Raw genomic sequence first — 144,179 nt, 5'->3', positions numbered from 1 at the left:
CCTGCCTAGATGCTGTAAAAGGCAGTCACTCCCTCGCGGCCGGCCTAGCATGACCGGCTAGACCGCGGGGAAGGGAGCCATCAGACCGTCTGGATGGAGGAACAGCTAAGTCTCTACCTCTTTCGGAGGTAGAGACCACAGGTACCCTGACACTGAATTACTTCTGCGTATACGCAATCTGATTTTCTCAATTTGGACAGGAACAGATAGACATTTAAACATCTTTGTTTATTTCTAAATTACACTATAACAATTTGGCGCCCAACGTGGGGCATCGGGCTATGGCCTCTGGCCGGTAAGCCGTCCTAAGGAAGACGCTGTTGGACGGAGGAATCCGGGGGGAAGGAAAGGGAGACTGATCACCTCCGAGTACACGGTAGAGACTTCTGCAGAGCCACCGGTATGTTCCGGCCCCTTTGATTGACCCGTCCACGTGTCTGTGACTGCTTCCCGGGAGGACATCAAAGACAGGTAATATCTTGCCCGGTGTCTTGTTACTCACTTGTTTACCTGCATTTAGTATATCTGTTGCCTGGGTGTGTTTGTATTGGCCTATTTTAGCTTAAGTGCCCGGGTAGAGTGTTTGTCTGTTTACCCCTTTTTGGGATAAAGGGGGGGGGGGGTGGACCTGCGGGGTTTTTTGCCTGGGGTCCTCTGTTTGCCTGTTTGTCTGTTTACCCCTTTTGGGATAAAGGGGGGTGGACCCGGGGGATTTGCCTGGAGTCCTGTTGCCTGTTTACTCCTTTTAGGAGCCACGTGGCTGTGGCTGTAAGGAAAAAGGGGGGTGGACCTGTGGAAGTTTTCCTGGGGGTCTTCTTTGCCTGTTTACCTCTTTTAGGAGCCTTGTGGCTGTGGCTGTAAGGAAAAAGAGGAGGGGGGAATCTGTGGAGGGGTGTAGACTCATTGCTTCCTGGGGATTCCCCATGGTGTCACTTTGATAGCCTAGCTAGCCTCATTGTGCACATAACTCTGCTTGCAGAGAGGTGGTAACCCCCAGCTTCGAGCGCTGAGGCTGGTGGAATTCCAATTTTTTTATTTGTGGCGGGCGGATTCAAGCAGGCATTGCTTGTCTCCAGCACCACGTGGTAGTGAGACTTATGAGTGGGTTCATAGGGGCGCTACGGGAGTGAGGATAGAGGTGGCCACACTTAGTGGACTGCTGTAACGAGGGAGGCTATACAGGATTCGGGTCGGAGAGGATTGCTGTTTCCTGTGGCCACTGGTAGTGAGACTTGAGGAAGTCATTCTCCGAGCGGGGACACTACGAGGTTGAGGGAGGTGACTTTGGTCACACGAGTAAAGGAAAGGGATTACTGTTGATTTTATTTGAACTGTGATGCATGCACTGTATTTCAATTGTATTGTTGTGTTTTTGTCTAATTAGGAGTTATTCAAACTCCTGTGTCTGTCTCTAAAATTTCACCTACTTTGTACTTTTTTTCTACATTTCCTGTATTATTACCCTATCCACTCCAATTTCTCTTGATAGAGAAGTGATTGGTCAAACACTTCTCACCCCGCTCCAATCCGTGTCTACCACCTCGGGTAGGCGGATTCAGTGACTGGTCTACGTTTTGGGAAGACGCACTTGAGGGGGACCCACCCTTCTTGAGTGGCAGTCGAGCATTGTAGACGTTCTGTTTCATTTTTCTTTCCCTATATCTGGGACGCCTGTATAGGGGGAAGGGAATATGGGACAGGAATTGAGTAAGCCCAGTAGGGGCTGGCTCGCATGTGATTTAGTTGAAGACAGAGAGGGTGAGGAGATGGTTAAAGGTGTTGAAAAGATTGCTAAAGTGTGTAAAATTGCTGTGCCTTCATGTGGTAGATTGCAGCCAGAAAGCTGGCGTAGATTACTGACAGAGAAGAAAGGCAAGCTTACAGATAACGATTTATTGAAGACTGCTGAAGCGTGGTACAGAGTAGCGAAGGCTATTCAACAGGAAGGTTGGGTTGAGGAAGAAATAAATCACAAAGGTGTGAAATTGTTTGTGTATCATAATAATTGTGTTGCTGGGGTATTCCCTCAGCCAGCGCCCCAAAATGGCGCCCAGGGGATGTCTATCCCCAAGGTTCAGTCAGCAATAGGTGATAGCCAGCTGACTATGTTCCCCACTCCCAATCCTCCCAACACCCATCCCGTCACCTCCCCTGTTTGCCCGGTCCTGAATTCTGATGGATCTTTCTTTTCCCCATCTCCATCCCTAACATTCCCATCATCCTCATCCATCCCTGCACTACCTTCTGTGTCTAATCCGAACATTTCATCTGCCATTCCTTCCCTACACTCTCTCTCCGTTGATAATCCTACCCTCCCATCTGCATCCGCCCAATTAACTAACCCATCCTCCCTTGCTACTGCCAATCCTACTGCACCCACTCCGGCTCCTCCTTCTCCACCCACCTCTACTAATCCCTCTCCGTCCTCTCCCTTACTCACCCCTCCCACGGCCTAGGTTCCCACCTCCTTCCCTAATCCCTACCCAACTTTCCTGCCCTCCCCAGGTTCCGCCCCAGCCCCCACCCAGATGGCTTGGCCATACCCCTTCCCATACCCCATGTCCCTGCCCTATCCAAATTATCCATACCCCCTTCCCCAAGCCACTCCCCAGACCCCGGTCATGCCCAGTCCGGCACAGTCTGCCCCGGATGTGCCCACATCCAACATGGCCGCCACTTCTTCCCTTAACCCTAATGCAGTTTCCTTTCACGCCTCCAATATGGCGGCCCCCAGTCATCCAGCACCCCTGATGCCGGTATTTCCCGATGACTATTCACCTCAAGCTTATGACCCACTAGCCACCCCAGCATCTGGGAATCCCTCACATCCCCCGGTTCTGTCACCTCAGGTGGTCCCCTTACGTAGAAGGGCCCAGACCATAGATGAGGATGAGCATGACGGGGTATCCCAGGACTCATTGGAGGCTGCGGGGGCCTCGGCCCACCGTTCCATCGATGATCCTTTTGGACATAAAGGTCGGGGAGAACGGGCCCCTCCTAAATATGTTGCTTTTAATCCCACTCAAGCTAGTGCTTTAATGAAATCACTCCCTGACCCAGAAAAGCAGCCTATGCCTTTTTACCGAGGGATAGTTCAGATTCAAAAGACTTATTCCGCAGCATGGCGTGATTTACTGAGCATTTGTGCTATTAAAGCCGGGGATGCATATTGGCCCAGCATGGCCCGCCACCTCAGTACAGATCTACTTGTAAGTGATGTTGATTACTCCTCCGGAGTAACTTTTTGCAACCAATTGAAAGAATGGGCTAAGGACAAACTTGCAGATCAGGCTGCTGGCCTTACTGATATTATACAAGATAAAGGAGAATCAGTGGAAAGGTTCCATGCAAGACTGTTTCAAATGTTCACAGATTTGGGGTTTGATCTTACTGACAAGATTCATTCACAAATGCTGTCAGGTGCATTTGTCCAAGGTGTTAAAGACTCCATAAGGAAGGGAATCATTGCTGCACGCCCAGAATATAAGGTAGTCCCACTGGATACCTTACTCTTAGTTGCTAGAGGTCTGGAATCTGCCCAGACCCCCAGGAGGCCCACCTCAGCTCCTCTCATGGTGTCCCGCTCCACTCCTGTCCCTAAAGGCACCAAACCTGAGGATGGACATTGCTTTAATTGCGGGGCTAAGGGACATTTCAGAAGTGACTGCCCTGAACCCAAGAAAGAACCCAAGAGGCTGCCTAAGCCTGCCCCTGCCCCCAAGGCCACAAAAACAGTTCCAATAGTTGAGGAACCAGATGATTAGGAAATTGGCAAGCCTGTGTCATTAACCCCTGTCATGGCAGTGTCTACAGGGGATAAGGGGGGGCCACTTGCTACAGTGACTTTACCCATTGAGGGTCAACCTACCACATTTCTTGTTGACACAGGTGCAGCCCGAAGTGTTCTACGAGAACAAGACCTGCCAGACCCATCTTTTCTGTCAAATATTGATGTCTCTTGTGTTGGAGTGGATGGCCAGCCAAGACACAGTCCTTTAACAACTCCATTACGAGTTGGCAACTACCCTAGCCTGCTTGCTCGTTTTGTGGTATCCTCCACGTGCCCAATTAACCTGTTAGGCGCTGATGTCCTCTCACGCCTGCAGGCATCTATCACCTTCACTCCAGATGGACAGGTAGAAATGTCTACACCTCTATCTGAATCAGACACCTCAGCCTTGTGCTCCCTGCCTCTGATGCTGCATTTAGAAGAACCCCGTGGGGAAGCAGCGGAACAGAGGTCCAACTTTCCAGATGTGTTAAAAACAAAGGTGCCTGCTAAATTATGGTCCTCAGGCCCAGAGGACATAGGTCACCTAAATGTCCCACCTGTGGTGGTAAAGCTCATTCCAGGAGCAAAGTTACCAAGAAAACCACAATATCCTTTAAAACCAGCTCAGGCTGCAGCTATTTCAATTCAAATCAAAGCACTCTTGGAGAAGGGTGCTCTAGTGAAATGTAAATCAGAATGTAACACTCCATTATTTCCTGTGAAGAAGAAAACTCCAAAAGGTGAGCCAGAGAAGTACAGAATGGTTCAGGATCTCCGTGCTGTCAATGAAGCAACTGTCCTGGACACCCCTCTTGTACCAAACCCTCACACTCTGCTCTCTGGAGTCCCACCATCTGCTAAATACTTCACAGTCATTGATCTGGCTAATGCCTTCTTCAGTGTTCCACTGGACCCAACCTGTCAATACCTGTTCGCTTTCACTCATGAGATGCAACAGTATACCTGGACTGTCATGCCCCAAGGGGCACAAAACTCTCCAAGTCAATTTGCAAGAGCCATGTGCTCCATCCTTGACCCATGGCAAGCAGACCACCCGGAAGTTGTCTTGCTCCAGTATGTGGATGATTTACTGCTCTGTGGAGATGATATACCCACAACTGAAAACTGTTCAATTAATCTCCTTTGCTATTTAGCAGAACAAGGATGCAAAGCTTCACTTCTCAAGCTGCAATTCTGTCAACCTTCAGTAATTTTCCTTGGTCATTGCCTATCACAAGGTACCAGACATCTCACTCGGGACCGAGTCAGAGCAGTACTGGATATTCCACCTCCAAGGACTTCAAAATCTCGTCATGCCTTCTTAGGCCTCATTTCCTACTGCAGAGCAAGGATATGCCGTAACCACAACAGATGAAGTTATCAAGTCATCATCTTTACCACCAGCAATGTCTGCACAAGAAGCTGAATTGCAAGCCCTGACCTCAGCATGCAGAATTTCCGAAGGAAAACGTGCCAACATCTACACAGATTCAAGATATGCTCTGGGTGTGGCACATGACTTCGGCCTCATTTGGAAGACAAGAGGGTTTCTTACCACTGCCGGTACACCAGTCAAACACAGCTCTGCAATCAAGGAACTAATGGATGCCCTCCTACTTCCTGAAGAAGTGGCCGTCTTGAAAGTCAGGGCACATGGGAAGTTGGATACAGATGAAGCAAAGGGCAACCATTTGGCTGATCAGGCTGCTAAGCAAGCAGCAAGAAGTTTGCAGGAAGTGGATGAAGAAGTGTCCGGAGAAGAAGAAGAAGTTCCTGTTTTCACCTTACAAACCCTTCCTACTGACCTAAGAATTTTGCGGGAACAGCAAGCTGCAATTACCCCCGAAGAAATCCAGAAACGGAAAAAGAAAGGAGCTATCCTAAAGGATGGAATATACTACAACAACTTTAAATTCTGCCTTCCAAAAAATTTATATCCAACAGTTGTCCAATGGGCACATGGACCTGCACATCTGTCAAAAGACCTAATGGCCGCCCTCATACAAAAGTATTATGAAGCACCCGGAATCACAACATTGATCAACAGCTTCTGTAGGGCCTGTGTCATTTGTGCAAAATGCAATCCAGGAAAGCCAACCAAGGTGCCCTCGAAACACCTGGCTAAACCCATGTACCCATTTCAGAGAATTCAAATTGACCACATACAAATGCCCAAGAGTGGGTCTCATGAATACGCACTAGTAATAGTGGACATGTTCTCAGGCTGGCCAGAAGCCTACCCAGTGGCCAATATCACTGCAAAAACAACTGCAAGACGCCTACTTACAGACATTGTATGTAGATTTGGACTTCCAGAAGTCATTGAAAGTGATCAGGGCCCAGCTTTTACAGCAACAGTGACTAAAGAAATTTGGACTGCTCTGGGAGTGACCCTAGCCTTTCACATCCCTTACCACCCACAAAGTAGTGGTAAAGTGGAACGCATGAACGGTACTCTAAAAGCCAGAATGTTAAAAATGTCACAAGAAACAAAGATGCCCTGGCCAGAAAGCCTGTCAATAGCTTTATTCAGCGTTAGGCACACACCTAGAGGGAAGCACTCACTATCCCCATATGAGATTCTATTTGGGACTGCACCCAGACTAGGTTGTTACTACCCGCAACAGTTGCAGCTTCAATCTGATGTTTTAGTAGACTATGTAACTGAACTTGCAAGTGCCTTAAACAAAATACATGCCCAAGTTTTCTCTTCAATTCCAGATCCCGATTTGGATACAGGTACCCACAACCTGCTTCCCAGAGATTGGGTTCTGGTCAAGAAATTTGTGAGGAAAAATACCCTGGAACCAAGATTTGACGGACCATTCCAAGTTCTCCTGATCACCGCAACCTCCGTCAAATTGGCCGGCAGGCCACACTGGATCCACGCTTCCCACTGCAAGAAGTCTCCTGCCCCAGAGGAAGCAGATACCGCACAACCATGTACCTCTGGTACATTATCTCCTTAATTAGTCTAATTAAGGCCCAGCAGGTAGCCATCACCAAAGATGTTAGTGGGTACACCTTCTGGTATAATTCATCATGTACCCATGTGGCTACTTATACCTTTGATTATTGTGATATCGTAGAATGCCCATTCCCTACATCACAAATTCAGAATATCTATAGAGATATCCCTCATGCAAAAGACCCCTATGTTTGTGTAGTTGACAAACAATGGGGGCACAATTGTGACCATTGGGGGGCGGCGGGATGGAATGCCGGGCCTGCCTGGGGTTACAAACCAAAAAGTGCCTTATCTAAAGTAGATGATCATGGTAGATCCCTTCTTCAAAGAATGACTCTGAGAAAGCCTGGAGGAGGTACACCAATGAAATTAATTCTAAATATTGAGCATCCAGGTCCAACAGATGCAGACCAGTATGTAATGGGAATGTATTGGAAAAAAGGTTCCTATAACAAGTTAGGGCATTTCTACCTTAAAGATATGTGTAACTCTTCTGAGTGGCAAGGAGCCACCCATATGGTCTCAAATCCATTAAAACCACACATCCAGTCCTTTAAGGACATGATGGCCATCGCTAACCCCACCTTTGAAGATACCATGGCCGCTGAAACAGGTTTTAATGATGTTAATCTATGGTTAGAATGGATGAAATATAATGCCAACAAGCATAACAAAACCGCATGCTATGTGTGTGGCGGTGCCCGGCCTCACCTGGGCACCGTGCCTTTAACCCTGCCAGTAGATATAGAAGAATGTGTTTTGAGTCTTTTTGCCTATCACTACGATTTCAACAGGTCCATATGTAAAGCATGGACAGTAGAGTATCCTCTTCTAGCCAAGGATGTCAAACCCCCAGATGGTATTACAGTATATAAAGGTAATTACACTTGTTATGCTAATTATGATGGAATTGGTAAATTCTTGGGTAACTTCTCTAAGGGGTATTGCGCTACCTACAGAAATGTCTCCATGAACTTGTTACAGTTCCATACTAGGTCATTAGGGGATATTTACTGGTTGTGTGGGGATTTACAGCTAAGATCCAGAATGGACAAGGAATGGTGGGGGGATTGTACTTTGGCTAAAGCCATCATGCCTATACACATTATCTCTGACACACACCCCAACACCCATGAGTCCAAACACACCCCAGCCAAGGTTAAGCGCGAAGCCCCAGTAAAAGGCAGTTTTGATCCTCACATTTATATTGATGCCATTGGGGTGCCTAGGGGGGTGCCCAATGAATTTAAAGCAAGAGATGAAGTTGCTGCAGGATTTGAATCACTTTTTACCATAGTTACCGCAAACAAGAATTTGAATTGGATAAATTACATTTATTATAACCAACAGCGCTTTGTTAATTACACCAGGGATGCCCTCCAGGGATTAGCCGAACAGTTGCAGGCAACATCCCAAATGGCCTTCCAGAATAGAATGGCCTTAGATATGATTCTAGCCGAAAAAGGAGGAGTATGTAAAATTTTGCCCGACACCATGACATGTTGTACTTACATCCCAGAAAACACAGGCCCTAATGGTAAAGTTACCTTAGCCATAGAGGAATTCTGGGATAAAAGATCCCTGGGACAGATGGTTTGGTTGGATGACAGGATGGCAGAAAGCTTTAATGCATATTGGTATAGCAATACTAATTTTTCTTTTTATCTTTGCTCTTCTCGTTTGTTGTGTCCTCCCTTGTCTGAGAAAATCCCTCATGAAGACTGTAGACCAAGCGGCACCTACTTTCACACATCTCGAAGTTGATGACCAAGATTTCCAAGATCTCAACTCACCCTGTATACCGCTGCAAACTATCCCTTTTGTTGATAAAGTGCGAGAGTTCTAGGAAGGGACCAGCTTAGGGACAGCATCTGTCAGTGAATGGTAAAGACCCCGTGTGGAGAAGTGGTGGACAAGCCACCATGGGCCACCCATGGGAGTGAAGTGTTCGAGAGCCATGCTGACGATGAGTTAGCCTATTAGGGTCAGAGTAAGGGACAGAGTTGCACTTTGCATTAACACCTAGCTAGCGGCCACGGGGTTTCTGTGCCTTTGGGCTAACACGTCTTCTGGTATTAACAAATAAAGTTTATCTCTTAGAATCTAACATTTCATAGGGGGGACTGATGCAGAATTATTAAAAATCTTTATTGAACTTGTATTGAATTATTGTACTAACTCCATTTTAACCTCACACTGTGACAGACCCTCCATTTTGTCCTCATTACCTGACAGATCCTCCATTTTAAACTACATTACATGACAGAATTTCCCAGCAACATTTAATACAATGAACAGAGACTGTATTTTCTATAAAGACATGACTAACCCCGGAATTGCTGAATCTCCTATAATTTGCAACATAGTATAATCTGAAGGCCATGAGAACACTGTACTAATGAAATGTTCTATTCATAAGAGAACCTTGCACCTGACCACAAGACTGACATCACTAACTACGTAAAATGACGCCCAAGCCCCCCTTTCCACCGAGTAAACCTCATGCTGGGAAAGATGGCGCTTGAGCCATCCGTCCACACCCGTGTCCAGAACAATACCACCTCTCGGTGGGTGGACACTTAGCTAACCACTTAGTTTTGAGCCAATTAATCATATTGATGGGAGGACGCTGACACAGACACTTAACAATTAATCCAATTAATGATGTTTATTTACTGATATCTCGATAATCAATGATGACGCAAAATTCCCCTTAAAAGGGCCTGCGAGCCCGCTCTTGCTTCACTTGCCAATAAATTTCCTCGAAGTTATTTTAACCTGAACTCCGTGTGTCAGTCTGAATTACTTCTGCGTATACGCAATCTGATTTTCTCAATTTGGACAGGAACAGATAGACATTTAAACATCTTTGTTTATTTCTAAATTACACTATAACAACGGCGTTATAATACGCTGAAACGCATGTCAGGCTCGATTTATTTATTTTAATATGCACTTTTGCACTTGTTAGGTAGCACCTTTTTTATTTTGTGTTGGAGTATATATATATATAGGGTCTTTGGTTCAGGTAGGCACTAACTTTGTGCGGTGCTGAGGTATTAGGGACAGATGCTAGTTTACTGGCTGTGGGGTATGGTGGTTATGGTGGGAATGGAATAGTGGTCGCTACAATAGCCTGTAGATAACTCCCTTCTATTTTGATCCTGATTAATCTTCAATTAGTAGACATTTAGGTGTTTTTTTCTTCTTCTCTCAATGTAGGAATTTAGACCACTTTCCCCTTTTCCTTATCACCACTTATTGATTCTGCTTAATAGCGAGATATCCCTCTATAGTGGAATGCCTGTCTGCACCCTATGGTGTTTCCCTATACCTAACATATATACTCTTGTCCTATTTGGGACCCTTTCACTGTGAATAGTAGCTCTATGCCTTATGGACTAATAAAGGTTTTTACTATATTTCTTGGCATGTAAGCTACTTATTTAACCTAAGTTGTACCTATTCCTAGACATTCACTTCCATTTGGAGTGAACGCCTTGGATATTGTCTTCATTCCTTTTCTAATCTGTATGTACGGTATGTGTTTGTATGTATGTCTGTCTTTGTGTGTCTGTCATTATGTCTGTGTGTGTGTGTGTGTGTATGTATGTATGTATGTTAGTATGTGTCTATCTGCCTGTCTGTGTGCCTGTATGTGTTTGTATGTTTGTCAGTATGTATGTGTTTGTATGTATGTATGTCAGTATGTGTATGCATTTCAGTATCTATGTGTATGTGTATGTATGTCAGTGTGTATGTATGTATGTCAGTATTTATATGTCTGTCAGTATGTATGCCCGTCAGTATGCATGTGTATGTGTGTGTGTGTGTGTATGTATGTCCTTATGCGTATGTGTGTCTGTCTGTGTGTTAGTATGTGTCTGTATATGTCTATGTGTCTGTTTCAGTATGTTTAGGAATTTGTTCACATTTTTTCAAACTATAGTGCGGCCCCCAACACTGTCTGAGGGACAGTGAACTGGCCCCCTGTTTAAAAAGTTTAAGAACATCTGCCTTAAGGGGTTAACTCCACCTCTAGTCTACCAGAGGGACTTCCGGGTGGTTAGGCAACAAAAAGTCGCTAACTGATGCTGGACGTCCTCACGCTGTGCATGAGGACATCCTGTGTCTGCTAAATATCCATAGGAAAGAATTGATACAATGCTTTCCTATGAGGAAGCCTAATGAAAGCGCATAGGAGGAGCCCGATCCAGCACCGAGGGACATCAGTGCTGGATTCAGGTAAGAGACTAAGGGGGGCACTATAGGGATCTATAGTGCCAGGAAAACAACTTTGTTTTTCTGGCACTTGAGTATCCCTTTAAAAGTAGTAGGAAGAAGGTGGAGTCTAAAGATGAAGGAGGGGGTTCTTATTCAGGAGGAGGTTGACAGGAAGGGGTGGGGCAAATTTAGATTAGGGGAGTGCCCAGGTTTAGTCATGCCTAGGACTGCACGAAACCAAAACACACCTTTGCATAAGTTTTAACAGATTTTTCAAATCAGTGTTAAAGGGAAACTCCAGTGCCAGGAAAATAATCAGTTTTCCTGGCACTGGAGGTTCCCTCTCCCTCCCACCCCCCAATCCCCGGTTGCTGAAGGGGTGAAAACTCCTTCAGTAACTTACCTGAGGCAGCGACGATGTCCCACGTCGCTGCATCTCCCTCCGCGCCGCTCCTCCTTCTGACTGCGTAGGCCAGCAGACGAGACTGATCCCGCCACCGGCCGGGGAGACATGATGCGCATGAGCATTAGCGCTCCCCATAGGAAAGCATTGAAAATGCATTTCAATGCTTTCCTATGGGGAAATAAGCGACGCTGGAGGTCCAGCGACGCTCTAGCACAGGTTTCCTGTGCTAGGAACCAGGAAGTGCCCTCTAGTGGCTGTCTAGTAGACAGCCACTAGAGGTGGAGTTAACCCTGCAAGGTAATTATTGCAGTTTATAAAAAACTGCAATAATTACACTTGCAGGGTTAAGAGTAGTTGGAGTTGGCACCCAGACCACTCCAATGGGCAGAAGGGGTCTGGGTGCCTGGAGTGTCCCTTTAAGTGAATAGACTTTAAAGTGTCTACTTGCCTGTTCTTGTTTAAGAGAGACAGTGAAAAACATTTAGTTAAAAATGTCTGGAAAACTCAGAAGACATTTAGGGAACAGAAAAAGATGGACCAGTGAGAGTGAGAATACATTTAGGGAAAAAAGACAGAATAGACATTTAGACAAAGGAGACAGCCCAGACATTTAGGTAAAGAAGATGGACAGGGTGGACATTTAGGGAAATAGACTGGGGAAACATTTAGGGCAGGGGTTTCCAACTGATTTTTCCTGTGGAACCCTTTGGCATAGTGCAGAAAATCTGTACTGTAGAACAAAGCTTTTAATTGTAATGTTTTCTTTTTGGTAAATTGAGTTGTTTTTATATATATATATATATATATATATATATATATATATACTCAGGGCCGGTGCAAGGATTTTTGGGTACATAGGCGAAGATGTATTTTTCCGCCCCCCCCCCATTCAAAAATAACATCTTCACCTATGTGCCTCTTAACCAGCCCTTCTCCCCGTCCATTATTGGTCCCCTCCCTTCCCTGTCCCTTAGTGTTCTTCTGACAGTCACACACACTCAATGACAAACACAGAGACTCACTGATCTGACACACACACACACACTGATTGACACTCATTGACAGACACACTGATAGTCACACACAGACTCAATGACAAAGATACTCTCACTGATTTGACAGACACTCACAAACACACACTGACAGACACACACATACACTGACAAACTCACATGCAACACTCATACAATCACTCACAGACACACATACACTCACTCACGCACACACTCACAGTCACTCACAGACACACATACACTCACTCACGCACACACTCACAGTCAATCACAGACACACATACACTCACTCACACAGTCACTCACAGACACACAGTCACTCACAGACACACATACACTCACTCACGCACACACTCACTCACACAGAGACACATACTCACAGACACATACACACTCACAGACACTCACACACTCACTCATACACACACACTCTCACAGACACTCACACACAGACACTCACACACAGACACACAGACACTCACTCACACAGAGACACATACACACTCACAGACACACAGACACTCACTCACACACTCACTCACACACAGACACTCACACACACAGACACTCACACACACAGACACTCACACACACAGACACACACACACACACTCACACAGACACACTCACTCACAGACACACAGACACTCTCACACAGAGACACATACTCACTCACAGACACATACACACAGACACTCACTCACACACACTCACACAGACACTCACACACTCACTCACAGACACACAGACACTCACACACACACACACACACAAACACTCTAACACAGACACTCACTCACACACACACACACACACACACACTCTAACACAGACACTCACACACACAGACAGACACTCTCACACACAGACACATCACATACATTCACAAATTATTTTAATAAATAAATAATATCCACCCAGCCTCCCTACCTGGAGAGCTGGTGTGGATCATTCCCTGGGGTCCAGTGGGGCTGCTGGGCGGCGTGCGGCAGTGCTGCGATCAGGCGCGGCGAGGGAGCTCTAACCTCTCTGCTCTGCTCCCTCGCGGGCTGCCTGTCTGCTGATACCGCGGGAGCCGGAATATGACGTCATATTCCGGCTCCCGTGGCATCACTAGACAGCGCGCGAGGGAGCAGAGCAGAGAGGTTAGAGCTCCCTCGCCGTGCCTGATAGCAGGACTTCCGCGCCGGGGGCGGAGATGGTGGCCGGCAGGAGGGAGAGCTTCCCTCCTGCCGGTCACTGAAATCTTGCGCCCCCGGAGCCGGTGCGCCCTAAGGCGGCCGCCTGTGCCGCCTTATGGACGCGCCGGCCCTGTATATACTGTAGCAGGCTGGCTGGGTCTTGGGTCATAAACAGAAACAGTTCTTTCTTCCAATATGAGGAAAGCTTTATTTAGTAAGCCGGCCCCAAATTTAGCAACAGCAAAGCATTAAACCAAAATAAACTCCTACTCCAAACTGGAAACTAACTAACATAGAGTACCCTTTCTATGCTACTGGGCAGCTAAGCTGACCCCAGTAGTTTAACAAATAAAAATAAAGGCTTGCAAAATACCTTTACTTTCCACACAGTTTCAGCAGTCTCTTTGACTCACAGTCTCTCTGGCTCCGCCCCAGTTCTTCAGAGGAGAGACTGATTTCCCTCTGCTTAGGGTTTATGTAGCTCCCTAATTGATGTACTAGACGCAAGCATAGGCAACCTTCGGCACTCCAGATGTTTTGAATTACACCTCCCATGATGCTTTGCCAGCATTACGAGTGTAAGAGCATTATGGGGATGTAGTCCAAAACATCTGGAGTGCCGAAGGTTGCCTATCCCTGTACTAGAGCAACCTGATTTTTAATCCCCTCTAGTCAGGGAACACTGAAAGTGCCATTCTGGGGCTAATATAGCAGTGTTCCCTCACACTGCCATATATCCTTCCCCCCAGCGGAACACAACAGGGTGGAGTGGCCGTGACATAGAGACTATGCAGTTTAGACAATGCATCTGCGTTAGCATGCTGGAGGCCGACTCATTCTTTACTACAAATTGATAGGGCTTAAGGGAAAGGAACCATTGGGTGACCCTTGCATTTTTTTCCTTGTTCCTCTGCATCCATTGTAAAGGAGCATGGTCCGTCACTAGAGTAAATGAACGACACAACAAATAATACTTTAAGGACTCCCCAGCCCACTTGATGGCCAGGCATTCTTTCTCTACCACAGCATAATTCCGTTCCTTAGGCAGCAGTTTACGACTAAGGTAGAACACAGGATGCTCCTCACCCCCTACACACTGTGACAATGCTGCCCCAAGACCCACCTCTGAAGCATCAGTCTGTAGAAAGAATTGCTCATTAAAGTTTGGGGCTATCAAGACTGGATGACAGCATAGGGCCGTCCTCAAATTCGGCTTCCTGACGCCATTTTGGCTTCCTGACTCCACTGAACGATTTCCGGTCCCCTTGCTCTTGTCAACTCAGTTAAGGGGGAAGCTACGGTGGCAAAATGGGGTATAAATCTCCTGTAGTATTCGACAATACCAAGAAAAGCCCTAACCTGTTTTTTTCTCAAGGGACAGGGCCATTTTTCAATGGCAGCTATTTTATGGATTTGAGGTTTGACCATGCCTCATCCTATAGTATACCCCAAGTACTTAATTTCCAGACATGCTAGTTGGCTGCTGCTGTGCACCTATGATGGAGCTCCAATCCATATGAGCACTCCTTGTGCAGCTCCTTTGCTCGCCCTGGGCCAAATTTTGCGGCTTCCGGGCCCTCAACAGGGCACGCGAGGGAGCTGTACAGGGAATGCTCATATGGAGCTCCACCGCTGGCCATACACCTCCCATCAGCGATTGGTGCATATCAGGATATTTACAGCATCTGCTCAGCGCCAAGAGAGAGCACACACATTGCTGAACTAGGGAGAGGCTAAGGAGCCCCTCAGCTAGTGCATTAGCTCAGGACCCTGGACAGCATTTCATTTGGAGGGGGGAATGGCCACCTCTGCCCCCACACAACTCCACTGTCCCAGGGGGCGCTACCGACTTCTGGTGCCTGGGCGCGGAGCACCTCGTGCCCCTGCCCCTGGGTAATTTACTATTTTTATTTATTTAGCCCTCGACCCAAGACATTTGTTGCCCACTAGACATTGTCCAAGTTTGCCCCAGTGACTAGTCCGAACTTATATATAACAATTTAATGTTACATCTGTTTTAACAAACTACAAACAAGTAAAGCACTACTCTGCTATTTACTAAATTAAGCTTTATATATGTTTTAGTATGCGACCTTTCTGCCCTGATGAATTTCATATATGTGTTTAAAGAGTCCATTCCGTGTTAACAGAACTTCATAAAAACAGCAAAATACAGAGATTAGATGAGCAATGTCACAGGGTAAATTATATAAAGCTATACATAATCCTAGGTGTTCCCCGAGACTGTAAATATTGGTTTTGTGTAAATACAAGTAAGGCACACATGTGGTTTCCTCTTGCTGCTTCCCAAGGAATGAATTACCACACTAGCAGTTTTCTTGGGTCTAAATTTGATATCTCCTGTGACCTCTATATTATCTTTAACCAAATATGGCAGACCGTGTGTTCACTTAAAAGAATTTCATAACATTTACCTTGCTAACCTATGTTTTGATAACTTAAATTGTTGGACTCGCACCATTATTTTCACATATGGAACTTATTAGAGACTTTCCTGCTGACCAGGATGAGTCCAAAAACACCAAGCCATGAATTTCATGAATTGTACCAGAGAAAGGATTGGGGGAAGGGGAGGTCGAAGGTGACATACATTATGATAGAATAAAGAGGGTTTATTTGTAAGGAAGCATATGTGCAAAAAAAGCTAATATGTTTTTAAACATGACGGCAGAGGACTCGGTCATTAGTATAAATATACAGGAAGATCAGTGAAGACCAGTCATGAGTTTCTATGTATCTACAGTTTCCTCAGAGGGATCCATTACTAGCACAAAAACAGATGTCAAAACAGGACCTTAAATGTAACCCTTTTCCCTAATAACATTTCCATCTCATTTTTTTTCACATGTACTTTTTATGTACCCTAAACAATTGTGTAAATGTACAGATTGCTTTATCTTATGTGCTTCTCTTTCTGACTGCATCATATGAATGTTCATTTTCATTTACAGTTGTATATCCTGGTTTATGGCTACATGTAGTGTGATATTTGAAAGAAGAACGTGGGTGAAGCACTGGAAACTACATGATTATCTGATATTGCTTTAGATTGCCACTCAGAAGAAACACTCATAATATGACGTAATCCCACCTTGACATTGGAAAACATTTGAAAAATGACAACACAAATAACAATGACACAAACAACAAAATTTATACTTTTGTGCATATATCTTATTTGGACAATTCTGTACCAAGGTTGTGGATTTTCTTTACTGCTGGTATATATACAACTTTTGCTTCAAAGCACAGGGTTGGATTTTGGTTCATACAAACAGAAGAGGACTAAAATAGATGTATATACATACATCTCTTTCAGAGTCTCCTTTAGAGGTGGCCACAGGTGTGTATATTAAGGAGGAGTTTGTCATTAGTCTAGTCACTTTTATTATTTTTTCCAGTGAACACAGTCATCTGCATTAGTGAGTATACTCATTTTCAGCACTAACACATTAATTATTTAGTTTTAACACTGCTTTTAATTGCTTTTATCACTTTTGTTTGTATACTCACTATGCTCTTACTAGTATTTAACACTATTTTATTTATGACACTATTACTATTTATTTGTCTCCCACATTGTAGTGTAGGACCCACCGATAATGGGGTACTTTGAAAGTAGTGGTGGGCTTAACAACATATGGCCATATGGTGGAACCAAATCCCCATATTTATACTTAGTTAGGCATTTTAGTAGCCTTCTTTGTTTTTTGTATTTTTGTAGTCTGAGTGCGCTGCACTACTTTCTCATTCATGAAATTTTGGTCACAGCGGCAGCACCTTTCATGCAAAATTCAGGTCTCGGGAGTGCCCCCTATCCTTTCTCTGTTAACACAAATAACAATGACACAAACAACAAAATTTATACTTTTGTGCATATATCTTATTTGGACAATTCTGTACCAAGGTTGTGGATTTTCTTTACTGCTGGTATATATACAACTTTTGGTTCAAAGCACAGGGTTGGATTTTGGTTCATACAAACAGAAGAGGACTAAAATAGATGTATATACATACATCTCTTTTAATCTACTATTACCAAAATAAAGAATATTGTGGTGAAATGCCTACTCATGTTCCGCCCGCAAATAATATTTCATCGAAATGTTAAACTGCTTTAAGGGGGCGTTTACCTGAATCCCCACGCTCATTCCAGTAGCTGATCACCTCCAAGACTTCGAGAACCTAATGTCTATGGGTATCTTAGATTACCCCAAAATTAACAAACTACGCAGAACCCAACCTAATTTCATCAGGGTGTCAGACAAAACACTATAGGTAAGATCCCCCATCCACATCCCTTTACAATGCTGTGGGGTGTCAATAACTTTACAATCAACCAGCCAGAAAGAGTAGTTAAATTTAAAAACAAAGAAAACAGAAAACAAAGATATGGTTGCAGATATAAATATAAAAGAAGACAGCCACTAGAGTGGATTTAACCTCGCAATGTGAATATTACAATATTACAGATACCATAAAATAGGGTTAAAATTACAGGACCACTGCACTCTGGCCGCTTCATTGAGATTAAGTGGTCTGGGTGACTTTAGTGATTTTTAACCATAAATATATATTTGCTTTTCTCTCATCCCAACCCACTTGCTAACAGTGCACCTTCATGATTGAACTTTCAAACAAAGTAATTGAGAGTACTCTAGGCAGCCCTGAGGGTATCATAGTAGCACCCTTGTCCTCTCTAGAGCACTTGACACTATATTTTAGCCTTCTCACATTCACCCTCTCGTCTTCTTATAAGAAGATTTTGGCTCCATGCCATAAAACAATTTTCTTTTATTTTGAAACACATGCATTTTTGTTCTTATGTGAGTTGCAACATACATCCACAACCACAAACGCAATAAAAATTTCAGAAACATCAAGTTCAGTTTTACCCATATCCAAGTATTTTGATTTCATATGTTTTTTTTTTCTTTTTCTGCTCCATCATTAATTTGTTGTTTCAATTTTAACGGTATAGTACATTTTTATAAAAAATAAAATAAAAAGAGGCGACATTCACTTGACATCCCTTTTTTGATATTTGAATTCTCATGTTTATTTACAGAAATTGCTCAACGAGTGTCTTTTCAAAATGAAAGCAAACATGTCTGTTCCTTAACACAAGAGGAGTATAAAAGTTACAAACTGCAGATACATAGCCAGTGCTTAGAACTCCCTGCCAAAATAAAGTCATTAAAACAGGAAGAGATAAAAGATAATGGTGCTTCACATTATAAGTGTTCTTCTTCATATTAAGACCATTTGTAACCCTTTCTTGTGTTATTTCAAAATACAGATTAAGGAACAGCGCGCGCACACAGACACAATATAACCAACCAATATATTTGTTTGCTAAGATAGGTGATTTGTAAAATGTCAGAAAAAAAATTGTTTGGGAACTGTTTCTTCATCTTTATTTTGTTTTTATTTTGGTCTTAACAGAAGCATCACTGCTGAGTTCATCTTTTGGGTGTGACCCCCAATTCCATTTTTTGTGTGTATATATTCCAAACTAGATTCTTTTTGGGTTGAACACCCCACCTCTACACTCTAGGAGGCAATTTGGAGGAGACCACAGTAAATAACACATTTGAGAAAAGTCTCTGGAATCTATTGAAACAATATGTACTGCAGTTAGCATGTTTATATCATTTTAAAATGAGTGTGGATTCAACCGATATTGGCGTGCCGTGATGTAGTGGTGTGATTAACTTGATATGGCCATATCGTGTATCCAAATACCAATATTTTTGCTAAGGTGGTTTAAAGAATCCTTGTAACATTTCTAATTGTTGTGTGTGTGTGTGTGGGGGGGGGGGTATGTGTGTGTGTGTGTGTGGATGAGTGAGCACGCAGTTCTTTACTCAGCATTTTGTATATGCTTTGGTCTTAACACTGGTGAGAAATGCAATCTTTTGTGTTGTTTTATAGACCGGGATTTCAAAGAAAGACGTATAAATGTATATATATATATATATATATATATATATATATATATATATATATATATAAATATCTAACCAGGACAGCATACACTGAGAGGCACAGCTAAGTTGCTGGGACTGTGCACCAAAACATCTGCACAAAATATGTATTGGACCTGCCTAAGTCCATATGGGAGATACTACAAAGGGTAGTTGAGAATGACAGGGCTACAGTCCTATGGGACTTTCAGATCCAGTCAGACAAGCAAGTAGTGGCCAACCAATGTTTCAGTCTTAAATTAAGTCCAGAGTGGGACTGAAACATTGACACATTGGAGTATATCACTGCAAAATAAAACAAACAACTTTTGAGTGTGCTTTTTCTTGGATTATACATTTTGGAAAGGAATTTTGCACCGAGGCAAGTACAAGATGGGGACCTCTTGAGTGCACGTTTTTTTTCACGTTTTGCACCCCTCCCTGTCACAGGTGCTTCATCTCAGGTCCCTATTTAGCCTTGTACTGCAGAGAGCCTCAGATGGATTTTTTTCCCAAGTAAGTGGGTTAATCTCATAAGAGCAGACATTAGACTGTGAGAGTAGGACCTGCCAAAGATGGGGTACATTGACGTTGTGGCAGGCTTATGCAATGTATGATCATATAATGTAACTAAATCCCCATTATTTTTTGCCTAGATAAGGTGTTTTTAAATAAAACCTTTTAAAAGCTAATAGAAGTTGCTGTTTAGTAGATAGGAGAGTGCGCTGGATCTTGTGTATTGTTTATTATATATATATATATATATATATATATGTGTGTGTGTGTGTGTGTGTGTGTGTATATATACAAAAAAATCCAATATCCCCCGCACTCACGCTTAGTAGATTTCCAATGTGCTGGGTGCCATAGCCTGGACTCCAATAGTACAGTGTGCCAAAGAATAGCTGCTCACCGGTATTTAAAAGCTCCAATACTTTATTAAGTTCAAGTTAAAATAAGAGACCAATAGTGATGTCCTGAACGGTTCACTGGCGAATAGTTCCTGGCGAACATAGCTTGTTCACGTTCGCCAGGGATGGCGAACATATGCAATGTTCGGTCCGCGCCCTATTCGTCATCATTGAGTAAACTTTGACCCTGTACCTCACAGTCAGCAGACACATTCCAGCCAATGAGCAGCAGACCCTCCCTCCCAGACCCTCCCGACTCCTGGACAGCATCCATTTTAGATTAATTCTGAAGCTGCATTCTTAGTGAGAGGAGGGACTGTGTGCTGCTGCTGATTTAATAGGGAAATCGATAGCTAGGCTAGTGTATTCAGTGTCCACTACAGTCCTGAAGGACTCATCTGATCTCTGCTATAAGGACAGCACCCCAAAAAGCCCTTTTTAGGGCTAGAAAAGTCTTTTTTTTTCTGTGTAATCTAATTGCAGTTGCCTGCCTGCCAGCGTGTGTGTCAGGCTCACAGCGTATACTGTGCCCACTTGCCCAGTGCCACCACTCATATCTGGTGTCACAATAGCTTGCATTTAAAAAAAAAAAAAACTTTTTTGACTGTGAAATAATAGCAGTCAGTTTCCTTCATGCGTGTGCGTTTCAGGGCCTGCCAGGGCACAGTGTCACACCAGTGCAACTCATATCTGGTGTAACAGTAGTGTACATTTAAAAAAAAAAAACTAGAAATTTGACTGTGAAATAATAGCAGTCAGTTTCCTTCACACGTGTGCGTTTCAGGGCCTGCCAGGGCACAGCGTCACACCAGTGCAACTCATATCTGGTGTAACAGTAGTGTACATTTGAAATAAAAAATAAAATTTTGACTGTAATAGATTGAATAGCAGTTAGTTGTCTGCAAGCGTGTGTGTCAGGCCTACAGCGTCTACTCTGCCAACTTCTGCCAGTGCACAGTGCCACTCATATCTGTTGTCACAGTAGCTTGAATGCATAGTAACACTAATCGAAAAAAAAATGACAGGCAGAGGCAGGCCACACCGCAGGGGCCGTCATGGTCGTGGTGCTGTGATTCCCTTTGGCCCTAGAATAATGCCCAGTGTTCAGAGGCCACGTACCCTGAACTCGAAAAGTGCTGAGGACATAGTTGACTGACTAACACAGGACACCCAATCTTCTACAGCTTCTGCTCGGAACCTTGACACAGCATCCTCTTCCAGCTTAGCTTCGGGCACCTCTCAAGTTACCACTCGCCCGATTGCCGCCACCACCAACACTAGCACCACAGCCGCTTCACTTGATATGTCAGAGGAGTTATTTACACATCAGTTGGTAGAAATGAGAGCTGCGGAAGCATTATTGCCAGAGGATGTAGATAGCAGGGATATGTCTCAGTCAGGCAGCATTACACACATGGACGTACGGTGTGATGATGATGATGTTGTACCCGCTGCTGCTTCCTTTGCTGAGTTGTCAGATACAAGTGAAGAGGTTGATGATGACGATGCGTCCGTGGATGTCACGTGGATGCCCGCTAGAAGAGAAGAAGAACAGGGGGAAAGCTCAGATAGGGAGACAGAGAGGAGGAGGAGACGAGTTGGAAGCAGGGGGAGGTCGTCGCAAGGAGCTAGTGGCACAGTCAGACAGCATGCATCGGCACCTGGGGTCAGCCAGACAGCACGCCAATCAACGCATGCTGTTGCCACCACCAGAATGCCGTCATTGCAGAGCTCAGCAGTGTGGCACTTTTTTTGTGTGTCTGCCTCTGACAACAGCGATGCCATTTGCAACCTGTGCCAAAAGAAACTGAGTCGTGGGAAGTCCAACACCCTCCTAGGTACAACTGCTTTGCGAAGACACATGATCGCACACCCACGCCTATTGGGATCAACACATGAGTACAAGCAGCACACAAACTCAAAGCCGCCATCCTCCTCCTGGTCCAGCATCTTCAGCCACGTCAACCACTGCTGTCCCCCTTGCCCCCTCTCAACCATCCGCCACTCCGTCTCTCGCCTTGAGCAGTTCCTGCTCATCTGCCCACAGTCAGGTGTCTGTCAAGGACATGTTTGAGCATAAGAAGCCACAGATGTCACAAAGTCACCCCCTTGCCCAGCGTCTGACAGCTGGCTTGTCTGAACTCTTAGCCCGCCAGCTTTTACCATATAAGCTGGTGGAGTCTGAGGCATTCCAAAAAAATTTAGCTATTGGGACACCGCAGTGGAAGGTACCTGGACGAAATTTCTTTGCACAAAAGGCAATCCCCAACCTGTACTCGATTGTGCAAAAGGAAGTAATGGCATGTCTGACACACAGTGTTGGGGCAAGGGTCCATCTGACCACTAATACCTGGTATGCAAAGCATGGTCAGGGCAGGTATATCACCTACACTGCACATTGGGTAAACCTGCTGACGCCTGCCAAGCATGGAATGCGTGGCTCTGCAGAGGAGTTGGTGACACCGCCACGACTTGCAGGCAGGCCTGCTGCCACCTCCTCTACTCCTCCTACTCCATCCTCTTCCATAACCTCCTCGGCTGAGTCCTCTTCTGCTGCTGCGTCTTGCTCCACATCAACGGCACCCCCCCAGCTCCCCAGGTACTATTCCACATCCCGGATACGGCAGTGTCACGCCGTCTTGGGGTTGACTTGCCTGAAAGCAGAGAGTCACACCGGACCGGCACTCCTGTCCACCCTGAACGCACAGGTGAATCAGTGGCTGACTCCGCACCAACTGGAGATCGGCAAAGTGGTTTGTGACAATGGAAGAAATTTGTTGGCGGCATTGAATTTGTATTTGAATACATTTGAATATGTAATTGTTATGAAGATTGGATGTATGGTTTTAAAGTTATAGCACATGTATAACTGTATTTTCCCTGGCTGTAATAATTATGTTAACTGGTTATCTGAGGGGAGGGAACCTGGGGGTTGTAACCATTATGCTATTGGTGGTTTTGTCCCTCCCTGTGGGCGGTCCTGTATTCTCAACAACTGTAATAAAAACCAGGCTGGATGTCCCAGTCGTGAGTTCCTGCTTAACCCTCAAAGTGAAGTGTCGTCTCATTATTGGGGGAGGATTTATTGCATGCTGTTCCAGTTTGACTGCTAGGAGTGCAAACCTATTCGTATGGTTCCTATTCAACTGTCTACAGCATTTAGAGGCTTGAGAGGATTCATATGCTTCTCCGATACGATGATTGTGGTATGTATATTTTAAATCCAAGAAAAAGAGCACTCAAGAGGTCCCCATCTTGCGTACTCCTTTATTTATTGTTTACGCAGACTAGTCATTTGCCTGTTTTAATAATTTGTTATAATAAAATAACACTACTTTTGATCCACTGAGAACTGATTTCTTCTTTGCAGTCAAGATACTTTTTCTCTTGATTGTTTCTCTGGATTGAAACTGAAGGTTTTCATATTTATCTATTTATTTATTTATTTATTTATGATTAACAGCAGCAGCAATAAGGGGGTGTCAATGGTTGAACTTGGTGGACTTCAGTCTTTATTTTCACCTTATTGTTATATTACTTTCACTGGAGTGTAAAAAACAGATATCACCCCGTTTAACCAAGCACTAATTATTTTGAAATCATGTATTATAAACATGGGGTGCATAACTAGCACATGACATCTCAATGTTGTTTTTAGGTTGCTTTTCAGAGATATATAAAATTATGTATTTTTATTTGTGATTCTTCATTTATCCTTTACAGAAATATTGTCAGGATCAATTTTTAGAGATTTATGGAAGCCCAGTTAGGCCATGTATTTTTAACATTTTTCTGACTTGTTTTGCCAAGAAAACAACTTGTTATCTTCAGAATGCAACTTGTTTTCTCAACATAAGTCATAAAAATAATAAAAAATACATGGCTCCTCTGACCTTCAGTAGAGACTATATAGTATGAATGTTCTTGTTTTTTTTTTTTATGAATAAAAATATTATAATAAAACATATTCAATTACAAAGAATGGATTATGAAAGATATACCCCCCCAAAGTCTGTGATTGTACTAGCTCTGATCTGGATGGATTCTTATTCAAATTATACAAAGCAAAGCTTTTCTAAAAAACAAAACAAAACAAAAAACAGCTAAAATTTGTATTTAGATTTACAGGGAACAAGGGTTTAAATTAAAAGCACATTCTAAGCACCAAAATCAGCTTAATATACTGATTTGAAGCATAAATCCTGCTCTGCCGCCCCAATCATTAAAAACAGTGGAGTTTCTGGGAAATAGTGTATTTTTTCAGCAAGCCAAACACTCATATTTGCTGTTAAATGGTAAGCCCCTAGGGGCTACTTAATATCCAACATCAGCATGCAAAGTATGCTGACATTGGGCTCTGAGTATGTGTGCAATGTTTGTCAAGAGAGGCATTATACAGATGGATCATGGCAATTGCCTCTCCTGTATGTCTGCAATACATATGTTTGATTTAACAAAAGCCATCATTAATCTAAACTGATAAAGAAATACAACCAATATAGATAGATAGACAGACAGACAGACAAACAAACAAATGCGGGCAGGAAGACAGGAAGCCTCCCTATAAAAGTTTAAAACTCACCTTATTAACCCATGCGGCGCTGGCTCCGCCCACTTTTATGACATCATCAAAATGGCCATTTTTTTTAGCCAATCCAAAGCCTTAGATTGGATAAAATCGGCATGGGGTTGGGCCAGATGAGGACCTCCTCATAGAGATGCATTGAATCAATGCATCTCTATGAAGAAAATTCAGCGTCTCCATGCAGAGCATGGGGACGCTGAACATCAGGGCTGCTTTTTCGGCAGCACTGACCCAGGAAGCACCTCCAGAGGCCATCTAAGGAGTGGCCACTTGGAGGTATCCCTAGCGGCAATGTAAACACTGCCTTTTCTCTGAAAAGGCAATGTTTTCATGAAAAAAGCCTGAAAGGAACTATTATACTCACCAGAACAACTACATTAAGCTGTAGTTGTTCTGATGACTAGGGCCGGTGCAAGGATTTTTGACTACACAGGCGAAGATGCGTTTTGCCGCCCCTCCTCCCCCCCAAAAAAATGCGTCTTCACCTGTGTGTCAAGTAACCCCCCCCCCCTTTTGAATTTCTTACCCCCTTCAGAGTTTTATATCCTATCATTCGAATATCTTACTCCCTTTTTCTCCTTTATGTGTCTTACACCCGCTTTGCTGTGTTTTATCTCCTCGTGTTTCTCTTACAACCCATTTGTGTATTTTTTACTTACTCCAGCCTCTTTGTCTGTCTCTTTCTCCCCCAGAGTCCCTTTGTACATCTTTCTCCCCACAACCCTTCTGTCTGTCTATGTGTCCTCCCTCAGCCCCTCTGTGTTTCTCTTTGCCCCCCGTGTGCATTCAGCCTCTGTGACTTTCTTTGTGCCCCCCAGCATTCCTGTGTCTTTCAATGTCCCCCTCCCCTATACCTTTCATTGTCCCACCTCCCCTCCTGTGCCTTTAAATGTCCCCCACCTTTTATTGCCTCCCCTGAACCTTTTATTATCCCCATCCCCTCCTGAACCTTTTATTGCCCCTCCATTTCCTCCTGTAATTCTTATTGCCCACCTCCCCTCCTGTAACTCTTCTTGTCCCCCCCACCTGTAACTCTTTGTCGCCCCCTGTAACTTTTATTGTCCCCCCTCCTGTAACTCTTCGTCGCCCCCTGTAACTCTTCTCTCCCCCCGTAACTTGTATTGTCCCCCTCCTGTAACTCTTCTCCACGCCCCCTGTAACTTTTATTGTGTCCCCCCTCCTGTAACTCTTCTCTCCCCCCTGTAACTTTTATTGTGCCCCCCCTCCTGTAACTCTTCTCTCCCCCTGCAACTTTTATTGTGTCTCTCCCCCCTGTAACTTTTATTGTGTCCCCCCTCCTGTAACTCTTCTCTCCCCCCTGTAACTTTTATTGTGTCCCCCCTCCTGTAACTCTTCTCTCCCCCCCTGTAACTTTTATTGCCCCCCCTCCTGTAACTCTTCTCCCCCCTGTAACTTTTATTGTGCCCCCCTCCTGTAACTCTTCTCTCCCCCCTGTAACTTTTATTGTGTCCCCCCTCTTGTAACTCTTCTCTCCCCCCCTGTAACTTTTATTGTGTACCCCCTCCTGTAACTCTTCTCCCCACCCCTATAACTTTTATTGTGTACCCCCTCCAGTAACTTTTCTCCCCACCCGTTACTTTTATTGTGTCCCCCCCTTCAACTTTTCTCCCCACAACTGTAACTTTTCTCCCCACCCCTGTTACTTTTATTGTGCTCCCCCTCCTGTAACTTTTCTCCCCACCCTGTAACTTGTATTGTCCTCCACTCCCATCCTACCTTTCATTGGGCCCCCTTCTCTCTCCATGTAGCGTGGTTGAGCGGGTATGTGGTAGAGGATCCCATTTCCTGTCCCGGTCTGACAGGAAGCAGTTTGTTGCATCTCCTGTCAGACCGGGTAAACCGCCGCCGGCCCGCCCCCTGTAACTTTTATTGTCCCCCCTCCTGTAACTCTTCGTAGCCCCCTGTAACTCTTCTCTCCCCCCGTAACTTGTATTGTCCCCCTCCTGTAACTCTTCTCCACACCCCTGTAACTTTTATTGTGTCCCCCATCCTGTAACTCTTCTCTCCCCCTGTAACTTTTATTGTGCCCCCCCTCCTGTAACTCTTCTCTCCCCCCTGCAACTTTTATTGTGTCCCCCTCCTGTAACTCTTCTCTCCCCCCTGTAACTTTTATTGTGTCCCCCTCCTGTAACTCTTCTCTCCCCCCTGTAACTTTTATTGTGTCCCCCCTCATGTAACTCTTCTCTCCCCCTGTAACTTTTATTGTGTCCCCCCTCCTGTAACTTCTCTCCCCCCTGTAACTTTTATTGTGTCCCCCCTCCTGTAACTCTTCTCTCCCCCCCTGTAACTTTTATTGTCCCCCCCCCTCCTGTAACTCTTCTCCCCCCTGTAACTTTTATTGTGTCCCCCCTCCTGTAACTCTTCTCTCCCCCCTGTAACTTTTATTGTGCCCCCCTCCTGTAACTCTTCACTCCCCCCCTGTAACTTTTATTGTGTCCCCCCTCCTGTAACTCTTCTCTCCCCCCTGTAACTTTTATTGTGCCCCCCCTCCTGTAACTCTTCTCTCCCCCCCTGTAACTTTTATTGTGTCCCCCCTCCTGTAACTCTTCTCTCCCCCCTGTAACTTTTATTGTGTCCCCCTCCTGTAACTCTTCTCTCCCCCCTGTAACTTTTATTGTGCCCCCCCTCCTGTAACTCTTCTCTCCCCCCTGCAACTTTTATTGTGTCCCCCCCTGTAACTCTTCTCTCCCCCCTGTAACTTTTATTGTGTCCCCCTCCTGTAACTCTTCTCTCCCCCTGTAACTTTTATTGTGTCCCCCCTCCTGTAACTCTTCTCCATACCCCTGTAACTTTTATTGTGTCCCCCCTCCTGTAACTCTTCTCTCCCCCCTGTAACTTTTATTGTGCCCCCCCTCCTGTAACTCTTCTCTCCCCCCCTGTAACTTTTATTGTGTACCCCCTCCTGTAACTCTTCTCCCCACCCCTATAACTTTTATTGTGTACCCCCTCCAGTAACTTTTCTCCCCACCCGTTACTTTTATTGTGTCCCCCCTTCAACTTTTCTCCCCACCCCTGTTACTTTTATTGTGCCCCCCCTCCTGTAACTTTTCTCCCCACCCTGTAACTTGTATTGTCCTCCACTCCCCTCCTACCTTTCATTGGGCCCCCTTCTCTCTCCATGTAGCGTGGTTGAGCGGGTATATGGTAGAGGATCCCATTTCCTGTCCCGGTCTGACAGGAAGCAGTTTGTTGCATCTCCTGTCAGACCGGGTAAACCGCCGCCGGCCCGCCCGCTCGGCCACTCTACACGCAATGACCGTCAGGAGAGGAGCACTATGCAGGGTGCTCTCCTCCTGCCGGTCACCCCAGGATTGCGCCCCCCGGGCCGGTGCGCCCTAAGGCGGCCGCTTGTGCCGCCTTATGGTAGCGCCGGCCCTGCTGATGACTATAGAGTCCCTTTAAACGCTCATTCAATTTCATGGTTTTCTAGCTACCAACCCTGCAAACCCTGCTCAGAATGTCAATTCCAACAGATTTTCAGTTACTTGGCTCTCCACTGTGGCTTTTGACAATATAAGTTAAAGGGTCACTATAGTGTCAGGAAAACAAACTCGTTTTCCTGACACTATATAATCCTTGGGGGACCCTCACCTTCAGGTGCCCCCTCCAGCTGGGCTGAAGGGCTTAAAACCCCTTCAGCCACTTACCTTAATCCAGTGCCGGGCTCCCTCGGCGCTGGTGACCTCTCCTCCCCCGCCGATGTCTGCTTCCAAGTGGAGCGGAATGCGCATGTGCGACAAGAGCCGCGCGCGCATTCTAAAAGTCCATAGGAAAGCATTTCTCAATGCTTTCCTTTGGACTTTCTGCACGCTGGATGCGAATTTCAGGAAGACAGCCACTAGAGGTTGGATTAACCTTGCTATGTAAACATAGCAGTTTCCCTGAAACTGCTATGTTTACATGTGAAGGGTTAAAAACTGAGGGAAATTGCACCCAGACCACTTCATTGAGCTGAAGTGGTCTGGGTGACTATAGTGTCCCTTTAAATGTATTTGTCAAACAGTTTATGTTATATTCATAAATGTGTTCTAAATCAAAATATTAAAAAGTTATTTTGTATATTCCACATATTGCAGACCACACAGCCAAGTGATATGGTGTGCATCATCATTTGAATGACTACAAAAATATACAAATACAAAGGCACTCAGAGTCTGTGGTGCTGGATCACTCTGTTAGTCACAAAAAGTGTTGCAAAACATAATCTCCACTAAAAACAACTTTATATTAAAAAACTTCTATAAAAATACAAAATCAAACACACTATGTGACATATCATCCACATACAATTCCACAAGCAGCCCCAATACACAGCCCACATTCATAGGTATCATTCACAATACCACAAACTATTCATGAACATATGCAATAAAACAGCCCATATAGGCACATATACAATGTTACAAAGCAACTTCAGCACCTACAAATACCCAATATAATTTAAATAGTATAAGGTGCTGCTATGCGCCAAATCTCCCTTCAGTGATAAGTGCAAGTAGTATAGATATGTGTATGAGTTAGCGCACAGTAATTAGAAAATATAAATAAACACAGATCCAATTACCAAATCAATAAGGAGTACTGTCAATAAATGTTATTCACAGTCCAAGTCTAATAGATCATTTTCACCTTCAAGTATTTATATGTTCTGGGAGTCAAGTCTCTCTTCAAAAAGATTATAATACTCCTGTGAAGGAATACCCCATCACTCATACTATTCCCTTTTCGAACGCTACCATTCCCGTCATACTCACTGTTTTGGAAATCGAACGAGAACCACCCCCACAGCATATTAGAACGTTGGAACCCTGCGTTAACGAGTGCGAAACCACAAGGGAAACAACTAATGAATGCTCTCCCTGGTGGCCGCCATTTCGTACAAGCGAACCCACGTGGTCGACAGAATGGATGGCGGCCATTTTGTCTCCTGAACGCAGGCAGAGGTACCTGGTCGTCGAGTGCCTGGTACTGATATCGGATAGGCACTACCGCAAACACTTGTGAAGATGAAACTGCTGCCCGTTCAAGTTCCCGACCACCGATACAAACTACCCAATGGGGGAAGCATTCTACACTTGGAATATTTAGTCTATTGTGTGGGGTTTACGTATGGAAGTCAGTGAACGGAGACCGGCTGTTGCCACGATTTCTCTGGAACTATTTTGGGCTTATATCTCGTGGCCGGCCGGGCAAAAGTTTACCCGGTGGCAATCCGAAACCACCAAACCGAGAGCTTTTTGGATATGATAGGCACTCAGATCAAGACTATCCGGGGATGTGACTCTTGAGGGGGTTAAATGTATTTTAGGGGTATGTTTGGGGGTTTAAAAATTGTTATACTTTTCTGTACCTAGGCGATAATTGAGTTTTTACAGTTCCTGACTCAATTATCTCTCAGGCACAGGCGAGGAGTTTACTGTGTGTATAAATTGAGAATGCTTGCTTGCATTAAACACAACACAACACTGCCCCTGGTGTATTTCGTCTTCCTTAATTGTTAGTGCAGGACACTCTGATTGAGAGAGTCTGGTTGGCAGATGAAATGCGCCTCGGATGGAGGATCCCAGTGTTTATTATTGATTTTATTTATTCCATATAGTTGTTACTATTTAAATAGTTACTTGTTAATTATTTGTTAATAAATCTTTGCTAAAATCAACAACACCTACTAGTGATTCCTTCCTGGAAACAGCACCCTGGTTTCATAAGAGGCATTGTCACCCTATATCTACAAACTTAGAGGCAGCTATTTATGGGCTCCTAACTTAGTTGAATCAGCTATAATGGATTTTTAGTTGCCTGTGTGCTGAAGAAAAGAAGATTGAAGAAGAAAAAATACATCTGATGTGGATATGCAATACACCAGGGGCAGTGTCGTGTTTCCCCTGAATAAAGTGCATATCTTGATGGTTTAACCTCTGGAGTACCATAATCTTTTTCGAAGAGAGAAATACATTAATACATTACAAATGCAATACACCAGGTGCCGTGTTGTGTGTCCCCTGAAAAAGTGAGAGCACGACCTGGGGTGAATCCTGGTGATGATCACTCTTGAAGCTATATTACTCTATATTACGCTAGTGGAAGTTCTTTTTATAGAGTGCATATCTTGATGATGCAACCTCTGGAGTATCATGTAGCGGAGCTCCCTGTACCCCGCAGTGGCGGATCCAGAGCCTGAACTCGGGAGGGGCACTTGTAGATTATTTAAAGAAATAATTCAGGCACAATAACCACTACAGCTCAGTGTGGTAGTTATGGTGCCAGTAGTGTCAGGATCCCATCCCATCCCAGAGTAAGTAGGCAAACTGTTTAAGAACAGTTTGACAACTTAACACAAAAATACAATATAACACGTGCTCCCCAGTGGGTAAATGTATGTAAAATAGAATTACCCTATTTAGATTGTAAGAAGATCCCTCTAATCTTATTTATCAACAACAAGCAAATACAATCTAAAAATATAAAGACACAAGGAAACCAAAAAATAGTGTAATAAATTAAGACACCAATACCTGCGCTGATATCAGATTACACTCACAAGATGGTAGCGAATGGAAGGCATGTAGAAATCGTAAAAATTCGGAGGAACTTGACAATCTTCCTTTTCCACCTTAATTAGGAAGGAGAGACACAAAATATAGTGCACCAATATAATCAAATTCACGAAATTTATTAAGGTTGCACTCACAAGATGATGTTAAAACGCAAGCATGTGAAAACACTTTGAATCTTCTTCCAATGCTGTTTGGATAGGGGCAAGTTGTAGAAAAGCCAGATAAAATATATATAAAATACAAAAAAACAAAACGAAAAAATAAATAAACAAAGTAAATACAAAATATAAAAGTCAATAAACAAGTACGTTCCACGCGAGACCGGATAGAGTTGTTTGGAACGCAATTTCCGGAACTCATATGGATAATACAGGTGAACAAAATAATCATGCGCAAACCAGATTGGCCACCCAGAAGGCAGTAAAATATTGTTCATATTTATAAGCAGACGGAGGAGGACAGACCACACCTTGATTTGCCCCTGAGGAGGTCCTGTTCAGGACAAAACGCATTGGGAGGAGGGACCAAGCAAGCACCTTTTATTGACTTTAATATTTTGTATTTACTTTGTTTATTTGTTTTTTCATTTTGTTTTTTTGTATTTTATATATATTTTATCCGGCTTTTCTACAACTTGCCCCTATCCAAACGGCATTGGAAGAAGATTCAAAGTGTTTTGACATGCTGGATTTTTAACATCATCTTGTGAGTGCAACCTTAATAAAGTTTGTGAATTTGATTATATTGGTGCACTATGTTTTGTGTCTCTCCTTCCTAATTAAGGTGTGTCATATCCTGTTCCTGGCTGTGGATCATATCTGGCAATGGCTTCTGGTATCCAGTATTCTTTTTACAATTTTGTTTAGTTTTTCTTGTTTTTTTCTGGTTCTCTATTCCATGTCTGGTTTTCTTTATGCTGGGTTTTCTGGGTTCATTCCTGTATGTGTTCGTTCCTGGAATTCCCAGTCTTTTGGATTCCTTTAAATGTTTGTTTTATGTTGCCACTCCTGTTCCTTTTCCATTAATCATTTTGTTTCAGTTGGTTCCTGCAGGCAGTTGCTGCAAGTCCTCTGCCCTTTTCTTGCAGGTAAGTGCTGTGTGTGTGTTATTATTGTTTATTTAGTCATGCATATCTAGGTAGATAGGACCCACCGTAATTGGAGGACTTTGACGCAGTGGTGGGCTGCATACATATTGACAATTTATGTATGTCTAAATCTCCAATGTTTTACATATATACTAATTAGTTATGTCTCCTCTTGTTTCGCCTTGTATCTCTTGTCATGTACAGTCCTGTCCTGCCCTGTTCTTGTTTTCATCATGTCTTGTGAACATGTTCTGGGTTCTGCTTTTTGGCCTGCTCCGATTCTGGGTTCTCCTAGTTTTGTCTTGTTTTCTTGTTTGGTGTCTATTCTAGTCTTGCCTTGTTTCTGTACTAGATACATATCTGCTCCTGAGCCTCCCTATTCAGATCCTGGGAGGTCTGCTTATTGTCATCTGACACTTGGGATCCGTAGAAGCTGCATCAGGGTCCTGGTATGTGGCCACACATATGCTGGTGCTCAACACCAGGGAGAGTGTGGTTACCCTGCACCAGGCCCTGATAATCCATTTCCACACTGTGACTCCTACTATCAAGATCAGGCATACTGGGTCCCGGTCACCGGACCGCCACTCCTGACAAGGTGGAAGATTGTCAAGCTCCTCTGAATTTTTAAGATTTCTACATGCCTTCCATTCACTACCATCTTGTGAGTGTAATCTGATATCAGCGCAGCTATTGGTGTCTTAATTTATTACACCATTGTTTGGTTTCTGTGTGTCCTTATATTTTTAGATTGTATTTGCTTGCAATTTGACAACTTACCTGGGGTCTGCTGGGAAATAGGGCATAGGAGCAGTGGTATGTGTTAGGGGCGAAGTTTGTGAAAGGTGCAGTGTGTGTGTGTGTGTGTGTGGTGAAGTGTGTGTGCGAGTGCGTGAAGGCGGCAGTGTATGTCAGGGTTGCAGTGTGTGTGTTAGGGGGCAGTGTATGTGTGGGGCAGTGTGTGTTTGAGCAGTGCAGTGTATGTGAGAGTTGCAGTGTGTGTGAGGCTTGCAGTATATGTGTGTTTGGGGCAGTGCGTGTATGGGGGCACTGTATGTGTGTGTGGGGCAGTGTGTGTATGGGGGGCACTGTATGTGTGTTTGGGACAGTGTGTGTATGGGGGGCACTGTATGTGTGTGTGTGGGACAGTGTGTTTATGGGGGCAATGTAAATGTGTGTATGGGGCACTGTATGTGTGTGTCTGGGGGGCAATGTGTGTATGGGTGGCAGTGTGTGTATGGGGAGCACTGTATGTGTGGGATAGTGTGTGTAAAGGATTTCCATATACTTACCTGTGTGCCTTTGGTTATATCCTCTCCCTGCTGTTTAAATACTTTTAACCGGTTTGTTTCTTTTATGTATTTGAGGAATGTATTTGTTCTACCGAACGGAGACCACCCTGGGTAGCAATCAGAATGTGGAACGTTGAGAAAACCGCAACTTAATTGAGTGTTTCTAGGTGGCCACCATTCGGCATACGAACACGTGGCGAGAACAAAGGATGGCGGCGATCTTAAAACTCCCGAACGCGGTCAGCGGGACTTACGCATGAATTGCCTGGAACTGTTTTCGGCATGGCAGCCACGCAAACGTCCGGTTATTATTGAAGTCCCGGCTGACTACTTTCCATTCCACTAATCAAACCGGCATTCGGGAGTTTGAATCTACCGAACAAGGTGAGTGTTTTCGTGTAATTAGGTGCAAATGGAGACCAGCTCTTGCTGCTGATTTCATGGAACTCTAAATCGGATACCACCACATGGTGAGCCGGTCAAACTTCCACAAGATGCGACATGAAAACTACCAAACGGATTTTCTTGAGATTTGGATATGTGACTCCTAGTATCCTCAGCTACCCAGGGATGTAATTGTTTTAATTGTATGTTAGGCAGAAAGTACTTTTCTAAAAATGTTAAAACTTGTAATATTTCTGGCCAGCAGATAATTGAGTTTAGTATGTTGCTGAAACTCAATTAACTAGCCTGGCCCAGAGGAGGAGTCTGTTATTGTATAAATTGAATGCCTGTTGCTTCCAGTAAATCTCTCTTGTTCCAGCATTAAGCTTTGGCTCATGTGTGGATTATTTGGCGATACCAGCGATGTTTATTCCTGTAGATTATTGGTGAATATTCTACTATTGGGAAAAGGGGAATATAGGATGCAGATTACCTCTGTCACAGTGTGGGGGGGCACTGTATGTATATGTGGGGCAGTGTGTATATGGGAGGGTCGTGTGTGGCAATGTGTGTATGGGTGGCAGTGGGTGTATGGGGAGCACTGTATGTGTGGGGAAGTGTGTGTATGGGGGGGTCGTGTGTGGGTGGCAGTGTGTGTAGGGGGGGCAGTGTGTGTATGGGGAGCACTGTATGTATGTGTGGGGCAATGTGTGTGGGGGGAAATGTGTGGAGGGGGGCAGTGTGTGTGTGGGGCAATGTGTGGAAGGGGGCAGTGTGTGTGTGGGGCAATGTGTGTATGGGGCAGTGTGTGTGTAGGGAAATGTGTCTATGGGTGGGCAGTGTGTGTATGGGGGGAAGTGTTTGTGGGGCAGTGTGTGTATGGGAGGGAGAAGGAGGGTAAGGAGGCTTTTTAATTAAAAAAAAAATATTTTTATTTAATAAAATAAATATATTTATGTCCCCCCTCCCTTCTTACCTTTACTGGGAGGAGGGGGGACATTTCTCCATCCCTGGTGGTCCGGTGGGGAATTCCTGGTGGTTCCAGTGGTTAGAGTGAACTCTAGCCCGTAGCTCCAGGGCTAGAGTTCACTCTTGCGAGATTTGGAGTGTTGCCATGGTAACCGCGACAACGCTCCGTGCTCGCAAGAGAAGGACCCGGAGAAGCTGCAGGCTGAGCTCCCGGGTCCTCTCTCCCTCCCCTGCTGGCTGCCAGCATGGTGCCTGTGACACATTGCAGGGCTGGCACTTGGACAATGCATTAGCCGGCAGGGTAGAATATCGGGGGGGAACAATCGCCCCGTTGCCCCCCCTGGATCTGCCACTGTTACCCCGGCTGGGTACCTTGACTGGGGTCCTACTGAAGGGGACTAGCTCTATTCCCTCCCAGGAACTGGACCATACACATTCCTGGGAGCTCTAACACTTACGACTTTCCCGAATCCTTTATGAGCTGGAGGTGCTGAGCAGTGATTATAGCCCTTCCCCTCCCAGTAACTAGACGACACATAGTTCTGGGAGTACAACTGATTGTAATTAGCCAAACTCTGCCTTTTATACACAGACCGCAGCAGGGGGTCTCCATTGTATTCAGCACAAGCCCCTCCCAGGAATCTCTGGGCCTGTGAGATAATTGCGTTAAAGACCTGTAAGCTAATTATCTCCCAGGAACAAAGAACCAAACACAAAAATTTAAAAACATAAAAGTACCCCAAAACATAATAGAAACATAAAATAACCCCACAAATAATGCATCTTTAAATAGCCCTGATCTGAGCAGCCAAGTTCTCCAAATAGCGCTCAGACCCATGGGGGGGGAAACGCCACCATGTTAAAATTCTGTTCAAAACAGTTCCAGGGCTTTTGGTGCTTTTGCCGGTCAAAGTTCGGTTGCTCCTGCGGCCGCAATCCGGGGGGATCTGTCTGGCTCTTAGGTAGCGTTTATTCCCCTTAGTCTCATGCACCTTCTCTCCAAAAAGCGCTCTTCTGGCGGATTTCAAAGTGGTTCAAAACCACAAAGCCAAGTTGTCCGGAGACGCACAGTCACCTCATGCCGAAAACAGTTCCATATCGTTCATGGCTAAGTCCCGCTGAGGTGACCAGGAACCCACGAAGTCCTCATGCCGAAATTAGTTCCATAGCGGTCACGGGGACTATTCGTGTGTTTGGTTCATTTGAACAGCTGCCAAAGAGCTAGCGTTCAGTTCTATTCGTATGAAGGGAAAGTGCCGAACCAGGGGCACCCAGGGAAAGCTACCAATGGCGGCTGGGCAGGGTAACTCCCAAACGGTGTCCCAGACCTGGACCATAGTCGGTGGGTAGGGGGCCGGCTTCCACACTCCTCCAGGACTTTGTGGCAAACGTACGTGGGAAGAAGCATTTGTCACATATCATAATCTTTTTGAAGAAAGACTTGACTCCCACAATAGATAAATACTTGAAGGTAAAATTATCTATTGGACTTGGACTGTGAACATAATTTATTGTCTGTTACAGGACTCCTATTGATTTGTTAATTTAATCTGTGTTTATTCATATTTTATATTTACTGTGCGCTAACTCAGATACATATATATATATATATATATATATATATATGTATATATATACCACTGACAATCCACATACATGCACAAAACTCCAAGAGCAGCCTCACACAGGCACACACCACCAAACATACTATGCGACATCAGCCTCCCAGAGCTCCATGTATCAAAGTTTACCCTACTAATTGAGTGGAGAAGAAGTATTGATAGAGCAAAGTGACCAAGTCCTTCTGTGTATGTTCCTCTGGGCATGATTTCCCTAAAAACGTAAGGGTGTCATTGCTGCCTGTTTCACAGTGGGATGTTGAGCAAAGTCTCTCATTTGTAAGTATCAAAAATAATCCGCTGGAGACAATTGAGCTGATACATGTAGTTCTAGAAAGACAACAAGCAATTTATTGGGATATAGGTGCAAGTATCACTGCAGCCCAGCCCCCTCCATGCCACTTAAATCTCCAGCTCCTGTTCCTGGTATAAAAGCTCTGTTGCATAGAACAGGGTTCTTCAGAGAAGTAATGGAGAGGTGGAAAATTTTAGAAACTAAACTTACCTAATAACTAATAGACTGAACTAATCAAGAAATTACAACAAAATACACTTACACATTATAATTAGATTTCATAGTCATACCAACTATATTATTGTACACTTATCTGGACATCAAGATGTCCTATTTATACATACGTGTATTGGGATTATTAGTTCGTGCCATTTTAGTATGCTGTTCGGGAACCGAACAGGTGCACGAACCATGGACCACCCAAGAGCTTGTTAAGCCCTATCATCACCTCTTAACGACTCTAACCGCAGTGTTCTAATTGTTCATCTGGGTGGCCGCAGTTCATATGAACGACCACAAGGTGGCGGTGTTTCGCCGTCAAGTTCAAGGAACTAAAATCGGAAACTCCCCAACAACGCTGTACTTTCATAGGACCATGTGCATGGTCGGTCAAATTATGTGAGGCGTTTTTCTTTGAAATTTTGCGCACTAGCACTTTTGTTATTTATGACTTCAATAGAAATCCTGAACCCCTAAACGGATCTGGGTAATTTTTGGACATGTTGGTCACCTAGATCGGGGCTATCCGGGGTTGTAACTTTTGTGGGGTTTTCATGTGTTTTGAGGGTACTTTTGGGGTGTCTGAAAAATGTGTGTTTTCTGTACCTGGAGATAATTGAGTTAGTACAGTTCCTGACTCAATTATCTCTCAGGCACAGAGGAGGAGTTTGTAACGTGTATAAATTCTGCGACTGTGCTTCCATTAAACAAACTACTTCCCAGCAGTAAGCCTTGGCTCGTGTGGGGGGAATTGCTATACTGCTCTTTGGATTATTATACTCTCTTGGAGTAGAGGTCTTCTCACTGGGATCCAGGTGTTGGTCCAGGGTGGAAAGGGATAACGAGACCCTAGCCAGGCTGTGGCGGCTAAGAGGGCTAGGGTGGTTATGGTGTCTGGTGCGGTGCTTATAGTAGTACTCAATGATACTAGGAAGCATGATTGGCGGAGGTTCTCAGTCGGGGTGCCAGACAGTCCGCCACAATGGTAATTTAGTTGTTGAATCTACTTGTTATTCTTTATTGCAGAATATAGATATTGAACAAAAATTGAATACTGAAATATATATATTTTTTTTATTAATAGCAACATCATCAGTACGTTTGTTTGCCCTTCTCTGGATACATGTATATTTGTATTTATTTATTTGTTTGTTTGTTTGTTTGAATGTATCTCGTTTACAATAAAAAAATTATCTCTCTTTTTTTCTCTCTCTCTCTTTTTTTCATTTTTTTTGTTATGAACCTGATGTTAAATCATCAGCTGTGCTGGGATAACCTTTTAATAAATTAAATAGACTCCCCTACAGGCTTTGGAACATTACACAGCATAATAAAAACAGATAAAATGTTGGATCCTTTTCCAGTTTAATTTGTTCAAAGGGACAGTGCAAGAGCCCATAAAAAAAGAGAAAAACTCTTTTTCTGGAGCAAGATCAAGCAATCTTAGAATACTTCATTCATCTACTAAATTTGTGGAACTGTCCTAAGACATCCCATAACTCTGTTTTTTAAAATTTTAATTTAGTTCTATTGCTCTGTTTTCTGCTTTATACTGAATTAAGTAGCTAAATTATTACTTAATGTTATAAATTAATCATTTTTCTAGTTATGTTAAATATTTTAGATATCAACTGCTTTGAATAGTTGACAAAATAAGCACAAAAAATACATTAATTTAAATCAAACAAATAGATTTTTTTTCAAATGTATATGTTTATTATTTTTTTAAACAACATAATTATAATCATTAATTTTGTATAGAGAACAAATAAGTGAGGGGCTATAATTTAAGGTTTTTTTTTATATTAAAATGTAAAAGTAATAATGGCCTCATGTTTTGACAGGTTGTTAGTATTTTACCCAGCTTTGGGACCATTTGAATGTTTGCCTTCAACATTTCAGGCCTCCAGGCATGAAACATGTTAAGTAGTGATGGCTGCATGACTGGTAACTGTGTCTATGTATTAATTTTAAGTTTTTTTTTATTCTCAGGATACTCCTTTGCTTGTGACGTTGTGAAGCCTAATTAATTGGTTTCTTTTGAGTTGAAGTAGAGAGACGCATTGATGATGTGGCAGTGGCACAGGAAAGCCGCCAGGGGTATAGAATAAGGTAATGAAGGCTATGTTTGAAATATTCTGATTCCTTGCAGCCAACATATGCTAATAGTTGCATGTTTTATAAAGGGCAAATCATTCAGGGGCCACAAATTAGTTGGAGAGTATGCTTTATAATATGTAGCAGAGAAGACATCTGGCCCTGGGGATTTGATAGTGGGCAGATCTTATCTACATTTACTTAAACATTGCTAAAGTGGGATTTTAAAATGCTCTCAATTGATTCCTAATAATGACATGAGAAAATAAACCAGGAAAGCCTCCGATACCTTATTCCCTTCACTACTCCGTTATTCTTGTCAACAGTTAATTAAAGCACAGGCTACTTAGTTAGCACGTAAAAGTAATACATCACATTTTTGCTGTTCAGGAAAATAAACAGCTAAAATAAAGGTATATTAAAGGCACACACCATGTCATCTAATTGAAATGGTCTGGGTGCAGTCTCCCTGTTCTCTTAACCCTGTTTTCTAACCCTTAGAAAAACTACAATGTTTACATTGCAGTATTAAGTCTGCCTCTGGCGGCTATCCACCAGACAGCCACTAGAGGTGCTTCCTGCACTTTCACAGAGTTTGTCTTCATAAAACGATGCTGGACGTCCTCACACTTTCCATGATGACATCCAGCATGTTGAAAAACCCCATAGGAAATCAGAAAGTCAGTGTTTTACTATGGGTAGGGATAATGTGCTCTTGCTGCGCATGAGAATTAGGTTTCCCCGTCAGTTGAATGGTGGATGTGGAGGCCAAGCCAGAGCCAAGAAACATTGGTGCTGGAATCAGGTAACTGTTTAAATGATTTTTAACCATTTATATAACCGGTGAGGGCCGTTAGGAGACAGGTGTCAGTAGGACACTATAGTGTTAGGAATACAGCTTTATATTATAAACACTATAACGGTCCTTTAAGTGAATGCACATTTATTGAATTTTTGTATTATGTTTCTTCATTTTGTATTATGTTTTGTCCTTTGAAGAAATATTGGGAGAGTGTTTTAGATTCTATTTGGTATACCTTTTCTTGCTGTTCTTCATACAAAAGTGATCTGAAATGATTTCAGATGTTATTTAGCCTTTACAAGTTACCTAAATGTCATATTAGGAGTAACTGAAAGTCAAATATACTTCACATACTTCACATACATTACATCAGTAAATTCCAATATTTATAATTTAAAAGACATCTAGTATACTACTGAGATCACAAAGATATTAACCTACTGTTTTGGTTAAACTATTCTAATCCCCGAAAGATAAATATGCTTGAGAAATAATATACTGTGATGTTACAAAATACAAAAAAAATAACCTGTGTTTTTCTTCTAAACATTCACATTTCCCACATATGTAATCAGTTACACAAAAACATTGGCTCAAAGCCTACAGGGAGATTGTGTTTGTCTTTGATCTAAATTCACAAACAATGCAAAACATATGCTTACTTTAAACAAAGTGAAATTCTCTTAACTTAAAGAAGCAATGCCACCCACAAAACATTGGGGCTTTTTTTTGTATTTTATTGATTTTTATTTTATTTTTTGCAAAGTCCCTCAAAGTGCATCTGAAACTACAACATGGTTTAAACAACAGTAATTATGTATAGTAAATCAGTAGTTTACTATATAAATACAAATGACTCCCACCTCTTATTGTGCCTCCTTATTTTGTTTCATGAACTCAAGCTTCACCTCTCAAGAACCTACAAGTTACATCCTAAGCTTTAAGAAACTGGCAGAGGTTTCATCACTTAAAGCAGCAAGCTGAGCAAAAACAAAACAACAACAAAAACAGTTCATACAGTAGGATAGTGGTTCTCATTATTATTATTATTATTTTATTATTTATATAGCGCCAACAAATTCTGTAGCGCTGTACAATGTTTTCTGCCCAGTCCTCGGGCAGAAAAAAGTTCCAGGTTTGTTGTATCCCCAATGGAACAGATCCGGGAAATATCTATATTTTTGCCTTGAGCATTTGGTTGGGAAATACTGCATTAGGTCATACACACTGGGTCTCAAGAAGGTATCAAAAACTGCATAACCAACTAATGTGTTGAATCCTTTGCACACAAAATGACTTAGCACAATGCTGTTTTGGAAATAAAGTAGACTTTTTTTAAGTTAAAGTAACACCCTGGGCAACAATATAACATAAGTGCACTTGATAGGTTGGCGTTGGTTGCCTAATTTATGCTATATTTTTCTCCCTACTCAAATATCTTGAAAAAATAAAACTGTTTTGGTGCTTTCTGCAGCATAATTGCATTCCATTAGCCATAACTAACCTTTCAACAAAATGTCCTCATGATTGGAAAGTAAACATTGTCTCTCAGCCAATGTCTGCATATTATTTCAAAGCTAAGAAGAAAAAGAACAAATAAGAGGATAGTGATTGGCTATGGGCCAAAGTGATGTCAGCAGTTTAGGTCACATTGATCTCTCATTGGCTGAGTTGAGTATGTACTCAGAAGTAGTGATGTCCCGAACTGTTCGACGGGAACCGTTCGCCGGCGAACATAGCTTGTTCGTGGCGAACGTGGCGGGCGAACATATGCGATGGTCGGTCCGCCCCTATTCGTCATCATTGAGTAAACTTTGACCATGTACCTCACAGTCAGGAGACACATTCCAGCCAATCAGCAGCAGAACTTCCCTCCCAGACCCTCCCACCTCCATGACGAATAGGGGGCGGACCGACCATCGCATATGTTCGCCCACCGCGTTCGCCACGAACAAGCTATGTTCGCCGGCAAACGGTTCCTGGCGAACAGTTCGGCACATCACTACTCAGAAGGTATCCTACAAGGAAGAAGCTCTGTGAAAATAAGTATTGCTAATGGGTAGGGGTTTATACTTGAAAAGCTTTTATTTTCTAGCAAACCTAATGACATTTTACTGAAAAATAGCACTGCATTAATATCAAAAAAAATCAAATGAACTGAAGTCATGACTTGAGTCCATGGGATGATTCTTAGCGTTACCGGTTAACCACCCTCTCAATATTATTGCTAGTAAGGCATAATAGCTTCAACAGGCAGTGTTCTATTTTAGACATCAAGTCTACTTGTATAAGTAAAACAATAATAAAGAAAAAAACATCATCCCTTTCAAATACAGGTTATTAAATTTAAATGTATAGTGTTAAATACCTAAGCATAATTCCAGAATACATTATATGCTGTTGTAACTTGTAATTAAAACCTAATACACGTTGAACTAATTTTTCTCTTTATTCCCTATATCAGGCACTTCAGTATGCAAATACAGATAAGTGAAAAATATATATACATAAGAAGAGACTACAGCTGTAGAAGAGAGCTGCTCACAGACCAAAAAGTGATTTAATCAATCAGGAACCGCTCATTCTTGTCTGTGGATTGTGATCTTTTCCCATAAACCCTGTCCAGGAATATGGGCAGGGCATAACTATTTTGGACTCAACTAGCAGTTGCATTCATTAGATCTAATGAATAGAACTGGTGAATAAGCTTATGGCAGTTATATATTTCTTCTGACACATATAAGCAAGAAAGCATTACATAGAGTGCGATAAATGTGGAAAGTATAGTTGGGGGGGGGGGGCGCAAATACAGGGAACCAAGAGGGACTAAACAAGGTAATGACATAGCTGAGGGTTGACAGATAATTCAAGGCATTGTATGGGCACAAAGCTTGCTGATGTTGGTGCCCAAACTAAGCAAAGTGGTAACTGAAATGGGCAAACATAAATATATACATACATACAATAAGTAAAACTGTTTCTGGATCTTGAGTAGAGGCTTGGATTATTTATAACCAGTGTAAACAATTCCTCTGGTGGCCTAGTTCTCTGGGACAAGATAGGAAATCACTTAAAATTGCAAGTGTGTGCGCAACCATGTAACTGAGCTCAGAAACCAGAAACTGGGCTGGAAACCAACAGAAACATCTTAAAATTCCATTCTGTGCCTATCCCAGTTGCTCCTGTATGTATGTTCCCTGGGTCAACCAGTCCCTTTTACATTCACATACCCTCTTCCTGCATTCAAATTTTCAGTTCTCAAGTGTTGGACGTAGTTATTCCTGTCCATCAATTACTTTTACAAAATGGTGCCTTTCCATTTCCAGTTGCATCACAGGGAGCAATGAAAAATAATGAAAGCTTTTCCTCAGTGTTACAGAGACTAAGGCAACTGGATCTTCCCAGCAGGATTTCAACTGACAAGGATAATGTCAATCAATGACATTCTTATTGAGTCCCTCTTAAATCCTATTTATCTACCTCAAGCTGAGCCTGAAAACAGATATTGTAAAGAGGAATGCTTTTCATAACTTGCATGTATAATATATTACAAATAAAACATTATTAGAAATATGACCGATATAAATCCCGACTCTATCAAGAGCGCAATGACAACAAAATATCCTAATGAGAACATCTAATCTAGAACATCACCTATTTGTTTGGTACATGCGTGTGAATACAAAACAGCAGGTTTTGGGTTTTATTGGGGTTGAATAAAACACAAAGATCAATGTCTATTCATTTTTAACTCCAAGATTAGAGGAGAGCACAATATTTGCTTCAATAGGTCGCTCATTGCTTACTAATCCTTTGCCACATAGCCTCCATGGTAGATTTATACTCACTTCAAATGAAGAATAATCTTCTCTAGGGAACAACTAAGATGGCCCAAAGCCTGAAAGAAACTCCATGGCAACTTTAGGAAGGCTTTTCATTGACTTGGAAGGATTTGCCATGTGCATGACCTACAAAGGGCATTCTTTTTTTTTTCTCAAGGATTACTTCCACAGTAATGAAAAGAGCAGCGAAAATATGCACTGAAGGTTTGTTGCTCAATATATTCTAGTTTTTACACAAGCCATAGTTAATTTGCCCTGTTATAAAAACACATACAATCTATGAGGCAGCAAGAAACCTCTTTAACGCAGAGTGGTAATTGCTATTGAATTGCAGTCAATAAAACCTAGAAAGGATATCACGTCGAGGGCTAGAGCATATAACAGTCTGTAGATAAGATTCTCCATCCTGGTTCTGTTGGTGAGTCTATGTCTGTGAAATTTTCTGCAACAAGGACATATCAGTGAATTAATTATAGTGTATGTGCACAGTTTGGTTGAGAGTCCTTTAATAGTTATCAATATTCTGTATCGTATGGGGAGAGAAGTTCCATCAACAGAAAGGAATAAAACAGTGGTATCCACCGTCTCACTTTTCCAAAGCTTGTAATTTATTTGCTAATACAAGGAACTTCCCACCCATTTACCTCATAAACACAACTTTTTTTTTTTTTTGGAAGAGTGGCCATTTTGGATTCAAACTAGAGAACGTTTTATTTTAAATATAATAGTCTGAGATATTGATAAAAGTGAGCATATTTTTAAAGTGTACCTGTCATGGAACACAAAACATAAAAAATTAAATGAAAGAAGAACATAATATTTAATCTCTATATTGTGCTACTAGTTTTTTTGTTTACATCTGTATACATTTTTCTGCCCTGTCCTGTCAATAATTTTTTTGCGTTAACAGGGTTATTCACTAAGGTGGAAATTCTAGGTGATTTCAAAGTGAATTCAGAGTATCTGAATGGGAAGCAGTATCTGAATGTTTTGACCTTAAAGTTTTAAAGCATCAAAACAACTGCAGTTTATTGAAGCAGTTTTGGTGTATTGATCATGCCCCTGCAGTCTCACTGTTCAATTCTCTGTCATTTAGAAGTTAAATCACTTTTGTTTCTGTTTATGCAGCCCTAGCCACACCTCTCCTGTATGTGACTGACACAGCCTGCATGAAAACAAAAGTGTTTCATTTTCAATCAGACTTTCGTTTGATTAAGAAGTTATTTTCTCCTGCTCTGTAAAATAATCTTTAATCACACACAAGCGACTCCTTCAGGCACTCGAAGGCTATTGACAGAGAAGTAGATATGAAATTCTAGATTAAACAGACTGTGCCATACAGGAACCTAGAATATCTTTTTTATGAAGTGTATAGGAGTGCACATGCAGAGAATTGTGACTAGAGCTGAATAAATGGCAGAGAATTGAGCAGCAAGACTTTAGGGGCATGATCTATACACCAATACTGCATCATTAAGCTAAAGCTGTTTTGGGGACGATAGTATTTCTTTGAATATGAAATTCACTTTGAATTCTCACTTTAGTGAACAACTAGAATTATACTCTAAATTATATAAATACAAAACAGAGGAACCATAGTGTAACCTGTATACATAAAAATAAGTGATACAATAAAAGTGGAACTCTCACACTTTACAGAGCCCTTAGAGAGTGGCTCTGAACTGTAAAGGCATGTCATCCACAATAGGGATAGTTGTAGTGGTGTATCACTGGAACCTTGAATTTTCCAAGTAAAACCTGGTACCAGGTGTGGTAACTTGTCTTCCTTGCATGATCATTTATCTTCCTTTCAGGACTTCCTTAAACAAAAACTAGGTGGAGGGCTAAGAATCTTTCCTTCCCTCCCACAATTGCTAAAGGAAGTGAGGCATGAACAGGATGTGATGTAAAACACATCATCTCAACTAAGGGCATATAACATAAGGCCAGGCAGGAAATCAGTCTATTGCTTCCTTTTCTTCCTTGGAGGATGTGATGTTGGACTTGCAGCAGTGAGCCATTACTAGATGTGAAGGCCTAACCATGGGTGAGATCAAACGTGTGGGGAAAGGGATTACTATATAGATAGATAGATTTAAAAGGGTTGTTGCTCCGTGGGTCTGGGCTGTGTGTTTGTGATATATTTATAGTATTGTGTCGTTGCCTTCTAAATAAATACCTTTTAATGTAGACGAACCTTGTGTAATATTTATATTAATTTGGTGATACACCACACCAGGAACCAAATAGATGAAACAAAAGATGTTTATTCCAAATAGTTAAAACATAACAATAGAATAGCACAACGCGTTTCGACCTTAAAAGAGGTCTTCTTCAGGTGCACTCTACCTAGCAACTGTCATAACAGGCTATATATACCCCAAAACTACCTAAACATAACATAAAACAGATGTAATAATTAGAACATGTGATAAAACTTCCTTATATGGTCCCGGCCGGATGTAGTCCGCCTCCCCAATATGGCGGCTCATCCGGTTTCAGCCACACAAAGAAAAAATTGCAGTTAAATAATGTTAAATATACTGTATATACAAGATAAATACATAAACATGTATATAAAAATATAAATAAAGAAGTTCACATATAGAAGCATAATTGTGTATCAGAACAAATTCAAATAGCACACTGACAGCAGTCTGCTCTTTTAAATATCTAGGTATGTTGCTAGACCCCAATTTATCTTTTGGCCTTCACATTGAAAAAATCTCTTCAAAACTTTACCCAAAATGAGGTGCCCTACACAGAAACAAATCCTGCCTAAGCCCTACAGTAAGGAAACAGATAGTGTAACAAATGTTAATGCCGTTCATTGATTATGGGGATGTAGTGTATGCACATGCACCACAAACCCACCTTTATAAACTTAATACGTTATATAATTTGTTCTGCCGCTTTGTACTAGAATGTAATTACTTTACCCACCACTGTGACATGTTAAAAGAGCTAAACTGGCTTTGCTGGAATCCTGACCCACTCTTCATCTTTCCAGCCTTGTGCATAAGAGCATTTCTAGGAAGCTCCCATCCTACCTGAGTAGAATGCTCTCCCTGGCTGTTCCCACCTCCTATAACCTCCGATTCAGTACTAGCACGATATTTAGCATACTGCAATACAAAAATAAAGTGGCTCAATCCTCATTTTGCTACAGAGCACCGCAATTATGGAATAACCTCAGGGACACAGTCAAATCTTCATCCAATCTAAACTCTTTTAAGAGATATATGGCTCATATAGCTCAGCACAGAATGCACCTGTCATGGTTGAATATATTTATTACCTGTTATGTATTCAATTTATATATGTGTGTATATATAGTTTGTATATTGTATTTTTGTAATATTGTATCCTATTGTAACAATGCAATGTTTTGTGGACAAAGACCCAGGACATATTTGAAAACGAGAGAAAACTCAATGTATCCATCCTGGTAAAATATTTTATAAATAAATAAATAAATATAGACATATATCCATATATTCATATGTGCATATACATAAATAAACACAGATGCATACATATACACATACACATATACATGAGAGGATAAAATGACACATAAAAAAGTCCACCAGACAAAAAACTGTAAAGAACATCTAAAAATCCCAATCAAAGTTATGCAATGGTACTAATTTCAAAATCAATATTAAGACCCTTTGGGATTAAAGTTTGAAGTTCAAAATCCACTTTATTTCTTGACTGCTAAGCTTCTGTGCAATGTCACCACCTTTCCAGTGTATGTTAACTTTTTCTATAGCTTTAAACTCCAGAAACCTTGGGTCATATCCATGTTTCTCAATAAAATGTTTAGACACACTATGATTGACAAAGCCATTTTTGATATTTCAAATATGCTCGCCTATCCTAGTGCTTAAGCTCCTAGATGTTTTCCCCACATATTGATAGCCACAACTACAATTTAGTAAATATATCACATTTTTAGAGTGGCAAGTAATAGTGGACTGGAATTTACTCTTTTGAGTAATTCTAGAGGTAAATGTTTTTATGGTTTTGTTGGATATATTCATGTTCAAGAGTGGGGGCAGGGGAGGAGGACAATAGGTCCCACCCCCCTTATTCTAATTTAGGGCCCCCACCCACTGCTCAGGGGTGGGGACCGGGGGAGAAGGACAATAGGTTTCCCCCTTATTTTACTTTAGGGCCCCCACCCACCACTCCGGGGTTGGGGGCAGGGGGGAGGACAATAGGTCCCCCACCTTATTCTAATTTAGGGCCCCCACCCGCCGCTTAGGGATGGGAGCTGGGGGGAGGACAATAGGTCCCTCCTTATTCTAATTTAGGGCCCCACCCACCGCTCAGGAGTGGGGGCCGGGGGAGAGGACAATAGGTCCCCTTCCCTTATTTTACTTTAGGGCCCCCACCCGCCGTTTAGGGGTGGGGGCCGGGGGGAGAACAATAGGTCCCCCCTTATTCTAATTTAGGGCCCCAACCCGCCACTCAGGGGTGGGGGCTGGGGGGGGCAATAGGTCCCCCCTTCAGGTTAGAAGCCCCCACTCACGCAGCACGGGTGGGGGCTCGGGAGGGGGGACACATGTTTGTTTGTTTTTTACAGTAAGCAGCCACAGGCCCGCGGTGTAGCGAGTAGGGGCATAATTTACTAATCCTAAGTATACTTTACTTAGTATCAGTAAATTTGGCTGAAAGACCGTGGGAATTAGGGAGTTATCTACTTATTCATTCCTGTCATTTTCATTGACTGGCTAAGTAACTTACATTTTATTTTAATGTGTGTTACTTGATTGTTGTAAGTGTTGCAAGTGCTTAGAGGTAAATCCTGGCTATGTTTGTATGCTTTTTATTTAAACTTGTATACAGTGTAACATTCTTCATTCCTCCACTGGGTAGGTATATTAGTACTTTGGCAATACTGTGCTTCGGAAGTTCGGCACTTCGAAACTTCAGCAACTTCGGAACTTCGGCACTTCGGAACTTCAGAACTTCGAGACTTCAGAAATTCGGCAATTTCGGCAATTCAGAACTTCAGCAATTCAGCTATTCGGACATTCGGAAGTAACGAATTGCACATGTCTACTACCTATCATCCCACGACTAATAGTGCCACGAGAGGTCTAACCCGTCTCTAGAGCAGTAACGCTGTTGTTTCTTCTCTTAAGACCAGGGCAACTTTTCTGGCTTGCTCCCCTGGGCTGAGTTTGCCAGGAATAATGCTAAGCATGATGACTGTAGGCACAGTCCTTTCTTGATAAATCACGGGTTTCACACTACAGTACTTTCTGCGGGAGGATCTGTGTCTGAAATTATCCTCAGCTTTTCTTTTCTTTCCAGCTCCCTTTATTACCAGTTTCTTTTAATCGCTGGATTTACAGACAGACATCGATACCACTACATTTGGGACACATGCTAACATGAGGAGCAGCTTCTTCCACGGTATTTTGCTTGGTGGTTAATTGGTCTTGTGAGTCTACATTTTGTGAGTATTAACCAATTCTACAAGTTTTTGCTTTAGTTGTCACTCAGCTTTAAACTAGCAATATGAGCCTCCATGTCTTGTAATAAGATTTTATGAAAGTTATGATTTTTCAAAAGACACGGAGGCAAGTATTGTCCCTCCCAGTGAAGCATTTACACTATGCATTTTTCTTCCCGCCCTTTGGTTTCCTGTTTTTGTTCTTCTTCCACTGGATCCTTTCTGACAGTTTGAAGTGACAGTGGTTTCTGGATGTCGACTCTGCTGGCCTTTGTTAATAGTTTTTGCAGTCAAAGCAAAAGTAAGTACTGGTGGTGCTGCTTGGTCTTATACAAGACTTTCTATGTGTATTATATCTTTGATGCTATTGTTGTTCATTAAAGAAAGGGTTAAGCAATACAGGTTATCATTAAAGGTTACACATATCACATTTACACAGACACACCACATGTAAGCACAAAAACTATTACATTATAGTGTTTCATCTTCAATGTAAATATTTTAATTGGCTAAGCCCCACCGACTAAACTCAATATTTTTAAAGTAACATCTCTAAGGGGAGCATTTACATCAGTGTTTCTCAACCCTTTATGGAGAATTACCCTTGCAGATATAAAAAAAATCCTTAGTACCCCTAAATTCCAAATGGAACGTGTAGACACTGATATTTAAGTTAATCCCATATTAGAGAATAAGCCTGATAAAAGGTAGTAAAGAATATTTTTTAACTAAATATGACATAATATGAATATTGCGTATGGAATGAGGGGTGTATGAAGGAGTGTATGAACTATTAATCTTAAGTATAAAAGTCACAAATTGTTACTATAATACACACATGATAGTTACACACAGAAACACACACATGTTTAAACACGGGACACTGACACACTGTTACACACATTTACACACAGAGGACACTGACACACAGTTACACACAGAGGACACTGACACACAAAGATTCACAAAACCAGCTACATACAGTGAACACTGACACGAATAGACACAAACACAGAGGAGACTGACACACACCTACACACAGAGGACAATGACACACACACATTTACATACAGAGGACACTGACACACAGATATTTACAAAATACAGTTAAAGGAACAGCACACACACAAACAAAAATACAGCTTTACATTTACCAAGGCTACTTAAAATCACCTATCTAAGCAAATAAATATGGGGATTCAGTTCCATATGGCCATTTACACTCAGATGACACTGACACACACATTAACACACAGGAAAATACAAAACAACAGGAATATTTGGGATACAGCTGAGAAGTCTAAAATTAAAAGACAAAAGTGTACATAGTGTAAATCTGCATTAGATATTTAGTAAGTGATCATGAAATGCACTCACGAGATATAGATGAAAGATAGCGTTCTAGGGTGCCTCCCCCGATAATAATGGGGGGCTGATGCCTTTCTCCACTTGCTCCAAAACGATAAGTGAAAAAAACAGGACTTCCAGGGTGGTGGAAAAAATAAAAAAATTTATTAAGGATAAAACATCACCCAATAACGAAAGTTGAAATACAGGCTTAAAATGAGGTCCTACGCGTTTCGTTCACAATCTGGAACTTCCTCAGGGACCAAAAATTTTAAATTACATACAGAAGTGACAGAGTAAAAAAATACAGCCGTATTTTTGGCCCCTGAGGAAGTTCCAGATTGTGAACGAAACGCGTAGGACCTCATTTTAAGCCTGTATTTCAACTTTCATTATTGGGTGATGTTTCATCCTTAATAAATTGTTTTATTTTTTCCACCACCCTGGAAGTCCTGTTTTTTTCACTTATCGTTTTGGAGCAAGTGGAGAAAGGCATCAGCCCCCCATTATTATCGGGGGAGGCACCCTAGAACGCTATCTTTCATCTATATCTCGTGAGTGCATTTCATGATCACTTACTAAATATCTAATGCAGATTTACACTATGTACACTTTTGTCTTTTAATTTTAGACTTCTCAGCCATATCCCAAATATTCCTGTTGTTTTGTATTTTGCTGTGTAAAGGTCATCTAATCTGGGTGATGACCTGGGAGGCTGTCTTACTTGAATGCTAAGATAAGTATATAGTTTGTCACTTATACACATTATTTATTGTGGTGATATTTCAACGTATATATACTTTTCTGTAGTTTGTATTAACACACAGGACACTGACACACCCACATTTACATACAGATGAAGCTGACACAGACATACACTCACTGTTAGACACACTCTCACTGACACACTCTCATTGACTTGACACACACTGACAGGCACATACACATTCTCTCACATACTCACAAATTATTATTATGCTGCATTTTGCCTCATTCCCCACAACCCCTCCATTCCATGTGTCTCATTTCGTCCCCCCCACTCCTCCATGTTTCTCATTTCGTCCCCCCCTCCATGTGTCTAATTTCCTCCCCCAGCCCCTCCACATTTGTTTAATTCCCACTGGCCCCCTATGTGTCTCATATCTCCAGCCCCCTGTGTCCCTAGTATGTTTTAGGTAATTTCTGGCCCCTTTATTCCTGACTGCATTTTCTCGTCATGTTGTTAACATGTCTGCATTGGTCACACTTCAGTTTAATATTTGTTGTCTCTGGTTTTCATGGTTACTCCGTGACATTCCCGGTAATTGTCTACTGATTCACTAATTAATTATGTCATGATTGTGATTGGGACATCTGTTTTTTGGGTGGTGTGTTTTCCTTTTCTCCAAGGTACATATATGTGCTATTTGACTGTGTGCTGTATACACGATTAAGGCCTCACGGCCAAAAAGTTGCATTTTATTTTCGTCCTTTAGATCCAGAATAAATACAGTTTTTGCTTTCACCCTACATTGTGACACTTGTGGACTTACACTTCTAAATTAGCCATTTTTTTTCTATCAAACTGGACAGCAATAATAGGCTGAAAATATTGGATTAACCTGCCGAATAGGAGCAGTCGGGGTTGGTCTTTAGGTTTCCCATTACTTGCAAGCCTCATACCCACTACACAGAGCTGCAATGGTTATGTTTCACTAAGTGTCTGTATAAAACCTACCTTAATATAAAACTATGCATTATGTGAACTGTTTAGACCTTATTTTTATATTACCTTTTCTTTTAACATTATTGCTACCTTGATGTATCTTTCCATTTTTAGTATATATTTTGGGTCATTAAGCAACCTGTATTGCAACATAGTTGTCACAATATCATATATGAGTTTTGATTTATGCGAATGTAGTCGGTAAAAAAAAAAGTTTCCATTAGAAACCTTGGATATATTAGTTTTTTTTTTTTTTTTGTTGAAACTTGCTCACCTAAGAATGTTTGTTAGTGCCAAATGTACAGTATATTTATGATTTATGATTTTCTATAAATGCTATTTTGAGCTTGTTAGCTTACCTTTAGATTACATATCTACTGTAAATATAGATAGTGTAAGCATAGAGCGGAGTTATTAATAGATTATGTTTAAATATACATACTATATTTGAAACATGGAATAGATTCAAATAGACAGTCAGAGTCCCAACATGTCTGATTCCGTCTTGCATTTGTCAGTGGGTGTGTAAACTTGATCCTCAATCACTACCCACACTTTATTACTTTACCCAACCCCCATGCCAGTCCACGTTCGTCCTTCAAAATTCTACCCTGCCATCCAAGACATAAACTTACTTTCTACCATACTGATTTGGCTTATCCCAATGCAGCCTCATTCCACTCCATTTCAATTTCTCTCACCAATATTTTTCCATCCAGCCTCATCTCATCTACCCCCCTTCATCCTCATCTCCTTCACTAACATGCTATGTCCTCTCGTCTCCAAACCCACTCATTTCTGCTTCTCTCAACTAATTGATCTATTCAGTCTAGTTTTCCACATAAATTCCTGTTCAGATGAATAATTCCCCTCAATTTCCTCAATGAATACCTTCCTCGAGATGTTCCCTTCTGTCTCAATATAGTGTCACTAATTCATTTTTCATCACTCAACCAATAGATCTCTCAATCATTCCCCCTCTCATTTCATCCCTCATTATTCCATACTCTCCCCACTCATTGTTCAACCTTTTCATTTCATAACCTCTGTAGTTGTTACATTTTCTCCATATTCCAAAATCTTTTATATTGTGATTTACTAAACCAGCAATAATTGTTTTACAGTTGGAATGACAAGAACACCACAACAGGTACATTTTAAGTCAAAATGTTTTCGTAACAGGGTTTTATTCCTCTTTTGTTGTGTGGGTTCAGAAGATATATTTCCATTAAGAGATGTGTTCAACAAGGGATTTGACTCCAAAATATCACAAACTGATTTAAAAATACAGGAGTGTGGAATTTTTTTAAAATCCAAGGGACTAAAATGGTGGCCCAATCTACTTGTCTGTCATGACACTCTACTTGACACAATATGTAAAATTGGAAAGTTTTGGGACCCTGCTTAGACTTGAAACTGAAATTTCCCAGATGAAACCGGGCAGAAAAAAACATAAAATTTAAGCCAAAAATTCTGATCTGGAAAAATAGTCTAACTGAGCTATAGTCACAATAGGCTCTGTTTTCCATTCGGATTTAATGTGCAAACATTTTGAGTTTAGTGTCTCGCATCCCCCATAGAGTGTTTGTGTGTTTTGGATGGGTGTAATATATGTGATGTTTGCTTGCTGCACAAAATGTGTGTGTGTTGGCTGCACGTAATTTGTGTGTGTGTTGGCTGCACGTAATGTGTGTGTTGTGTGCTTGCTGTATGTAACATGTGCTGGCTATATGTAGTGTGTGTAGTGTGTATTGACTGCTTGTAATGTGTGTGTGCTGGCAGTGATGGCTTTATGCTGTATGTGAACAATAAAACAAATAAAGGATTTTTAGCGCTGAACTGTATGCTGTGTGTACAAGCTGTATGCTATTTGTTTGGTGCATGTGTTTGGTGTGTGCTGACTATGTTGTGTGTGTGTCTGTATGTTGTGTGTACAGGTGCTGTGTGTGTGTGTGTGTGTGTGTCTGTATGTTGTGTGTACAGGTGCTGTGTGTGTGTGTGTGTGTGTGTGTGCAGGCTGTATGCTGTTTGTTTGGTGTGTGCAGGCTGTATGTTGTGTGTGTGTTGGCTGTATGCTATTTGTTTGGTGTGTAGGCTGTATGTTTTGTGTGTGTTGGCTGTATCTTATGTGTGTGTGGTGTTTGCTGCATCCCTTACTCTAACCCAAGGCAAATCTTTTCTAAGTTTATTGGGCTCTAATACATGGAACACATGACACAGACCGTGACCTCAGTAATTGCTTTTTGCGGTTCTGGCACTCACTGGGTCAGAGTGTATGCTGGGAGTCTGCAATGCGCTCTGACTCAGTAAATGACACTGCAAATTGATCATTTAATGAGGTCTGCAAGCGCTGAAAGTATAGTGCTCACACACCATGGCCCAAATGCCGTCCTCTCAATAGCAGCCCTACATCTTGCCAATGGCAAGTCTAAACTCCTGAAAAATATTGCTTGGCCTGCACCTGGAACAGCATGTCCCGGGAATCGGGCAATACAAATTTCACATCGCCTGAAAATAGGTTATGCATGGAGAGATGATTTTGTAAAAATATAATATTCATTCATATTATGAAATTCATCTGAAAACAAAGTGGTGAAATTGGGGAATGCATAAATAAAATTGACCATTTGGTTATACACTATTAGACAATGGCTGACTTACTACATTTTCCAATTCTTCTCTTGTTATTTCAACTATTTTTACTTAGATTTTACAATTCTCTTGTCAATTCTTCAATTTTAGCGAATAAATCATTATCGGATCATAGAACAGGTTAGTAAAAAAGTCCCTCTATGCACAAAAACATCTAAGCATACTTATTTTTTTGTTAACAAACTGTCATTTAATAAAGACAAAGGCAACAAAATACAAATCTTATTCCTAGAAATGTGATACATCACTAGTATTCTCCGCTCCTCACTTTTCAGTAACATTCTGAATAATGTTGAGACATTCTTTTTTTCTTAGTTGTCTTAGAGCCGGAAATAAAATTTAATTGACAATTAGTCTGATACAATCTTTAGCTGTGATGGAGAGTTGATTGAATAAATCAGATATGTTAATGGAACATTCTTTGCACCTGATGTATCCTGAAACAGCCGGCAGAGCAATAGTGCTTGATGATATATACTCATTCTAGCACAAGATGGGAGAGGGATAGATATGTCTTTGTCTGAAAAAAGTTTTTTTCATTAGAGTTACGTTTTCATGGTTCACCTACATTACTATGCTCTGCTGCTGTTTCTGCTGAGCCATGTTCCTCTATTATAGATAATATAAACTTCTGAACAATCAGACCATTGAAGGTTGGTAAAAGTTCAAAGAGTGAAAACACATTACAAAGGAATATAAGTCTGCTTTGAAGAGGTAAAAGACTAGGTTTTTAACATTCTAGATGAACAGAATAAATATGTTCCGTGTGAATCATGCATCTGGTTTTACAAGTGGATTAAAGGCTATTATTAATATTATTAGTATTCATATCTATAAGTAAGACTGGTCAATCATAGTCAGGTACTGGCCTTCCAGGCTTTAGGCTGGGCTGGCAGGACCATCAGTATAACCATCAGCCATTATTTATTTTGCAGAAAGAAAATGTGGAGTCTGTTCACATTTTGTGTTGTTAAGTTAAGGGAACTGGTAAGACCACAATATGTTTAAGCTCCTTTACATGGACAATATCTCAGTTTTGTCACAAAACTCTCCATAGAGTTGCTTGATGTTTTTATCTAAAAAAGAAATAGAAAGCATTGCCTTCTAATGTAGATCTATACCCCTCACACATTCCTGCCTATTGTTTGCAAGCTAAAAGCTACTTTATAGTAAGTGTCCCTTTGAGCATTGCTGATGTTTAAGGGAGAGAGAAGATGAGTAATGGAAATAAAAAAAGATCACATTTGAATACAACTGATTAAAGAGTGGACATTGAAAATTAATATATTACAGGATTGGGGGGAAAGGTGAAAGAGCAATAGGGTTAGTTATGGAGGAACAGAAGTCAGGCTTACCCAGAGAGGTGGTAAAAGCACAGACCAATGAGTGACTGTTAAAGGAGAAGAATAAAAATAGATGTCAGATGAATGGGGACGGAGAGGATATGTGGTTGAATAGAGAGGGAGAAACACGGCACTCGGCACCACTCATCAACTCCTGGGTGCCCACAATGATGTAAGCAAAGATGTCACTGAGTCCCTGAACCATTTATAGAGCCTCTCAGTGCTCACCTACAGGTGGGAGGTGGCTGGTCATTTGACTATGTCCGAAATACAAAGAACAAAGGCTGCGTCAAGTACACATGCACAATTGACAATTTGTATAACAGTCCAGAAGATAGTCCTTAAAATATAAGGTAATATCGCATTTTTTTTTAGGTATATGTTGTATAGATTTGTATTCTTTATCACTGGGGATGTCTCCTCAGTTCCTTTCAGATGTATGTGAAAGACAAAAATAAAAGGAAATCCAATGGTACAGTAGATCAGGCAGGATAAGTACAATGAAATAAGTAATGAAAAATATTTCAAAGTGTTAAAATAGATATATTTTAAGGACTATCTTTGGGATTGTTATACAAATTGTCAATTGTATATGTATACTTGGTGCAGCCTTTGTTCTTTGTATTTCTGTCTTGCAATTTGAAGGGTTATGAGGGACTCTCCTTCTTAAAGAATTGCTGCCTATATTATTTTTGCAGTTGATAGCACTGATTCACCACCCTCTTTTCTATTTGACTATGACCGCCTCTTTAATCCCAGAGCACCCCTTGTGTTTTTCCTGTTTCCTGACTTGCCTCTGATTTATTTTCTTGTTCCTAATTCCGTCTTCCATCTTGACCATGCTTTCTCACTGCCTACATGGACCTTTGGACCATCTGACTTTACCTCTTTTCTCCTCCCTCTTGGATTCCCCGGCCTCATACCCTTTTTCTTATTAAAGGCTACCATGCCACCAGTGACCTGTCAGGGCCCTGTTCTAATCTCCAGGTGCTCCTGAGTGTCATAATTGTAAGGGAGCGCTCGTTGTCACATAACAACCAAGCCCAGATGGAACGCATAGGAACTGCTAAAGCCATTACAGCTTTGACCTAGCATATAAAAGCATTGGTACAATCAGTCCAAGAACTTCAGGCTACACTAAGTCAATGTGACCAGCAAAGGGCAGAATCTGCGCCACTACCACCATACCCTTAAACCTCTACTCAACTGCCCTTATCACCAATCTCACCAGAACAGTTACAGGGAATAAGACAGAGTTGAATATGCGTATCTTTATCACAGCATGTAAATTGCTTTTTGCCTTAAAGCACTGTAGATATCCTAATGAGTACATTAATGTCTGAACTACTATAGCCTTGTTTTCAGTTCAACTCCAAACATGAGCCTATAAAGTACTACACACCAGCAGTATACAGCTAGACTCCTGGGAATCATTTTCTGCAGCTATGCATGCCTTATAAGATGTCCTTTTAAAGCCTTCTATGAACCTATTTTTACAGGTAGTTTATTCTAGGGTTCTCTCAAGATTTTGCTACCATCACTACCTTTACTAGGAAACATTACCAATTCTTATGGACAATCAAAGCCCAGGAGGACTTCAATGAGCTAAAGAAGCTGTTCACCCAGGATACCACTCTGGTGCAACATGACAACAAAAATTCCATCTTTCTCAAGTAGTTGCTTCCGATGTCACTGTTGGTGGTATACTCTCCCAAAGAGGAGATAAAGACGATTGACTCCACCCTGTGGCATTCTACTCAAGAAAAAAAACTCGAACCCCCTGAAAAAAAACTATGATCCCGGTGAGAGAGAGATTGCAGTAAACCATAGAACAGTGGCAGAACTTACTAGATGTCACTATGCTACCCATTACGGTGTTTACGGATCACCAAAATCTGGAGTACCTCTGTTCACTTAAGAGGTTACACCCTCGTCAAGCCTGCCGGGCACTGTACTTTTTACGGTTTCACCTGCAAATCACCTACCATCCTGGGTCAAAGAACCAGAAAGCAGATTTGCAATTAAGAATCTATGAAGAATCAGACCAAGCAATAGATTCCCAGAATATCATCTTACCGTCACATCAGTTCCTCGCTGCATAAGTCTCCTTCTTAGATATGGATAAATATATACAAATACATGCAATGGTGAGGTTCCTAGCGCTTGATAGATCCGGATATGGCATGGTACTCCCCAGACCAGAGTTTTTTCCATCTGGCCATAACTAGATATAGGTCATAAAAGGGTACAGGGCAGCAGAGCCTTGTGGGTTTCCTCAAACTTGTATGGTGGTGAGTTAGTATGGAAAATATAAGGACAGAATATAGTGTAATATATTCTATAGATGGTGAGGTAAGAAAAGCCCACTTCCCACACACTTCAGGGCTCCCTACTCACCGATGGGCTTACGTTTTTAATAATCCAGCCATGCCGACCTTTGTCTTTTGACTGGCAGAAGCCATATTGGTGTACCCTATGGTCCTGCCTCGTGGCCATCTTGGTGTACCTTTATAAACACACTACCCCTTTTTTTCCCTCCAATTCCTCTCTTTTATTTTGTTTGTATGTGTTTTACTTTAAAATGTATTCATTTTCTAACTGCACACTGGCAATGTCATAATCTCCTTCACTGCTTTATAGTACCTTGTATTTTAAAATTGTAAAATTGTTTGTAGCTGACTATCTATAAGTCACATGACCTGTGACACCACCTGACCCTCTCGTTCTTAATTGTGGAGGCTATTTAAACAGGACAGATCCTCATTTACTGTAACACTTTCAAAAGGCCCCTTTGGGTGAAACACCTTAGTGTTAGTTTTATTATCTTTGTTCTAAATAAAACTAGTTTTTTACCTTATCTGGACCTTTCTGATTTTATCCCTGAAGATTTTATCTGGAGGAGCCACACTTTTTACCTCCATGGTGGGTAGGAAACCACCTATGCCACACTGGAGTGAGCAAAAACCTAATTCTTTGCTCTCCTTAAGCGAGTATTGCTTTTATTTTGCTTTTACATCAACAAAACAGAGAGCACTATTTTTCTGTTTTTATTCTCATTTTATGTAATATCTGTGACTTCAGTTTGGAGGGAAATACCCGTGAACGCGCAACATTTTAACTGGCCTCTGACCCTGACCAAACTGAGCAACTTATCCACAGGCGGGGATCATACCGCCAAGGCACATATATCTGGAGCTGAACATAAGCTCCAGAGAATTGCAAGAATCATCAATATACAACCACCTGAAAGTGTTCCACCTTTCAATAATGAACAAAAACCAGGTATTATAAAAACCCTAGTCTATGTTCCTCCTCCCTTAAAGCCCAAAGTCATTAGTCAGTTCCATAGTTCCATGACACCCTCTCTGCAGGTCATTGTGGGGGACTTTAGAAAACATCTGTCGCTACTTCTGGTGGACTTCCATTGCTAAGAATACTCAGGAGTACATTCTCTCAAGTGACAAAAGTGCCCAGTCCAATACTCCAAGAACCAAACCTGTTGACCTAATGTAAGCCCATTGATTCCACAGTGTCCATGGTCTGACATCACTATGGATATCATTCTTGATCTACCACCCTCACATAAACACAACACCATCCTAGTAGTTGTTGATAGATTGCACTTCCGATCATCCATCAGACTCCCTTTGCAGCTAAGGCAGCCTCCATGTTCTTACAAGAAATCTACCGGGTATGTAGTATACCACAGTCCATCATCTTGGACCATGGTACACAATTTACATCTCGTTTCTGGTCCCATTACTGCTGGTACATCCAGGTCTAGCTCTGCTTGTCATCAGAAAATCGCCCTCAGACCAATGGCCAGAACGCACAGATCAGACTCTAGAACATTAACTCCACTGCTGTATCAAGGGCCTTCTGGATAAACAGGCCAGTATTGGAAAGTTTTATTTTTTTTGCCTTATGTCCCCTATGAAATGTATAAATGTTATTGTATAGTTGAACCATTTTTAAGAGGAACATACCAGAAACTTATGAAATTTACATTTATTTTTAGGGTACAGCCAATATAAATCTAGATAGTTTGGGGGCATTTTATTTATAGCTTTTTGCATGTATATTGCTACAACTGGCCATTTTGACGTTAAAGAGAATTATTCTATAAGTGTCCAATTAAACAATGTCAATTTAGCGTTCAGAATTCTTTGATGCATGTACAACAATGGACCTGAAAGGGTTAGTTCTATTCCAGGTCATTTCATTTAGGCCAATTATGTCATTCAGAGAGCCCATTTAAAATCTTTGATGTGGCACTAAATAGTCCCTGTGTTTTTTCTTGTTATGCCCTAGCTTTTCAAGTTCTGAAGCAATTGATCTGTATTTTATATGCAAAAAGCCATATTAACGTTGTAATCTTTTATGCTAATTTATAATAATCCACCTGTATCATTATATAGTAATTTAAAAAAGATCATGCAATGATTTGATCTGACTTTTGTTTGTTACATGGTCAGTTGGAACATCTTTTGCAAATCTAGTAATATTGTTAAGCCAGGGAACGAATATCTTATAATACAGTTTTTATTTATTTTGCCCCCTGTGTAAGAAATTAAAGATTGATTTACAAGCCAACACACACCAGGAATTAATGAAAATTCATTACATGTCTTTAATTCAGTAAATTTGAGGCTTTTTAGGTAAATGTTATATTTTTTTAAATGTAGTCCCATAGGCAACCCATTTAACTAGAAAAGAAGCCTTGGCTAAATTTTCCAATTTTTAACCTGTAAAAGTCACGGCTTTTGAAAAGATTCAAAAAAATAATGTCCACCTTTTTATCTGATTTTTAAAGGAAAATTGGCTGGAAGAATATTATTTTCAGATAAGTACAATCTTGCTGCTTGAAGGTGTTAGCTGAATATGGGTAAAAGTTGATAGACTTGAAGAGCTCTAATGGACATCTTCATGCCGATTGGCTGAATATACCAGTTATCCAATAGATTTGAATTGGAGAATTTATTTTTGGCACCGACCTCTGTTCTCAAAGTAAAAGGAAGGATTCTGACATGCCTACTCACTAAAGTGAGAATTCAAAGTGAATTTCAAATTAGAGGTAAAGATAGCTGAACTGGTAACGTTACGAATTCTCACTTTAGTGAATAAGACTGATAGATTATGAGGCATTTTCTCTTTGTGTATGGAGAGATTCATAGACTGATTTGACAGAACCTCTGGTAAGTTTGCTGATTTTCAGCGACTGAAACAAAAAGTTTTCAAAGCGAATGGACAGATTTTCAGGGTTTCCGGGAGAATGTCAGATTGCCATAATTTTAAATTGAAAGTAAACTATAATTTTAAGATGTAAAAAGAAAAGTTGAAGTTATAAGGCCTCCAAAGCAGTTAGCTTGAGAGATAGGGTATATGCCTGCACCACTGAACTCCAGGGTGACTAAAAGATGAGGGTTTCGAATTTCAGAGCGGAAAGGCGACTAATTCTGTTTTGGAGAGATTAAGCATTTAAATAAATAGCTGGGAAATTAGCTGACTACCTATATGGTCACTACTTTGCTCAGGTAGATTTTTTTGATCCTGGAAAAAAGAAAGTAAAACATATTATTTGGCATATCGAAAAACTGAAAACACAATGTATATGAAGTGTCCATGCGTGGTGATGCAAATGGTGTGAGATTGCATCATTTGTGACACCCACTTATGGTTTGAAGCTCTTGTATATAGTAATTTTCTGGAATTTTGACCTGTCTTGTTCTGACTACCCTGTTCTCCGTTACCCTTGACCCAGCTCTGTCTTACTTTATTGTGTTCCTGTGTTTGACCTCAGTTGTCCCTGACTATTCTCTTGTCTATTGTGCGATTAATCCAGGTGCGATAAAGGACAGGTTATAAGCGTTCTGCTCTATTTTATAACATAAGTTAGGTGTTGGTTTAAGTCCTGCATTTTGGGTCAGTATCCCCTGCCATGATACAGGCCTCCAGCTGGTTGGCATCCAACTGACCGGTGTGCCCCAATCATGTCAAACTCTAAGACCTATTTTCCAACAGTCTCACTCATCAGTCCCGGATGTGACGTATTAGAAAGTTGACTCCATATAATTTCCAGTACTGGAAAATCTTTCTGAATGCTCAAGAAAATCTTAATTAACAATCAATAATTAACAAGACTGTATCGACCATTCATAGAGGTTGCCCGGCACCAGAACTGTTGTGAGGTAAATTTTCCAATATGTCTCTTCCAGAAACATTAAAAGAGAATGTTCTTAGTTCTACATGATTGGTGCATTTGTTTCAGGTGGACAATAATCAACTGGAGACTTAGAATTGAAAGGAAGAGATACTGTAGGAACACATACAACTTCTTCTCATCGCAGTGTACCTGTTCCCTTAGCCCTACAATTTAAAACATTGCAGTTTCAGAGAAACAAATATATATGATGAAGTACATATAATGTTGAAATAGAGATTGTAGTCATAGTAGTCCAGTGATGCAGATGTGAAATATCAGATAAAGGCCATGAGTTTATATTGTTGGACAAAATTTAAAAATAATTTAATAATTTTGGATAAACTTTTGAAATGATTCAATGTCACAAAACTATTTTCATTTTGTAATATTTTGATATTTTATGATGTATTGCATACTTTTTTATACATAATTTTTTTTGATATTTTAAATATTTTGAAAAATGACTTTTAAAAAGCTTATCCAACAATAATGAATTGTGACCAAAATTAGTATCTTGTAATAACTTTTTTATTGAACAAACAGAATTTTGAATGACAAGTGTCAATCATCGTTTTCACTCAGAAATGCTTTAGACTTGAAAAAGTAAGGATCTCAAATTCAGAATTTAAACCGAATGCTTTCCAAGCTAAAACTTTGAAGATTCAGTTGACTTCACAAAAACCAAATTCAACTCACCAATCTCCAATTCTTATTGGTTTCAGAACTATTTTAATACCTTAACCTTCATGAGCTCTTGGGTTGAAACTTGCAATATAAAACTGGAAAACCGGTGATCGGGATGACCCCCCAGTCCTGGGGGAGGAGTGGGGTCGCAGCATGATCTCTACGTTCACCTTCGTAAATCGGGAGAGTCAGACACGTTCATATTAGGACGGTTCACGGAATACAAGCAGAATTTCTCTAGCTTCAGCAGTAGGTCACAGGCTCAAGCCGTCAAGTAGGCCCGAGGTTTCAGCGTCCTCTTACTTGTGGGGTCTCTCTGTAATTCCTGCAGATTCCCCTATTCAGAAACCTTACTTTGTAGGGCAGATAGTCGGCTTGTGAGTGGTAAATCCGTGTTTATTAGGGCTCAGGACAAGAGCTGCATGAGATGGCCATGCCCCCCATGCCCATATTTTTTAACCACGTAGGTTCTAGTTGTTTTTCAGACAACATCAAACTTGACAATATATATTAACCAGGTTCATAGTTCATATGGCTAAAGAGCTAATGCCTGACTCAGCAAAACAGTACTTTTGAGGATCGTTACATAAAGTAGGCACATATTTTTATGATGTTACAAATTTCCTGACATTTTTTCTGGTAATCAGAGAGGAAAATAGAGACAACAGGCTGTAGAGACCATCCATCATCCAATGCAATAAATAATTCAGGTTTATTCCTGACAATTTTCCTCCAAAAGGTTATCTCTGGAAGTATATAAAGAATATGTTTTTCCAGGGCATGAAAAGAATAGCACGTAAACATTAACATATCCCTTAGACAATACTTTATGTGTCTACCTTTAATTTGATAGAAATAGTAGGGTTTCATTTAATGTCTGGGATGATGTGATGAGGCCAGGATGAGGCGGGTGACTGAACATTTCTTCCTTCAAACAGAAGTTAAATTAAAGGAATACACATAAAACAATCGTGTTGATTGTATTGATTGTAATACATGCAAACCTTTTGTCTGGGGACATGTTAATGTTTGGGTGCTATTCTTTTCATGCCCTGGATTTATTATATTATATATATATATACTGCTCAAAAAATAAAGGGAACACTTAAACAACACAATGTAACTCCAAGTCAATCACACTTCTGTGAAATCAAACTGTCCACTTAGGAAGCAACAATGAGTGACAATCAATTTCACATGCTGAAAACGGGATAGACAACAGGTGGAAATTATTCGAGCTGTGGCAAGAAGGTTTGCTGTGTCTGTCAGCGTAGTGACCAGAGCATGGAGGCGCTACCAGGAGACAGGCCAGTACATCAGGAGACGTGGAGGAGGCTTTAGGGGGGCAACAACCCAGCAGCAGGACCGCTACCTCCGCCTTTGTGCAAGGAGGAACAGGAGGAGCACTGGCAGAGCCCTGCAAAATTACCTCCAGTAGGCCACAAATGTGCATGTGTCTGCTCAAACGGACAGAAACAGACTCCATGAGGGTGGTATGAGGACCCGAAGTCCACAGGTGGGGGTTGTGCTTACAGCCCAACACCGTGCAGAACGTTTGGCATTTGCCAGAGAACACCAAGATTGGCAAATTCGCCACTGGCGCCCTGTGCTCTTCACAGATGAAAGCAGGTTCACACTGAGCACATGTGACAGACGTGACAGAGTCTGGAGATGCCGTGGAGAATGTTCTGCTGCCTGCAACATCCTCCAGCATGACCGGTTTGGCAGTGGGTCAGTAATGGTGTGGCGTGGCATTTCTCTGGGGAGCTGCACAGGCCTCTATGTGCTCGCCAGAGGTAGCCTGACTGCCATTAGGTACCGAGATGAGATCCTCAGACCCCTTGTGAGACCATATGCTGGTGCGGTTGGCCCTGGATTCCTCCTAATGCAAGACAATGCTAGACCTCATGTGGCTGGAGTGTGTCAGCAGTTCCTGCAAGACAAAGGCATTGATGCTATGGACTGGCCCGCCCGTTCCCCAGACCTGAATCCAATTGAGCACATCTGGGACATCATGTCTCGCTCCATCCACCAACGTCACATTGCACCACAGACTATCCAGGAGTTGGCAGATGCTTTAGTCCAGGTCTGGGAGGAGATCCCTCAGGAGACCGTCCGCCACCTCATCAGGAGCATGCACAGGTCATAAAGGCACGTGGAGGAAACCCACACTACTGAGCCTCATTTTGACTTGTTTTAACGACATTACATCAAAGTTGGATCAGCCTGCAGTGTCTTTTTCCACTTTAATGTTGAGTGTGACTCCAAACCCAGACCTCCATGGGTTGAAAAATTTGATTTGCATTTTTTTATTTTTGTGTGATTTTGTTGTCAGCACATTCAACTATGTAAAGAACAAAGTATTTCAGAAGAATATTTAATTCATTCAGATCTAGGATGTTATTTTTGTGTTCACTTTATCTTTTTGAGCAGTGTACATATATATAATTATATCTTGAAGTGGAAGTAACATGGTATTTCCATTATTGGTAAAGTAAAATCTAGCATACATATTAAAGGTTGGTGTAGTATGGGGCTATCCTATGTATAAAGACCCATCAAACACAACGTGATATAGAAGATGCGAATAATCAAATTTAAGCAAGAATCCTGATCAGAGTACTTGCCAAGATGGGATTTCACTGCCTTCATACTTTTACAAAATGGAATGCATGAGTAAAGAGATGTTACTTCCATAGTAATGTATGGGTATCCATTGTCCCAGTCAAAATTAGAAAGTAAAGTTAACACATGCTTTCTATTGCTCAATGAAAAATATGAAAACTTAAGTAAATTCACTCAAATTCTCATTGAAGGAGCCAATGTCTGGGACTAATTAAAGTTTTGTACCACCGTATCAGCACTTATAACACCCGTGTATAGTGCTGTATCAATCACAGTTAGATGAATAGCTAAACGAGAAAAATGTAAAAGTTTAAAGAGATTTTTTTTTTTACATGGAAAATATATTATGTATGATAATACCTGGCTAATACCTACTGCCAGTTATGTATCTTTGTTGATGGTAACATTTCCTTAGCCCCCCCCCCCCCCCTCAGTGCAAGTGCTTTGATGGGTGTTTTTTTTGGGGGGGGGGTTAAATATGTACTTAAATGTATCTTTTTATTTCAACTTTATGCATTTATACATATATAATTTAAATGTAATGAATTTTCGCATCTCCATCGATGCAGCGCCTACTAAGCTTAAGTCATTCAAGCTAGTATAAGGTAGGTAAGGGCATTTATCATTTGTAGAAAACACAACTGTATGCATTGTACAGTAGGGTAGGTATGAAAAATGTTTGTTATAAGTTTATTTCCAAACAAAGTGATTTACATAAACAATATTATGGAATAAATAGACATTTCCCAAAAGTAAAGTAAAAATTAAATAACATTTATTTTGTATTCTTTATTTAAGGTTGAGCAGCGAGGATATCAAAAAACATTGATAGTAGGTAAATTGGAACAATACACGTCAATAAGATACAACAGACATCATAAATACGCAAATTGCTATAAATGCAGCAATAAATGAACAGTTATATGTTACAGCATTAGGAAAGAAACAACCATAATTACATCAGTTAAGACATGTGCAGTTTACATTTAATGCATAACAGTCATATACCCCCCCTATCCACTGTCGAAATGAAAAAATTAAATAGACTTAAGACATCTTACTCCCCAAGGATTTTAGGGAAATCCCTATTAATTAAATGTTATTATAATGTAGAGCTCTTTATTAGATAACATATCCAAAAAACTCTACATAATGATCATATGTGAATTATATTTGTATGTACCTGAAAACATTGAGTTACTAAATATTGGAAAATTCTATTACATTTTTGGATTGCATTGATTATTTTATTTTTGGAGTGTATTGATTTATTGCCTTCACTCTAAAGCACAACAAATTCTTATATCTAATAAGTCGTTGGTTAATATCATTGCAAGTTTTATTTTTGCATTGCAATGGACACTAGGCTTGCGTCTGAAATGTTCTTTTTTTTAATTGTCTGTGTTTGGATAAGTTTATAAACTGGTAGAAAAAAAATTACTATGGCCTTGCACTTTGAAATACATCATACCCTGAGTATCTATATTATTTGGGGAAGGGTCATAGCACTGGGGAATAAAGGAAGGGTTGAGTCATGTATTTATTAAAATCAGTGTGAACTCTCAGTTGCTGTATGTTTATACAAGATGATAGATTGTGGCAGGATTGTAATAGTTCCATTATTTGTTTCATTCATAAGCTTCTTGTCAGACTCTCTCCCAGTTGTAATGTAATTTAAACTGAACATCAATATAAAACATAATAAACTGCAAGTCGTTCAAAGTGCCAAAATACTATACATCCTGCTGTTCTCATATTAATTCACACACAGACAGAACACCTCATTGTGAGTTTCATGTTTCAAGTGATAATGTAATTAGAATACAAGATAATGAATACATCATAGTCTAAGCTATATCATTTGTTAGTTTTAATTAATAATATACTAGATTAGAAACTCTGAACTATTTTACTTACAAGGGCTAATTTGCAATTTTGGGAGATTGTTTACAACTAATTATGAGTAACATTAGCAGGATATTAAAGGAACTTTATAGCGCTAAGAATACAAATGTGTATCCCTAACGCTATAGTGATCTAGTCATCATTTAGGTGACTGGGCGAGCACTGCAAGGGTTAAAAAGGTAGCTTACTTACCTTTTAGTTCTTGCCAGGCTGGTCTCCTCCACGAAGCTCTGCCTCTTTGGCTCAGCCAATCCACTGCTTTCCCATAGAAATGCATTGGGAGGCTAGTGCACATGCGCTGCATGCTGTGCCAATCAGATGGTCTTTCTGAGACCATCTAAATTAAATAGAGTTTTACTCTGCTATTTCACTGAGGTTTCACAGAAGTGCCTTTAGTGGCTGTCCTTTCCAAACGAACCTCTACTGGCCGACTGCAAGTGGAAAGGAAGTGTCTAGGGATTTGTATGGGAAGTGTCTGAAATAGGTATATCGCTCTTTGAATCAAATTAATTTTGATGACATTAATCACGAGAGGCGAGAATAGGACCAGGACTTCAGATTGCCAGTTAGGCAAGTCAGAATTGGTAGAATATTTTCTTGATATAAGTTGAAAATATCTGTCCAAACACCTAGGTATCTCATCCAAAATGAACAACACCTAAATGGGAAGCTATTATGAAGTATTTGAGGTTAGAAGTTAGGTATAAAGATATAAAAAATTTCTAACTTGTGCATATTGACTTTAAGATTCGATAAGTGCCCATATTGGGCGAGGAGGGACATCAGAATCAGGAGTGTTACGGTGGAATTGGAGATGTAGAACAGCACGTCGTCACCAGAAGCCCAAACTTTGTCCTCCACGCCTTCTAGTTGGTAGCCCACTATGTCCAGATTCATCCTGACCACTGATAAAAGTGGTTTCAAGAGACAGCACAAATAGGAGGGGGAACCGCGGGCATCTCTGCCTTGTGCCGTTCAATATTGGTAGAGCTGCTGTAAAAGCGCCAGTTATGCAAATCCTAGCTGTCGAGATACTGTACAGGGCTCCAATTATTTTAGCATATTGGGGCCAAATCCCAGTTGCAGGATCAAGTTTGAGCATATTGAGGCCAAATGCAGCTGCCATGAAGCACCAGTCCACCCAATTGACCATTTTAATGGTATTGTCCATTAACTCTTGACCCAGGACAAAGCTGGATTGGTCCTGATAAAACAGCACCAGCAGGACATGCCCAACACCCTGCAGGGTGTCCCATACACCATTGAAACAGCTACACCCAGAACTCACAGCTCCTAACCCTGCAGGATTTGCCCTAAGCAGAGGTAGCATTTCTGGATAATCATTTAAGAATACCTGGACTTATTATTTTTCGTATTTCTGTTTTAAATTGTATTCCTATCTATCTCCATCCCCCACAGTATTACTGCTTAATTGATGAATATTGCACCCTCCATCCTTAACTCTTGTTTAGTTACACGTTTGTTTTGCTAGTGTTAGTTCTTGCAGGGTACCCATTACATTTATAGGTAGCTCAAATTACCTGGATTTTCTGACAAACCAATCATGTCCACCAAGCCCTCCACACCTAAAATAGCTTGATTCACACAATGAATACCTTTTTAACCCTTAACCCTCCTAACCACACCTATAATCTTTACAGCTCAATGCTCCATATCTTAAAAACACAGCACCTATTCTCCTAATAATGTTCTCCCTTCTATTTGCCACTGTATTCATCACATGCACTTTACTCATATTTATCCTGCCTTTCTCCAAAAACTCCTCCTATATCCCCTTCATACAAGCTCTCATCACAAACATTTAAATCTTACTCCCACCTTCTCTTCCTTTCCATCCTACTGCTCCTGGCAGCTGGTGATGTCTCTCCAAACCCTGGTCCTTCCTCTACTAAGCCACCTAGTGCTAACACCAGAAACCACAACAATCTCATATCCATTCCATGTAACTCTCACTATAATTTCTCCTTTAACCCCTTAAGGACAGAAGACGGATATATTCCGCCATGATTCCCTTTTATTCCAGAAGTTGTGTCATTAAGGGGTTAAAGCTGCCCTCTGGAATGCACGCTCTGTGTGTAGCACTGTTAAATCAACTTCCATCCATGATCTATTTATCTCATACTCCATAAGCCTACTTGCAAACATGGCTCTCTCCCTCTGATACTGCTACCCCTGCCTCACTATCATTTGGTGGTCTTCACTTTACCTACAACCCAAGAAAGCTGAGAGTAAAAGTGGCGCTGTAGGATTTCTGCTTTCACCCCACTGCTCCTTTAAAACTCAGCACACCCCACCTTCCCTCTCTTTCCCATCATTTGAAATTCATTTGATTCGCCTTTTCAAACCATTCTCTGCTAACATTTTCGTTATTTATCGTCCCCCCTGGTTCTCCTCTCCTCTTCCTTGACCACATTGCTGCCTGGCTACCCTACTTCCTTCTAATATTCCATACCTAATTCTCAGGGACTTCAATGTTCCCAATAACCCACCTTTGATCTCAGCAGCCTCTAAACTACTTTCAATTACTTCCTCCATCGGGCTATCGCAGTGGGCTAATTCTCCCACCCATGTAGCTGGCAATACCCTCAACCTAATTTTCTCTTATGCATGTACAATATCTAATATCTGCAACACTCCATTTCCTCTCTCTGATAACCACCTCTTATCGATTGCTCTCAAGTACCCCCTCACCCTACAACCCCAGCCTAACCCCCCTCAACTCAGGAGGAACCTTAATTCTATTGCCCTTCAGCAGCTGTCTGCTGATATTGATTCACAACTGCTATCCATCCCTTCCCTCTCCTGTCCCTCACTAGCCATCTCCACATATAACACCCACACCTCGGCCTTGAACGCTGCAGCCCCGCTCCAAACATGCACCTCGAGGAGGACTCACCCCCAACTGTGGCATACTAAATCAACACGCTACCTGCAAAGTTGCTCCCATTGTGCTGAACACTCCAGGAGGAAGTCTCGCACCCAGGCAGACTTTCTCCATTATAGATTCATATTGTGTTCATACTGCGCAGCCCTTGCCCTCGCCAAACAGCCATACTTTTCCTCTCTCATTAGTTCATGCTCCCGCAATCCCAGGTCTCTCTTTGACACCTTTAACTCTCTTCTTCGCCTTGCTGTGGCCACCCCCCAAACTAACCTTACAGCTGATAGCTTTGCATGCTACTTTACCGACAAGATTGAACAGCTAAGTAAAACATTCTCCTCATCTTGCCGTTCCTTTTTTCAACCACACATATATCATGCCTTTCCTACCCTTCAGACTTTCTCCATGGCTACTGAACAAGAGGTGGCTGCGCTTCTCCTTTCCTCTCGCCCCACCACTTGCCCACTCGATCCTGTCCCATCTCACCTTATCAGATCTCTCTTCCCTTGTCTTGTGCCTTCCTTAACACATATCTTCAACTGCTCTCTCTCTTCTGGTGTTGTCCCTGCTGACCCTAAACATGCCACTGTAGTACTATAACAGAGTGACCTAAGGCACAACAGAGTAGGGAAGCTGGGAATATATCTTATTACCTGCAGGACTCGCTCCCCGCTCTTTTCATCTTTTGCAACGTTATATCTCTGCACTCCTGGTTAATACGGAATGTTACAGTTGCAACCTCTATAATACTGTTACATTCTGTTTCACATTGTAACAATATGGTGAGATTACCAAACTATCAAAATCTTTTTTGTTAAACCACAATTTTTTCACTTAGATCACTTATTTTCATTTGATTATCTTTTTCTGATTACATTTATTTTTTTCTTGATTAAGATTTATTTGAATACCTATTTTTCATCTTAATTAATTTTTGAATTATGACTTTAAAGATTTTTTTTCCTATTACAGATATTATTTTCATTTATGACAAGTGCTTATAAATATTTTAAATAATTATATTAAAAGTGATGTTTTATATATTTATTTTTTGGTTACTATTTACACAAAGGGTTTATCGCCTAAACGGTTCACCCGTGTACTCTGTTCCTATTATAGTAAACTCTAATTGGGGGTTACCCCCTTCCTTTATTAGAGTAACCTGACACTTTCTCCCTAGAAGGTTACTACCATTTAGTATGCCACTGTAGTAACTATCCTGAAAAAAAAACATCTCCTGACCAATCCCCCCTTTTACTATCATCCCATATCCCTGATCCCTTTTTCCTCAAAGCTTCTGGAAAGACTTATCTTTGCCCGTGTGTTTCACTTCCTCAATTCCAACTCTCTCCTTGACCCTCTTCAATCTGGCTTCCGCCCTCTCCACTCTACTGAGACTGCTCTTATCAAAGTTACTAACGACCTAATTGCAGCTAAATCCAAAGGCCACTACTCCATACTAATTCTTCTTGACCTCCGTTGATCATGCTCTCCTTCTTCAAACTCTTCAATCAATCAGTCCCTGGTGACTTTGTCCTCTCGTGGTTTTCCTTTTATCTCTCCCAACACTTATTCAGTGTCTCCTTTTCTAATGATACCTCCTTCCCTCGTCCTGTCTTAGTTGGAGTCCCCCAAGACTCTGTCCTTGGTCCCCTTCTATTTTCTCTTTATACTGCCTCTCTTGGCAAACGTATTACCTATTTTCAATTCCACTACCACCTGTATGCTGATGACACCCAGATATATATCTCCTCCCCGGACCTCTCCCCTGCCATCCTGCAACGTGTCACTGCTTGCCTATCTTTGATCTCTGACTGGATGTCCTCCCGCTTTCTGAAACTCAATCTCTCTAAAACGGAGTTCTTTGTCTTTCCTCCTCCTAATTCCTCCTTTGTCTTTCCTCCTCTTTCGCCCTCCCTTTAAGTTAGTGATATCCACATAAGTCCATCCTTGCAAGCTCGCTGTCTTGGTGCCATACTTGACTCTGGCCTCACCTTTGAGCCTCACATCCAGTATGTTGCCAAATCCTGTAGATTCCATTTTAAAATAGCTCACATCCGCCCCTCTCTTACGCAAAATGCTACCAAGGAGCTTGTCCATGCTCTAGTAATTTCCCACATGGATTATTGTAACCATCTCCTGATTGGTCTTCCCAAAAGCCATATTGCCCCTCTACTGTGTGTAATGAATGCTGCCCCCAGACTGATTTTCCTCTCTAGTCAGTCCTCTCACACCTAACCCCTCTGCCAGTCCTTACATTGGCTTTCTGTATGCTATAGGAGTCAATTCAAAGTGCTAACTCATACCTATAAAGCACTGAACAATTCTAGCCTCTCTTATATCTCATCACAGATCCATAGGTATGCCCCTTCTTGGTCTCTCCACTCTGCCCTTGACCTTCTCCTGTCCGCTGCTCGCACCCATACAGCCAACTCATGCTTGCAGGACTTCTCGCGGGTGGCTCCCTTCCTATGGAATAACCTGCCTACCGCCATCAAGATGGTTTTTATTTGCAGGTAGGAAGTCTGAGAGGGCATGCCGCCCAGCAACCAGATTCCTGTTGGTGTCATCTGATCCGTGAGCTTCATGTTTAGTTTCTAGGTGAGCAATTGTTGTGCACATGTTATTTGTTTTCTGTTTGCACAGAGAAAACTTGCCATAACAGGGGCATGAGCCGACCACATGAAATTATCAATCTTGGAGTCTATCACATTGGTCAGATGGTCCTGTCTAGTGAAAATTAGATCTAGTCTAGTGTATGAATGGCCGTTAAAAATGTGTAGTCCTGGGGCGGGGCCTGACTGTAATGGAGGGAAGACGTGCCTTGCTGGAGCTCCTCAATAAGCATGACTACTAAGGCCTTTCTAGACCACAAACAACCCCAACAAAAGAAGTTAAGCGACTCACCAGCCCTCAATCCTCACGGTGTACCAGTGATGCAGCAGTCAGCCAAACAGACCCGCAAGAGCATGCGACCTGGCGTGCGCCAGACGGGAGAGGCAGCTGATCTGCCAGACCGGAGCTACCCGGTGCCCGACGGCTATAAGCGGACACCCCACAACCCCCCCCCTCCCTTGGACCGGCGAGGGTGATCCCGGTTCCCACCCTGATGGCTCCCAAGCCCCATCGGGGAGCCGGGGCAGAGCCGCAAACATCGGAGTGCAAGATGGAACACCACCTAAGATGGCGGACACCACGTGCACCCAGACTCCTAACAGGGAGATACATGAGACCCACCAATGCCTAGAAGCTATCTTCGACGCCTTTTGGAGGCAGTTGGAGAGCTTGCTGATCACTACTGATCCACTCAAGGCTCCTACTGAACCACCCTCCTGCTCCCCCAAGCGACCTACAGCAAACACCACAGGCCCAACATACCTGAGGTGGCAGAGATGGCCTAAACGGCTCACAGCGGCAAAAGCATCCTGCCGCCAAGCTCAGAAGCGATATAACTCCAGCACCACAAAGAGAAAAACATGCAGGGGCGGAGAGATGAGGGGAGAGCACCTGCTGGCCGGAGACCTTAAGCAGTTACCCTTTGCTGACAGCCTGAGAAGCCAAACAATCTGGGACACTAACTTTCCGGTAACAGGAATAGGATGACCAACACGAGAAACCTCTCACCCCAAGTTATATCTCACTAAATATTTTGTTCCCATCGAACTTCCTATTTGCTTTACCTTTGATATATCCTAACTATGCCCTTACCATTAGCCGACATGTCCCAGGGGATAATGCAAATTCTCACACTGCCATTCCTCTAATGCGTTACCCGTGTACACTGGGAGCTATCTGGGATGATATACACTACTGTATATCCTCATCAAAACATGCCTTTAACTATTTCCCTGACAACCTGTCTGACACTATTGATAATACTTAGGTTAAGCCATTTAAACAGGGTACTCTTGCTAGCTAAGCAAAGTTTAACAATTATTAATTATTGGTACATACTCTTTGTATGTTTACTGTCTTATGCCTGATGATTATAACGCGAACCGCCACAACAGACATACAAAGTTAGCGTGTATTAAGCTTACGTACACATTTTAAAAATTGTGCCTTTTTCCAAATGCCATGCAAATGTTAACATATACCTGTTTTTAAATTGCCTGTAACTGCTGTCGTGGCATGGCAAGCATACTTTTGTTATTACGTGCACAACACAAATAAAGAATAAAAAAAATAAAAAAAATGTGTAGTCCCTCTCCTCTGGATATTAGGCTCTCCAGCACAATGTACATATCTGCGCGAATAGATCATGCAGACATTGAGCAAGGTTGTGAAGAGTAGTCCAGGTTAAGGTCTCCCTCTATAATAAGACCACCACAGCTGAATTCCTAAGGCCCTCATGTTGTGCTTAAGGAAAACATGTTGGCGCTTATTAAGGGCGTAGATGGTTGCAAATGTATATATTTTATTAATGATTGTGACCTCTACAAATAGAAAGTGGCCATATGGGTTGGCTCTCTGAGAAGGGGAAACACCATGCTATAACAATAGCCACTCCAGCCCTCTTTAAGTCAGGGTGGTTCACCATAAATCAATGAGTGAAAAGTCTATCTCCAAGAGTGGACGCTGCACCTTACTTGAAGGAGACATGTCTCCCGTGTAAATTTTCATCAATTAGGAACACTTCTCAGTTCCTGGGTTTTCTAAGATAAGCATGTTAACTGTGTAAAGAGGAATGTGGACAGTGGCATGTTGGAGAGGGAAAGAGAAAGAAAAAGAAAAAAAAGAGGTTGAGTCCCCGACCTCTCCGATGATCCCTAAAGAACACTAGAACCAGCTTTTCCTCATACTCCATGGCAGATGACCCCTAGTGTGAGATCAGTCTCTCACTCACCTCAGTTGACAAAATAAATATGTTGGGGAGAAACAAATTACATGCAATTGTGACGCATCAGTCAGGTTTGAACTCCAGAGAACTGTGTGGGCCTCCAGAGTCAGGGAGGACGGGTCCTGTAATGTTTTCTCAGCCTCTCAGCAATTTTCCATGTTGGCTGCTTTCTGGTTTGGGACATAATTGCGTCACTGTTCGTGTACGAGTGCAAACAACACATGACATCTCGTGGAGGGCTTCCATGGCAAAAAGGGTGACGTACCCCGTGTGTTCTGTCTATTTCAATTGAGAAGTTCTCTGCTTCTCCCAGGATGAGGCAGAATAGACATTGTAACATGGGTCTAAGGCATCTGATCCTAATATTGCATCTTCTACCTCTATTATCGAGGTCCTCCAGACATCTCTTCATGTCCAGCAGCATGATGTTCTGGCAGTGAATTGCTTTGTCCATAGCGCTCTGTTGGTGTTGCAGATGCTGGGCCTCTGTCTCCACTATGTGCATCCTGATCTTCATGGCGGGGCCTGTGTTTCCATGGTTGTTGGTCTGCACATATGACTTTCTGCTTTGGCCCCTAGGTTGTGCAAGCTCAGGAGAGCTGTTGTTAAGGGTCTAAGCTCTGTTCTCATGCAGTCATTCCTCTCTGCATGCAGGCCATGCCCCCCCAAACTTGAAATTTACTTTGAATTTACTTGTGGCTGCAAAACATATCATCACTTATTTGGGAAAAAAATCCTTGCACTGGCACTGGTAGTAAAGTTCTGCTTAATGAATAGCAATTTTCCTATAGACATCTATGTAGGAATTAGTATTCCGTAAGCAGAGTAAACCTTTACTCTGCTAGGATAATCCAGCTTTTTGAGGTTAAAAAGTGGCATCCTAGGATTAGTACATCCTGCACATATTTTTCTAGCATTGGGAAAGTCAGGGATTATGTCACAACACTCATACAGAACCTATCAATACCCGACTGGGAACCTCCGTTGACGGACGCTTCCTAGCTGATGCCGAGGACCATACGCACCGCACCGGACACCACAACCACCGCAGACTCCACAACCACCGTAGCTTAACTGGAGTCTCGCCATCTTCCCTCCACCCTGGATCACCCTCTGACATCCAGGACCGTGTGGGAAAGACCTCTCCTCCCGGAGAGCGTAACAGGAACAGCTCTTAAAATAGCTAAGTGATTACAGCTCAGGGAAGTATACAAAGTATAGCAATCTCCAGTGTGAACATAGCAGTTCCCTACAATAACGAAATGAGGCTACGTATTGTGGGTTAAGCAAAACTGAAGGTTTGATGGTACAGCTGCTTCTTTTATACAGTATTTCCCCACAAGGTTACCGCCCACGTGGACCTTGTGGGGCACAGGACATGAAATGCACAATTCAATAAAAACAGTTTTACATTTGAACACTCCCAGTTACTGTACACAAATCCTGCCCTCTGCCTGTGATACAATTAACAAAGACAATGGACTAACTAGATTAACTCTAAGCAGAAAAAACATACATTTTTACAAACCCCAAAAAGTACCCCAAAATACAACATATCCCCTGATAGCCCCGATCTGGGTGAACAACATATCCAAAAATCACCCAGATCGGTTCAGAGATTTAGGAATTTCCTGGAAATCTTATTTTTGCCCCACCGTGCACATGGTCCCATGCCCAAAACAGTTCCATACACTCGACGACAAAACACTGCTGGAATCTGTTCCAGTTAAAAGTCCAAGGGGCAGAAACAGTACTTTTGAAGATGGGTTATCACAGGGACCATAGTCCCAGGGTAGGAGGCGGGCATGCAGGCCCCTCCAAAAACCAGTGGTGAAGTGTAGTTAGTCACAATAAACCTGAAGTAGAATACTTTATTTAATCAATGAGAAAACGACCAATGTTTCAGTCCTCGCTCGGAACTTTCCTCAGGGTCAACATTCACATTCAAATTTATTTGGACTTAAAAAAAAGTTCTTAAAAATGTTCTGCTTCTGCATACAAACACTCAGACTCATCCAGTAACAATAAAGAACTTTTTGACTGGTAGCTATAAACACTTGGCAGCTTATGTTTGATATTACTACAGAATACTTTACATACAGTCATGCTTTAAAACGACATTATAATATGTATTGAAGCTATTGCCTTACTTATGTCGTCTTTTATTAAAAATCCATTCAATCCTCCTATATTTTTGCTGATACATTTATGAAAATGTAAAACACAGGTATATGTAGTTTATTAACATGAATTGAAAATAAAAATGCACAATTTAGGCAAAATAGCTGGTAAGGAAAATTCTACATTTTAACCCTAATCGCAGCATGGATATTTAGATAAAAATTTAGCAATTAGATTTTCAGTTCATTTCCATGTAGTGTTTAGCATTAGGTAGGCATTTCATATCATTAAACATTTTTTTTAATCTGTAAAACATCTACTATTAAATGTAAGACTGTATTTCTGTATTTATAAACTGTTTAAAATATTTATTTTATTTAGGATTTACACTGCCGTTTTGAAAAATGAAGTATGACACTACAAACATTGCAGCAAGAGAAGCTCACTGCAGTGACTAAATAGTTCCCATGACTTTTCATATCAATGCTGTCATATAGAGTAACTTACCACTTAACATTACGAGGTATGTCATCGAGACAGGTGATGGGAAGGTCTTTGGCAGAGTGCCACTGACCCCATTTAGGTCACTTGTGATGCCTATAATGGGTTGTTTCCAAAAAAACAATAAGGAACTGCACTCTCCATGGTGCAACCAAACCAGCACTAAGCATCAGGTCCCAATTACAATGTGCATAAAGCACAAAGAGGTTTAGGCACTCCAAGGTTCAGAAATGGCAGTTTATTGAAGCCCAATGTCACACAGTGTGACATAGTGTGACATTGGGCTTCAATAAACAGCCATTTCTGAACCTTGGAATGCCTAAACCTCTTTGTACTTTATGTAAACTGGGTTGTTTAACCTGAAAAGGGAGTGTTGTTGCCCAGAAAAGGGGCACGTCAGCTTGCAATGAATGCACACCAAGTTGACCGACAGCCTCCCTGGCTGACCCCACTCAGGAAAGACCATAAGGAGAGCATTGCTGAAGAGTTCGGTACATTGTCGTAATGCCCGCATCCTTCAACATATTGCGTGCTGGAGTCAGATTTGCCAGAGGTTCCCAGATGCAGGACGCCAGAGAAACAACCTGAGATGTTGTAAAATTGGGAAGGTCCCACTGGATCTGGGACTGCCATGTGGTTTAGAAAAGAGACACTCTTATTTCCTCTTGGTGACAAGTCAAGATATATAGGTAAGAAAAAACCAATGGATTATGCAGGTGCAGCCCAATTTATAGTGATAAACATAAAGTCAAAATACTTGAAAATTTTGTATTTTGTCATCATTTTCTTAACAATTCATTGGGCTACACTAGTGGGCCCTGGATTCTTCATTTGCTGCTTAGAGTCATATTTACCTACAGTATCTCACAAAAGTGAGTACACCACTCACATTTTTGTAAATATTGTATTATTTATTTTCACATATCTTGTCACAACACTGAAGAAATGACACTCTGCTACAATGTAAAGTGGTAAGTGTACAACCTGTATAACAGGGTAAATTTGCTGTCCCCTCAAAATAACTCAAAGCACAGCCATTAATGTCTAAACTGTTGGGAAAAAAAATGAGTACACCCCTAAGTGGAAATTTCCAAGTTGGGCCCAATTAGCCGTTTTCCCTCCCTGGTGTCATGTGACTCGTTAGTGTTACAAGGTCTCTGGTGGAATGGGGAGCAGGTGTGTTAAATTTGGTGTTATCGCTCTCACACTCTCTCATACTGGTCACTGGAAGTTTAACACGGGACCTCATGGCAAGGAACTCTCTGAGGATCTGGCAAAAATAATTGTTGCTCTACAGAAAGATGGCATAGACTATAAGAAGATTGCCAAGACCATGAAACTGAGCTGTAGGCAAGACCATTTAGCAGTTTCACAGGACAGGTTCCACTCAAAACAGGCCTTGCATGGTCGACCAAAGAAGTTGAGTGCACGTGCTCAGCGTTATATCCAGAGGACGTCTTTGGGAAATAGACGTATGATTGCTGCCAGCATTGCTGCAGAGGTTGAAGGGGTGGGGGTCAGCCTGTCAGTGCTCAGACAATATGCCGCACTGCATCAAATTGGTCTGCATGACTGTCCCAGAAGGAAGCCTCTTGTAAAGATGATGCACAAGAAAGCCTGTAAACATTTTGCTGAAGACAAGCAGACTAAGGACATGGATTCTTGGAACCATGTCCTGTGGTCCGATGAGACCAAGATAAACTTATTTGGTTCAGATGGTGTGTGTGGTGGCAACCAGGTGAGGAGTACAAAGTCAAGTGTGTCTTGCCTACAGTCAAGCATGATGGTGGGAGTATTATGGTCTGTGCCTATATGAGTGCTGCCGGCACTGGGGAGCTACAGTTCATTGAGGGAACCATGAATGCCAACATGTACTTTGACATACTGAAGCAGAGCATGATCCCCTCCCTTCGGAGACTGGGCCGCAGGGCAGTATTCCAACATCATACGACCCCAAACACACTTCCAAGACGACCACTGCCTTGCAAAAGAAGCTGAAGGTAAAGGTGATGGACTGGCCAAGCATGTCTCCCGACCTAAATCCTGGGACTGTGGAGCTTCCTGAAATGGAAGGTGGGGGAGCTCTAGTTCTCTAACATCCCCCAGCTCCGTGATGTCATCATGAAGGAGTGGAAGAGGACTCCAGTTGCAACCTGTGAAGCTCTGGTGAACTCCGTGCCCATGAGGGTTAAGGCAGTGTTGGAAAATAATGATGGCCACATAAAATATTGACACTTTGGACCCATTTTGTCATTTTAGACATTAATGGCTGTGTGTTGACTTATTTTGAGGGGACAGCAAATTTACACTGTTATACAGGCTGTTCATTTACTACTTTTTTTTTTATAATTCTTTATTTCTGTAGTGAAGTGTTAGGAATACATAGTAAATAAGACATGAGATTAAGATTTTACAATGGCAGTGAGGATAACAGATCTTGTCTAGAAAATGCTGCACTTTTTATATTTTTTGGTAAGAAAAAACATGCTGAGAAACAGATTAAGAATATAGCAGTAAGAGGTAAGACTACAAACGGCAGATATATGCTTAAATACAACTATTAGTGCTCAGAACATCTCAGCATTACAGAGCCACACTGGGGTGACCTGTCTGGAGCAAGGTCACGATCAGCCGATCCCCTTTGGGCACCAATCACAGTACCTCGGGGGGGTGAGCTGCTCGGATATCGTACTGGCGCAAGGCGCTAGTGCGATGTCGGTAGAGACTAACGGTACTTGAGGGTCGAGAAAGTGTGTAGAGCTGGTTAGCTGCTGGAGTTGTCTGACTTCCCGGTTTCCCCGTCTGAGAGGTGTGGCTGTTGGGTTCTCCGTGACTGCCTGCGGTTCCTGCCCTGACGTTGTTGACTCCATGGAGGACAGTCTGCTACCATCGTACAGCGGCCACCTCCAGCTACCTTATGTGAGGGTACAGGCTCTGTCTGCTCCACGGGTGTGGAGACTGTTTTCTCCTGTGTAGCTTTGCCCAGAAGTCTGCAAACAATTTGTCCAGGTTAGTCAGAGTATGGGTGGTAAGACCACTGGAGGCTGAGTGTAGCGTCAGACATTTTGGGCAGGATGGGGTCCAGACAATTGCTCCCTGAGAAGTTCTGCAGGTCGTTTTATCTGTGATGGGTACCGCTTATGCCCGGATATCCCTCAACGGCGGGGGGGGGGAGGATAGCAAGGTATCTGTGGCAGTTTCAGGCTCCGGTTCAGGGCAACAATGGGCGGAGAGATCGGCTGCCTCACCCGCGTCCACGCCACCACCTAGGCCGCAAAACGCCTAAGCCACCAAATGTTTTTGCCTAGAGAGTCCGCGATTCTTTAATTCTGCTCCCACAGTAGCACTGCGGCAGACAGTGATTGTTGAGCCCGGGCTATCTGGCAAGGTAACAGGATTAAGCTTTGAGTTAATATGTCTGTTCGACATGGCAGTCAGGCTCTGCCCCCCTACACTTACTACTTTACAATGTAGCAGAGTGTCATTTCTTTAGTGTTTTCACATGAAAAGATATAATGAAATATTTACAAAAATGTAAGGGGTGTACTCATTTTTCTGAGATACTGTATATACCGTGTTCTATTTGGTGGGCCAGAAACGGACATTTCTCACATATCTTAGCAAATACATCTTGACCGCAAATACTATTTTAATCTGAGTATAAATTCACATTTTAATTTAGTTACATAAAATTAAAGATACATATGCAAGAAATTCACCTAAAGCTATGACATGAAAATGTTTGGCTGTTCATCAAAGACAAATATGTAAAATATGTTTACAAAAAAAAAAAATTTGGAAGCTAAAATAAAACTTTCATATTGAAAATATACTGAAAAAAAAACCTCTTAATCTTTCTCCTTTGTTTCTGTCTCTGTCGACATCTCACAAATAACTTAAAAACAGAAAAATCAAAGCGTATGAAAATCGAGTTCCCCTTCCTTGTCTTTATTTCTTCCTTCAATTGTTCCCCTTGAAATAAAAATGAGTTCCTGCAGACTGCCGAGGAAGAAAATTCTTTATGACCACAAATAATGACGTGCTAAAGATGATCAGACACATTGCTTCCTTTTGCGAATACAATCTGCACCTCTACATGTTGAAAAAGGAATTTAATTTGTTATTAATAAATAATCCATTCTGCAACGAACACACTTCAAAAGATAGGAATATCTAAACAGATCAAAATAAATACATCTTCAGCCATATTATCTCTCACTAAATACACTAAACCTCTAAAGCACTTCAGCTGGCTTAACAGAGTGTCTGTTCTTTCCTAATTTATTAAAGTATTGATTTTAAGATAAATTAGCACTTTTTGGAATCAGACAGCTGGGAGGGTGCTCTTGGTGACTGCTCTATGCCCTAGCACAAAGCGGAAGTCCCTGCTTCTCATAGAGAAGCATTAGCCAAAAAACAAACATGAGTCCTGCGCATCCAGTATAGGTGTGCACACCCAGGTGCTACCACAATGTATTTGAGGACAAAGTTAAAGCAGCAAACGTTTCGAACAGCAGCCCTTTCTCAATGCTAATGTAAAGGACATTAGCATTGAGAAAGGGCTACTGCTCGAAATGTTTGCTGCTTTAACTATGTCCTCAAATAAATTGTGGTAGCACCTGGGTGTGCACACCTATACTGGATGCGCAGGACTCGTGTTTGTTTTTTGGCTGTATATATACTGTTGGGACTTCAGTGTGGAGTATCTGCAGCACAGGTCAATTTTTTGTTTTGTTTATATTTAGAATTTTGTAGGCATTTTTTGCCTCTACCTCACCCTATACATAGAGAAGCAGTAGATTCAATGCTTCTGTACAAGTAGCATTGCAAATGCATGATGGCACTTGCCACACATGTGCTCTGCCTAGAAATGGGACACAATACGTTTTGTATTCTGAACACTATAGTGTTCCTTTCACCATTTTATAAGTGCATTCATTTATCTTCATACTCTTTATCTAAATGATGACTTTATTCTTACCAATGTTCTACTTTGATGCAAACCTTCCCCATCACACCATACAATGTTATGTACTAAAGTGAAAATTTAAAGTGAAATCATAGTAAGTTTAAATTTAAGGCCAGAGTAGCCAGACTGAGAGGATGTTTCCATTTCAGCTATTTTGGCCTTAAATTGGACATTCACCCTGAATTCTCACTTTAGTGTATAACCCTGTTAGTCCTTTAGGGATCTGGAATGTCTCTTTAACGCAAATGGATGTCTTCCCCCTAGTTTGGTACTATGAATCAACAGGAGGATTGGACAATAAAAAATAATGATCTTTTATGTTTCCAGTGTAACAAAATTACTTTCAGTTTGAAAGAGTTCTCCACTCTGCATTTATTTGTAAAATTTCCAAATAACTTTTTTTTTTTTTTTTTAAATAGAGGAATTTAGAAAAGTCTTTAATATGCCCTAGTGCATTAGACTTAAAAAATTAATTGACAAAGTATGACAAGATCTCAACATAAACATACTTGACATTGGATGGTCCCAGAGTTGTTTAAAGAGCATGTATAAATATCGAGAATTATGAAAACTAAGGAGCTTTTAAAGCAAGCACACTTGCTCACACCTATAAAAGTTGCCACCACTAAGACATTTGGTAAACAGGGCTTCTTAGGTAACCCTAGTCAAATTAGATTAAAAATACACAAAACACAATTTATCAAAAGTATTTATGAAACCATGGTAATTACAATATAAGGTAAAAAGATCCTTATACCGGACAAAGGCAGAACATAATAAGGGAACATTTAGCGTGAACAAGAAATTGTTACAACGCATACAAACACAAAATATGTTACAGACAAATTGACACCATAAAAACAGAATAAAAAGGAGAACATTTACAGAAAACCCCAATACCTATTGCATTACCAAAGTGCCAGTATTGCTGTCCCAAGAGAGCTTTTCGTAAGGAAATGGCAATCCACCGCAAATTTGATTGTGCTTTCAAAATGGATTACATAGTTCTTTAGGTCTAGCAAATTTGATTCGGCTCTCAAATTAGATTACAATTTTTTTTTTAGGTTTCATCTACTTTTTTGGATCATCTCAGGCTCTAGGCTGGCCATTCTAAGGAGCGGCAGGGTGAGTGCAGGAATTCCGGTTTTATGAGAGACAATTAATGTATTCCAAAACCTGGCTGAAAATGTACAATGTAATATACAGTTGCAAGAAAAAGTAAGTGAACCCTTTGGAATGATATGGATTTCTGCACAAATCGGTCATAAAATGTGATCTGATCATCATCTAAGTCACAACAATAGACAATCACAGTCTGCTTAAACTAATAACACACAAAGAATGAAATGTTGCCATGTTTTTATTGAACACACCATGTAAACATTCACAGTGCAGGTGGAAAAAGTATGTGAACCCCTAGACTAATGACATCTCCAAGAGCTAATTGGAGTGAGATGTCAGCCAACTGGAGTCCAATCCATGAGATGAGATTGGAGGTGTTGGTTACAGCTGCCCTGCTCTATAAAAAACACACACCAGTTTTGGGTTTGCTTTTCACAAGAAGCATTGCCTGATGTGAATGATGCCTCGCACAAAAGAGCTCTCAGAAGACCTACGATTAGGAATTGTTGACTTGCATAAAGCTGGAAAGGGTTATAAAAGTATCTCCAAAAGCCTTGCTGCTCATCAGTCCACGGTAAGACAAAATGTCTATAAATGGAGAAAGTTCAGCACTGCTGCTACTCTCCCTAGGAGTGGCCGTCCTGTAAAGATGACTGCAAGAGCATAGCACAGACTGCTCAATGAGGTGAAGAAGAATCCTAGAGTGTCAGCTAAAGACTTACAAAAGTCACTGGCAAATGCTAACATCCCTGTTAGCGAATCTACAATACGTAAAACACTAAACAAGAATGGATTTCATGGGAGGACACCACAGAGGAAGCCACTGCTGTCCAAACAAAACATGTGCTGCACGTTTACAGTTTGCACAAGAGCACCTGGATGTTCCACAGCAGTACTGGCAAAATATTCTGTGGACAGATGAAACCAAAGTTGAGTTGTTTGGAAGAAACACACAACACTATGTGTGGCGAAAAAGAGGCACAGCACACCAACATCAAAACCTCATCCCAACTGTGAAGTATGGTGGTGGGGGCATCATGGTTTGGGGCTGCTTTGCTGCGTCAGGGCCTGGACGGATTGCTATCATCGAAGAAAAAATGAATTCCCAAGTTTATCAAGACATTTTGCAGGAGAACTTAAGGCCATCTGTCTACCAGCTGAAGCTCAACAGAAGATGGGTGTTGCAACAGGACAATGACCCAAAGCATAGAAGTAAATCAACAACAGAATGGCTTAAACAGAAGAAAATACGCCTTCTGAAGCGGCCCAGTCCTGACCTCAACCAGTGAGATGCTGTGGCATAACATCAAGAAAGCGATTCACACCAGACATCCCAAGAATATTGCTGAACTGAAACAGTTCTGTAAAGAGAAATGGTCAAGAATTACTCCTGACCGTTGTGCACGTCTGATCTGCAACTACAGGAAACGTTTGGTTGAAGTTATTGCTGCCAAAGGAGGTTCAACCAGTTATTAAATCCAAGGGTTCACATACTTTTTCCACCTGCACTGTGAATGTTTACATGGTGTGTTCAATAAAAACATGGCAACATTTCATTCTTTGTGTGTTATTAGTTTAAGCAGACTGTGATTGTCTATTGTTGTGACTTGGATGATGATCAGATCACATTTTATGACCAATTTGTGCAGAAATCCATATCATTCCAAAGGGTTCACATACTTTTTCTTGCTACTGTATGTATGTACAGGTATTTCTAATCATTTTGTAACCAGGTCATAACATCTCAGTGAATCTTGACAATTAATATAAGATCAAACAGCCCCCAAAACAGTATAACACCTAAAATCACTTCCAAAACTTTGAGTGACTCTTCATTAAACTTTCAATATGTATCATAAGTGTTGTCTCTCATCTCTTTCTGACAGCTTACCCGATAAGGATCCAATTGTAATAAAGATCATTGGATCTCAGAACCAGATATTTGTTGTAAATATCTCCAATCTATTTGGGTTGCAAACAAGAAAATAAAACATGCCTTAAAGAAACACTATAGCGTTAGGAATACAAAACTGAATTCCTAACACTATAGTGTTCCTCTTCCTCTGTGCCACTCCCCCAGTGATGAAAGGGTTAAACATAATTTTAACACTTACCATAAGTCAGGTGCTGAGGTCCCTTGGCATTAGCTCTGTCTCATCCTCTGGCAATGTCACATCAATGGAGGACATAATGCACATGCGCACATTAGGACCTTTGAAGACTCTGTATATCCTCAAACAAAGCATGAGAACGTCTAACATTGTTTAAAAGAGTTAAACTCCAGTAAGCGCTTGTCTTAATCCACGCATTACATAGCCACGTAGTGCTCTTATTCCTCATATTCCTGGTGCTCATATTTGTATTCCTAACGCTATAGTGTTCTTTTAAGTCCTGCTTTTGTCTGATTTAGTAGTGTTTTCAATTTGTATAGATATTGTGCTAAATTGTATGTGTGTTTTTTTTCTAATCTACCTTGCTTGGTGGACCAAGACTTCACATTTTATAAATTGCCTTGATGGTGGCAGCTTTTGATACTAGAGTTAAAGAGTTCCCCTAACCCTTTCTCTGATCATTTGCAATCAACTCGCGAGCACCAAGTTGAATGTTGAACAGTAGGCAGTTTTCCTTAATCCCCCTGTGGCTGACCTGGCATCAGTCCCTGGGGTTGCCCGAAGCCATATTGAGTTCCTACGAACAAATCTGTAACCCCCTGTTCGGGAACCGAACAGAAAATGTGTGGTTTCCCTCTGTTATTGGCTTAGAACACCGACTAACCCTGGCTGTTAACTGCAATTAAGGAGTACTTGAGTGCTTTACTTGGCTGGCCGCTGTTCATATAACAAACGCACTAGGTTCTCCTGAATGCAGGCAGCGGTACTTGGTCGTCAAGTGCGTGGAATTACTGTTGGCTACACGTTCTCACGAACCCCGGTCAAGATGGTACTGCTGCCTGTATACTTTCCTGAACAACTACACAAACCATGTTCGGGAGATATGATTTACCCACTGAGGGGTGCATTCGCTACCTAAGAGCCAGGGGGAGCATTCGTCAGTGTAGGAACTCCCGAACCAAGACCGACTACAGCTCTGGATTCTCTGGAACTCTTTTGGGGCATCACCTCATGGCCGGCTGGTGAAATCTTCTCCCGAATAGCAATCTCGTTCCAACAAACCAATCTGAGTACTTTTCGGATATGTTGTGCGCTCAGATTCAGGCTATTCAGGGATATAATAATTGTGGGGTTCCTATACAGTTTTATTATGTTTTTGGGGTGTTTTATAAAATGTGTATATTTTATATAACTCATAAATAATTGAGTTATCTAAAATTCCCAGCTCAATTATCTCTCTAGGGAAAATTCCCTGTCAACTTGTCCTGTAGACCCCATACTATGGGCTGTGCATAAAAAGCAATGTGTGGGCTAATAAAAATCAGTTGACTCTCATAACTGTGTGTCGTCCAGTTACTGGAAGAATGGGCTATATCTACTAACCAGTGCTTCCCTTCCAGCTCCAAGGGATTACAGAAGAGATATTCTGTCTCAGCATTGCAGCTCCACTACCCCCCACCACCCTCACAATTCGCCATTTGCAATCCTCTCATCACACACAGCACACACGAAGTTTAAAATGAAGTTCATCCCTATTGAAGAAGCTCCCATCTTTAAGAAAGGGTATACAAATAGCTGTGCAATACATAATACCCTCTGCTAGAACCTCATTGCTATGATTAGATTGAGGGTAGTTAAGCCCCAAGTCTTCAGACACCTCCAAGTGAGGCATAAGTCTGTATGCCATTGAGATGCTACGAAAACCATGAATATGGGTGCAGGTCTATTAGAGCCTCAGTTACAACTGGGAGAAAATAAAATTTTCAAGCAGTCACAGCAGCAGTTACATTTATGACATCACAGCATGACATCACCTGCTTACACTGCTATACATCTCCTGAAGTGAAGTGGAGGCAATCATCCTTATAAAGGAAAAGTGATTATGATAAACATATAGAAGGAATTTTCACAATTAATAAATATGTCCATCTTTAAAAAAAATTCCAACCAGCATAACTTTCTTATTGCTATTTCTTTCTTATATAACTTTTGTTTCTAAAACTGTATCAGCATTTATTCATCTATTTCCTTACAAACATCCCAAACTGATACTTTTATTTTTCTAAATCAAAATTTTAGAATAGACAGCATTCCAGTAGTTCTGAAAATATCTCCCACAAAGCTTTACAGCCTACGGCAAAGTTAGCTGGTGACTACTATGCCTAGAACTGCTATAACATCCTTCATATAGAACTACATACTAACCAGTCTTAATCTAAATTGCATTCCTTTCACTTATTATCTTTAATATTATGGGCAGGGATGCACTAATCCATATCAATGTCATTTTGTCTCCTGCAATTTACAATATATAGTATAAAGTAAAAAGTTATAAAACTCCATCCAAGCTTCATTTAGGATTCTAAGATTTGAGGAAATTAAACCATTAACGTAGACCATCTGATTGGTGCAGCGTGGTATTTTGCCGCACATGGGCACTAGCCTCCCTGTGCTTACCTATTGAATTTAAAATTTTAGACAAAAAAATGGCCAAACTCGAAGTATAACTGCTAATGGAAATGTTTTCCAATTTAGCTATTTTGATTTCAAATTTGAAAATCATTATGAATTTGCTTTGAACTTCAGATAATTCTTACTTAAGTAAATAACCTTGTAAATAGTGATGTACCGAACTGTCCGCCGGCGAACTTAGCGTGTTCGCGTTCGCCGCCGCGGGCGAACACATGGGCGGTTCGATCCGCCCCCTATTCGTCATCATTGGGCAAACTTTGACCCTGTGCCTCTCGGTCAGCAGACACATTCCAGCCAATCAGCAGCACTCCCTCCCTTCCACACCCTCCAACCTCCCTCCCAGCATCCATTTTCGATTCATTCTGAAGCTGCATGCTTAGTGAGAGGAGGGAAAGTTTAGCTGCTGCTGTTTAGATAGGGAAATTGATAGCTAGGCTAGGGTATTCAGTGTCCACTACAATCCTGAAGGACTCATCTGATCTCTGCTGTAAGGACAGCACCCCAAAAAGCCCTTTTTAGGGCTATAACATCAGGCTGCTTTTTTTTTTTTTTTTTCCTGTGTAATGTAATTGCAGGTGCCTGCCTGCCTGCCAGCTTCTGTGTGAGGTTCACATTGGATACTGTGCCTACTTGCCCAGTGCCACCACTCATATCTGTTTTAACAATTGGTTAAGCTTTAGATTTAAAATAAATAATTTGTTTTCACTGTAATAGAAGAGCAGTTGCCTGCCTGCCAGCTTCTGTGTCAGGTTGGATGCCTTTTTCCATTTGCACAGTCAGTGCCACCACTCATATCTGTTTTAACAATTGGTTAAGCTTTAGATTTTAAATAAATAATTTGTTTTCACTGTAATAGAAGAGCAGTTGCCTGCCTGCCAGCTTCTGTGTCAGGTTGGATGCCTTGCCCATTTGCACAGTCAGTGAGGACAGGTGTCAATGTTAGGTGATTTCTGCCCTTTATGGATTAAAAGCAGACTCTGCATCAACTGTGTAATTTTCCATGGGAGTTTTGCCATGGATCCCCCTCCGGCATGCCACAGTCCAGGTGTTAGTCCCCTTGAAACAACTTTTCCATCACTTTTGTGGCCAGAAAGAGTCCCTGTTGGTTTTAAAATTCGCCTGCCCATTGAAGTCAATGGCGGTTCGCGAACATTTGAGGAAGTTCGCGTTCGCCGTTCGCGAACCGAAAATTTCGGGTTCGCGACAACACTACTTGTAAATGTCAAAACAGCTCTGCCACTTTGTCACTATTTAAGTGATAATGCTAGAGTTTTTGTCGGCGTGGCCAGATAACGATCTCTTGTCTCTTTTTCAACTTTTTGCAAAGCTGGCTTTATTTCTTTGCTTGGTGTCCTTCTGTTGGGTGTCTGATATTTAAGTTTTTGATGTTGACTCTGTCTCTTTCACACTCAATGGGGTGTCTTTTTCCATCCGTCGGTGCACCAAAACATATTCTTCTACAGTTTTTAACCCTATTTTTAGGCTTCTACCAAGTTGTGCATGGCTTGCTCCGTTCGTGTTTACATGTATGCAACAGCTTCCCTTCGGAAATCTTGCAAGTGCTATCCTCTTTGATGAGTGTCGCATAATCTTTCATCACTCATTTAGTCCGTGGTGTGGTGGCAGCCTCAGCCTTTTCTTCAGGAACCCACTTTCCAGTATTTTAACTATGGAGGGTTGGTCACAGCAATTTCACGTTACATGGCAGTTTTGTAGTAGATTATATTCTACCAGCAGTTTTCTTGTACCACCACTCCTTCTATGTATTCCTTACCATGGGTTCTCTTTCACATGTCATGTTCCCTCTTTACATGTCCCACTATCAGATTGGCAGTATTCAATGCTTCCCACCTTTTTTTGAAATGTATTAGGTTTTACTAAGTCTCTTTAAATAACAACTTTTATATACCTTCCCCATTTTTTTTTCAACACCAACATATACCAACACCTAAATAAAAAAAGAAATGACCAACAATTGATAGTTGTTCTCTTCTCCTATCAAATCCCACCACTTCCTCCAGATCCAACCAATTCATTTCACAAACTAATATAAATCAACATGAGACATACATATAAATTAATGTTATATGTATAAAGTACATTTAGCATAATTAATTAATATATTGCAGTCTCTAATAAGGAAATGTAAGACTTGGGGGGCAATAAATGTTTTGGAAATTAATACAAATTTGGCAAGAAAACAGTCAAGAATTGAGATACCTCTGGACTCACAAAGAGCCATCCTTCAGCACTCAGGAGAGGAAAATCCTCTTGTGGAGGAAACCTTTGGTGAACCATGGCTTGAAGGACTGCCCTTCCATCTGGGCATTAAGAGGCAAACACACAAGATTCAATACAGTAAATGCAGGGCTTACTCTTTTTATGAATATTTACATTTATAGACAGGCAGATGTAAAGACATACACACAGACTAACAGACAAAGAGACCGGCAGATAGGCAGAGGCATAGATAGATGATAGAAGAATGGGTGGCTGGATGGATGGATGGATGGATAGATGGATAAAGCAGAATGATTAATATATATTAATATAGTTTACCTGAATTAATGTTGAACACTAGGCATTTTTCCTTAATCCCCCCAATTCCCCATTTGCAATCCTCTCATCGCACGCAGCACACACAAAGCTTAAAATGAAGTTCATCCCCATTGAAGAAGCTCCAATCTTTGAGAAAGGGTATACAAATAGCTGTGCAATATAGAACCTCATTGCTACGATTGCTAGAACCTCATTGCTACGCAGGGCCGGTGCAAGGATTTTTTGCTACACAGGCAAAGATGAATTTTGCCGCCCCCCCCCCCCCCCCCACACGAATAAGATGTATCTTTAGCGGTGTCTCATATCCAGCCTTTTGAAATCCCCATGTAGTGTATTGTACCCCCCTTTAGTGTGTCTTACACCCCCTTGTATGTCTCTTACAACCCCCATATGTATCTCCTTTCCCCCCCCCAGCCCCTTTGTGTGTCTTTCTTTCCCACAGCCCTTTTCTGTGGGTCTCTCCCCTCAGCCTGTTTTTTGTGTGTCCCTCTTCCCCTCAGGCTCCTTTGTGTAACTTTTCCCTCCCAAGCCATATAGACATAGATATATAGCTACACACACATACAGGCACATAGTCACAGAAATATGCAGGCACACAATCAAACAAACACAGCCATACAGGCAAACAGTCATACAATCAACACATACAGGTACACAGACATACAGTCATACAGACACACACAGAGACATGCAGACACTGGCATATAGATAAATAAAGACACATTTATACAAACACAGACATACAGAGACATGAAGATGCAGGCATACAGAGACATACAGAACAAGGCATACAGATACATACAGGCATGCAGATACATACTTACACAGGCATGCAGGGACATATATACACAGACAGTCACACAAAGATATACAGAACAAGGCATACAGAGACATATGGATACGGTCATACAGAGACATACAGACACAGGCATACAGTGACATTCAGAAACACACGGACACAGTCATAGAGACATACAGACACAGACATACATAGTCATACAGAGACATGCAGACAGGTATACAGAGCAGGGGCAGATCCAGAACCTAATCTTGGGGGGGGGGTAGTGAGTTTCAGTGGGGTAATAGGGGCTCTAATTGAGGAGTTAGGGGCTGTAGTAGGGGGACAGGGGCTGTAGTTGAGAGTTAGGGGCTGTATTTGGGGGCTTAGGAAATGTAGTGGGGAATTGGGGCTGTAGTAGGGGGTTAGGGACTGAAGTAGGTTGATGGCTGCAAGTGGGAACAGGGGCTGTAGTGTGGGGGATATGGGCAGCAATTGGGGGAGAGGGGCTGTAGTGGGGGTAAGGACTGTAGTAAGGGAATAGGGGCTGTACTGGAGTTATGGGGTGTAAAAGGGAGTGGAAGGGATGTGAAGTAAGGGAGTTAGAGGCTGTAGAAGGGAGTATAGGGGCTGTGGTGGGAGCAAAGGAGCAAAGGGGCAATGTGGTTGGAAACGGGCAGTATGGTGGGAAACAGGGGCAGTAGAGGGGGACACGGGCAGTATGGTGTGGGCACAGGCTGTAACGAGGGACACTGAGGCAATAAAGTGGTGTCACAGGGACAGTATGGTAGGGGGTAAATGTGAAGTAGAGGGGGGGACAGGGGCTGTTGAGGCGGGTAGAGGAAGTAGAGGGGGGAGACAGGGGCAGTAGAGGCGTGTGAAAGGGGGGCAGAGGCAGGAGTTGTAGAGGGAAATAGAGGAGGCACACGGGATAAAGAGGGGGGCACAAAAGCAATAGAGGGGGGCATGGGCAGTATAGTGGGGACAGGGGCTGTAGAGGGGGCATGGGCTGTATAGGGGGCACATGGGCAGTATGGTGGGGCAGAGGCTTTAGAGGGAAAGAGGGGCTGTAGAGGGAAATAGAGGAGCTGTAGAGGGGCAGTATGGTGGGGCAGGAGTTATGGAGGGAAATAGAGGTGCTGTAGAGTGGCACAGGGGGCAGTAGAGGACAGGGTCAGTATGGTGGGGGCAGGGGCTATAGAGGTGCTGTAGAGGGGCACATGGGGCAGGGGCTATAGAGGGACGTAGAGGGGACATGGGCAGTATGGTGGGGCAGGGTCTATAGAGGGAAATAGAAGTGCTGGAGAGGGGCACATGGGGCAGTAGAGTGGGGACAGAGGCTATAGAGGGGCTGTTAAGGGGCAGGGGTAGTATGGTGGGGCAGGGGCTATAGAGGGGCTGTTAAGGGGCAGGGGTAGCATGGTGGGGCAGGGGCTATAGAGGGGTCAGGGGCAGTATAGTGGGGCAGGGGCATAGAGGGGCTGTAGAGGGCAGTATGGTGGGGCAGGGGCTAAAGAGGGGCTGTAAAGGGGGCAGGGGTAGTATGGTGGGGAAGTTTGGAGGGGCAGGGGCTGTAGAGGGGACAGGGGCAGTATGGTGGGGGCAGGGGTAGTATGGTGGGGCAGGGGCTATAGAGGGGGCAGGGGTAGTATGGTGGGGCAGGGGCATAGAGGGGCTGTAGAGGGGGCGGGGGCAGGGGCAGTATGGTGGGGCAGTGGCTATAGAGGGACATAGAGGGTGGGGGCTATAGAGGGGCTGTAAAGGGGGCAGTATGGTGGGGCAGGGGCTAAAGAGGGGCTGTAAAGGGGGCAGGGGTAGTATGGTGGGGAAGTTTGGAGGGGCAGGGGCTGTAGAGGGGGCAGGGGCAGTATGGTGGGGGCAGGGGCTATAGAGGTGGCAGGGGTAGTATGGTGGGGGCAGGGGCTATAGAGGTGGCAGGGGGAGTATGGTGGGGGCAGGAGCACTATGGTGGGGACAGAGGCTATAGAGGGGCTGTTAAGGGGCAGGGGTAGTATGGTGGGGCAGGGGCTATAGAGGGGCTGTTAAGGGGCAGGGGTAGCATGGTGGGGCAGGGGCTATAGAGGGGTCAGGGGCAGTATAGTGGGGCAGGGGCATAGAGGGGCTGTAGAGGGCAGTATGGTGGGGCAGGGGCTAAAGAGGGGCTGTAAAGGGGGCAGGGGTAGTATGGTGGGGAAGTTTGGAGGGGCAGGGGCTGTAGAGGGGACAGGGGCAGTATGGTGGGGGCAGGGGTAGTATGGTGGGGCAGGGGCTATAGAGGGGGCAGGGGTAGTATGGTGGGGCAGGGGCATAGAGGGGCTGTAGAGGGGGCGGGGGCAGGGGCAGTATGGTGGGGCAGTGGCTATAGAGGGACATAGAGGGTGGGGGCTATAGAGGGGCTGTAAAGGGGGCAGTATGGTGGGGCAGGGGCTAAAGAGGGGCTGTAAAGGGGGCAGGGGTAGTATGGTGGGGAAGTTTGGAGGGGCAGGGGCTGTAGAGGGGGCAGGGGCAGTATGGTGGGGGCAGGGGCTATAGAGGTGGCAGGGGTAGTATGGTGGGGGCAGGGGCTATAGAGGTGGCAGGGGGAGTATGGTGGGGGCAGGGGCAGTATGGTGGGGGCAGGGGCAGTATGGTGGGGCAGGGGGACTATAGTGGGGGCAGGGGACTATAGTGGGGGCAGGGGACTATAGTGGGGGCACTATGGTGGGGGTGGGGCAGGGGCTATAGAGGGAAATAGAAGTGCTGTAGAGGGGCAAATGGGGCAGGAGCACTATGGTGGGGCAGGGGCTATAGAGGGGCTGTAAAGGGGCAGGGGTAGTATGGTGGGGCAGTTTGGAGGGGGCAGGGGCCATAGAGGTGGCAGGGGTAGTATGGTGGGGGCAGGGGCTATAGAGGTGGCAGGGGAGTATGGTGGGGGCAGGGGCCGTATAGTGGGGGCAGGGGGAGTATAGTGGGGGCAGGGGGAGTATAGTGGGGGGCAGGGGGAGTATGGTGGGGGGCAGGGGGAGTATGGTGGGGGGCAGGGGCTCTATGGTGGGGGCAGGGGCTGTATGGTGGGGCAGGGGCTGTATGGTGGGGCAGGGGCTGTATGGTGGGGGCAGGGATAGTATAGTGGGGGCAGGGGGAGTATGGTGGGGGTAGGGGGAGTATGGTGGGGGCAGGGGCCGTATGGTGGGGGCAGGGGCCGTATGGTGGGGGCAGGGGCCGTATGGTGGGGGCAGGGGCCGTATAGTGGGGGCAGGGGTAGTAGAGTGGGGGCAGGGGCCGTAGAGTGGGGGCAGGGATAGTATGGTGGGGGCAGGGGGAGTATGGTGGGGGCAGGGGGAGTATGGTGGGGGCAGGGGGAGTATGGTGGGGGCAGGGGCCGTATGGTGGGGGCAGGGGCCGTATGGTGGGGGCAGGGGCCGTATGGTGGGGGCAGGGGCCGTATGGTGGGGGCAGGGGCCGTATAGTGGGGGCAGGGGCCGTATGGTGGGGGCAGGGGCCGTATGGTGGGGAGAGGGGGAGTATGGTGGGGGCAGGGGGAGTATGGTGGGGGTAGGGGCCGTATGGTGGGGGCAGGGGCCGTATAGTGGGGGCAGGGATAGTATAGTGGGGGCAGGGATAGTATAGTGGGGGCAGGGGGAGTATAGTGGGGGCAGGGGGGAGTATAGTGGGGGCAGGGGGGAGTATAGTGGGGGCAGGGGGGAGTATAGTGGGGGCAGGGGGGAGTATAGTGGGGGCAGGGGCTGTAGAAAGGGGCTGAAAAAAAAACGTTTTGATTTAAAAAAAATAAATAAATAAAAATGCTTCTTCCCTACCCGCTTCCCCTCCCAGAAGCTTACCTTGGGCCAGGGAGGGAGAACCTTTCAACTGGTGGTCGGCTGGGAGGCTGGAGCTACAGTCAGGACCGCTGGGGAGTCTGGGAGCAGTAGAAGTCCCGCCCCCTTCTGACATCATCAGAGGAGGACGGCTGACTTCACTGCCCTGCTTCTGCTGTGTGCTGGCTGCAGGGAGAGAGGTGAGTTTACAAATCCGAGTCTCCAGCCAGAGGCAGGAGATTCGGATTTTTGCGCCCCCCTCCTCTGGCGCCCTAAGGCGGCCGCCTGTGCCGCCTTATGGACGCGCCGGCCCTGTTGCTACGATTAGATTGAGGGTAGTCAAGATCCAAGCCTTCAGACACATCCAAGTGAGGCATAGGTCTCTCTGCCATTGAGATGGTACGAAAACCATGAATATGGGTGCAGCTCTGTCAGAGCCTCAGTTACAACTGGGAGAAAATAAAATGTTCAAGCAGTTACAGCAGCAGTTACATTTATGACATCACAGCATGACATCACCTGCTTACACTGCTATACATCTATTGAAGTGAAGTAGAGGCAATCATCCTTATAAATGAAAAGGGATTATGATAAACATATAGAAGGAATTTTCACAATTAATAAATATGTCCATCTTTAAAAAAAATTCCAACCAGCATAACTTTCTTATTGTTATTTCTTTCTTATATAACTTTTGTTTTTAAAACTGTATCAGCATTTATTCATCTATTTCCTTACAAACATCCCAAATTGATTATTTTTTTATAAATCAAAATGGTAGAATAGACAGCTCTCCAGTAGTTCTGAAAATACCTCCCACAAAGCTTTACAGCCTACGGCAAAGTTAGCTGCTGACTACTATGCCTAGAACTGCTATAACATCCTTCACATAGAACTACATACTAACCAGTCTTAATCTAAATTGCATTCCTTTCACTTATTATCTTTAATATTATGGGCAGGGATGCGCTAATCCATATCACTGCCATTTTGTCTCCTGCAATATACAATATATAGTATAAAGTAAAAAGTTATAAACCTCCATCCAAGCTTCATTTAGGATTCTGAGATTTGAGGAAATTAAACCATTAACGGAGACCATCTGATTGGTGCAGCGTGGCATTTTGCCGCACATGGGCACTAGCCTCCCTGTGCTTACCTATTGAATTTCACATTTTGGACAAAAAAATGGCCAAACTCAAAGTATAACTGCTAATGGAAATGTTTCCCAATTTAGCTATTTTCATTTTAAATTTTAAAATCATTATGAATTTGCTTTGAACTTCAGATAATTCTTACTTAAGTAAATAACCTTGTAAATATCAAAACAGCTCTGCCACTTTGTCACTATTTAAGTTATAATGCTTGAGTTTTTGTCGACCATCTGATTGGTGCAGCGTGGCATTTTGCCGCACATGGGCACTAGCCTCCCTGTGCTTACCTATTGAATTTCAAATTTTAGACAAAAAAATGGCCAAGCGGAGCCTAGCGCTAGACCTGAATGGCCGCACTCTTACAGAGCTCCTGACAATCGACGAAAAATCAACACTAATCGACAGCCCCAAAGTGCCATCGATGGGCACAATCACTCCAACAAGCACGCATTTAGGTAGAGCCACATACTGATGCCTTTCCTGTTCCCACACACGGGCAGGAAAACCCGGAGGAGGACCGGGGCCTACCTCGAGGCGCATGCCGCGAAGGCCGCACAAGGCCTGATTGCAAGAGTGGCAGGAATCTCATACGATACCGGTCTGCAGTGCGGTCCCATTACACCAGACACCCACAACATGGGGAGGAGGTCCCAGAAACCTACCTCAGCCACCGGCAGAGATACCCAAGACATCGGGGCCTTGCTACAGCACCCGACGATGCCCAAGATGGCGACCTCGCCGGACCGCGAGCGGAACCTCCCAGACAGGGAGGGACTCCCCACAGAACTACCGGAGCCCTCTAGGGCACAACTGACCGCGGAATCACCAGCGGGCAGAGACATACAGGGCCCGGCCACCAGACAAGACATTGCCGACCTGCTGCAGGAAATGAGGCAACTACATGCCGCGGACTTTAACCTGCTCCAGACTGAAATACAGGCAGTGACAGCACGCACACAGGCCTCGGAGGAAAAAATACAAGACCTGCGGCAAGAGGTACAGGGGCTTACAGAACAAATCCACCAACTCCAAACCTCCCAGACAGCCCTCAATACAAGAGTGGATGTGTCAGAGGATCACAACAGACGAGTTAACATCAAACTCAGGGGGATCCCCGATACCATAGATCCTACTGAGCTACCCCACTACCTTAGGCGCCTCATAGCCACGATCCTACCACACTCCCAAGCGAAAAAAATGGTACTGGATGGCTTATTTCGTATCCGAAAGCCTAGAATAGCATCCTCTAACGCCTCACAAGATGTCGTCATACGATGCCACTCTACAACAGACAAAATCAGGCTTCTTACTGCAGTCCGGGGTAAAACCCCACTCTCCTTTGAATCCTCCAACCTCACCTTTTATCAAGATGTGACAAGGAACACCTTATTATGGCGCAAGTCCCTAAGCCACGTCACTAGCCAACTGCACGCAGCTAACATCGCCTATAGATGGACATTACCAAGATCTCTCACGGTAACTAAAGACGGCACCACAACCAGCCTCACCTCACTACAAAATGCCGAACTATTCCTGCAGAACCTAGGGATTACCACACAACCTAGGCAACAGGCAACCCTTACCGCAACACATTCCTGGGACCCGGGTAGAACAGCACCTTTCGTCCCCAGGGGCGCGGAGAGGACGGGTGCCCCGACATGAACTGTCTATCGATCCAAGCTTCTACCACCTGCTCCTGTTTTACTTGCTCTACCGTTATTATTATTATTACTGTGATTTTTATAATTTTGTTAACATGTTTTATAATTTTAATGCTATAGCTTAACTGTTGTTGAAAGTACACCAAGGGCTCTAAAACTACACACACTAGACATAGCGCTGCTAGGCACAGGGACCCCGCATAGGGGCACCTCTGGGCCCTAGCGCAGGCTCTCACTACACGAGAAACTACGACAGACACGCACAAGACCACACTCTTCTCCCCCCCCCTCCTGGGCTAGGGGGCACCAACCTAAGAGACCGAACCTAGGCGGGACACCCACACTAAAATGTAAACCACTACTGGCTAGATCATTACTGTGCACCCACAGGGAAAGGGTCCTGCTGACCTCACACCGACTTCCTACTCCACTCCCTTATGGCTTAAGACAACCCAACTAGGAAAGGGCAAGTCCCTCTATAGCTCACCAAACATAAGGGACTATAGCCAAGGATCGTACGACAGACATGACCACACCAAACGACCGGCAGCTACGTGACTATCTTCAGTCTACACTCAGAAAAGCATGTTTATTACATTATCGTTAACGTTGTACTATCACACTTGCATACCAGCCACGTAACTTAACTTGCCTAAAGGCGTAACTGATTTTAGACTAATACAGTATACCGTACATGTCCTGTCCATAAAAATACGCCTAGTTGATAAATCATACTGTTCCTCACTAGTTGCCTGCTATCAAAGCTAATGTATATATCGATTATAATATATGTACCCAACGAGACTTTACTAACAAAAAAAGTGCCGATATTGCATGCCACAAAATGTTTATACTATGTACATTTCTTCGCTTGCATCTGCTATTGTGGCAGCACAAGCGCGTTTGTTCAACTATGCACTGAAAAATTAATAAATATTAAAAAAAAAAAATGGCCAAACTCGAAGTATAACTGCTAATGGAAATGTTTTCCAATTTAGCTATTTTGATTTAAATTTTGAAAATCATTATGAATTTGCTTTGAACTTCAGATAATTCTTACTTAAGTAAATAACCTTGTAAATATCAAAACAGCTCTGCCACTTTGTCACTATTTAAGTGATAAAGCTTGAGGTTTTTGTCGGCGTGGCCAGATAACGATATCTTGTCTCTTTTTCAACTTTTTGCAAAGCTGGCTTTATTTCTTTGCTTGGTGTCCTTCTGTTTGGTGTCTGATATTCAAGTTTTTGATGTTGACTCTGTCTCTTTCACACTCAATGGGGTGTCTTCTTCCATCCGTCGGTGCACCAAAACATATTCTTCTACGGTTTTTAAAAATAGAAATCCAGCGCACTCACTTATCAACTAAACAGCTACTGTGATGCTGACAAATTTGACTAGTTTTATTAAAAACACCTAATCTAGGCAAAAAATAATGGGGGTTTAGTTACACTATATGATCATACATTGCATAAGCCTGCCACAAACATCAATGTGTCCCATCTTTGGCAGGTCCTACCAGGGCCGGACTGGGAACAGAAAACAGCCCTGGAAAAAAAATATTCCAGCCCTCTAATTCATTGTGTCACATAGTTAGCTTGTATTGTTTTTATGTATGTACTTTGGAAGACTTTTGTCTTTCCTGCAGCCCCTCGCTCCAGATGATCCATGGGTGTTACAGTGCTATAACCGCCACCCTCCAGGACGCCCCCTGTCCGTTGTGACTGGCTCTGCTTGGGGACAATTCTTTAAGCAGGGAAATAGTCCATGCCGATATCAGCATATCGGCATCAGTGTGTCAATTATATAATTTCATAAGATATATATATTAAAAGGATGTTCCACATTAATAAATTACACTAGTTCAATGGCACACACACACACTGACTATAGAAAAGTTTACTGACACAAACAAGCTCACTACAGACAAGCTCACCGATACACACAAATGCTCTCTGACCCATGCACAAGCTCACTACAGACACGCTTACGTTCACTGACATTCACTCAAGCACACTAGAGACAAACACAACCCAACTACAGACAAGCTCATGACACACACAACCTCTCTGACCAACACAAGCTCGCTAATGACAAACACAGAAGTGCTCTGACCCACACAAGCTTACTACAGGCAAGCTCACTGACACACACAAGCTCACTACAGACAAGCACACCAACACACACAAGCTCCTTGCCCCATACACAAGCTCACAACAGTCAAACTTACTGACACACACAAGCTTATTACAGGCAAGCTCACTGATACACACGCACACTACAAACTCACTGACAAACACAAGCTTACTTCAAGCTAGTTCATGCACACAAGCACACTACAAGCTAGCTGATACAAACACAAGCACACTTCAAGCTAGCTGATACACACACACAAGCTCACTGATACACACAAGCACACTACAATCTCACTGATACACACACAAGCACACTACAAGCTAGCTGATACACACACAAGCACACTACAAGCTAGCTGATACACACACAAGCACACTACAAGCTAGCTGATACACACACAAGCACACTACAAGCTAGCTGATACTCACACAAGCACACTACAAGCTAGCTGATACTCACACAAGCACACTACAAGCTAGCTGATACAAACACAAGCACACAACAAGCTCACTGATACACACTCTCTCTCTCTCTCTCTCTCTCTCTCTAACTCTTTCAGTGTCATTCATACAATTACCTGTCACTGGCAGTGTGGATTCTAAGCTTGGTGTGAGGTTCCTTCATGATATGCTTCCTCTTCTTGTGTGAAAGTTCACCAGGCTGAGGCTGGGGGCGGAGCTCCAGTGCGGGGGTTGGATCCTACCAGACTGGCCGTGCAGCGAGACTGGCAATGTGGGAGACTCTCACTCCTCCCTGCTGTAGATGGCTGCTACCTCTGTCTGTGTACCAGCCTCTAGCAGCCACCTCGGTAATTATCTGACCCAGCCCCCAAACAAAAGCTCAGAGGAGGGAAAAATATTTTTTCAGGTGCTGCACTGCCGGCCCCAAGTCTACCGGCCCACCGGGAAATTCCCCGGTATCCCGGTGGGCCAGTCCGGCCCTGGGTCCTACTCTCACTGCCAACTGTCTACTAAATGAGCTACTCACTTGGGGAAATCCTTCCATCTCGAATTCTCTGCAGTACAAGGCTTAAATAGGGTCCTGAGATGAGACACCTGTGACAGGGGGGAGGTGCAAAACCAGGGAGCTGGCTAGACTTCTAAATATATATGGGAAAACAAGGGGCTGGCTGCACTTACCTAAACATGCTTAAATAGGGTGCTGCTGGGGGCCAATACGTACAGTAAAAATAGAAATCCAGCGCACTCACTTATCAACTAAACAGCTACTTTGATGTTGACAAATTTGACTAGTTTTATTAAAAACACCTAATCTAGGCAAAAAATAATGGGGGTTTAGTTACACTATATGATCATACATTGCATAAGCCTGCCACAAACGTCAATCTACCCCATCTTTGGCAGGTCCTACTCTCACTGCCAACTGTCTACTAAATGAGCTACTCACTTGGGGAAATCCTTCCATCTCGAGTTCTCTGCAGTACAATGCTTAAATAGGGTCCTGAGATGAGACACCTGTGACAGGGGGGGGTGCAAAACCAGGGAGCTGGCTAGACTCCTAAATATATATGGGAAAACAAGAGCTGGCTGCACTCACCTAAACATGCTTAAATGGGGTGCTGCTGGGGGCCAATAAGTACAGTAAAAATAGAAATCCAGCACACTCACTTATCAACTAAACAGCTACTTTGATGCTGATGGAAGGATTTCCCCAAGTGAGTAGCTCATTTAGTAGACAGTTGGCAGTGAGAGTAGGACCTGCCAAAGATGGGGTACATTGACGTTTGTGGCAGGGTTATGCAATGTATGATCATATAGTGTAACTATACCCCCATAATTTTTTGCCTAGATTAGGTGTTTTTAATAAAACTAGCCAAATCTTTCAGCATCAAAGTAGCTGTTTAGTTGATAAGTGAGTGCGCTGGATTTCTATTTTTACTGTACTTATTGACCCGCAGCAGCACCCTATTTAAGCATGTTTAGGTGAGTGCAGCCAGCCCCTTGTCTTCTACAGTTTTTAACCCTATTTTTAGGCTTCTACCAAGTTGTGCATGGCTCGCTCCGTTCGTATTTACATGTATGCAACAGCTTCCCTTCGGGAATCTTGCAAATGCTATCTCCTTTGATGAGTGTCGCATAATCTTTCATCACTCATTTAGTCCGTAGAGTGGTGGCAGCCTCAGCCTTTTCTTCAGGAACCCACTTTCCAGTATTTTAACTATGGAGGGTTGGTCACAGCAATTTCACGTTACATGGCAGTTGATTATATTCTACCAGTAGTTTTCTTGTACCACCACTCCTATGTATTCCTTACCATGGGTTCTCTTTCACATGTCATGTTCCCTCTTTACATGTCCCACTATCAGATTGGCAGTATTCAATGCTTCCCACCTTTTTTGAAATGTATTAGGTTTTACTAAGTCCCTCTAAATAACAACTTTTATATACCTTCCCCATTTTTGTTCAACACCAACATATACCAACACCTAAATAAAAAAAGAAATGACCAACAATTGATAGTTGTTCTCTTCTCCTATCAAATCCCACCACTTCCTCCAGATCCAACCAATTCATTTCACAAACTAATATAAATCAACATGAGACATACATATAAATTAATGTTATATGTATAAAGTACATTTAACAGAATTAATTAATATATTGCAGTCTCTAATAAGGAAATGTAAGACTTGGGGGGCAATAAATGTTTTGGAAATTAATACAAATTTGGCAAGAAAACAGTCAAGATTTGAGATACCTCTGGACTCACAAAGAGCCATCCTTCAGCACTCAGGAGAGGAAAATCCTCTTGTGGAGGAAACCTTTGGTGAACCATGGCTTGAAGGACTGCCCTTCCATCTGGGCATTAAGCCTTAAAGCATTAAACACACAAGATTCAATACAGTAAATGCAGGGCTTACTGTTTTTATGAATATTTACATTTATAGACAGGCAGATGTAAAGACATACAAACAGACTAACAGATAGGCAGAGGCATAAATAGATGATAGAGGAATTGGTGGCTGGCTGGCTGGATGGATAGATGGATAAAGCAGAATGATTAATATATATTAATATAGTTTACCTGAATTAATGTTGAACACTAGGCATTTTTCCTTAATCCCCCCAATTCCCCATTTGCAATCCTCTCATCGCACGCAGCACACACAAAGCTTAAAATGAAGTTCATCCCCATTGAAGAAGCTCCAATCTTTGAGAAAGGGTATACAAATAGCTGTGCAATATAGAACCTCATTGCTATGATTGCTAGAACCTCATTGCTACGATTAGATTGAGGGTAGTCAAGCTCCAAGCCTTCAGACACATCCAAGTGAGGCATAGGTCTCTCTGCCATTGAGATGGTACGAAAACCATGAATATGGGTGCAGCTCTGTCAGAGCCTCAGTTACAACTGGGAGAAAATAAAATGTTCAAGCAGTTACAGCAGCAGTTACATTTATGACATCACAGCATGACATCACCTGCTTACACTGCTATACATCTATTGAAGTGAAGTAGAGGCAATCATCCTTATAAATGGAAAGTGATTATGATAAACATATAGAAGGATTTTTCACAATTAATAAATATGTCCATCTTTAAAAAAAAATTCCAACTAGCATAACTTTCTTATTGTTATTTCTTTCTTATATAACTTTTGTTTTTTAAAACTGTATCAGCATTTATTCATCTATTTCCTTACAAACATCCCAAATTGATTATTTTTTATAAATCAAAATGGTAGAATAGACAGCTCTCCAGTAGTTCTGAAAATACCTCCCACAAAGCTTTACAGCCTACGGCAAAGTTAGCTGCTGACTACTATGCCTAGAACTGCAGTTGTTATGGTACTTTTTAGCAGTAAACCAAAATGTTTAAATGTCTATCTGTTCCTGTCCGAATCAATAAAATAAATTGCGTATATACGCTGAAGTAATTAAGTCTGACACACAAGGTTCAGGTTAAAATAACTTCGAGGAAATTTATTGGCAAGTGATTAAAAAGCGGACGCGCAGGTCCTTTTAAGAGACATTTTACGTCATCATTGATTATTAGAATATCAGCAAATAAACATCATTAATTGGATTAATTGTTAAGTGTCGGGATTAATGTCCACCTATCAATATTATTAATTGGTTCAAAGACTAAGTGGTTAGTCCCGTGTCCACCCACCAAGAGGTGGGATTGTTCTGGACACGGGTGGGGGACAAGGGGTCTTGAGCGTCATTTTACACGGTCGGTGATCTCAGGCCTCGTGGCCAGGTGCAAGGTCTCTTATGAATAGAACATTTCATTACTACTGTGTTCTCATGGCCTTCAAACTATACTATGTTGCAAATCTTAAGGAAAAGTCAGCAATTCCTGTGTTAATCATGTCTTTATAGAAAATACAGTCTTTGTTCTATTGTGTTAGATGTGCTGGGAAATTCTGTCATGTAAGGTAGTTTTAAAATGAACAAGTTAGGTTATGAGGACAAAATGGAGGATTGAAGAAGTCAGGTTAGGAGGACAAAATGGAGGATTGTCACAGTATAAAGTTAAAATGGAGTTAGTGCAATAATTGAATACAAGTACAATAAGGATTTTTTAAATAATCCCACATCAGTCCCCCCTATGAAATGTTAGATTCTAAGAGATAAAACTTTATTAAGTTAGTACCAGGAAGACGTGTTAACCCAAAGGCACAGAAACCCCGTGGCCGTTAGCTAGGTGTTAATGCAAAGTGCAAGACTGTCCCTAGATCTGACCCTAATAGGCTAACTCATCCGTCAGTATGGCTCTCGAACACTTCACACCCACGGGTATCCCATGGCAGCTAACCCACCACTTCTCCACACGGGGCCTTTACCATTCACTGACAGATGCTGTCCCTGAGCTAGTCCCTTCCTAGAATTCCTGCACTTTATCAACAAAAGGGATTGTTTGCAACGGCAGACAAGGTGAGTCGATGTCTTGGAAATCTTGGTCATCAACTTCGAGATGGGTGAAAGTGGGTGCCGCTTGGTCAACAGTCTTCATGAGGGATTTTCTCAAACATGGGAGGATACAACAAAAGAGAAGAGCAAAGATAAAAAGGAAAATTAGTATAGCCATACCAATATGCATTAAAGCTTTTTGCCATCCTGTCATCCAACCAAACCATCTTTCCCAGGGATCTTGTATCCCAGAATTCCTTTTCAACTCTATAGACAGGTCATTTAATTTCTCTATGGCTAATGTAACTTTACCATTAGGGCCTGTGTTTTCTGGGATATAGGTACAACATGTCAAGGTGTCGGGCAAAATTTTACAAACCCCTCCTTTTTCGGCTAAGATCATATCTAGGGCCATTCTATTCTGAAAAGCCATTTGGGATGTGGCCTGCAATTGTTCAGCCAATCCCTGGAGGGCGTCTCTGGTATAATTAACAAAACGCTGTTGATTATAATAAATGTAATTTATCCAATTTAAATTCTTGTTTGTAGTAACTATGGCAAAAAGTGATTCAAATCCTGCAGCAACTTCATCTCTTGCTTTAAATTCATTGGGCACCCCCCTAGGCACCCCAATAGCATCAATATAAACATGGGGATCGAAACTTCCTTTCACTGGGGCGTCACGCTTAACCTTAGTGTGCCTGGACTCATGGGTGACAAGGTGTGTGTCAGAGATGATATGTATAGGCATAATAGCTTTAGCCAAAGTACACTCCCCCCACCATTCCTTGTCCATTCTGGATCTCAGCTGTAAATCCCCACACAACCAGTAGATATCTCCTAATGACCTGGTGTGAAACTGCAACAAGTTCATAGAGACACTCCTGTAGGTAGCACAATACCCCTTAGAGAAGTTACCCAAGAATCTACCAATTCCATCATAATTAGCATAACAAGTGTAATTACCTTTATACACGGTAATACCATCTGGGGGTTTGACATCCTTGGTTAGGAGAGGATACTCCTTTGTCCATGCAATACATATGGACCTGTTAAAATCATAGTGATAGGCAAAAAGGCTTAAAACACATTCCTCTACATCTACTGGCAGGGTTAGAGGTACAGTACCCAGGTGAGGCCGGGCACCACCACACACATAGCATGCAGTCTTATTATGCTTATTAGCATTATATTTCATCCATTCTAACCATAAATTTACATCATTAAAACCTGTTTCAGCGGCCATGGTATCTTCAAAGGTGGGGTTAGCAATGGCCATCATGTCTTGGAAGGTCTGGATATGAGGTTTTAATGGGTTAGGGACCATATGGGTGGCCCCTTGCCACTCAGAAGAGTTGCACATATCTTTTAAGAAGAAATGCCCTAATTTACGGTAGGAACCCTTTTTCCAATACATTCCCATCACATACTGGTCTGCATCCGTTGGGCTTGGATGCTCAATGTTAAGGATTAATTTCATTGGTGTACCCCCCCCCAGGCTTTCTCAAAGTCATTCTCTGGAGAAGGGATCTACCTTGATCATCTACTTTAGATAAGGCACTTTTTGGTTTGTAACCCCAGGCAGGCCCGGCATTCCATCCCGCCGCCCCCCAATGGTTACAATTGTGCCCCCATTGCTTGTCAACTACACAAACATATGGGTCTTTTGAATGAGGGATATCTCTGTAAATACTCTGGATTTGTGATGTGGGGAACGGGCATTCTACAATGTCACAATAGTCAAAGGTGTAAGTAGCCACATGGGTGCATGATGAATTGTACCAGAAGGTATACCCACTAATATCTTTGGTGATGGCTACTTGTTGGGCCTTTATAAGGCTGATTAGGGAGAAGGTGTACCAGAGGTACATGCTTGTGCGGTATCTGCTTCCTCGGGGGCTGGAGATTTCTTGCAGTGGGAAGCGTGGATCCAATTTGGCCTGCCGGCCAGTTTGACGGAGGTTGCGGTAATCAGGAGAACTTGGAATGGACCGTCAAATCTTGGTTCCAGGGTGTTTTTCCGCACAAACTTCTTGACCAGAACCCAATCTCCGGGAAGCAGGTTATGGGTACCTGTATCCAAATCGGGATCTGGAATTGAAGAGAAAACTTGGGCATGTATTTTGTTCAAGGCACTTGCAAGTTCAGTTACATAATCTACTAAAACATCTGATTGGAGCTGTAACTGCTGCGGATAATAACAACCTAGTCTGGGTGCTGTCCCGAATAGAATTTCATATGGGGACAGTGAATGCTTCCCTCTAGGTGTGTGCCTAACACTAAATAAAGCTATTGACAGGCTTTCTGGCCAGGGCATCTTTGTTTCTTGTGACATTTTTAACATTCTGGCTTTTAGAGTGCCATTCATGCGCTCTACTTTACCACTACTTTGTGGGTGGTAAGGGGTGTGGAAGGCTAGGGTCACCCCTAGAGCAGTCCAAATTTCTTTAGTCACTGTTGCTGTGAAGGCTGGGCCTTGATCACTTTCAATGACTTCTGGGAGTCCAAACCTACATACTATCTCTGTAAGTAGGCGTCTTGCGGTTGTTTTCGCAGTGATATTGGCCACTGGGTAGGCCTCTGGCCATCCTGAGAACATGTCCACTATGACTAGTGCATATTCATGGGGCCCACTCTTGGGCATTTGGATGTGGTCAATTTGAATTCGCTGGAAGGGGTACATGGGCTTTGCCAGGTGTTTTGCAGGCACCTTGATTGGTCTTCCTGGATTGCATTTTGCACAAATGACACAGGCCTTACAGAAGCTGCTGATCAATGTTGTGATTCCGGGTGCTTCATAATACTTCTGTATGAGGGCGGCCATCAATTCCTTTGACAGGTGTGCAGGCCCATGTGCCCATTGGACAACTGCTGGATATAAATTTTTTGGAAGGCAGAATTTGAAGTTGTTGTAATATACTCCGTCCTTTTGGACAGCTCCTTTCTTTTTCCATTTCTGGATTTCTTCAGGAGTGACTGCAGCTTGTTGTTCTCGCAGAATTCGCAAATCAGTAGGAAGAGTTTGCAGAGCAAAAATGGGGACTTCTTCCTCTTCTTCTGGTCCGGACACTTCTTCATCCACTTCCTGCAGATCCCTGGCTGCTAGCTTAGCAGCCTGATCAGCCAAATGGTTGCCCTTTGCTTCATCTGTATCCAATTTCCCATGGGCCTTTACCTTCAAAACGGCCACTTCTTTAGGGAGTAGGAGGGCATCCATTAGCTCTTTGATTGCAGTACTATGCTTGACTGGTGTACCGGCGGTGGTAAGAAATCCTCTTGTCTTCCAAATTAGGCCGAAGTCATGTGCCACACCCAGAGCATATCTTGAGTCTGTATAGATGTTGGCACGTTTTCCTTCGGAAATTTTGCATGCTGAAGTCAGAGCCTGTAATTCAGCTTCTTGCGCAGACATTGCTGGCGGTAAGGATGATGATTTGATAACTTCATCTGTTGTGGTTACGGCATATCCTGTGTGATATCTTCCTTCTTCATCAGCATATCTTGAGCCGTCCACAAACAGGGTAAAATCTGGATCTAGTAATGGACTCTCGTGCACAGTTGGTAGGTGCACTGTCTCCATTTTCATCTGTTCAAAACAGTCATGAGGTGTTTCGGGGTCATAATCATTCACTATGACCAGATCTTGAAATTCCTTTTCTAGGAAATGGCGTGGCCATGCTTCCAGAAGGTCGGTTGTTGGGTATTTGACAATACCATTTTCCTGTAGTTGTTCTTCATCCATGGTGGCCCATAATTTTGCCATGGGCCCAAGATCATTCCATGACCTTGTCTTCAATTTGGTGACAGGAATATGTGGGATAGCAGTATCCCAATGGCGGTAGAGGTAGTTAAGTTGTTGAGGTAGTTGGACCAAGACCATGCTATTGCCTTCAGAGTCACAATAGAAATCTTGAGCAGTGAGCTTCACATCAGTCCAGTGGTAAAGCTCATCTTCATAGCAAGGTTCGGGAGTAATGTTTGGTTTGTACCACATGGTACAGAAGGCGTAATCTGGGCCTTCACAGAGAGGCTTTTCATCTTCATAAAATGTCAAATGTGGATGCATGACTTTCTTAATACATCCACAGAGCAGGTAAATGTAGGTTTCATCCGTGATAAATCCATAGTAGATACCCCCCTCAGGGAGTGGAAGAAGAGTGGATGGGTTGAGAACTTGACATCTTTGGATGGAAATGTTGTCAGGTAGAAGAAGATGACACTGTAGGCGTAGGTGTCTGGCTGGAGACACGTGCTTGAGCTGGACTTGGTTGATGATGGCAGAAATGTCATGAGGGGCCAAGACAACCAGAGGGTGGCCAAGGACCAGGTCTGAGGTTCTTTCTATGAGCTCTCTTGCAGCAAAAACAGCCCTGAGACAGGAAGGAGTCCCTCTGGCCACAATGTCCAGTTGACATGAGAAATATCCAATAGGCCTCTGGCGGCCTCTTAAGTCATTAGTTTGGGTGAGAACTCCTGTTGCATGGCCTTGTCTCTCAGAGACAAATAATTTGAAAGGTTTGGAGTAGTCAGGTAGGCCCAGGGCAGGAGCAGAAGCAATGGCACGTTTGAGAGCATTGAAATTGTCCAGAGCTTCATTAGTCAAACAGAATGGGTCAGACTTAAGTGCATCATAGAGAGGTTGCATAAGCAGAGAGGCTTCTGGGATCCATGCTCTGCAGTAGGAAATGAGGCCTAGGAAGGCATGGAGAGATTTTGAAGTCCTTGGAGTTGGAATATCCAGTACAGCTCTCACCCGGTCCCGGGTAAGATGTCTGGTACCTTGAGATAGGCAATGTCCAAGGAAAATTACAGAGGGTTGGCAGAACTGTAGCTTGATGAGCGAAGCTTTGCATCCTTGTTCTGCCAAATAACAAAGCAGACTAATTGAGCACTTTTCAGTAGTGGGTATATCATCTCCACAGAGCAGCAAATCATCCACATACTGGAGCAGAACAACTTCTGGGTGCTCAGCTTGCCATGGGTCAAGGATGGTGGCCATGGCCTTTGCAAATTGACTTGGTGAATTTTGTGCCCCTTGGGGCATGACAGTCCAGGTATACTGTTGCATCTCATGGGTGAAAGCAAACAGGTATTGGCAGGATGGGTCCAGTGGGACACTGAAAAAAGCATTTGCTAGGTCGATGACTGTGAAAAATTTTGCAGATGGTGGGACTCCAGAGAGCAGAGTATGGGGATTTGGTACAAGAGGGGTGTCCAGGACGGTAGCTTCATTGACAGCACGAAGATCCTGAACCATCCTGTACTTCTCTGGCTCACCTTTTGGAGTTTTCTTTTTCACAGGGAATAATGGGGTGTTGCACTCAGATTTACATTTTACCAGGGCACCCTTCTCCAAGAGTGCCTTGATGTGGGTGGAAATGGCAGCAGCCTGTGCTGGTTTTAATGGATATTGTGGTTTTCTTGGTAATTTAGCTCCTGGAATCAGCTTTACCACCACAGGGGGAACATTTAGGTGACCTATGTCCTCTGGGCCTGAGGACCATAACTTGGCGGGCACCTGTGTTTTTAATGCCTCTGGGAAATTGGACCTTAATTCTGCTGCTTTCTCTCGGGGCTTTTCTAAATGCAGCATTAGAGGCAAGGAGCACAAGGCTGAGGTGTCTGATTCAGATAGAGGTGTGGACATTTCTACCTGCCATTCCGGGGTGAAGGTGATGGATGCTTGCAGGCGTGAGAGAACATCAGCACCTAACAGGTTAATTGGGCATGTGGAGGATACCACAAAACGAGCAAGCAGGCTAGAGCCAACTCGTAATGGAGTTGTTAAAGGGCTATGTCTTGGCTGGCCATCTACTCCAACACAAGAAACATCAATATTTGACAGAAATGACGGGTCTGGCAGGTCTTGTTCTCGCAGAACACTACGGGCTGCACCTGTGTCAACTAGAAAGGTGGTAGGGTGGCCTTCAATGGGCAAAGTCACTGTGGCAAGTGGCCCCCCCTTATCCCCTGTAGACACTGCCATTACAGGGGTTACAGACACAGGCTTGCCAATTTCCTAATCATCCGGTTCCTCAATTATCGGAACCTGTTTGGTGGCTTTTGGAGCCGGGGCAGGTTTGGAGGGCTTTCTGGGCTCCCTTGGTTCCTTTTTAGGTTCTGGACAGTCACTTCTAAAGTGCCCCTTGGCTCCACAATTAAAACAATGTCCCCCCTCCTCCGGTCTAGTACCTTTTGGGACTGGGGTGGAGCGGGATACCATGAGAGGAGCTGAAGTGGATCTTCTTGGGGTCTGAGCGGATTCCAAACCTCTAGCAACTAAAAGTAGGGTATCCAGGGGAACAACCTTATATTCAGGGCGTGCAGCAATGATTCCCTTGCGTATAGAGTCTTTAACACCTTGGACAAACGCACCTGACAGCATTTGTGAATGAATCTTGTCAGTAAGATCAAACCCCAAATCTGTAAACATTTGATACAGTCTTGCATGAAACCTTTCCACTGATTCTCCTTTATCTTGAATAACATCAGTAAGGCCAGCAGCCTGATCTGCAAGTTTGTCCTTAGCCCATTCTCTTAATTGGGTGCAGAAAGTTACTCCAGAGGGGTAGTCAACATCACTGTTGAGCAGATCTGTACTGAGGTGTCGGGCCATGCTTGGCCAATATGCATCCCCTGCTTTAATAGCACAAATGCTCAGTAGATCACGCCATGCGGCGGAATAAGTCTTTTGAATTTGAACTATCCCTCGGTAGAAGGGCATAGGCTTTTTTTCTGGGTCAGGGAGTGATTTCATCAGAGCACTGGCTTGAGTGGGGTTAAAAGCAACATACTTAGGAGGGGCCCGTTCTCCCCGACCCTTGTGGCCGAAGGGATCATCGATAGAACGATGAGTTGGGGCTCCCGCAGCAAGCTCCGATGAGACATGGGACACCCTGTCCTCCTCGTCATCATCGAATTCTATGATATTGGCTCTTCTACGCGGTGCAGGGCCCGTGTGAGGTGAAAGGATCGGTGGTTGGGAATGAGCCCCCGATGCAGGGGTGGCCAGCGAGTCATAACCTGGGGACAGGTAGTCACCGGGGATTACCGGCATCAGGGCTGAACTGGGGGCCGCCATATTGGAGGCGGGGAAAGGAGTTGCTTCAGGATTAAGGGAAGAAGCGGCGGCCATATTTGATATGGGCACTTCCGGGGCAGACTGGGCCGGACTGGGCATGACCGGAACCTGGGGAGTGGCTTGGGGAAAGGGAGGGTAACCGGGGTAGGGCAGGGCCATGGGATATGGGAAGGGGTAGGGCCAGGCAGGGGAGGGCAGAAGAGTAGGGTGGGCAGGTACGGTTAAGGAGGTAGGATATTGGACTGAGGCGGAGCTGGTTATGGGAGGAGACAGGACGGGATTAGTAGGGATGGATGCAGAAAGAGGAATCGTAGCAAGGGAGGGAGGGGTAGTTAGTTGAGCGGGTGCCGATGGAAGGGGATTAACCATAGAAAGGGATTGCAGGGAGGAGGTGGCAGATGGGATGTTAGGATTAGGCAGCGTGGGGATGGCTGAGGATGATGGGACCGTTAGAGAGGGGGAAGGGGTAAAGAAAGATCCATCAGAATTCAGGACCGGGCAGACAGGGGAGGTGATGGGATGGGATTCGGGAGGATTGGGAGCGGGGAACACAGTCAGCTGGCTATCACCTATTGCTGACTGAACCTTGGGGATAGGCATCCCCTGGGCGCCATTTTGGGGCGCTGGCTGAGGGTAAACCCCAGCAACACAATTTTTATGATACACAAACAATTTCACACCTTTGTGATTTATCTCTTCTTCAACCCAACCTTCTAACTGAATAGCCTTCGCTACTCTGTACCATGCTTCGGCAGTCCTTAATAAACCATTATCTGTAAGCTTGCCTTTCATTTCTGCTAGTAACTTGCGCCAACTTTCTGGTTGCAATCTTCCACATGTCGGTACAGCAATTTTACATACTTTTGCAATCTTTTCAACACCTTTAACCATCTCTTCACCCTCTCTGTTCTCTACTAAATCACATGCTAACCAGCCCTTACTGGGCTTATCTAAATCCTGTCCCATAGTCCCTTTACCCCTATACCAGCGTCCTAGATATAGAGAGAGAGAAGGAAAATTGAACAGGAGCGTCTACAATGCTCGACTGCCACCCGAGAATCGTGGGACTTTCTCAGGTGCGTCTTCCCGAAACGTAGACCAGTCACTGAATCCGCCTACCCGGGGTGGTAGACACGGATTGGAGCGAGGCGAGAAGTGTGTGACCAATCACTTCTCTTTTAAGAGGAATGGGAGTGGATAGTATAATAATATATAAAGTGTAGAAAAGATGAAAGGCAAGGAAAAATCCTTAGAGACAGACACAGGAGTACATGAGACTCCTCATTAAACAAACAAGACAACAATACAGTTGAAATACAGTGCATGCATCACAGTTCAAATGAAATCAACAGTAATTCCTTTCCTTTACTCGTGTGCTTACTCCAAAGTCACCTCCCTCTGCACAGCAGTCCACAAGAATGTGGCCACCTCTATCCTCACTCCCGTAGTGCCCCTATAAAACCCACTTATAAGTCTCACTACTACGTGATGCGGAAAAACAAGCAATGCCTACTTGAATCCCCCCAGGAAACAGAGTCCCCTACCACAAATAAACAGAAAACTGGAATTCCACCAGCCCCAGCGCTCAGGGTTGTGGTTACCAAAAGAAAACTGGAATCCCCCCAGCCGAAGCTGAGGTTTACCAAAACTGGAATCCCCCCCAACCTCGGTACTCGAGACAGTGGTTACCAAACTTGGAATTCCACTAGCCCCAGTACTCGAAACTGTGGGTTACCACGTGCACAATGAGGCTAGCTGGGCTCTCAAAGTGTCACAAGAAGGATCACAGGAAATTATGAGTCTACACAAAATCCACAGTTCCAACAATCCCCTTTTTCCTTACAGCCACAGCCACGAGGCTCCTAAAAGAGGTAAACAGGCAAAGAAGACCCCCAGGAACGCATCCACAGGTCCACCCCCCTTTATCCCAAAAGGGGTAAAAATATAAACAGATAAACAGACAAACCGAAGACCCAGGCAAGTCCCCTCAGGTCCACCCCCCTTTATCCCAAAAAGGGGAAAACAAGCAAGACAGAACCCCAGGCAAATCCCCTGCAGGTCCACCCCCCCTTTATCTCAAAATGGGGAAACAGGCAAACAATTCAAACACAATTCAAACACACCCAGGCAACAGATAGACTAAAATGCAGGTAAGCAAATGAGTAACGAGACACCGGGCAAGATATTACCTGTCTTTGATGTCCTCCCGGGAAGCAGTCACAGACACGTGGACGGGTCAATCAAAGGGGCCGGAACATACCGGTGGCTCTGCAGAAGTCTCTACCGTGTACCTGGAGGTGATCAATCTCCTTTCCTTCCCCCTGGATTCCTCCGTCCACCCTTGTCTTCCTTAGGACGGCTCACCGGCCGGACATAGCCCGATGCCCCACGTTGGGCGCCAAGTTGTTATGGTACTTTTTAGCAGTAAACCAAAATGTTTAAATGTCTATCTGTTCCTGTCCGAATCAATAAAATAAATTGCGTATATACGCTGAAGTAATTAAGTCTGACACACAAGGTTCAGGTTAAAATAACTTCGAGGAAATTTATTGGCAAGTGATTAAAAAGCGGACGCGCAGGTCCTTTTAAGAGACATTTTACGTCATCATTGATTATTAGAATATCAGCAAATAAACATCATTAATTGGATTAATTGTTAAGTGTCGGGATTAATGTCCACCTATCAATATTATTAATTGGTTCAAAGACTAAGTGGTTAGTCCCGTGTCCACCCACCAAGAGGTGGGATTGTTCTGGACACGGGTGGGGGACAAGGGGTCTTGAGCGTCATTTTACACGGTCGGTGATCTCAGGCCTCGTGGCCAGGTGCAAGGTCTCTTATGAATAGAACATTTCATTACTACTGTGTTCTCATGGCCTTCAAACTATACTATGTTGCAAATCTTAAGGAAAAGTCAGCAATTCCTGTGTTAATCATGTCTTTATAGAAAATACAGTCTTTGTTCTATTGTGTTAGATGTGCTGGGAAATTCTGTCATGTAAGGTAGTTTTAAAATGAACAAGTTAGGTTATGAGGACAAAATGGAGGATTGAAGAAGTCAGGTTAGGAGGACAAAATGGAGGATTGTCACAGTATAAAGTTAAAATGGAGTTAGTGCAATAATTGAATACAAGTACAATAAGGATTTTTTAAATAATCCCACATCACTATAACATCCTACACATAGAACTACATACTAACCAGTCTTAATCTAAATTGCATTCCTTTCACTTATTATCTTTAATATTATGGGCAGGGATGCACTAATCCATATCACTGCCATTTTGTCTCCTGCAATATACAATATATAGTATAAAGTAAAAAGTTATAAACCTCCATTCAAGCTTCATTTAGGATTCTAAGATTTGAGGAAATTAAACCATTAACGGAGACAGGCCCGGACTGGCCATCGGGCACACCGGGCAAATGCCCGGTGGGCCACGATGGTCGTGGGGCCGAGGGCGGCAGGGGAGATCACAAGATCTCCCCTGCCAGCCCCTGCAGGGCCAGCGCTACCCGAGCGCCAGCCCTGCTGTCTGCCTCCATGGGCCGGTGGGGAGATCAAAGATCTCCCTCACCGGCCCACAGGCACTCAGATGCAGCCGCTTGGGGAGGGGGGGAGGGAGGAGAAGACCCGGCGAGCTCTATCCAGCAGCTCCGCCGGGTCCTCTCATGGGATTCTGAGCGTTGCCGCGGTTACCGCGGCAACGGTCAAATCTCGCGAGAGTGAACTCTAGCCTGCAGGCTAGAGTTCACTCTCACCACTGGACCACCAGGGAAGGAAGCACCCTCCATGGCAGCACGCCCCTCCTCATGGTGGAACGGACTCCCCCCTCCCAGGATAAAGGTAAGAAGGGGGAAGGGGGAAGGGGGAAGGGGGAGGGGGGAGTCATTTAACATTTTATTTTATTAATTAAAAAAATATATTTTAATTTAAATAAAAAAATACACTCACACAAACAGCACCCCCAGACACACAAACAGCACCCCCAGACACACAAACAGCACCCCCAGACACACAAACAGCACCCCCAGACACACACACAGCACCCTCAGACACACACACAGCACCCCCAGACACACACACAGCACCCCCAGACACACACACAGCACCCCCAGACACACACACAGCACCCTCAGACACACACACAGCACCCTCAGACACACACAGCACCCTCAGACACACACAGCACCCAGACACACACAGCACCCCCAGACACACACACACAGCACACCCAGACACACACACAGCACCCCCAGACACACACACAGCACCCCCAGACACACACACACAGCACCCAGACACACACAGCAACCCCAGACACACACAGCGCCTCCAGACACACACAGCGCCTCCAGACACACAGCGCATCCCCAGACACACAGCGCACCCCCAGACACACAGCGCACCCCAAACACACACAGCGCACCCAGACACACAGCGCACCAAGACACACAGCGCACCCCCAGACACACAGCGCACCCCCAGACACACAGCGCGGCACCCAAACACACACAGCACCCAAATAACCCTCAGTGAGTTAACAGACAAAGAAAATTAGAAACCTAGAATGTGACGGCAGATAAAAACACCCTCACACACAGCACCCCTCTTACAGACACACACACTGTGCCCCTCAAACATACAATACGTCCAAATATAATATACACACTACAGCACCCCTCACACTGCACCACTACACACATTACGCTCCAGATACACGCTAGATCCCTTACCCTATATGCACTCTTAATCCCCTACACACACACACACAATCTCCTATACACACTCTAGGTCCTTTACGCAGTAGATCTCCTACACACACACACACACACACACTGCACCACCTACACACACACTACATTCCTTATCAGCAAACACATACAACATTCTCTAAACACACCCTCTCTACAACCCCTACACACACTACGTCACCTATACACACACACACACACACACACACACACTACAGCCCGTATGCACACACTCGCTACATCCCCTATAATACTATGCCCCCTATACACACACATTACACCACAAACACAAATGAAATTGACCTATTTACACAATACCACACCACACTCTACACACACGCAATCCCACAAGCAGGCTCCAAACATATGCACCATGCACTTTCCTGGCCCTTTTGTCCTCTGGTATCCCACTTGTGGAGACACCAGAGACAATTTAAAAGCAAACACAGCGCAAGCATGTTATTAAATTTGCTTGCGCTGTGCAGAACAAATTCAAGGCCTTTTTCTAATGCTAGAGCTCTTCAGTGGGGCTCTGCGCATTGAACCAACATGCTCACTTTGCGAGGGGGCGTGCTTGTCATTAGTGAAGACAAAACACACCCTCTCTGGCCCCGCCCCCTTCTTAGGGGGCCGCTCTGATTGAAAAATGCCCGGGCCTAATTTTTTTCCCAGTCCGGCCCTGAACGGAGACCATCTGATTGGTGCAGCGTGGCATTTTGCCGCACATGGGCACTAGCCTCCCTGTGCTTACCTATTGAATTTCAAATTTTGGACAAAAAAATGGCCAAACTCGAAGTATAACTGCTAATGGAAATGTTTCCCAATTTAGCTATTTTCATTTTAAATTTGAAAATCATTATGAATTTGCTTTGAACTTCAGATAATTCTTACTTAAGTAAATAACCTTGTAAATATCAAAACAGCTCTGCCACTTTGACACTATTTAAGTGATAAAGCTTGGGGGCGTGGCTTGAACGCTGATGGCGCCGGCCGCTTGATCTCGGAGCTCCGACCCGCGCAGCGATAATCAGGGCACATCTCGAAGCACAGACTCTCTAAATGGGGCGCACCAAACGCCCAGACGCTCCACAGACACCCAGGGGGCAGTTGCCCGCCTCACAGAGCGGACCGCTGGACGGATACCTTCGCACACCGCTGCGGCCGTCCCACGCTGAACAGGGCCCCAAGATGGCCAACGGGCCGACCACGCCACCGGAGGGGGAGACCCTCTCACTAGCAGATATCAGGGCGGACATAAGAGCCCTGACCACCCTGACTGCCAGCATGGTCACTAAAGCTGACCTAAAGGCCTCGTCCGATACCCTACATGAGGCAATTTGTGCCGAAGTCGCAACATTGGGGAATGACATAGCAGCTCAGGGCACTCGTATACTGGCCTTGGAAGCAGCAGATCAAACAATGTCAGGCCGCATCGAAGCTAACAACCTGGCTATAAGCCGACAAGGTACCATCCTCTTACACCTTAGGAGACAGGCGGAAGACCTAGACAACAGGGGCCGTAGGTCTAACATTAGAATACGTAACCTCCCTGAACCACGTACTGAAGAGAATGTGGAAGCCACTCTCACAGCCCTATTCACGGAGATCTTGGGCCCTGACAAACCGCCGACCTTCAAATTCGACAGGGCACATAGAGCGCTCAGACCCCGCAATGCAGACAATTCCCCCAGGGATATCATTTGCTGCCTGCACGAATTTAGGGTGAAAGATCTCATCATGTCCAAAGCCAGATCCAGACAAACCTGGCTGTTTCACGGAGCCGAAGTCGCCCTCTACCAGGACCTCTCACCCCTCACACTAGAAGCCCGAAGAGCTCTACGACCCGTAACGCAATTGCTCAGAAACAGAAATATACCGTACAAATGGGGATTCCCCTTTAGCCTGCTAGCCCGCTATGAAAATGAATGGGTACCCGTGAGGTGGCCAGATGAGGTCCCAGTGTTCCTGAGAAAACTAGGCCTACCGCCGATCGAAGTTGCGGACTGGATACTGGGACCCCTTGAACAACGACCAGGCCCCGTCGCTCAGAGAGCCGCTAGGAGGCGCAGAGAGGACTCGCCGCGCAGATCCCCAGCACACAGGCCGCGCAACCCGGCCCCGCATGCTGAGTAACAACCGAACAGATCAGTTTGACCAATGTGACTCTCCCCCTGCCCTGTGATCCGGAGATGATGCCGCATCCGAACAAGGGACGAAGACATCATTTCCCGTACAGATACAGATAAGTACTTTCCGCCCCCCCATTTTGGGTCGCACACTGACTGTTAGTTTTTTACGTTAGACATGCACTCGCCCTCCCCGGGACCTAGCCCACCATGAGGCATGACCTTTACTGGTAGCACGCACCACACCAATAGTTGCAACCATGATAACGGAGACACCACATACTGTGCGAGTATGCATAAGTACTTTCCACCACCCATGCTGTGTCGTATACTAACTGCTTGTCTCACACTTGTGGAAGTAACTCGTCCCTCCTGGGACCCAACCCACCATGGGGCATAATTTTTGAGGGAAACACGCACACGAAGGAGCATTATGTTGCCATGTAGCCATTTTGGGAGGGGGGACCGGGGGATCCCACATGGAGACTGCGTACTGAGCCGACTAGGGGGTGTTTTCCACGGACCCTAGCTACATCAGCGCTGCAACCGACAGGAGAATTATGGTGGGCCCCACACGCTAACAACCCTATTCATGGATTGGGCAAGAGCCACGACAATATTGGGTGGGAACACATGCTGGGGTGGGAGGAGTTCAACTACAATGGGGACCAATATGTCACTAGTCCTCCTGATTATGCTGAACTCTCTGGTTGCTCATGCCGGACGTTATAACATGCCCTATGTATATGCAATGTATATGCAGTGTTTTTCACATGACGGGTGGCTAGGGATGTGTGGCTGGGCTGGGTGGGGGGTTGGGGGGTGGGGAAGCGGGCTATACATGTTTACATAACTAAGTTCATATGTTTTTGTTGCTTGTTATGTAGCACTGTGGGAAGTTGGACCATACTGCCTCCTTCGCTCTCTCCCACCTTCCCCTCTGTTCCCAAATGGCACGCTTACTGCTTTATCTGTATATTTAGATGACCATACAAACTATCGTGACGAGAGCCCGGGCTGCAGGAGACAGGGGGACCACATTGGTACGATACACACCTGACAGACGAATCAGGCCCCAGATGGAGAGTACGCATTAGCGCTTGACCCGACTGCTCTGTGCACACCTACTGACGCATGCTTAGTGGAACAGGAACCCGACCCAAACCCATAAAGAACACACACACCTGACCGTCGGCACTAGGCGAGAGCCACGACCCGACCTAGACCCGAGTACACCAGGACTACTGGGGGAGCCGCGCTTGCTGCCGCTCCGGTATCCACCGTGTAGTGGTACAGCGTAGGCCACCCACCCAGTTACACGGGACTCTGCCTGAAAAAGGCAGTATTAACCCCATACGTTGGGATACTTTAGGGTAACTACCCTCACACAATAACACACATTAGGACACCGACACACGAGGAGCACAGTAGCCTCTGGGGGAGGAACAACACACACACCTTTGCTTCACACCCTCCCCTCTTGGGTCCCCAGGAGACCGCTACCCCCTACGGGTATACACCCCCCCCCCGCCCCCCCTTTTTCTCTGTCTTCCTGTGCAGCCAGTAGTCCAGCGGGTCTGGACCCCTGACCCGCGCACCGGCAGATCGACGCCAAAACACCCACCCTTCCTACGATGGCCTACTCCCCAACGCCCTTAACCGTTCTCACGCAGAACTGCAGGGGACTCAATGCCCCGGAAAAGAGATCCCATCTCTTGAGAGACCTCAGGAGCCAACACATCTCAGTCGCGCTCTTACAAGAAACCCACCTAAGGGTAGCAGCGAATCCCCTACTCAAGAACAAACATTATCCAAACAACTTCTACAGCAACCACCCCTCAATGAGGAAGGCAGGTACTGCTATACTGATCGCAGCCAATCTCCAATTCACAGTCTCCGACCAGATGGCTGATGCTGACGGCAGATTCCTATTCGTGAAAGGGGAAATAGCAGGGAAAAAGTACACTTTCGCGAACATCTACGCCCCGAATTCGGGACAGGCTAGCTTCATCCGCAGAACGCTGCTGAAGCTAACCAAATTTGTGGAGGGAGTCCTGATCCTGGGTGGGGACTTCAATGTCCCGCTGGACCCCCTGACTGACACATCCACGGGACGGAGCAGTGTGCCAAGCTCGACAATCAGGACCATCCTGAAGACCCTCAGAGACCTCCGGCTCATAGATGCGTGGCGTGCACTGCACCCAATGGAGCGGGACTTCACATACTACTCCACGCTACACCGTCGATACTCCAGGATCGACTACATCTGTGTACAACAGGAAGGACTAACCTACCTCAGGACAGCTGACATCCAAACTACCCCCTGGTCGGATCACAGTGCAGTGAAAGTGGAGATGGAGTCACCCTTGTACCGCCCGACAACAAGAACATGGAGACTAAATGATGCCTTGCTCTTAGACGAACCGACGAAACTGCAAATTGCGGTACACATACGTCAATACTTTGAGGAGAACGCGACGGAGGAACTGTCAGGCATGACGATATGGGAAGCGCACAAGAGTGTCCTCAGAGGCCACCTAATTCGAATAGCAGCACAAAAAAAGAGGGACGAAGGACAACAGCTACGCGACCTCACCGAACAGATAGCGACCTTAGAACAGAGCCATAAAAGATCTCAACAAGATCAAACATTTAAGGAGCTTGTCACAAAAAGGAGACAACTAACTGACATCCTAGAACGTAAATATACGAGACAATTACAACGCTCCAAAGTATTTTTTTACAGGCATGCAAATAAAGGAGGGAAACTGCTGGCCCAAATGTTAAGAGGCCCACAAAACAGGGCCCAAGTACACACTCTGCGCACCAGACAAGGAGCACTGACACAATTCCCCGAGGCTATCGCAAAGGAATTCGAGGCCTTCTATACCAACCTCCACAACTTGGACGACTCACCTGAGGGCCCCATCGCTGCACGCAAACGGAGAAGCACAATAGACTACCTAAGGGACTTCAACCCCGATACACTCACCCCTGAGGAAGCCGAAACACTCGACGCACCGGTGACGGAAGACGAGGTCAAACTCGCCCTCAAGGTAGCCAAAAATGGTAAAGCGCCAGGCCTGGATGGCTTTACGGTAGAGTACTATAAGAAGTTCGGGGAGGAACTGATACCAAGGCTGGTCAACGCACTGAATAGCCTCCGGGAAGGTGCATCCTTTCACAAAGAGTCCCTAGCGGCGACGATAACGGTGATCCCGAAGCCGGGTAAAAACCCGGAACAGGTTGGTAACTATCGCCCAATCTCGCTTATCAATACTGACGTCCAGCTCTTCTCAAAAGTCCTGTCCTCTCGACTACGACCGTACATACCGCGACTGGTCCACCCGGACCAAACGGGATTCATCCCGGGCAGAGAAGCCAGAGATAGCACCCTTCGGCTCTTTGTAGTCCAACATGCGGCGAAACTCCATCGGAAGAAGCTACTTCTGCTATCTACGGATGCAGAAAAAGCATTCGATAGAGTGGATTGGCGATTCATGATGGAAACGCTACGGAAGACGGGCATAGGTGACCAAATGCGACATTGGATCGGGACGCTATACCACCAACCGAATGCTAAAGTTCGGGTGAACGGGGCACTCAGAGAGCTTCAATATAATGAACGGGACCAGACAAGGCTGCCCACTCTCGCCGCTTCTCTTTGCACTTACCCTGGAACCGCTCTTGGATAAAGTACGGAAAAACCCCAGGATACTTGGCCTTAGAAGTGGGACGCAGGAACACAAGGTCGCTGCGTACGCAGACGACATGCTGTTTTTCCTGGCTGAACCCCTTGAATCAATCCCTCACCTTCTGGCGGAATTCCAGACATATGGTGATCTATCAGGGCTAAAACTCAATATGCCCAAGTGCGAGATCCTCAACGTGACGGTGCCGGAGGAAGAGTGTGGGCAGCTGAGACGACGATTCCCGTTCCACTGGTGCGCAGACAGTATGCAATACCTGGGACTCCAGGTTACCCCTGCAGCGAAGGATCTTTACGCACATAACTACACGCCCCTTCTGTCCGCAGTATTAAAGGACCTCGGGAGATGGAACTACAATCACATCTCCTGGCAAGGGCGAATCGCTGTGGTAAAGATGAATATCCTCCCCAGGATACTCTATGTCTTCCACACGCTCCCATGCCTTATACCCCAAACCTTCTTTAAAACGCTCCGGACAGCAGTCCTTAAATACATATGGAAAGGAGACAGAGCCAGGATAGCCCACGGTAGGCTGACCCTTCCCAAGTCGTGGGGGGGACTCGCCCTACCCGATTTCAACAAATACCACCAGGCTACGGTGCTGCAGCGCATTAGGGAACTCCACGTAGCCAATCATCAGAAAAGGTGGACCACACTGTGTAAAGATCTTACCCGAAACCAGCTGCTCCAATACATCTGGCATGATGGAAACGATGCCACGAACCTAGTAGGGGATGAATCCCCCATCACTCATATGCTTAAACCATGGACCAGACTGAGGAAGACACCCTACATCTCCCCCTCTCCCAGCCCACTGATCCCCATCACCCACAACTCGAACATAGGAGATAACCTCCCACCATCAGCGTGGCCGTTGGAGGCCCATGAAGGCTACATCCCGCTGCATCTGGCACTAACTGACTCTGGATTGAGAACCATACGGGACTTCTCGGACGAACGGATAATTACCCCCCTACACCAATTCCATTATGCGCAACTCAAGCACTTTTACCACAACCTCCCGAACAGAAGCAAACTGCTCAGGGACCTAACCTGGTTTGAACGACTCTGCTTTCTGACGCCTGAATCGAACGGCTCAGTCTCGATTATTTACCAAAAACTGGTGATAGGAGACAAAGACACAAACGACCTGTTTAAGAGGCAGTGGGAAGATCTCCTAGACACTACATTCACGGAAGACCAATGGGAACAAATCCTACTGCGACAGCATAAGAGTTCATCAAACACCAACTACCAGGAAATGAACTATAAGTTACTATCCCACTGGTACCGTACGCCATCCCTCCTTCACCGAATTAACCCATACATACCGGACACCTGCTGGAGATGCGAAACTGAAGTGGGAACCATCAAACACATCTGGTGGGACTGTGCCGAGATCCAACCGTTTTGGACCGAACTAGAAGCGGACATACGTGAGGTACTGAGGGAACCCGCAACCTTAACGGCGAGCCTAACCCTATTACACCACACAGAAGGCTCACTATCGACTTACAAGAGATCGATTCTTAGGCACCTGCTGAACGCAGCTAAGGCTCTGATACCGCTATTCTGGAAAACACGAACCCGTCCGACCATTGGACAGTGGAGACTTAAGGTCGAGGACATCCACAGAGCCGAGTCTACGATAGCCTGCCTGATGGGGAGACAGGAGAAACACGCAGAACAATGGGCGTCATGGTACCTCTACTGCTCCTAGGCCTTCACTACCACCCAGCCGGGGGTCGAACTGCTGGTGGGGGTGTGTTGGAACGCCCTGAGCCGCCGGACACAGCTCCCCGGGTCGCACCCTAAAAACCCCGCAACCTACCGATGGAGGCGCACTGGGGACCCAGGGGGGCACACACCCACTTCACATGAGTAGCTAAGCAAGACCCCAACATTAGTCAACGGGGTCACGCTAGGGCCCCGGGGCGGAGGTTGGGGGACAATATTCCTAGCCATCAAATTGGCGGATACATACACGACCCCTGAATCAAAGAGTAGCCACTCAGCGTAGGGGGGGGACACCCGGGGTTAGCAGTAACAGCACCCACTAACACAAGAATATCGCACCCTAGGAGACAGGCAAGACGCTCTAACACGACCAACGTGAAATCAAACCGGGCGCATTCGCGCTTCCACGACCACACCTCTAACCCCGAGACCCTTCAAGAGAGACTACGACGAAGGTGTCAGGGTCTTACCTGAGTTGGGAGTCTGTAGCGCAGATATGTTGCTCACCCTTGCAGATAGCCACAGGCCGAGGTGGTCAGGTAAGAATTCACCTGGCCTGTGGGTCTGTGCACGGGGGCTGTGCAGGATGCAGTACCAAATACGCAGGACAGGCAAGGACAGAACCAGCAGGATAGTCGAGGGATAGCCGAGGTCAAAGGATACCAGAGGTCAGAATAAACGTAGTCAGAAGCCAAGGTCAAATAAACGAAGCAGATAAACTGGAACACTGGTATGACACAGGAACACTAGATCAAAGACTTGACACTGAGCACAGGGCGAGGCTGGGTTTAAATACCCTGCTGATGATCGATCAGAGTCAGGTGAGACACAGACAAGTCAAGGTGCAGCCCCCGGTGTAGTAGCCATGCCAGGATGAACAAGACCGGAATCAGTAGTCTCTGTGTAAAGCTGCTGTGGCTCAGAGGCAGAAAGCAGGACTAGGACTGATAAGTTCCCCGGTTCAAGTCCCCTGTTGGGAACTCCAGGAGCGACCACGTCTGGCCGTCTGTCTCACAGGTGAGAACCCTGACAGTACCCCCCCCCCCTTTAAAAACGACCTCTGGGCGTAAGTAGGTTCTCCTTCGAAATAATCCGCATCTCCAGAGTCACTATCAGAATCCATTGAGTCCCCATAGTGAAAGTCCTCAGTATGGAATCCCTTATTAGGTCGGGATTTCCCAGTACCAGCTTCTGGTACGGCTGACGATCTGTCCAGGTTTTTTAGGTTCCGGGTACAGGTGGCAAGGACTTCCACAACTTCGGCAGGAACAGTGCTCGTAGCTAGCAGTGCTTTTTCGAACACTTCTAGGTCTTTTTTACAGACCGTAGTGCCATTAGAAGCAATGACACTATCCATAGGTAAATCCTTTTCAAGTGGGCAGGAAGTAGTGGTGGTACTACAGGAAGTAACTTTGGTAGTAGATGCAGACGACTCTGGAGCAGGAGGTGTAGTATTTTCCATGGAAGCCAAGCCTGGGCAGGAATAACGGCTCCCTTGTAGCTCTTTAGGCTGATATGCGGTGTACACTGGACGAAGGAAATTATTACCCAGTCGGAGAGCTGGAGGTCTAGGAGGGCGAACAGGACAAAGCGTGATGAAGTGACCTCTTTCTCCACAGTAAAAACACAGACCATGGCTTCTCCTTCGGTCCCTCTCCCTAGGTGTGACTTTGCAGTGGACAAGTCCAATTTGCATAGGTTCCTCAGGGTCAAGTGGAACACAGGATACCTCTGGAGTTTTCCTGGGAACTGGATCATAAGAGGGCATCACTGGGGTGTGGTGATAGTACTCGGTTCCTTGGTTACATAGACTCCGCTATTTTTTAGTAGGTGGAGCTGGCTTGGGCTTAGTGGTCCTGCACTGTGAGTCCATAGCAATAATAAAGGATTCCCAGCTGACAAGGACAGGACTCTTCCTCTGCAACATTTGGTAAGACCAAACTTTGATGCGTCCAGACAACAGGTTGATAGCCGCTCTGACCCTGATGAAATCTGTGGCGTAAGTTCGAGGCTTTAAAGAAAACAATACCTCGCAATCCATCCTGAATGACTGAAAGGACGTGTAGTTACCATCAAATCTGTCGGGCATGATGACAAAGGGTTCCGGAGCTGGATGTACTGCGCCTTTAAGAGAAAAAAATTCTTGCTGCAACTCCGAAACAGTCTGGGCCAGGCTGGACACTTGCTGGAGTGAGGGTGAGCACATTTCTGCGGACTCCATATTGGTCAAGTCTTTTGTCAGGGTCTTACCTGAGTTGGGAGTCTGTAGCGCAGATATGTTGCTCACCCTTGCAGATAGCCACAGGCCGAGGTGGTCAGGTAAGAATTCACCTGGCCTGTGGGTCTGTGCACGGGGGCTGTGCAGGATGCAGTACCAAATACGCAGGACAGGCAAGGACAGAACCAGCAGGATAGTCGAGGGATAGCCGAGGTCAAAGGATACCAGAGGTCAGAATAAACGTAGTCAGAAGCCGAGGTCAAATAAATGAAGCAGATAAACTGGAACACTGGTATGACACAGGAACACTAGATCAAAGACTTGACACTGAGCACAGGGCGAGGCTGGGTTTAAATACCCTGCTGATGATCGATCAGAGTCAGGTGAGACACAGACAAGTCAAGGTGCAGCCCCCGGTGTAGTAGCCATGCCAGGATGAACAAGACCGGAATCAGTAGTCTCTGTGTAAAGCTGCTGTGGCTCAGAGGCAGAAAGCAGGACTAGGACTGATAAGTTCCCCGGTTCAAGTCCCCTGTTGGGAACTTCAGAAGCGACCACGTCTGGCCGTCTGTCTCACAGGTGAGAACCCTGACAGAAGGATCCCACTAGCCCGCAAAGCATACATCTAGCCACACCAGGCACAGCCCATACACAATGGCTACCCATACACACACATAGATATTTGCCACAGGTGTGCGCTAGAGACTAAGAGGAAGACAGGACACCCGAGACAGACCTAACCCTACCCAGGCTTTCGCATGACGGCCCTAACACCAGTACCATTAGATCAGACGCAGAAGGTTGGGCCTCCCTCCCTCTCCCCTCCTCCTCCTCTCCCTCCCCAACCCATAGGGGCCGAGATGACTGACAAATCTGATATATGGACGTCAGGGTGAACCTAGCAGAGGGGGACAATGCTCTGCAGGACTAGCTGCTCCTCAGACACGACACCACACACACTGCTTACCACAAATGGCGGTAACGCCACACTAGACCCCAAGCTGACCATACTGTATATGCTGATACCGACAACCATACATGTTTAACTAATGTTTAGCTGTTGAATTTACTACTGAATTGCTCTTCGCTACGATCCACATACTGTAGCCATGTTAACCTGCTCTCCTAGGGACCTTTGCGTCCCGTAATTCACTGACGATTATGTTGTTCTGAACCGCTTTTGTATTTGTATAACGATTAACTGATCCCTATACACACCAGGAACATATAGAGTGGAGCAGCCACCCTCATGTTACATTCACTTGTAAGCTTACCTGCCGTGGATCTGTGTATCCAACACTCCTATCGCTGAAGTATCTTAATTGGAGACCTGCGTGTCCCACTGCTAAAATGTTTGACAGTTTTGTTTACTCCTTTATTTTGTCAACTGACTACAATAAAAAGTGACTTTACAAAAAAAAAAATAAGTGATAAAGCTTGAGGTTTTTGTCGGCGTGGCCAGATAACGATATCTTGTCTCTTTTTCAACTTTTTGCAAAGCTGGCTTTATTTCTTTGCTTGGTGTCCTTCTGTTTGGTGTCTGATATTCAAGTTTTTGATGTTGACTCTGTCTCTTTCACACTCAATGGGGTGTCTTTTTCCATCCGTCGGTGCACCAAAACATATTCTTCTACGGTTTTTAAAAATAGAAATCCAGCGCACTCACTTATCAACTAAACAGCTACTTTGATGCTGACAAATTTGACTAGTTTTATTAAAAAACACCTAATCTAGGCAAAAAATAATGGGGGTTTAGTTACACTATATGATCATACATTGCATAAGCCTGCCACAAACATCAATGTACCCCATCTTTGGCAGGTCCTACCAGGGCCGGACTGGGAACAGAAAACAGCCCTGGAAAAAAAATATTCCAGCCCTCTAATTCATTGTGTCACATAGTTAGCTTGTATTGTTTTTATGTATGTACTTTGGAAGACTTTTGTCTTACCTGCAGCCCCTCGATCCAGATGATCCATGGGTGTTACAGTGCTATAACCGCCACCCTCCAGGACGCCCCCTGTCCGTTGTGACTGGCTCTGCTTGGGGACAATTCTTTAAGCAGGGAAATACTCCATGCCGATATCAGCATATCGGCATCAGTGTGTCAGCTATATAATTTCATAAGATATATATATTAAAAGGATGTTCCACATTAATAAATTACACTAGTTCAATGGCACACACACACACTGACTATAGAAAAGTTTACTGACACAAACAAGCTCACTACAGACAAGCTCACCGATACACACAAATGCTCTCTGACCCATGCACAAGCTCACTACAGACACGCTTACGTTCACTGACATTCACTCAAGCACACTAGAGACAAACACAACCCAACTACAGACAAGCTCATGACACACACAACCTCTCTGACCAAGACAAGCTCGCTAATGACAAACACAGAAGTGCTCTGACCCACACAAGCTTACTACAGGCAAGCTCACTGACACACACAAGCTCACTACAGACAAGCACACCAACACACACAAGCTCCTTGCCCCATACACAAGCTCACAACAGTCAAACTTACTGACACACACACACGCTTATTACAGGCAAGCTCACTGATACACACGCACACTACAAACTCACTGACAAACACAAGCTTACTTCAAGCTAGTTCATGCACACAAGCACACTACAAGCTAGCTGATACACACACAAGCACACTACAAGCTAGCTGATACAAACACAAGCACACTACAAGCTAGCTGATACAAACACAAGCACACTACAAGCTAGCTGATACAAACACAAGCACACTTCAAGCTAGCTGATACACACACAAGCTCACTGATACACACACAAGCACACTACAAGCTAGCTGATACAAACACAAGCACACTACAAGCTCACTGATACACACACAAGCACACTACAAGCTAGCTGATACACACACAAGCACACTACAAGCTAGCTGATACACACACAAGCACACTACAAGCTAGCTGATACACACACAAGCACACTACAAGCTAGCTGATACACACACAAGCACACTACAAGCTAGCTGATACTCACACAAGCACACTACAAGCTAGCTGATACTCACACAAGCACACTACAAGCTAGCTGATACAAACACAAGCACACTACAAGCTCACTGATACACACTCTCTCTCTCTCTCTCTCTCTCTCTCTAACTCTTTCAGTGTCATTCATACAATTACCTGTCACTGGCAGTGTGGATTCTAAGCTTGGTGTGAGGTTCCTTCATGATATGCTTCCTCTTCTTGTGTGAAAGTTTACCAGGCTGAGGCTGGGGGCGGAGCTCCAGTGCGGGGGTTGGATCCTACCAGACTGGCCGTGCAGCGAGACTGGCAATGTGGGAGACTCTCACTCCTCCCTGCTGTAGATGGCTGCTACCTCTGTCTGTGTACCAGCCTCTAGCAGCCACCTCGGTAATTATCTGACCCAGCCCCCAAACAAAAGCTCAGAGGAGGGAAAAATATTTTTTCAGGTGCTGCACTGCCGGCCCCAAGTCTACCAGCCCACCGGGAAATTCCCCGGTATCCCGGTGGGCCAGTCCGTTCCTGGGTCCTACTCTCACTGCCAACTGTCTACTAAATGAGCTACTCACTTGGGGAAATCCTTCCATCTCAAGTTCTCTGCAGTACAAGGCTTAAATAGGGTCCTGAAATGAGACACCTGTGACAGGGGGGAGGTGCAAAACCAGGGAGCTGGCTAGACTCAATATATATGGGAAAACAGGGGGCTGGCTGCACTCACCTAAACATGCTTAAATAGGGTGCTGCTGGGGGCCAATACGTACAGTAAAAATAGAAATCCAGCGCACTCACTTATCAACTAAACAGCTACTTTGATGCTGACAAATTTACTAGTTTTATTAAAAACACCTAATCTAGGCAAAAAATAATGGGGGTTTAGTTACACTATATGATCATACATTGCATAAGCCTGCCACAAACGTCAATCTACCCCATCTTTGGCAGGTCCTACTCTCACTGCCAACTGTCTACTAAATGAGCTACTCACTTGGGGAAATCCTTCCATCTCGAGTTCTCTGCAGTACAAGGCTTAAATAGGGTCCTGAGATGAGACACCTGTGACGGGGGGGGGGGGGGGGCGGTGCAAAACCAGGGAGCTGGCTAGACTCCTAAATATATATGGGAAAACAAGAGCTGGCTGCACTCACCTAAACATGCTTAAATAGGGTGCTGCTGGGGGCCAATAAGTACAGTAAAAATAGGAATCCAGCGCACTCACTTATCAACTAAACAGCTACTTTGATGCTGATGGAAGGATTTCCCCAAGTGAGTAGCTCATTTAGTAGACAGTTGGCAGTGAGAGTAGGACCTGCCAAAGATGGGGTACATTGACGTTTGTGGCAGGGTTATGCAATGTATGATCATATAGTGTAACTATACCCCCATTATTTTTTGCCTAGATTAGGTGTTTTTAATAAAACTAGTCAAATCTTTCAGCATCAAAGTAGCTGTTTAGTTGATAAGTGAGTGCGCTGGATTTCTATTTTTACTGTACTTATTGACCCGCAGCAGCACCCTATTTAAGCATGTTTATGTGAGTGCAGCCAGCCCCTTGTCTTCTACAGTTTTTAACCCTATTTTTAGGCTTCTACCAAGTTGTGCATGGCTCGCTCCGTTCGTGTTTACATGTATGCAACAGCTTCCCTTCGGGAATCTTGCAAATGCTATCTCCTTTGATGAGTGTCGCATAATCTTTCATCACTCATTTAGTCCGTGGTGTGGTGGCAGCCTCAGCCTTTTCTTCAGGAACCCACTTTCCAGTATTTTAACTATGGAGGGTTGGTCACAGCAATTTCACGTTACATGGCAGTATATTATATTCTACCAGTAGTTATCTTGTACCACCACTCCCATGTATTCCTTACCATGGGTTCTCTTTCACATGTCATGTTCCCTCTTTACATGTCCCACTATCAGATTGGCAGTATTCAATGCTTCCCACCTTTTTTGAAATGTATTAGGTTTTACTAAGTCCCTCTAAATAACAACTTTTATATACCTTCCCCATTTTTGTTCAACACCAACATATACCAACACCTAAATAAAAAAAGAAATAACCAACAATTGATAGTTGTTCTCTTCTCCTATCAAATCCCACCACTTCCTCCAGATCCAACCAATTCATTTCACAAACTAATATAAATCAACATGAGACATACATATAAATTAATGTTATATGTATAAAGTACATTTAACAGAATTAATTAATATATTGCAGTCTCTAATAAGGAAATGTAAGACTTGGGGGGCAATAAATGTTTTGGAAATTAATACAAATTTGGCAAGAAAACAGTCAAGATTTGAGATACCTCTGGACTCACAAAGAGCCATCCTTCAGCACTCAGGAATGGAAAATCCTCTTGTGGAGGAAACCTTTGGTGAACCATGGCTTGAAGGCAGTGGTGTATCCTGGTTTTGTGCTGCCTTAGGCAGGACAAAACTCAGGCACCCCCCCCTCCCCGCGCGCCACCCCCACCCAACCTTTACCCCGCCCCGCATTCTAAATACACACACACACATTCACTGACAGATACGCATACACTAGCTAACAGAAACACACACTCGCTAACAGAAACACACACACTAACAGACACACTCACACTCAGTAACAGACAAACACACTCACTAACAGACACACACTAACAGACACACACTAACAGACACACACTAACAGACACACACTCACTCACTAGCAGACACACTAGCAGACACACACACACTCACAGGCAAACACACACACTAACAGACACACACAGTCAGACACACACACACACAATCACAGGCAAACACACTAACAGACACACACACGAACAGACACACACACGAACAGACACACACACGAACAGACACACACACGAACAGACACACACACTAACAGACACACACTAACAGACACACACACTAACAGACACACACACTAACAGACACACACACACTCACACTCACTAACAGACACACACACTCACACTCACTAACAGACACACACACTCACACTCACTAACATACACACACACTCGCACTCACTAACAGACACACACACACTCACACTCACTAACAGACACACACACACTCACACACACACTCACTAACAGACACACACACACACACTCACTAACAGACACACACACACACTCACACTCACTAACAGACACACACTCACACACACTCACACTCACTAACAGACACACACACACTCACTCACACTCACTAACAGACACACACTCACACACACTCACACTCACTAACAGACACACACACACTCACTCACACTCACTAACAGACACACACACACTCACACTCACTCACACTAAAACTTTTTTTTTTTACTTTAACCCCCCCAGCCTCCTTACCTTTGGGAATGCTGGGGGGGGGTCATCTTTCTCCCTGGTGGTCCAGTGGCTGCTGGGCTGGGTGGGCGGCATTGGCGGGCGGCTGGCGAGGGAGCAGTTCCTCTGAGCTGTCTGCTCAGCTCCCTCGCGTGCTGCCCGCAGAGTGAGGCTGGGAGGCGGAGCCGGAATATGACGTCATATTCCAGCTCCCAGCCTCACTCTGCGGGCGGCGCGCGAGGGAGCTGAGCAGACAGCTCAGAGGAACTGCTCCCTCGCCAGTGCCGCCCGCCAATGCCGCCCACCCAGCCCGTCGGCATGTCTGTTAGCCGCAAGGCTAACAAGACATTTGCCTTGGGCATTTGGGGGTGGCTTTTTTTGCCGCCCCCTGGAAAATGCCGCCCAAGGCAAATGCCTTGTTTGCCTCGCGGCTAATACGCCCCTGCTTGAAGGACTGCCCTTTCCATCTGGGCATTAAGAGGCAAACACACAAGATTCAATACAGTAAATGCAGGGCTTACTGTTTTTATGAATATTTACATTTATAGACAGGCAGATGTAAAGACATACAAACAGACTAACAGATAGGCAGAGGCATAAATAGATGATAGAGGAATTGGTGGCTGGATGGATGGATGGATGGATAGATGGATAAAGCAGAATGATTAATATATATTAATATAGTTTTCCTGAATTAATGTTGAACACTAGGCATTTTTCCTTAATCCCCCCAATTCCCCATTTGCAATCCTCTCATCGCACGCAGCACACACAAAGCTTAAAATGAAGTTCATCCCCATTGAAGAAGCTCCAATCTTTGAGAAAGGGTATACAAATAGCTGTGCAATATAGAACCTCATTGCTACGATTGCTAGAACCTCATTGCTACGATTAGATCGAGGGTAGTCAAGCTCCAAGCCTTCAGACACATCCAAGTGAGGCATAGGTCTCTCTGCCATTGAGATGGTACGAAAACCATGAATATGGGTGCAGCTCTGTCAGAGCCTCAGTTACAACTGGGAGAAAATAAAATGTTCAAGCAGTTACAGCAGCAGTTACATTTATGACATCACAGCATGACATCACCTGCTTACACTGCTATACATCTATTGAAGTGAAGTAGAGACAATAATCCTTTTAAATGGAAAGTGATTATGATAAACATATAGAAGGAATTTTCACAATTAATAAATATGTCCATCTTTAAAAAAAATTCCAACCAGCATAACTTTCTTATTGTTATTTCTTTCTTATATAACTTTTGTTTTTTAAAACTGTATCAGCATTTATCCATCTATTTCCTTACAAACATCCCAAATTGATTCTTTTTTTATAAATCAAAATGGTAGAATAGACAGCTCTCCAGTAGTTCTGAAAATACCTCCCACAAAGCTTTACAGCCTACGGCAAAGTTAGCTGCTGACTACTATGCCTAGAACTGCTATAACATCCTTCACATAGAACTACATACTAACCAGTCTTAATCTAAATTGCATTCCTTTCACTTATTATCTTTAATATTATGGGCAGGGATGCGCTAATCCATATCACTGCCATTTTGTCTCCTGCAATATACAATATATAGTATAAAGTAAAAAGTTATAAACCTCCATCCAAGCTTCATTTAGGATTCTGAGATTTGAGGAAATTAAACCATTAACGGAGACCATCTGATTGGTGCAGCGTGGCATTTTGCCGCACATGGGCACTAGCCTCCCTGTGCTTACCTATTGAATTTCACATTTTGGACAAAAAAATGGCCAAACTCAAAGTATAACTGCTAATGGAAATGTTTCCCAATTTAGCTATTTTCATTTTAAATTTTAAAATCATTATGAATTTGCTTTGAACTTCAGATAATTCTTACTTAAGTAAATAACCTTGTAAATATCAAAACAGCTCTGCCACTTTGTCACTATTTAAGTTATAATGCTTGAGTTTTTGTCGGCCTGGCCAGAAAACGATCTCTTGTCTCTTTTTCAACTTTTTGCAAAGCTGGCTTTATTTCTTTGCTTGGTGTCCTTCTGTTGGGTGTCTGATATTCAAGTTTTTGATGTTGACTGTCTCTTTCACACTCAATGGGGTGTCTTTTTCCATCCGTCGGTGTACCAAAACATATTCTTCTACAGTTTTTAACCCTATTTTTAGGCTTCTACCAAGTTGTGCATGGCTCTCTCCGTTCGTGTTTACATGTATGCAACAGCTTCCCTTCGGGAATCTTGCAAGTGCTATCCTCTTTGATGAGTGTTGCATAATCTCTCATCACTCATTTAGTCCGTGGTGTGGTGGCAGCCTCAGCCTTTCCTTCAGGAACCCACTTTCCAGTATTTTAACTATGGAGGGTTAGTCACAGCAATTTCACGTTACATGGCAGTTGTGTAGTAGATTATATACTACCAGCAGTTTTCTTGTACCACCACACCTTCTATGTATTCCTTACCATGGGTTCTCTTTCACATGTCATATTCCCTCTTTACATGTCCCACTATCAGATTGGCAGTATTCAATGCTTCCCACCTTTTTTGAAAGGTATTAGGTTTTACTAAGTCTCTCTAAATAACAACTTTTATATACGTTCCCCATTTTTGTTCAACACCAACATATACCAACACCTAAATAAAAAAAGAAATGACCAACAATTGATAGTTGTTCTCTTCTTCTATCAAATCCCACCACTTCCTCCAGATCCAACCAATTCATTTCACAAACTAATATAAATCAACATGAGACATACATATAAATTAATGTTATATGTATAAAGTACATTTAGCATAATTAATTAATATATTGCAGTCTCTAATAAGGAAATGTAAGACTTGGGGGGCAATAAATGTTTTGGAAATTAATACAAATTTGGCAAGAAAACAGTCAAGAATTGAGATACCTCTGGACTCACAAAGAGCCATCCTTCAGCACTCAGGAGAGGAAAATCCTCTTGTGGAGGAAACCTTTTGTGAACCATGGCTTGAAGGACTGCCCTTCCATCTGGGCATTAAGAGGCAAACACACAAGATTCAATACAGTAAATGCAGGGCTTACTCTTTTTATGAATATTTACATTTATAGACAGGCAGATGTAAAGACATACACACAGACTAACAGACAAAGAGACCGGCAGATAGGCAGAGGCATAGATAGATGATAGAAGAATGGGTGGCTGGATGGATGGATGGATAGATGGATAAAGCAGAATGATTAATATATTTTAATATAGTTTACCTGAATTAATGTTGAACACTAGGCATTTTTCCTTAATCCCCCCAATTCCCCATTTGCAATCCTCTCATCGCACGCAGCACACACAAAGCTTAAAATGAAGTTCATCCCCATTGAAGAAGCTCCAATCTTTGAGAAAGGGTATACAAATAGCTGTGCAATATAGAACCTCATTGCTACGATTGCTAGAACCTCATTGCTACGATTAGATTGAGGGTAGTCAAGCTCCAAGCCTTCAGACACATCCAAGTGAGGCATAGGTCTCTCTGCCATTGAGATGGTACGAAAACCATGAATATGGGTGCAGCTCTGTCAGAGCCTCAGTTACAACTGGGAGAAAATAAAATGTTCAAGCAGTTACAGCAGCAGTTGCATTTATGACATCACAGCATGACATCACCTGCTTACACTGCTATACATCTATTGAAGTGAAGTAGAGACAATCATCCTTATAAATGGAAAGTGATTATGATAAACATATAGAAGGATTTTTCACAATTAATAAATATGTCCATCTTTAAAAAAAATTCCAACCAGCATAACTTTCTTATTGTTATTTCTTTCTTATATAACTTTTGTTTTTAAAACTGTATCAGCATTTATTCATCTATTTCCTTACAAACATCCCAAATTGATTCTTTTTTTATAAATCAAAATGGTAGAATAGACAGCTCTCCAGTAGTTCTGAAAATACCTCCCACAAAGCTTTACAGCCTACGGCAAAGTTAGCTGCTGACTACTATGCCTAGAACTGCTATAACATCCTTCATATAGAAATACATACTAACCAGTCTTAATCTAAATTGCATTCCTTTCACTTATTATCTTTAATATTATGGGCAGGGATGCACTAATCCATATCAATGCCATTTTGTCTGTTACGATATACAATATATAGTATAAAGTAAAAAGTTATAAACCTCCATCCAAACTTCATTTAGAATTCTAGGATTTGAGGAAAGTAAACCCTTAACGGAGACCATCTGATTTGTGCAGTGTGGCGTTTTGCCGCACATGCGCACTAGCTTCCCTGTGCTTACCTATTGAATTTCAAATTCCAAACATAGAAACGTTGAATGTGGCAGCAGATAAGAACCATTCAGCCGTTCTAGTCTGCCCAATTTTCTAAATACTTTCATTAGCCCCTGGCCTTAATTTATAGCTAAGATAGCCTTATGCCTATCCCAAAATAACACTGCGCATGCGCAATAAAAATCATTATGAATTCACTTTGAATTCAGGTAATTCTTACTTAAAGGAACACTATAGTGACCAAAACAACTTTAGCTTAATGAAGTGATTTTTGTGTGTAGATCATGGCCCTGCAGTCCCACTGCTCAGATCTCTGCCATTTAGGAGTTAAATCGCTGTATTTATGCTGCCTTAGTTACACCTACATGTGACCTACAGTGACTCCCTAAACACTTCCTTTAAAGAGTTGTCTAATGTATACACTTCCTTTATTGGAAATTCTGTTTAATTTAAAATTTCTTAACTACTGCTTTGTTTATAGCTGGCTAGACCCTTCAGGAGCCTACTGTATGTAATTAATGTTCAATTTACAGAGCAGGAAATACAAACTTTTAAAGTAAGTTAAATCTAGTTACAAATGAAACCATTTTTTTTTTATTGCAGGTTGTGCCAGTCACAGCCAGGGGAGGTGTTGCTAGGGCTGCATAAACAGAAACAGAAGTGATTTAACTCAGAAATGGCAGAGAATTGAACATTGTGGCTTCAGAGGCATGATCTGTACACAAAAACTGCTAAACTTGTTTTGGTGACTACAGTGTCCCTTTAACCCCTTAAGGACACATGACATGTGTGAAATGTCATGATTCCCTTTTATTCCAGAAGTTTGGTCCTTAAGGGGTTAGGTAAATAACCTTGGAATTATTAAATCAGCTCTGTGACTTCATGTTACTATTTAATTATTTCATAAGTATAATATCTCAACTTGACTGCATTGGACTTTTATTGAAAGTCCATAGCATAAGACAAAGTAGTTTTGAATTTCTCTTATGGGCAAATCCTAAATTGGCAAATGCTGACAAAAGGCAGAACTTCCACTGTCAAATTTTGTCAATTACCCACAGATATTGCTAGCAACAGCTGTGGGAAAAGGCTTCAGTTAATTTTGGCCTATAACTTAAATAACCTTTAATCTGTTTTTAAGTATATTAGTAAAGTATTACTGAGTAATACCATCTGGGAAGAAAAAAAATAGTAACGTAAATAGTATTTCATACAATGATACTTACTAGACATGTGCACCAGTGAAAATGAATTTTCGTCCGAATGAATTTGTACTAAAAAAATATTTCATTCGTCCATTCCTAATTTTATCCTTAAAACATTTGTTTTTCTGGCGAATTTCGGTAAATAATTATTTGTTTTCGCCCATTACAATCAACAAGTAGAATATATATATATATATATATATATAACGTTTTCAAATGCTTCAAATCAACTACTTACTAGAAATCACATCACATTTTTGAACATTTGTCAAAATGTAAGGAATTATTATTCAACTACATCCCACAATTTAGGGGAAAAAATATGCGGAAGTAAATTGTATCAACTGGATGTTAATACAGGAAGAACAACAGACCTAGTTTTGCAAGTTTACAATCTACTTGTGTCCTATACTTTAACCCCTTAAGGACCAAACTTCTGAAATAAAAGGGAATCATGACATGTCAGACATGTCATCTGTCCTTAAGGGGTTAATGAGGACAAAAACATGGCTACATGTGGCTACTATTACACAAGGTCAGATGCACAAATCTGCTTCCAGCATTCATAATTTTGTTTTGTATTTTACTATTTTTTTTTTAACTCAACAAACCCATAGAACCTTTTGGGAGTAAGTTCAGTTTTGTACAGTTTATATTCTTCAACTGTAACTGTGACTAACTGCATCATATCAGCTTACAAATGAAAACAGACAGAAGGTAGTGGTTTTAACCAATTTACTGCTCCATTGGTTCTTAAGACCCTCCATAGTGAAGATTTCCACAATGCTAGCAATACAAAAATCCTTTGTTTAATATATCCCGGGCAACTGCTTATGAAAACATGTTTGGCAGAAGATACACTCACTTCATTTAATGTATACTTGCTATTGTGTAACATTTGTCAAAGTGCTTTAAATTGCCTAACTGTTGAAACATACTCTGCCAAATAAAATATCTTCTTTCATAAAAGATAATAGTTTAACACATCTTTTTATGGCTCAAAAATATAGATTTTTTTTTTAATATATAATTTGTAAATATTTGACAGGTTATTTGAAAGTTTAAGAGATGTTGTAGGTTATCAACTAAGCTACAAATGTATACCTAAATTAAAAAAATATATATAACTGAATAGGATCAACAAAAACGTGCAAGCAGAGAGCAACGCAGATCCCAGGTAAGAAGTCAAACCGTTCTAAAACAGTTTGACTTCTTACATTGCAGTTGACACTCCTGGAACCATAATCACTACATGAGATTTTCATAATTACCTTATGGTATTTTAAATGAGGGCCCTCTGTGTGGAAGTAATGTATTATTTCTATATGTATATCTCATGAAAGCCCTATTTCTTTTTACTAAAACATATAAAATTTATGGCTGCACTAAAACAGAAAGGGGGAAAATATGGTTAAATATACACATCGCAATAATCTACCATTTGCTCTGGTTCCAAAAAAAGAACAATAGGCCTGGTCTTTAGAGGTTTATGAGACTGAAGCTCAGAATCCAAAACAAAAATGTTCAAGCAGACTTGGGATAGAATATTAAGAAGAAACATGTTCAATATTCCAGTACTGATTGCACTGAGGATTAGATTTACAGTGCCTTGCAAAAGTATTCACCCCCTTGACTTTTTACCAGTTTGTTACATTACAGCATTAAGTTCAATGTTTTATTAATCTAAATTTTATGTGATGGTTCAGAACACAATAGTCTAAGTTGGTAAAGTGAAATTAGAAAAATATATACATAAAACAATTTTTTAGAAATAGAAAACAGAAAATTGGCATGTGCGTATGTATTCACCCCCTTTGTTATGAAGCCCATAAAAAGCTCTGGTGCAACCAATTACCTTCAGGTCACATAATTAGTGAAATGATGTCCACCTGTGTGCAATCTAAGTGTCACATGATCTGTCATTATATATACTCACCTTTTTTGAAAGGCTGCAACACCTAAGCAAGAGGCGCCACTAACCAAACACTGCCATGAAGACCAAGGAACTCTCCAAACGAGTAAGGGACAATGTTGTTGAGAAGTAAAAGTCAGGGTTAGGTTATAAGAAAATATCCAAATCTTTGATCATCCCCAGGAGCAACATCAAATCTATCATAACCAAATGGAGAGAACATGGCACAACATCCAGCCAAGAGATGGCCGCCCACCAAAACTCACAGATCAGGAAAGGAGGGCATTAATCAGAGAAGCAGCAAAGAGACCTAAGGTAAACCTGGAGGAGATGCAGAGTTCCACAGCAGAGACTGGAGTATCTGTACATAGGACAACAATAAGACGTACGCTCCATAGAGTTGGGCTTTATGGCAGAGTGGCCAGAAGAAAGCCATTACTTTCAGCAAAAAACAAAATGGCACATTTTGAGGTTGCGCAAAAGGCATGTGGGAGACTCCCAAAATTATGGAGGAAGGTGCTCTGGTCTGATGAGACTAAAATTGAACTTTTCGGCCATCAAAGAAAACGCTATGTCTGGCGCAAACCCAACACATCACATCACCCAAAGAACACCATCCCCACAGTGAAACATGGTGGTGGCAGCATCATGCTATGGGGATGTTTTTCAGCAGCCAGGACTGGGAAACTGGTCAGAGTTAAAGGAAAGATGGATGGTGCTAAATACCGGGATATTCTTGAGCAAAACCTGTACCACTCTGTGCATGATCTGAGGCTAGGAAGGAGGTTAACCTTCCAGCAGGACAATGACCCCAAACACATTGCTAAAGCAACACTTGAGTGGTTTAAGGGGAAACATGTAAATGTATTGGAATGGCCTAGTCAAAGCCCAGACCTCAATCCAATAAAAAATCTGTGGTCAGACTTAAAGATTGCTGTTCGCAAGCGCAAACCATCCAACTTGAAGGAGCTGGAGCAGTTTTGCAAGGAGGAATGGGCAAAAATCCCAGTGGTAAGATGTGGCAAGCTCATAGAGACTTATCCAAAGCGACTGGGAGCTGTGATTGCCGCAAAAGGTGGCTCTACAAAGTATTGACTTTAGGGAGGGGAATAGTTATGCACATTGACCTTTTCTGTTATTTTGTCCTATTTGTTGTTTGCTTCACAATAAAAAGAAAAAAAAATTCTTCAAAGTTGTAAGCATGTTCTGTAAATTAAATGATGCAAATCCTCAAACAATCCATGTTAATTCCAGGTTGTGAGGCAACAAAACATGAAAAATGCCAAGTGGGGTGAATACATTTGCAAAGCACTGTATATGAGAAACCACTAACCCAATTAACTTACAGGTGAATGGTGGTGTATGCTATCTCTCACATGACATAACGAATGAGGAAAGAAAAGAACCATAGTCAAAATAGAATGTCTAGTGGCCAAGCTCAATGTCCCAAGACACTGGCAAACACAACAAATATGTTTACATGAAAAACGTTTACAAATGTAATGCCTTCTCCGGGTATTACACTTTTGGCATTAGTGAATTCATAATTTAAAAACAAAAATTATTTAATTTTAAGTATGAGAGCTCAAGAGTTAATTTTTAGGAAACATCTATTTGATGTTTTATTTGCATGTCAAAATATTATATTGTTAAATAATTTTAAATGTGTATCCAAATATATGAAATCTTCTGAAAAACACAAAAAAAATATTAAATTGAGGTCTAAATCAGAAGAAATATTTTTAGGCCATTAACCATTAACTTTTCCACATCATTTTACCTCTTAAAATGTCTACCAATAACCCTGACGCACTCAGATGAAATTCAATTGCATAAACAGCTCTCTACATTTTTGTTGAAAGGGAAACATCCTCATATTAGTGTCTTAAAACGCTCTCAATATAAACATCTCTACAGCCTAAATGTCCCAATTTACTTTACAGATGCATTTAACAGTTATATTGGCTATCGTTTAACATCTTGTTCTTCAAATCAACAAATCTACTTCATACCTAGAAACTCCCTTATTAATTCAAGTTTGAAGAATGATGAGATCAAAACTAGTCATCTATAACACCCATTCTATCTTCACCCTATTCTGTCTCCTCTCTATATGTTTCCTGGTAATATTTGGACCTTAAATGTATAATGCATCTGGGTGATGGACATAATGGACAGTGTTGATTCTGTCCAAAATGTCCAACTTGTGAAATCCCTCATCATTTTTATTTTCAAATCCATAGATTCACAAATTATGTTTGCACCACTTTGTTGTGGTCATAGTGCTTACAGTATTCTTTTCCAAAATGCTTACTGGAATAACCTATTAGACAATCTCAATCTACTAACATCTATAACAGCACATTCTATTTCTAAAATTCATGTTGTCTTTATAACATTAGTAATGCCAAACTCATAATTCGCCTATACCATTGGAAGCAACAATTTCCTAACATAGACTGAGACATATTTTTATCTCCACGTCACATTCAATAAAGCTTCCCACTCCACCCTCCTATAAAGAACAGTCCCTTAAAATCATACATTATGCATTCTTTTCCTCAAAAGTAAAGCTCTTGATGGGATTTGCAGATAAAAACCACTGCTACAGATGTGCCAAAAACCTCAGCTGACTTATCTCACTGCCTTTCAACATGCCCACCATACTTTCCTTCTGGAAAACTTC

The sequence above is a fragment of the Pelobates fuscus genome, chromosome 4, assembly GCF_036172605.1.
Source record: "Pelobates fuscus isolate aPelFus1 chromosome 4, aPelFus1.pri, whole genome shotgun sequence".
In the NCBI taxonomy this organism is placed as follows: Eukaryota; Metazoa; Chordata; class Amphibia; order Anura; family Pelobatidae; genus Pelobates; species Pelobates fuscus.
Note: the sequence above shows the minus strand (reverse complement) of the source record.